This window comes from Globicephala melas, chromosome 4 (genome assembly GCF_963455315.2).
Source record: "Globicephala melas chromosome 4, mGloMel1.2, whole genome shotgun sequence".
Lineage (NCBI taxonomy): Eukaryota > Metazoa > Chordata > Mammalia > Artiodactyla > Delphinidae > Globicephala > Globicephala melas.
Window position 1 is genome coordinate 71,721,028 of NC_083317.1, and position 121,896 is coordinate 71,842,923.

General features: G+C 39.2%; 4 protein-coding genes and 1 long non-coding RNA gene across 16 annotated transcripts; 2 read left to right on the forward strand and 3 right to left on the reverse strand.

The window, feature by feature from the left end:
• Positions 1-535: 535 nt before the first annotated feature.
• RNF168 (ring finger protein 168) lies at positions 536-42,842 on the reverse strand. 2 transcript variants are annotated; one of them, XM_060298220.1, is made up of 7 exons: positions 42,699-42,842; positions 41,896-42,232; positions 19,508-19,584; positions 16,093-16,272; positions 13,766-13,887; positions 8,460-8,541; positions 536-5,710 (listed from the first exon to the last, which is right to left on the reverse strand). In XM_060298220.1, exons 2-7 carry the CDS (start codon positions 42,194-42,196, stop codon positions 4,757-4,759), a joined length of 1,716 nt encoding a protein of 571 aa, XP_060154203.1. In that variant the 5' UTR covers positions 42,197-42,232; positions 42,699-42,842; the 3' UTR covers positions 536-4,756. The 2 variants fall into 2 exon arrangements, with proteins under 2 accessions (XP_060154203.1, XP_030715537.1); XM_030859677.3 differs by having other exon boundaries at positions 42,321-42,842.
• A 106-nt stretch (positions 42,843-42,948) lies between these two features.
• Positions 42,949-105,182, forward strand: LOC132597249 (uncharacterized). The gene is made up of 5 exons (XR_009563725.1): positions 42,949-43,040; positions 45,540-45,597; positions 100,739-100,866; positions 101,934-102,150; positions 105,045-105,182. It is a non-coding gene; the product is annotated as an uncharacterized lncRNA (long non-coding RNA).
• SMCO1 (single-pass membrane protein with coiled-coil domains 1) lies at positions 47,042-51,977 on the reverse strand. Of its 2 annotated transcripts, none has more exons than XM_060298225.1 (3): positions 51,928-51,977; positions 49,499-49,648; positions 47,042-47,486 (listed from the first exon to the last, which is right to left on the reverse strand). In XM_060298225.1, the coding sequence occupies exons 1-3, from the start codon at positions 51,975-51,977 to the stop codon at positions 47,042-47,044; spliced, it is 645 nt and encodes a 214-aa protein (XP_060154208.1). The 2 variants fall into 2 exon arrangements, with proteins under 2 accessions (XP_060154208.1, XP_060154209.1); XM_060298226.1 differs by lacking the exon at positions 51,928-51,977 and adding an exon at positions 51,872-51,897.
• Positions 91,379-107,226, reverse strand: WDR53 (WD repeat domain 53). Of its 9 annotated transcripts, none has more exons than XR_011377425.1 (4): positions 106,265-106,358; positions 100,594-101,114; positions 92,763-92,937; positions 91,379-92,045 (listed from the first exon to the last, which is right to left on the reverse strand). XR_011377425.1 is itself a non-coding variant. In XM_060298223.1 (4 exons), the coding sequence occupies exons 2-4, from the start codon at positions 101,096-101,098 to the stop codon at positions 92,023-92,025; spliced, it is 678 nt and encodes a 225-aa protein (XP_060154206.1). In that variant the 5' UTR covers positions 101,099-101,114; positions 106,265-106,358; the 3' UTR covers positions 91,379-92,022. The 9 variants fall into 9 exon arrangements, 7 of the variants coding, with proteins under 7 accessions (XP_060154206.1, XP_069901559.1, XP_030715565.1 ...); XM_060298223.1 differs by having other exon boundaries at positions 100,619-101,114; XM_030859705.3 differs by lacking the exon at positions 91,379-92,045 and adding an exon at positions 92,124-92,663 and having other exon boundaries at positions 100,619-101,114.
• FBXO45 (F-box protein 45) lies at positions 106,383-120,251 on the forward strand. Of its 2 annotated transcripts, XM_060298224.2 has the most exons (4): positions 106,383-107,039; positions 112,593-112,949; positions 115,633-115,694; positions 117,458-117,570. In XM_060298224.2, exons 1-3 carry the CDS (start codon positions 106,731-106,733, stop codon positions 115,681-115,683), a joined length of 717 nt encoding a protein of 238 aa, XP_060154207.1. In that variant the 5' UTR covers positions 106,383-106,730; the 3' UTR covers positions 115,684-115,694; positions 117,458-117,570. The 2 variants fall into 2 exon arrangements, with proteins under 2 accessions (XP_060154207.1, XP_030715601.1); XM_030859741.3 differs by lacking the exon at positions 115,633-115,694 and having other exon boundaries at positions 106,395-107,039; positions 117,458-120,251.
• The last annotated feature ends 1,645 nt before the right edge of the window (positions 120,252-121,896 follow it).

Below are 121,896 nucleotides of genomic sequence, written 5' to 3' on the forward strand. Positions count from 1 at the left end.
AAATATGTATTGGGGAGAACAAAACTGACTCAAAACTTGAAGTCATGGTTGTTTATTAAGATCTTTACACAGGAATTAAGATATGGGCAAACATACAGTAGTGGCCCAACTCCCCATTTCAAAGTCTGTAGTGATTTACAAACCTTTATCCATACCAAAGGTGTAGAACTTGTATAGGAATTTGAGGAAGCCACAAAATATTTCTGAGAAATGGTTTCTTCCGAGGCCAAAGTCTCTTGCAATCTGGGAACTGTGACACAGGGGAACTTATGGGCAGGGGTCTCTTGTGACATGGAGCTGTAGATACATCTGGTAGGGGAGAGGTGAGTAGTCTTCATGAGTAGACAAAAGGTAACTTGCAATTTACTGGATGCCACACGTGGGTACTTACGGTACACAAAGTCACTGGATAAAGTGAAACTCTCCCAAAAGTGGGAGTGATGGAGTAGTGGGGCTGAAGGATAGCCAGGAGAAAGTCACTATCACTTATTAAGGTTCTTTTTTGAGTCAGGGCCTGTGCCAGGTGCTCTATTACTTCCCTTAACTCTTTTTTTTTTTAAATTAATTAATTAATTAGGCTGTGTCGGGTCTTACTTGCGGCACACAGGATCTTTCTTGCAGCATGCGGGATCTTTCATTGAGGCACATGGGCTTACTTGCCCCGCGGCATGTGTGACAGTTCCCCGACCAGGGATCGAACCCGTGTGCCCTGCATTGGAAGGCGGATTCTTAACCACTGAACCACCAGGGAAGTCCCACTACCCTTAACTCTTGATAGCAACTCTTGGTTACACTGATTCCCATTTACAGATTAAGAAAGTGAGATTAACAGGTAGAGACCAAGTTAAGAAGGAAATTATTCTTTCTTCCCTCCTGCACGACATGCCCTTGTTTTGGTGGTCCAAAACTCATGCACAAATTACTAGTCCCATCGTTCAATTCCTTATATGTGAACTAAGGAATCGAAGAGCCATTTAAAACCATTCTTAGCTCACAGGCCCTATAAATATCGGCGGCATGCAGATTTGACCCCTGGGATGCAGTTTGCAGACTTCTGTGCTAGGGCTTTCAATTGAGGCCCTGGTGTGTTCAACAGGCTTCCTTCCCCGGTAGGTCCTGAACTGTGTTCTTGTCTCATCAGCAGTGTGAGCCTGACGACAACTCCTCTCTGCTTTTCAGAGGTTTTCAGCCTTTTAGCCTCTGCTCTGAACAGTTTCAAAACTGCAGTTATCTTGATGGGAAAACCGACCTTGTGTTTGATGACCCTCAAGTCTCCAATACTGTCACTCTAGCTTCATGAGATGGCCCAGAGCTCTGCCGGTTTCTCTGTTCACCAGCAGCAGCCCTGATTCTCGTCCTGCATTCAGAATAGGCACATGCTACAAACAAAAAGGTGGTTGCAAACATCAGTTTACCTCTCAAATCTCCCCTCTCTAGAATCTTAGCCCCTAAGTTAGTCCTCATTGTTTCAGTAGCTTTCTGATGCTTTTAAGTAAAGCATTTTAATTTTTAAATGTAAAAATTTTACATTTTTATCTGGCTTTTCTCATTGTTCTCAGCAGGACTGCAGGTCTGCAGCATTGCTACCTGAAAAGCATAAGCTTTGCTTTCAAATAATTTAAAAATAGTATATTAAAGCTAAATATATTCAAATTCATTCACAACACTATTTCCAAAAATTTGCGTTATTTTTTTTTTGCACTGAAAAACCTTCCTATGATTCTTAGAATTTAAAGGCAAAAAAGCACTGTCTAGAGTGGTATAGGTTGAGATGTCTAAGTATCCTTAATCTTGTAATATTTTAAGAACATTTAAATTTTGAGATGATATATTCAATATGATTGAAAATTTTAAAAGTATAAAAGAACATATAGAGAAAAGTCATTCTTCCACTCCTGTCTCCCAGCCACCCAGTTTCTCTCCCTGCTGGCAACACTGTTTATCTCTTAAATATATATTTCTCTTCTTTGGATAAATGGTTGCACACTATGTACACTACTCTACATCTTGTATTTTTTGTTTAACTCTATATCTTATAGTTCTTTTTGTATCAGTAAAGTGGGTTTTTTGCTTAATTGCTGTATAGTATTCTATTTTACCATCATTTATTTAGTGTTTCTTGATATGATTAAGGTTGTTTCTAAGCTTATTACAAACAATGCCAAACAAAAATGTTTTATGCATGCCATTCTACATATATGTGAAAACAGCTTTAAGAAATTCCTAGAGGTAGATTGCCAAGGTTACCTCTCTAGGGCTTTAAAAGTTTCTATACATACCAAGCAACATATAAGAGTGCCTATTTACCCACATGCTTGCCGAGACTGGGGGAAAAAAAAAAACCCCAAAACAAAACACCTTTACTAATCTGAAGGGTGGAAAAATGTATGAGTATTAGTATAAGTGATATTATGCATCTTTTCACACATTTAAGAGCCACTTATATTTCCTTTCCTGGGAACTATGTTTCTTGGGGAAATAAACTTCTAATTTTCCTTTTGGGTTGTTGGTCTTTTTCTAAAAGTATTGGCAGACACTTTATGTAAAGGAAATAAGCTCTTTGTGATGAGTTGTATCTATTTCTTCGCAAGTTTGCCATGTCTTCCAATTTTCCTTTATGGTAGTTTTTGTTATGCAGAACTTTTTATTTTCATGTGTTAATTTTTATTTTTAACTGTGAAAAACACATAGTCCATTTCAATTTTTAACAATTATTTTAATTTTCAGATTCTCAACCTCTGCGTAGTTTTAGCACTCCCTGAGAAATTAAACACACTCATATCCCTTCCATAAAAATGGGAGGAAAGTATCAGTAAATTCTAATGACTGACACAAAACATTTACTAGTTTCTCACAAAAATGCATACGTGGTAGTATCAGAAGGACTAATTGAGAAATTATCTTATGGGCTTCCCTGGTGGCACAGTGGTTGAGAGTCCGCCTGCCGATGCAGGGGACGTGGGTTTGTGCCCCGGTCCGGGAGGATCCCACATGTCGCGGAGCGGCCGGGCCCGTGAGCCATGGTCGCTGAGCCTGCGCGTCTGGAGCCTGTGCTCCGCAACGGGAGAGGCTACAACATTGAGAGGCCCGCATACCGCAAAAAAAAAAAATTATCTTAAAACCAACTTTAGTCAGGAAGACTTCTTCACAGACAAATGAGTGGTTATATATGTAAATCCTAAATACATTACACTATTTTCCCCCCTTTTTGGTCATGGACTATTCCAGGAAGATTTAATTATATAACTTTTAATTTGCAGAGTCACTAAAATGTAAAGCAAAATTGGTCTTAAAAAATATTGGTTTGATGAAAAGATATATTTTAGACAAATTTGGTTAGTTTCTAACTACATTTCAGCACAATCATTACTCAGGGGACAATCACTTTTGAGAAAAGGCAAACTAAAATTTAAATCAGCATCAGAATTCTACCCATAATTACCCAATCAATATTGAAGTAGACGCCATCAAGTATGCAAAGATTACAGAATTTCAGTTACAAAATTTGGAGGAAAAAAATCTTAATTATGTATAAAAACACTGACAAATTTAAGCTAGCATTATTAGCTCTAGGACAGTTCACTGCATTATTACCTTAAAAGGATGGCTAACTAGATATCAGCAGCAATGCTGTTAAAACAGTTGTTTGCTCAAAGTTGTTCCTATTAATGAAACAAAAGATTAATAGTCTCCAAGTTAAATTTCACAAAATGAAATCGCAGCCTTCTGATTTAACTTTCAGGGGCAAGACAGAGCAAAACCCAAATATCATACTTTCTATTTTTGTCCATAAACACAAATAAAAGTCAGTATCAATACAAAGGTTAACATAAGGAAATAAAAACATGATTAGTCAGGTTCTACAACATAGGATACTGTGACATAACTCTCCTACAGTAAATTCCCCCCCCCTCCACTTTTTTGGAATAGCAGATTAGATAGTATGGTATGAAAAGCTGTTAAAACCCAAATGTTTTCTGTGCCATCTAGCAAAGAAAGCACGAGGAAGAATACTTTGCCAAACTACACCTGCTACTCCAGCCTGGACCCAGTTGTCTGATCATCCACTCAGTTTCAAGGCCTCCAAATTGTCAATCTACCCCACTCAGCCTCATCCCAAGCTTAGCTACTTTTGCATCAAGAGTCTAGTTTCCTTTCTGTCAACTAAGTCCTAATTTTCCAGAAAACTCTGATTTTTCTGCTTTCACGTTGATCCTAACCCATTTTAAGTCAAAAAAAAAAAAATGCTGTAATACTTAAAGTAATTGAAGTGGACATGGAAATTAGATTACTTTAGTGTTATGAAAGATGGACTTCAAGTGCTCTGCAAATATATGGGAAAGTTGCAAGAAAACTTAGATTCTAAACCCTGCCTGGATTCCTTAGCTACTTGGTAGATTATAATGTTGCTTTGATTACTAGTCAGTACAAAAAGGTGCGTGAAGGCCACAAAACACGCGTATGGGGGGAAATGCATGGAAATGAAGATTTCTTGGGAGTTGGCCAAGGCATTTTTATATCCGTAAGGACTGTCAACTTAAATTTAGTACACCAGTGATTAAAAAAGGAAAGGAGTGGGACTCTTGCTTACAACCGAGTTTGGCAGAAACACATTTGTATATTCCTCCCCTGTTATCACACCGTCCTTTAATTAAGGACAGTGAGTATGCCCACGGAGCAGAATTAATGAAAAATTTAAAAAGAATCTATGATAGAGAGCTTCACTAGATTATACAACACTCCCCTTACCCAAGCACTACTTTGTGTATCTCTGAAACATCTGAAAAATACTTTTCTGTGACTTACTAGGCTGTAGGGAATGAGGAGTTTTAGATACATTACAATTATCTCTAGTAGAATTTGTTATCTTTCTTCCATTAACTGAACGTTTCAACTGGATCTTAAAAGAAGGTTGCCAATTTTCATTTTTTGAGCCTCTCCTAGGTTTTGGATGCTCTAGATTAGTCTGTCTTTTGAAGTTTCTATCTTTGGAATTCTTCCTTTGTTCCTTTAGTAATCTGTCTGGAGGTGAGGATGTAGCACGTAACTGATATTCATCTGGGGATCCTTTCTGCCGGTTTGGCCTCATCTGTTCTTGATCCACCTCTTTCTGAAGCTGTAGTGCTAATAACCTGTCCTGTTCTTCTTGTTTATGTCTCTCAAAAAGTAGACATTCCAAATCTATCAGTTTTTGGGTAAAGTTGATTTCTGTTTCTTCTTGGTCTGAGGAAGCTTTGGGGAACATTTTTCTTCTTTTTGCAGAAAAGCATGGATCCCTGACTGCTTCAGACAAAGATTCCTGGTTTTTTCTTTTGGAGATATCTTTACTGATCAGTAGGTGAGACTCTTCATTTTCTGTCTCAACTGTGTTATTTCTAATTATCTGTGTCATATCTGATACAGTGCACCGACTCTCTGTTTTGCCACAAGGCTTAACTGCAGCTTCTCCAGAGTAGGGAACTCTGGCTTCAGGTCCCTCATGATTTATGACACACAACTCTTTTTCATGATTGCTTGGTCTTGTTTTGACTTTTCCTTCAAGGCACCATTCTTTACCATTGGCACATAACTGAGGCATAGGTGACTCCACTGAAGATTGTGCACCTTGTTCATGAACTTCAAGGCATATCTGAGGAGAAAGTGTTGGCATATCTTCCTCAATTTCTGTGTCTTGCCATGTAGGGCTCTTCACATCACTGCTGTCAGTTTCCTGTAGAGAACAGAAAAACACTGAGTGAACCAGGGGAAAACATCAAGTCGTAATACATAAGTCTAATTACACTGATACCAAAGCTGAGTTGTCACTATAAGGTAATTATTATTATTACTAATAAGATATATTAATTCTTAATAGTATTTTTATTCTGTGTGCCAATTTAGATTAAGGTATTTCTTCATTTTCACTCCCATGAAGACCTACAGTTTAAAATCCACAAACTAGTTCTATATATGGCCAGGAGCTGGCACCATGACTTGATTTCTCATCTTACAAACTTCCTCTAGCGCAGGGATTTTTAATCCCTTTTTGTGTCACAAACCCTCCTCCTTTTGGCATTTTTGTGAAGCTTACAGACCTCTTTGAGAATAATATTTTTAAACATAACAATAAATACATAGGGGGACTTCCCTGGTGGCTCAGTGGTTAAGAATCCGCCTACCAATGCAGGGGACATGGGTTTGAGCCCTGATCTGGGAAGATCCCACATGCCGCGAAACAACTAAGCCTGTGCGCCACAACTACTAAAGCCTACGCGCCTAGAGTCCGTGCTCTGCAACAAGAGAAGCCACTGCAATGAGAAGCTCACATACCGCAACAGAGAGGAGCCCTCACTGGTTGCAACTAGAGAAAGTCTGCGTGCAGCAACAAAGACCCAACACAGCCAAAAATAAATACATACATACGGAACAATTTATATTGCAACACAATTATTAAAATCTTACAATTTATGATGTAATAATGCATATCTATTAATACATTAAATAATAAGATCTAGTGGCAAGTCTAATAATTTGTAACACTGAAGGAGGGATGAGTATAAACGATATTTCAAGAGATCTGCAACAAATGTAATGTGATTAAAAACCAGTGTTATCTATTGGTGACAAAGTCCCAGGTACTGTTAACAGTATTATGGTTTACTGGTTTGCTGCCTACATTCATAACTAAAGGAAATGCCAAAATGAGAGGTCAGGTGGAAGTAAAGATAAACTTTTCCTTATATCTAGGCTCATATGTACTCTGTGGATTCTACCCACAGACCTTAGGTTAAGAACCCTTGCTTTAGCCAGTATAATTCTTCTCACTTACAGGTCTTGGGTAAGTTAAGACCTAGGATTAGTTTTGACCATGAGAAAGCCTTAAGAAGAAAGGTTTCGGTACTTCCCTGGTGGCGCAGTGGTTAAGACTGCACGCTCCCAATGCAGGAGGCCCGGGTTCGATTCCTGGTTAGGGAACTAGATCCCACATGCATGCTGCAACTAAGGAGCCAGCGAGCCGCAACTAAGGCATGCTGCAACTAAGACCTAGCGCAACCAACCAACCAACCAAATAAATGAAATAAATAAAAAAGAAAGGCTTCAATGAGAACTTGCTTCAAAACAAAAATTCCTCCTTGTTTGCGATCTTAACTCTGTTCTTTTACCTACTTTGCTTTGCATTTATCATTCCTCATAAGATTTTTTATGAACCAATGTAGTTTGGATTGGACAAATTCTAGGTTGCTTACCTAGTTTTGCTGTGAATATTAACACCAGGATAGGAAAAAAAAATCCCAGCCTACAATGCCTCTCCCATCAATCCTTAGTTCCAGCATAAGCCAGACCATCTGGACTTGAATTCTCCCTCTAATACCTCTACTTAAGGGACACTGAGCAATTCTCTTGCCTCTGCATGCCTCAGTTTTCTCAACTATAATTGGGCACAAGAAGGGTACCTTATAGAGTTGGTGGCTGTGATGAAGATTAAAGAAAATAAATACATTATTTGGCACATAAACGTCCATTAAGTGTTAGGTGCTATAAAACCACCTAGCTAAACTGAAAAAAGTTTAGGAACCTGTGAGTAAAGGGCTAATAAAACTTCTATGTAGGAAACTGACCTTGGTGTCAGCTGGCTTCTCCTAGTTCTATTTTCCTGGAAGCCTGATACAGGTGAAATGTCACCTGTGTTACTAGGCCACATAGCTTATGGTAAAAATGACCCTTACTGGTGAACTGCATCTGTACTAGGAGAACTAGGAGTGATCTATAAATACCTTGCAGGAAGCCAAAGCTCAGGCCTTCTGTAAGTGACTTACAACTCTTTGACTGGCTGTGTTCCTTCCCAAGACCCCTGGAAGCCACACCCATGAGTTGTTACAGTAAATAATTTACTCTTATGGGGCATGGGACTTCTAAGTCTGGGTGGTTACTACACTCCTCTGCATGGTCTCACTTCCAGGCCATCACTTAGGAGCTCTGCAGTGAGGACTCTTGCTGAACAGATACGCCCGATGTCTGATGCTACCCTACTAGCACGCTTTGTTTACCATTGTGTAATCCTTTAAGTGAAGCTGGTACCAGGGGTAGCCTATTTAGTTTTGTGAGTCTGATGATCTCAGTCAGGGATGTACAAACTACAGCCCATGGACCAAATTCAGCCTGGTGCTTGTTTTTGTACAGTTTTACTGGAACAAAGACAAGCTCATTTGTTTATATATCGTTATGGATGCTTTCAAATGACAACAGCATCATTGAACAGTTGTGACTGAGACCATTTGGGCCACAAAGCCTAAAATATTTACTATCTGGCTCTTTAGAGAAAAGGTCTGCTGACTCCTAGCCTAAGTGAGCCTAAGGTGACTAAGAAAGGTTGTTCCATTTACTATAGTGACTTAAAAAAAGTTAGGAAACTGCAAGTATTAACATTCTATAGCATTAATAAAACTGCCAAGCCAAGAACATCTTTAGCATCCACATACCTTAGACATGGAGTCTTCCCTGTCTTCTTGTACAACTTCAGACTGTGATGCTGACCAAGGCTGAGATTTAGGTGACAAATACCTTAAAAAAAAAAAAAAGTTTGCCAAAATTTGAATGCTTTGAAACACAAGTGGCATGTATCCAACATAATAAAGCCAGATTAGCTATTTATGCTGAAGGCTGTCTGGCTTGCTGCTTGGCTGATTTATCAGAAAGAGTGTAATTCATCTCCCTGTCTCAGGTATTTTGGTCTATTTCTGGAGCAAAACTTAGAAGTCTGAGTATTGATATATTTTAGTGAAAAACAGCAGAAAAGGAAGTAAAAGTCAAATCTAAATTATTCCTTAATTCTCAAAAGAATTTAAACGGGTAGGTACTAGCATCAAAACAACGTAAGACTGTATACAGTCTTCCCCAAAGTAATGGAACTGACATTTCAAGTCAGGAGAAGGAATATGTTAGTTTCTTTTTAATGCCAGTAATTCTACATTTTTTATCTCTATTTGAAAAATGGTCTATGATTAGATTCTTTACCATTTTGGTATAGAGATTTTATTATATACATATTTTATATCAACTATCTACTTAGAGATATAAAAGATTTATCAATGTATCAGCATAAGAGCACATCTCTAAATATCTAAGCATCTTTAATAGGCTGTTTGCCACTAAAAATATTAAGTCTGTAATATAATGGAAAACATAAAAGAAATGGGAATAAAAGGACAGGTTATAAGAGGTTAGGTATATTTTTTAAATATTTTTTTTTGGATTTTGTTAAAAAAAATCCAAACACATACAACTCTGCTCAAAAATGGCACAAATGTTGGCTGTCTTCAAGTGGTGGTAACTTTGGGTGATTTTCAAAGAGCAGCTAGCTTTTATAATTAAAGAAAACAATGGAAAAATGTCTGATTGCAAATATGTAAAATCATAAGTTCCATTGTCCAAAGCACCAACGTGTAGCATATAACATTAAAAGATCTCATATAAAGAATAAATATCCCTTATAGACAAAATAGTATCCAAACCGCATATTTAGTTGCATCAACCTAAATATTTACTCTGAGAACTTATGAGAATAAGAACTACCTCTCAGTTGATAAAACAGGAGTCCAGGTTTAGTCTCATTTTAATTTTGTTTCCCAAAGCTGAAGAATTCCTTCTGCCAATGTTAGATATTAGTAACCAAGTATATTAAAACCAACATAGAATTATTACAGCTTAATAGTTGTTCAGAAATCCATAAGCAGAAAACAGAACAAAGTGTGATCAGATACCCATCTAACATAATTGGTGAAGATTTGTGAACTCTCTGGGATATTGTTTATTTATAATAACCAAGTAATATATGAATACATGTAGGAAATATGTGTCATCATCCCTTTCCATTCCTATTTGCTTCCTCATATGTAACCAATTTTTTAAAAAATTATTTCTATATACTGCATACTATCTTTTTTTAAAGCTATCATATTCTTTTGTGATTTCCTTTTTTCACTTATGTCTTATAGATCTTTATAAAAAACTATATACATAGGCCTACCTCATAAAAACAAATAGTTTACAAGAAAATAGTTACAAAATATATGTAAGGGGTGGTGGTAGTGGTGATGTAATTAATTGGGCGATTGGGATTGACATGTATACACTAATGTGTATAAAATTGATGACTAATACATCACAGTTACAGGGAGGGAGATACTGACTGGGAAAGGATACGAGTGAACCTTTTGGAAACAGTCTGTATCTTAATCTGGAGTGTGGTTTATACATATGTAAAAATTCTCCAGAAGTTACATTTAACATTAATATATATATACTTTAAAAAGTTTTAAAATCTTATATTATCATAAAAACCCGTACACTTATCACTCAGTTTAAGGGGAAAAAAATCACTGATTTTAAAATTCTTTATGGGGCCTTCTCTTTGTGCCCCAGCTGACAGGCTACAACTATCCTAAGATGCTCTTATCTCTTGCTTTTATTTATTTATTTTTCCCTTGGTCTATTTTATTTTTATTGGGGTATAGTTGTTTTATAATGTGTTAGTCTTATGTCTTGCTTTTAAAAATAGTCTTAACACACACTAGTACCCCTAAACACTTTATTGCTTAGTACTGCATGATTTCTGAACTTTACGTATATGGAATCATACTACATGTACCTTTCCACAAGTTGACTTCTTCACATGCCTTCCTGAATCAGGCATGTTTTCCTTAGCCAGAATTCATTTTCATTGCTGGAAAGTAACAGTATTCTGGTCTACTGTTGGATATGTGGGTGCTTCTGGCTCTTTACTGTTACTAATAGTACTGCTGGGAACATTCCTGCACATGTCTTCTGGGGTTTTAGTGTCTACACTCCAGTCATAGAGCATCAACCTTTTACACTCCCACCTATAGTTTAAGTGCTTCTTATCCTCTAGGATACTTAATATTGCCAGAAAGTTTAATTTTCCAATAGGGTGAGTATGAAATGTTACCTCATCATTATTTTGTTGCTGTTTTAATTGAGGTGCAATTGACATATGACATTATATTAGTATCAGGTATACAACATAATAATTCAATATTTGTATACGTGAAATGACCTCACTGTAATTTTTAAAAAATCCTATTGAAGTATAGTTGATTTACAATGTGCTAATGTGTTAATTTCTGCTGTACAGCAAAGTGGTTCAGTTATACAGATATATATATATATTCTTTTCCATCACGGTTTATCACAGGATATTGAATGTAGTTCCCTGTGATCCAAGTAGGACCTTGTTCACCCATCCTATACATAATAGTTTGCATCTGCTAATCCCAAACTCCCAATCCTTCCCTTCCCCACCCACCCTCCCCCTTGACAACCGCAAGTCTGTTCTCTATGTCTGCCTCACTGTAATTTAAATTGAAATTTCCTTGATTACTAATAAAGTTCAATCTTTTCACATGTTTTGGCCTTCAGCTTTCGTGTTCTGTGGTGTCAAAAGTTTTTGCCTCTTTTTCTGTAGTTCTGTCTTTTTCTCACAAATAGGTGGGTATTCTTTAATAATAAACTTTTTCCAGTAAATAAGTTGAAATATCTTCTTTTAGAGGGCAGCTTATCTTTTCATTCCCTAAAGGTATTTTGATAAAGACATTTTAAATCTTATTATAGTCTATTTGGTTTGCTCCTTAAAGCATCCCTCTCTACAGATATCCTCCTTTGTTATCTTCCTAAAGATTTATTTTATGTATATATGTATATATTTACATATTTGCTTGCTTACTTATTTACGCATGCTGCGCTGCACGGCTTGCTGGATCTTAGTTCCCGGACCAGGGATTGAACTCGGCAGTGAAAGTGCCGAGCCCTAACCACGGGACCGCCAGGGAATTCCCTTGTCTTTTTAATAGGTCTTTAATTCGCCTTAATTTTTATAGATAGTATGAATAGAGGTCCAAGCTAATTTTCCCCACATATTATCCACTGTCCCACAGGCATTTATTGACAAGCACCTCCTTTCCCCACTGACCAGCAACGATGACTACTGTGTTGGTTACCCAAAGTACCCCAAAACTTAGTGGCTTAAACCAACAAACATTATCTCATAGTTTCTGAGGGTCAGGAATTCAAGAGAAGCTTAGCAGGGTAGTTCTGGCTCAGGATTTTCATGAGGGTCCAGTCAAGATGTTGGTCAGTCATCTGGTCAGTAGCCTGACTGAGGCTAGAGGATCACCCTCCAACAAGGCTCATGCACAAAGGCTATTCTGGAGGTCTCACTTCCTTACTGGTTGTTGGCAGAAGGCCCCAGTTCCTTACCATGTGGGACTTTCCATAGGGCTGCTCACAACATGACAGCTAACTTTCCCAGAGCAAATAATCCAAAAGAGAAAAGTCACTTTAGGACTTAGTCTCTGAAGTGTACAATGTCCCCCTCTCTGAAGTGTACAATGTCCCTTCTGGTAATTCTATGTGTATACTTAAGTCCAGCTCACATTCAAGGGGAGGGGAATTAGGCTCAGCCTTCTGAAGGGAGAAATATCAAAGATTTGTGAACATATTTTAAAAACACCAAAGCTAGGGCTTCCCTGGTGGCGCAGTGGTTGAGAGTTCGCCTGCCGATGCAGGGGACACGGGTTCATGCCCCGGTCCAGGAAGATCCCACATGCCGCAGAGCGGCTGGGCCCGTGAGCTATGGCCGCTGGGCCTGCGCGTCCGAAGCCTGTGCTCCGCGGCGGGAGAGGCCACAACAGTGAGAGGCCCGCGTACCGCAAATAAATAAATAAATTAATTAATTAAATAACCATTTTAAAGCGTACATTTAGTACATTTACAAAGTTGTGCAACCATCACTTCTATCTAGTTTGTTGTTTATTTTTAAGAATTCTTTATATATTCCAGAGACTAGACCTTATCTGTTTTTAACTTTGTGTACCTTTAACCCACCAGTTTCTCCAATTTCTACTTTTAAATTCATCAGTTTATTCTTATATTTCTAGTAAAGTTTTATCTTTATATATTTCAAAATATATATTTAGATTCATGAGTTATATCCTTTATGCAGAATAGTATTATATCAATATGAAATATCCCTGCTTTTCTTTTAATGGTTTTTCTCGACTTCTACTTTGCATTATATCAGGCATTAACAATATTGATGTTACACGTCTATTTCTTCTTTTAATAGCAACCACCTCATTTAATGCTGCCCTCTTCCCATCTATCTCCATCTCCCTGTCCCAAATTTCCACCATCTAAAATCCTAAATTTCTATGAATTTTGAAAGGAAGCAAATTACTTGCACATACCCAGCTGAATCAAAGGCCCTTACATGTTTTTGAAGTCTAGATTGTAGTTGATAAACTTTTTCAACTATGAATTACTATGGAAAAGCTTATATCCTCATAGAGTCATCAACTCTTCCTGCTGCTAAGAGGGGCACTCTGGGGCAACTAAATTCACTCCACTGTTGACTACCTGACTCATGTTTTTTGTACAGTGGGGAAGAAATGTAATATATAAACTGGGAAAAAGAGGGTGGGGTAATGATCTAGATGCCAAACTGTAAACTCCTTCAATGAGGATGACCTTATATGGAACTAGATTCTCACTTGAATCTAAATCAAGAGAAAAAGGAAATGGGAACAACATGGAAATCCTGAGCAATGAAGATAAAAAAAGGTTTCACATCCCTCTTCATGCTAGCCAGGAATCTAAGCTATGTGAGCATCTCTTTTATTTTCACTTTACATCAACCTCAGACCATCTGGAGGGTTTTCATGCAGAGCTGATAGGCCAAATTTTGATATAGCAGTAAACTATATTCACTTACTTCTGAATATCTCCAGTGTTCGTTTGTTTGTTCTTACTTTTCTTCTGTGACTTGGTTGTGACTGGATCAGATTTTTCAGAATTCAAGGGCGAAGCCAAGATACTTCCCTCACAGAAATTGTTCTTCAACAGCAGAAAAAGCATAAAACAATTTTAAAATAAAATAAGCTATTAATCAATTCAGAATCCACAATAGAACTTTTCAGGAATTATTAAATTCTATATATCCTTTGAATAATACTGACCATGAAAAAAATTAATATAAACAAGATAAAGTTTATCTAAGTTGGTCTAAATTGCATTTTTACTCTATATTATAAACACAAAGAGCATGATGGTACTAACCTCATTAGCTGATAATTTCTGCTAACTTTTCTAATGAATAATTTCATATTTATAACTACCGTAATCTGTAGGGAAAAATTCAGAGCTGTGGCTATACCTGGTATAAAATTTATTTTACGTTAAATAATTTAATTTGGGGATTTAAGGGCATACCAATAAATATCATCAATATTTACTTGCTATCTCATGGCAGTCTCATAAGTTTCTTACTACACTATTGGAAAAATTAATATACTTGGTGGTGGTAGACATCTGGCCTAGGACGACCAAACTTTTACAAGTAAATGAAAAACTATTTTAAAGTATCAGTAGATCTGCTCTTATAAGCCCATGTGAAAACACGAAGAATTAAAACAATAACTCTTGAAAGACAAAGTTGACCCCAGATTTTCCTCTCTGATATATTTTCTCTCCTATCCCATTTGTTATTCTATTGATCTATGTCTTTTTTTTTTTTTCTTGGCCACGCTGTGCAGCTTACAGGATCTTAGTCCCCAACCAGGGATTGAACCCAGGGCCACGGCAGTGAAAGTGCCAAGTCCTAACCACTGGACTGCCAGGGAAGTTCCATGGTCTATGTCTTTTATTTAATTTCTCAATTGTGTACTGCTCCAAAGCTATTCCACTTAAATTTTAAAAGGAAATATATTTTTTAAAAGGGCATATAGGGCTTCCCTGGTGGCGCAGTGGTTAAGAGTCCGCCTGCCAATGCAGGGGACACGGGTTCGGGCCCCGGTCCGGGAAGATCCCACATGCCGCGGAGCGGCTGGGCCTGTGAGCTATGGCCGCTGAGCCTGCGCATCCGGAGCCTGTGCTCCGCAATGGGAGAGGCCACAACAGTGAAAGGCCCGCGTACCACAAAAAAAAAAAAAAAAAAGGGGCATATAATCTAAAACTTGGGTATATTATTATGAATGGCAGGCCTCTCAAAAATGGGGGAAAAAAACCACAACCCAATTCTGGATATACTTCATTTTGGTAAGTATATTTTAAGATATTTGTTGTTTGAAAGCAGAGGAATTGTTTTTAGAGGCTCTCAAACCTGAATGTACATCAGACTTCCCTAGATGCCTCTGGGAGTGGTATTCCCTAAATCCCATCCCCAGAGATTCAGTATTTTAAAAGAACTACAAGTGATTCTGCCAGGTTCTTTCAAATCACTGGGTCCCACTGTATCCTTTGGTCTTACAGTATGTGTTTTATCATCCTTTCTTTAATTCATTGTCCCCTGGGCAGTAATTTAACTACAGCAAGATAACAAAATCCAGGTTTAATATGTTATTTAAGAATTTAGGGACTTCCCTGGTGGTCCAGGGAAGCACAGTTAAGACTGTGCTTGCACTGCAGGGGACACTGGTTTGATTCCTGGTTGGGGAACTAAGATCCTGCAAGCCACACAGCGTGGTCAGGGAAAAAAAAGAAGTTAAAAAAAAATTTAATGTGCTTCAATTTCAAAAAGTGATCTGCATCCATACAATGGAATATTTTGCCACTCTTACAAAAGAATTATACACTATATGTAGTAATATAATAGGAAAAATCTCTAAGAAATAGCGAGTGAAAAAGGTCAGGAGAAAAACAGTGTGATTCACACATCCTTTTTAGGTAAAAAAAAAAAAAAGTTATAAGAAACTGTTAATAGTGCTAACTAACCTTTGGGGAAAAAGACTGATGTAATGGAATAGGAATAGGAGTGGAGAAGTTGGGGGGGGGGGCGGGCGGGGAATGGAGCTTTCATTTTCCACTGAATAGCTTTCCTGCATAACTGAATTTACTAACAACATACAAAAATGTTTTTTTTAAAGCATACTTGGATTAGAGCAAATATATAACAGTATGCCAAAAAAGTTTTGCTTTAAGTAGAGCAAATATGTCAGGAATAGTTTCTAGTTATGGTGAATGCTTCCTTTTTTAGATTGTTCAAACTCACATAGTCAAAGCAATAGGAATGTAAATACTTCAAAGTTCTTTCTTAAAACTTACAATATTAAGGCTTAGCTTTCTTGCCAGCTCTTCATCGCTTTTCAGTTGTTCTTCCATCTCTCTTTGCCTTTTTTCTGCCTGTCTCTTTTCCTCTTCTTCTTCCTCTGCCAGTAATCTCTGTATGTATTCTTCACTGGCTTTGTTTTCTTCTTCCTCATTGGCTCGTCGCTCTGCCTCCACCTTAAAAATGATTAATAAAGAACAATCCTTCTCTGAACTTTTTAGTATACTTGCAATATTTCTTTCTTTTTTTAAAGATTTAATTTTATTTATTTTTGGCTGTGTTGGGTCTTCGTTGCTGTGTGTGGGCTTTCTCTAGTTGTGGCGAGGGGGGGCTACTCTTTGTCATGGTGTGCAGGCTTCTCCTGTTGTGGAGCACGCGTTCTAGGCATGTGGCCTCAGTAGTTGTGGCTTGCGGGCTCTAGAGCGCAGGCTCAGTAGTTGTGGCGCACAGGCTTTGTTGCTCCACAGGATGTGGGATCTTCCCAGACTAGGGATCGAACCTGCGTCCCCTGCATTGGCAGGTGGATTCTTTCCCTCTCAAACACCCGGGAAGTCCCAATATTTCTTAATAAGAATAGAAAAATTAAAAAAAAAAGAACAAATTGGCAGGAATTAAAATTTCTCAAATGAAGTACAAATCTGGAGAGGCAAGTTCCTGTAGAATAGTTCAGGAAGTCTCCTTCAGGAAGCCTTCCCCAGTCAGTCCAATGAAACCTTGATCAAAGTCTCATCCTTCCACATTTCGGTCCTTATCACATTTTCCATTACACTGTCACACATTTCTGGAAGTCTTTCTAGGTGATACTTTTCCTCAGTTAACAGAAGGCCATGTTCTGACTAATTTTGGCATAGGTTTCTGAACTAAACCCTATCAAGGGAATGGAAATGATAAAAACTGACTTAAACCAAACAGTGTCCTTCCCTGAAGTTGGGATGAATCCCCAAACACGGTGGGCAGGGGTGAATAGTTGCTGAAGAAACAACCACAATGGTCATTATATGATTTACAGATGAGGAAAGACACAGAAAAGCTTTCCTAGATCAGAAAGTGATCTAACTTTCTTTTCTTAGCTCAGTAACTGGCAGCGGGGAGACTCAAACTCAGCATCTAGGACCTAAGGCCATGCTTGTGGGCATCTGAACTATACTTCCTGGAAGAAATAATGTAACAACTACTTTAGCCATCTAAAGAATTTGACTCAAGAATAAGTCCTTGACCCAATTCAAGTGAAGGTGACATGAGTAAAGGTTTGTTAAGGAACTTTTAAGTCTTCTTGCTCTTAAAGGAAAGCCACTGGAAGAGACAGCTGGTTCTTCCTCTGCATACTGTTGTATATGCACCTGAGGTTCAGAAATGTGCAGCTACCTTGTTATTAGCCTGAGGATAAAGCCAGCTGACAGAAGTTAGCAAAGAAATGGAACTAGAGCTCTGGATGAAACCGACCCTGAAGCCCCTATTAACCTCTGGAATTCCAGTGAATTACAATTTTCTGTCACCTGTACTCAAAAGCATCCTGAAAAAACCTGTTCTCACTATACTGTTGTAAAGATTAAATTACTCCTTACTTAAGGAACTTCCCTGGCGGTGCAATGGTTAGGAATCCGCCTGCCAATGCAGGGGACACGGGTTCGATCCCTGGTCTGGGAAGATGCCACATGCCACAGAGCAACTAAGCCCGTGTGCCACAACTACAGAGCCTGCGCTCTAGAGCCCGCATGCCCTAGAGCCCGAGCACTGCAACTACTGAAGCCTGCACGCCTAGAGCCCATGCTCCACCACAAGAGAAGCCTGAAAACCACGAGGAAGAGTAGCTTCTGCTCGCCACAACTAGAGAAAGCACGTGCGTAGCAAAGAAGACCCGACGCAGCCAAAAAATAAATAAATAAAACCCTTACTTAAGAACATCGTCTAGACAATATGCTGACAATTAACTATCATAATTATTTACTAGTTCTTCTAGAGCTCTCATGGTCTAATACAGTAGCCACTAGCTACATGTGGCTACTGAGTAGTTGAAATGTGACTAGTCCAAATTGAGATGTATTATAAGTACAAAATACACAATTGCACACTAAATAAGAATAAAAGTCAATACTTTCTATGCTGATTACATAATATTTTAGATATACGGGATTAAATAAAATATACATAAAAATTAATTTCATCATTTTTTAAAATACTTTTTAAAAATATTTATTTATTTTGGGCTGCGTTGGGTCTTCGTTGTTGCACGTGGACCTTCTCTAGTTGTGGCGAGCGGGAGCTACTCTTCATTACGGTGCGTGGGCTTCTCGTTGTGGTGGCTTCTCTTGTGGCGGAACATGAGCTCTAGGGTGCATGGGTTTCAGTAGTTGCGGCACATGGGCCCAGTAGTTGTGGCTCGCGGGCTCTAGAGCACAGGCTCAGCAGTTGTGGCACACGGGCTTAGTTGCTCTGCGGCATGTGGGATCTTCCCAGACCAGGACTTGAACCCATGTCCCCTGCGTCAGCAGGCAGATTCTTAACCACTGCACCACCAGGGAAGCCCCTCATCTGATTTTTTTTTTTTAATCTTTAAAAAATGTGGCTAATAGAAAATTTTAAATGATATATGAACCCACACCATATTTCTATTGAACAACACTGCTCTACATTAATCAGGGTAGGGGGAGTACTAGGGCTTTCCTAGTACTAGTGAAGTTCAAAGGCCGTAAGCACCACTCCCTCTTTTCATATTTAGGTACTTCACAATTAGCCCTTTATGCTTTCCTCACCTAAATGCATTGTTTGTGCCCCCCAAGCTTCATATATTGAAGCCCTAACTCCCAATGTGATGATATTTGGAGGTGGGGCCTTTGGGAGGTAAGGGTCATAAGGGTGGAGTCCTCATGAAAGGGATTAGTACCCTTAGAAGAAGACACACAAGACAGATGATCTATCTCTCCCTTCCTCTCTCTATCATGTGAGAATACAGTGAGAAGGCAGCTGTCTACAAGCCAGGAAGCAGGCCCTTGCCCAATACCAGATCTCCCAGTACCTTAATCTTGCACTTCCTAGATCCAGAACTGTAAGAACCAATGTTTGTTGTTTAAGTCACCCAGTCTATGGTGTTTTTGATATAGCAGCAGCCTAAATGGACTTAAGACACCCATAATCTACCACCTTTTTCCCATCCTTTATGCTCAAAGCTTCCCGGAAATTAAAAAAATTTCCTTCATACTTAAATGCTTACAGATCACTATCACATAAGAAGAGCATGTATAAATAAATTAAAGCTAGTTTTAAACTATTTTGAACACATATAAAAAAAAGAGCCTTTATAAAGCACATTAAAATTATTAACATTTCAATATATACTATTTATTTACATAAGCACATAATGTAAACACAGCAGAAAAATCTTCCAGAAAAGAGCAACTATTTAGTACTTACCTTGCTTATCTCCTCTTCATATTCTCTTCTTAATTCCCCAGGTTTACTTAATAGGCGAACTGGCTGATAGTCATCAACTGTTTCAGATCAAGAAAGAAAATTATATTATAGGCAACACCGAATTCTATGGCTAACTTTGATCTTCCACTAAACCTATATTAATATAAAAATGCAAAATTAAAATAAACATACAATTATTAACAGATATAGCAATTTTTTTTAATGGAATTCCATTTTAAAAGAAAGGCCAGGACTTCCCTGGTAGTGCAGTGGTTAAGAATCTGCCTGCCAATGCAGGGTACATGGGTTCGATCCCTGGTCCGGGAAGATGCCACATGCCATGGAGCAACTGAGCCCACGCGCCACAACACACGCCTATAGTCCATGCTCCGCAACAAGAGAAGCCACCACAATGAGAAGCCTGTGCACCACAGCAAAGAGTAGCCCCCACTTGCCGCAACTAGAGGAAGCCCGTGCACAGCAACGAAGACCCAATGCAGCCAAAAAATAAATAAATAAAATTAAAAGAAAAGAAAAGAAAGGAATCTATGTTCCCTGGAATTAACCAAATACAAAAAAAAAAGGTCAGGGACTTCCCTGGTGGTGCAGTGACCAAGAATCTGCGCTCCCAACGCAGGCAGCCCAGGTTTGATTCCTGGTCAGGGAAAAAGTCCACATGCTGCAACTAAGAGTTTGCATGCCACAACTAAAGATCCCGCATGCCACAACTAACACCTGCCTCAGCCAAAAAAATAAATAAATAAATAAATAAATAAAATAAATAAGTATTAAAAAACAAAAAAAGAGGGCTTCCCTGGTGGCGCAGTGGTTGAGAGTCTGCCTGCTGATGCAGGGGACACGGGCTCATGCCCCAGTCCAGGAAGATCCCACATGCCGCGGAGCGGCTGGGCCCGTGAGCCATGGCCGCTGAGCCTGCGCATCCTGAGCCTGTGCTCCGCAACGGGAGAGGCCACAACAGTGAGAGGCCCACGTACCACAAAAAAATAAAAAATAAATAAAGACCAAGGTTTGTGGCAAAGGATCCTTTAAAAAAAAAAGAGAGAGAGGCCAGAGGTTTTCTGGTTCAAAATGGCACATGAACACATATACTTCGCTTTTTCTCTAGAAGCCATTAACATAACAATAAAGTAAGTTTTAAAAAGTAATTCTACAATAATAGCAAACACATATTTCTCAAAAAAGGTGTATATAAATGGCCCACAAGCACATGAAAAGATGCTCAACATCACTAGTCATCAGGCAAATCAAAACCACAAAGAAATACACTTTGTACCCATTAGAGTGGCTACTATAAAACAAACAAAATAACAAGCATTGGCAAGGAGATGAAACTGCAATCCTTGTGCACTGTCAGTGGAAGTGTAAAATGGTATAGCTGCTATAGAAAACAGTATGGCGGTTGCTCAAAAAACTAAACATAGAAATACCGTGTGATCCAGCATTTCCACTTTTAGATACATATCCAAAAGATCTGAAAGTAGGGTATCAAACAGATACTTATACACCATGTCATAGCCAGCATTATTCACAACAGCCAAATGGTGTAAGTAACCCAAGTGTCCATCAACATGAATGGATAAATAAAATACGGTAAATACATACAATAGAATATTATTCAGTTGTATAAAAGAATGAAATTCTGACACATGCTACAACACGGATGAACCCTGAAGACACCATGCTAAGTGAAAGAAATCAGACACAAAAGCATAAATACCTACTTTGTCCTCTACTTATATTAGGTACCCAGAGTAATCAAGTTTGACAGAAAGTGGAATGATGGTTGCCAGGGGTTAGTTAGAGGAAGGGGGAATTGAGGAGATATTGTTTAACGGGTACAGTTTCAATTGTGTAAGATGAAAAAGTTCTGCAGATGGATGGTGGTGATGGCTGCACACCAATATGATGTTCTTAATGTCACTGAACTGTACACTTAAAAATGGTTAAAATGGGGATTTCCCTGATGGTGCAGTGGTTAAGAATCCGCCTGCCAATGCAGGGGACACGGGTTCGAGCCCTGGTCCGGGAAGATCCCACGTGCTGTGGAGCAACTAAGCCCGTGCGCCACAACTACTGAGCCAGCGCTCTAGAGCCCGTGATCCACAACTACTGAAGCCTGCACGCTCTAGGGCCTGCATGCCACAACTACTGAATCCACATGCTGCAACTACTGAAGCCCACACGCCTAGAGCCCATGCTCCGCAACAAGAGAAGCCACTGCAATGAGAAGCCTGTGCACTGCAACAAAGAGTAGCCCCCGCTCACCACAACTAGAGAAAGCCTGCGCACAGCAACGAAGACCGAACGTAGCCAAAAAACAAAAATGGTAAATTTTATGTTATGTATATTTTTACCACAATAAACAAAACTTGATAAAAAATAAATCACTTTGGGAGTTCCCCGGTGGTCTCGTGATTAGGATTTGGTGCTTTCACTGCCGTGGCCTGGGTTCAATCCCTGGTAGGGGAACTGAGCTCCCAAAAGCCGCGCAAAAAAAAGGAAAAAAGTAAATCACTTTACACATTAGACACAATAAAAAATAGCTAAGATAATTTAGAAAAAGAACAATGAAGAGAGATTTACTGTATTAGATATGAAACACAATTAAGTAGAATTAAATGAAGAAGGCGTGGTACAAGCACAGCCATCAAGAAACAGTTAAAAAAAAAAGAAAATCCCCCAAACAGCTCTGGAAAACAAGCAGACTGTTGTTTGATTAGGTAAACAGTATACAATGAGGATGTATCATTCACCAAGCAGTGTGGTTCCCCAGGAACTTTCAATTCCTGGGGGAAAAAAAGTTAAGATGGCTGTTTTACACAATACTCAGATTGCAGGTGAATTTTAAAAAATTTAATGGAAACTAAAAATGACTGAAGAAAATATAAACGATAAATTCAAAATTTTAAGATAGGGTAGATTTCCTGAATAACAGAAGAAATACCCAAACAATACTTTTATATGATGACAAACATCACAAAGTTAAAAACAACAAACTGGGAGAAATTATTTGCAAATACAGAAATCAATAGACAATTAACATGCAGACTATAACAAGAACTTCTACAGATTAAGAAAAACACACTTCAGTAATGGGCAAATGAAAGGAACATGCAATTTACAGAAGATGCTTAACTACTCACTCTATAGTAAGCAGAGCATTGTAATTAAAAAAAAAAATTGGGGACTTCCCTGGCAGTCCAGTGCTTAAGAGGCTGTGCTTCCACTGCAGGGGGTGCGGGTTTGATCTCTGGTCGGGGAACTAAGACCCCACAAGCCACACGGTGGGGCAAAAAAAAAAAATTTTTTTTAATAGAACTACTGAGATTTTTAATGTTTACTTATTTGTACACAGGTAAATCTAAACTAAGATCAGTAACTTTTTCAACCAAAAACACAACAAATTTAAATTGCCTTAATATGCTTCCAATAATCTAAATGCAGCAATTATTTGCTGTTTCTTAAACAATTTCTAAGAGTATGACAAATCTTAAAAAATCCGTTTTATAGACTAGAAGCGACTATGACAGTCAGTGCCATCTGTTTGACGTACCTCACAACACTCATTTGTGTTAGTTAGCTCTAAAATTTCTCTCGTAAACTACTGAAATTAAATGTTCCCACTGTACTTAATATTGCTTTCTTACGGTGAGTGTTCTTCTTAAGAAGTCAAGATTCACTGAAGGAAATTTATCCCCATATTTTTTATTTTACTCTGAAAGAAAAATCCAAGTTAATTGAAGAACTAAATGTCCAATACTGGACCAAAAATAAAAACAAATAATAAAATCTAACTAGAACAATCAGGCTGTTTATAAAATTATTCTTCCATCCCTCAATTTGACTCCGCTTGCATCATCAAGGAAACAGTTTCTACTCCCAATTAAATTAAATTTGCTCTGTAGTACCAATCTCCCTCTGAAACCTGTAGGAATTATTCTTTGGCTTTTTCTAGCTTCTGGTGGTTTGCCAGCAATCTCTGGTGTTCCTTGGCTTACAGATGCATCACTCCAACCCTCTGTCTTCACATAGTCTTCTCACTGTGTGAATTCACATCATCTTCCTTCTGTGTGTGTGTGTCTGTGTCCAAATTTCCCCTTTTTATGAAGAGACCAGTCATAATAGATTGCAGCCCATCCTAATGACCTTAACTTGATTACCTCTGTAAAGACCTTATTTCCAAATAAGGTCACATTCAGAAGTATTAGAGGTTAGAACTTAAATATATCTTTCTGTTACGTTACATGTAACAATGTGTAATACATCCTCACTGAAAAACTAAAAAACACTACTGAGAGGAATAAAGATCTAAATAAGTAGAGAAATATACTATTTTCATGGGTACGAGGGCTCTATATTGTTAAGATGTCAATTCTCCCCAAATTGATCTATAGATTCAATGCAACCCCAATCAAACTCCCACTAGGCTTTCAGTAGAAACTGACAGGTTGATTTTTAAATTTACATGGAAATAGAAAGGACCTAGAATACTCAAAGCAAACATGAAAAAGAATAATAAAGTTGGAGAACTATTACTGTTATTGACCTAGGTTCTTGGACTCTTTAATCAACAGAAAGTGGTAAGAGGCCAGATGAGAAATTCAGGCAAGCCTTTACTGGGACTTGTGCTACAGCACAAGGGAGCAAGAACAAGTAACAGGTGCCCCCCGTTCGCTCCCCAAGGGGCGCAAGCTGGGTCCTTAGGTGGGGTGAGGGTAGGAGTGGACTGGTGGGTTGGGCCAGAGGGGTGGCTTAGGTGGTCTGCCCACCCCCTTGGTGGTGCTGTGTGCAGGGAGCATGCTATTGCTATTGCTCCTGGCACCTCAAAAGTGGCAGTTGGGTTTTGGCCTTTTTGTGTTTCATTATTCATAATTTGCTCCAAATGCCCATGAATGTAGTTATTATTTTTAGTCCCTTATAGTTTTTGTTTTATTCTGTTGGTTGAGGAGATGTTTGTCCAGGCACAAGCACTCCAGTAAAGGGTCTCATGGCCCAGGTCATCTCATTACCATAAAGCTACAGTAATGAAGACACTGTGATTTAAACATTAGAATCAACAAATCAATCAGTGGTGGGACTTCCCTGGTGGTCCTGTGGTTAAGACTCCATGCTCCCAATGCAGGGGGCCCAGGTTCAATCCCCAGTCAGGGAACTAGATCCCACACACCACAACGAAGATCCAACATGCCCCAACTAAGATCCAGTGCAGCTAAATAAATAAACTAAATAAATATTTTAAAAAAAAGTCAGTGGAATATAGACCCACACTTACAAGAAAAGCTTTTACAAGTGATAAAGGAATAACTAATATTCATAAGGAAAAAATTAACCTCTATCTCATCCACTATTCAAAAATTAATTTGAAATGGACCATAAGCCTAAACATAAAAGCTAAAACTGTAAAGTTTTTAGGGGAAAAAAAGAGGAATATTTTCATATTCCTAGGGTTTTCTTAGATAGGACACAGAAAGTAATAGCCATAAAAGGAAAAGTTTATGAATTAGACTTCATGAAAATTAAAAATTACAGCTCATCAAAAGACACCATTAAGGGGCTTCCCTGGTGGCACAGTGGTTTAGAGTCCGCCTGCCGATGCAGGGGACGCGGGTTCGTGCCCCGGTCCGGGAAGATCCCACATGCCGCGGAGCGCCTGGGCCCGTGAGCCATGGCCGCTGAGCCTGCGCATCCGGAGCTTGTGCTCTGCAACGGGAGAGGCCACAACAGTGAGAGGCCCGCGTACCGCAAAAATAAATAAAATAAATAAAATAAACAAATTTAAAAAAAAAAAAAAAGACACCATTAAGGACTTCCCTGGTGGTGCAGTGGTTAAGAATCCCCCTGCCAATGCAGGGGACACGGGTTCGAGCCCTGGTCCGGGAAGATCCCACATGCCACAGAGCAATGAAGCCCGTGTGCCACAACTACTGAAGCCCGCACTCTAGACCCCGTGAGCCACAACTACTGAGCCCATTCGCCTAGAGCCTCCACCACAAGAGAAGTCACCGCAATGAGAAGCCTCTGCACCACAACAAAAAGTAGCCCCCACTCGCTGCAATGAGAGAAAGCCCGCGTGCAGCAACGAAGACCCAACACAGCCATATATAAATAAAAAATAAATTTATAAAAAAAAAGGAAAGAAAATGAATATGCAAACCACAGACCACAGAAAATATTCACAAAACACATCTGGCAAAGTACTGATACATATCACTACTTAACTCCTACACTCAATAATACAAAGATAAAACTCAAGGGGCAAAAGATTCAAGCAGGCACTTCACAATGGAAGACATACAAATGGCCGGACAATAAAAAATGAAAAAAGATTCAATATCATTAGTTACCTGGGACATGAAATTACAACTACAATGAGATACTACTACAAATCCATCAGAAGGATTAAAATTAAAAAGACAGGTAACAGCAAATGTTGGTGAGTATACTGTAAGTGAACCAAATGTGTCCCCTCGAAATTCACGTAGAAATCTTAATTCAATGTGATGGTATTTGGAGATGGGGCCGTTGGGAGGTCTAATTAGCTCACGAGGGTAGAGATCCCATGAATGGGATTAGCACCCTAATAAGAGGCCAGAGAGCTGGCTAGCTCTCCACTATATGAGAACATAATCAGGAAGAGGGCCAAATCAGGAACCAAATTGGCCAGCACCTTGATCTTGGACTTCCCAGCTCCAGAACTGTGAAAAACAAATCTATTGTTTAAGTGACCCACTCCATATACTTTGTTACAGCAGCCCAAACTAACTAACGCAGATGAGCAGAAGCCAGGATTTGTATATGTTGTTGCTGGGATTAGAAAATAATACAACCACTTTGGAAAATGACCTGGCAGTTTATTTTATAACCAAACACACACCTACTCTATGACAGAGCACTTCCACTCCTAAGTATTTGTTCAAGAAAAGTGAAAACATATGACCACAAAAATAAACTTGTACAAGAATCTTCACAGCAACTTTATTCAAAATAGCCAAAAGCTGGAAACAGCTGAGGGACCACGAACTGGAGAACCAACAAGGGAAGTGGATGGAGGAAGGGAGCCCACAATCAGCTCCACTCAGCTCTGCAGCACTGAGCTGGAAGTGATAAGAAATGCTGGTATTCTGCTCCTCCTGGAGGGATGCTTGACTGGGAGCTAGGGAGACAGGGAGCCCTGTCTTCCTGTCTTGGCCACACCCACTTGGAGTGGAGCTTCCCTCTTGTTGAATTAGGGAGGGAGGAGAGCAAATTGTGGCTGCAGAGAACAAGGGAATTCCCTGGCGGTCCAGTGGTTAGGACTCCACACTCTCACTGCCGAAGGCCTGGGTTCAATCCCTGGTGGAGGAACTAAAATCCCACAAGCTGTGCAGCATAGCCAAAAAAATAAGAAAGATTAAAAAGAAAAGTATAGTAGAACAATACTTAAAAAGAAATAAACTACTAATAATCACAAAGGGATAAATCTGGAACATTATACTATGTAAAAGAAACGTGTACAAAAGAATACACACTGTATGATTACTGTTACGGGCTGAATTGTGTGCCCCCAAAAGATATGCTTAAGTGCTAACCCCTGTACCCAAGAATGTGATCTTATTTGGAAATAGGGTTGTTGTAGACATAACTGAGTTTATACTGGAGAAGGGTGGGCCCTTAATCTAATATCACTGGTGTCCTTGAAAGAGAGACAAAGAGAAGATATGACTTTGTACAGACACATAGGGAGAATGTCATGTGACTATGAAAGCAGAGGCTGGAGTTATGCAGCTGCAAGCCAAGAACACCAAGGACTGTCAGCAACACTCAGAAGCTAAGAGAAAGGCATGTAACAGATTCTCTCCGAGAGACTTCAAGAGAACATGTGTCTGGACTCCTAGCCTCCAGAATTGTGAGAAAATAAAATCTGTTATTTTAAGCCACCTGATTTGTGGTAGTTTGTTATGGCAACCCTAGGAAACTAATAGAATTCCATTTACATGAAGTTCTAGAGCAGACAAAACTCATCTATGGTGGGAAAAAATAAAAACAATTGTTGACGTTTGTGGGGTGGAGGGAGGGCTTAACTGGAAGGGACATGAGGATAATTTCAGGTGTGATGATAATGTTCTACATTTTTATAGGGGTTTGTGTTACAAAGGGTTATACTTATGTGAACACACAGTGAGTTACAATTAAGATGTGTACATTTCAATTATATGTAAATTTTACAGTGAAAGAAAAAGGTTATAAGCTAATATTTATCTTTAATAATATGTATACTTCTATGTGAAGATGTGGCACATATATACAATGGAATATTACTCAGCCATAAAAAGAAACGAAATTGAGTTAATCTGTAGTGAGGTGGATGGACCTAGAATCTGTCATACAGAGTGAAGTAAGTCAGAAAGAGAAAAACAAATACTGTATGCTAACACATATATATAGAATCCAAAAAAAAAAAAAAGGGGGGTTCTGAAAAACCTAGGGGCAGGACAGGAATAAAGACACAGACATAGAGAATGGACTTGAGAACACGGGAGGGGGAAGGGTAAGCTGGGACAAAGTGAGAGAGTGGCATGGACATATATACACTACCAAATGTAAAATAGATAGCTAGTGGGAAGCAGCCACATAGCACAGAGAGATCAGCTCAGTGCTTTGTGTCCACCTAGAAGGGTGGGATAGGGAGGGTGGGAGGGAGACACAAGAGGGAGTGGATATGGGGATATATGTATATGTATAGCTGATTCACTTTGTTGTAAAGCAGAAACTAATACACCATTGTAAAGCAATCATACTCCAATAAAGATATTAAAAAAACCAAAAAACAAAACAAAGCAAATAATATATATACTTATATGTATATTTAAGGGGAAATGAAATAAAAAAATAGGAAATCAATGGATGGATAGATGAAAAGATATATGACAAGTATAGCAAAATGTTAATTGCCACATCTGGTTATGGATATATGAGAGTTCACCATAGAATTCTTTCAACTTTTCTCTATATTAAAATTTTTTCATAATAACATGCTGAAAAAAATGTAAGCATACTACCAAAATCTCTTTTACAATGAAAGGAGGGAAGGAAGGAAGGAAAGAAAGAAGGGAGGGAGGGAAATAAAAACAAAAACAAAAACAAAAACCAAGGGTTGGCAAGGTGTAACTACACCTCTCGTACACTACTGGTAGGAGCGTAAATTGGTAAAACCATTTTGGAAAACTGCTTGGCAGTATCTCCTAAGGCTTACCCTACCTGTAATACCCACCGAGGGATAGTCTTAGGTTCTATTAAACATTCAAACTCAGAAAATGACCATAAGGCCACGTTTGGCATCAATCTAACAGCATGAAAGCAAGCAAGCCAGGTAACCCCTACCCCACAGAAGCCAACATCTCTTGTGGCAACAATACAGGCACAGGTTCCCCCCAAGAAAAATGCCCAGTTACAGTGGTCACTACACTCAAGAGAAGCACAAAGCATAGTATCCCAATCAGCATTATCATTCCTCCCAATAAAGACGTAATTTGTCAATCAGAAATAATTTTTACCACAATCAATGCTTGCTACCTAGTAACATCATTGACATTCTTACCCTCATTCTGTTTTGGGAGAAACAAAGCTAGAGATTTCATCAAAGGACAGATTTTCATATAGCACAGGAAAAGATTTAACTCTTTATCCACATTCTATGACCCCCAAATCCCACTCTACATCCAACAGAAATGTAGACGTATGTTCACCAAAATACAAGTATAAAAATGTTCACAGTAACACTATTCATAACAGCCTAACAGGATACAGAATTTTTCATTGCTTTCACTATTTAATATTTATACAACATAGTACTATGTAGCAATGAAAATAAACCATAACCACATGTATCTCATCAATCTAACCATGAGCTGAAGAAACCCCACACAAGAGTACAGGATTCCATTTTTAAAAAGGTTCAGAAACAAGCAAATACGATCCATGGTGTTACAGGCCAGAATAACATCAACAGTTACAGGAACGGGTGAGTGAATAGATTCTGCAAGAGAGGATTCAGGAGTTCTGGCAAAGTTCTGGGTCTTGAATGTAGTACTGGTTACACAGACATGTTCACTCTGAAAATTCACTGAACTGTAGACTTATGATTTGTACACTTTTGCATGTACCTGTCAATAAAATTTACATGAAAAACAAAGCAAAGAGGATCAACTTCCAGAATCGTAGAGTAAGGAGATCTGCAGACTTTTTCTTCAACAAAACAACCATAACTGGAGAAAGGTATAAAAAATCTGGTAGAATAAAGTTCCCGAAAACTGTCCTAAGAGCCCACAGCAAAAGAAGTATTTCCCCCACCCCACCAAATTTACTAAATCTCAGCAAGAAAAGTGAGAATCTGTGGCACTGCAGCCACAACTGCTCTGCCCCCTCCCTAACTCAACAAGAAGGAAGCTCCACTCCAAGTAGGTGTGTCAAGACAGGAAGACAGGGCTCCCTGTCTCCCTAGCTCCCAGTCAAGGGGTACATCATCCCTCCAGGAGGAGCAGCATAACAGCATTTCTTATCACTTCCAGCTCAGTGCTGCAGAGCTAAGTGGAGCTGACTGTGGGCTCTGCTCTTCTCTCCACTTCCCACTCAGGCATAATGTGGAACAATAACGGGGCCCCACTGCCCTCATCACAGCTCACTCATAGGGCCAAGGGTTCTAGGAGAGGCAAGCCAAGGAGAATAGACTACCATGCCTGTCCACTGGCCTGTTCCTAAAGAGAGAGGTAAGCCATTGTCTCTGCCTCCAGCTCCAGAGCAGTGGCTCAGAGATTTTGCCAAGGGAAAGAGACAGGCCGTAAGAACTGAGGGCTCCAAAGATTTCCCTCAAAGAAAATGACTTTATTTGGAACAGAATGTGAATTAGTTCAAGCCTAAAGGCACTCTTGAAAACAATAGCAATTTTAGTGGTAAACACTTAAAGAGAAGGCAGGGTGGGACTTCCCTGGTGGCTCAGTGGTTAAGAATCTGCCTGCCAATGCAGGGGACACGTGTTCAAGCCCTGGTCTAGGAAGATCACACATGCCGTGGAGCAACTAAGCCTGTGTGCCACAACTACTGAGCCTGCGATCTACAGCCTGTAACCCATAACTACTGAGCCCGTGTGCCACAACTACTGAAGTCCACGTGCCTAGAGCCCATGCTCTACAACAAGAGAAGCCACCACAATGAGAAGCCCGTGCACCGCAACAAGGAGTAGCCCCTGCTCGCCGCAATTAGCGAAAGCCCGCGCACAGCAACAAAGACCCAATGAAGCCAAAAATAAATATATAAATAATTTTTTTTTTTTTTAAAAAAAGAGAAGGCAGGGTGGAGTGATGTCAGCAAAATGGCAGAGCAGGCAGCTCCAAGCTCTCACCCCTCCACAGAAATGCCAACACTTCCAGAACTCTGGAAAACAAAGGTTTAGAGCAACCAAGAAAATGGTGAACCAAGAAAAAGGCAACTTCAGGAAGATTGGTTCAAGATGGTGGAGTAGAAGGAGTTGTGCTCACTCCCTCGTGCGACGGCACCGAAATCACAAATAACTGCTGAACAGTCATCAACAGGAAGACACTGGAACTCACCAAAAAGATACCCCACATCCAAACACAAAGAAGCCACAATGAGATGGTAGGAGGGGCACAATCACAATTAAATCAAATCCCATAACTGCTGGGTGTGTGACTCACAAACTGGAGAACACTTATACCACAGAAGTCCACCCACCAGAGTGAAGGTTCTGAGCCCCACGTCAGGCTTCCCAACCTCGGGGTGCGGCAACGGGAGGAGGAATTCCCAGAGAATCAGACTTTGAAGGCTAGCGGGATTTGATTGCAGGACTTCGACAGGACTGGGGAGAACAGAGACTCCACTCTTGGGGGCACACACAAAGTACTGTGTGCACTGGGATCCAGGGGAAGAAGCAGTGACCCCATAGGAGACTGAACCAGACCTACATGCTAGTGTTGGAGGGTCTCCTGCAGAGGTGGGGGGTGGCTGTGGCTCACCGTGGGGACAAGGACACTGGAAGCAGAAGTTCTGGGAAGTACTCCTTGGCGTGAGTCCTCCCAGAGTCGGCCATTAGCCCCACCAAAGAGCTGGGTAGGCTCCAGGGCTGGGTCGCCTGAGGCCAAACAACCAAAAGGGAGGGAACCCAACTCCACCCATCAGCAGACAAGAGGATTAAAGTTTTACTGAGCTCTGTCCATCAGAGCAACACCCAGCTCTACCCACCATCAGTCCCTCCCATCAGGAAGCTTGCACAAGCCTCTTAGACAGCCTCATCCAGCAGAAGCCAGGCAGCAGAAGAAACAAGAACTATAATTCTGCAGCCTGTGGAACAAAAACCACATTCACAGAAAGACAGACAAAATGAAAAGGCAAAAAAAAAAAAAAAAAAAAGAAAAGGCAGAGGACTTTGTACCATATGAACAAACAAGATAAAACCCCAGAAAAACAACTAAATGAAGTGGAGATAGGCAACCTTCCAGAAAAAGAATTCAGAATAATGATACTGAAGATGATCCAGGACCTTGGAAAAGGAATAGAGGCAAAGATAGAGAAGATGCAAGAAATGTTTAACAAAGAGCTAGAAGAATTAAAGAACAAACAAACAGAGATGAACAATACAATAACTGAAATGAAAAATACACTAGAAGGAATCAATAGCAGAATAGCTGAGGCAGAAGAACAGATAAGTGACCTGGAAGATAAAATGCTGGAATTCACTGCCATGGAAGAGAATAAAGAAATAAGAATGAAAAGAAATGAAGACAGCCTAAGAGACCTCTGGGACAACATTAAACACAACAACATTCGCATTATAGGGGTCCCAGAAGGAGAAGAGAGAGAGAGAAAGGACCCGAGAAAATATTTGAAGAGATTATAGCTGAAAAATTCCCGAAAATGGGAAAGGAAATAGCCACCCAAGTCCAGGAAGCGCAGAATCCCAGGCAGGATAAACCCAAGGAGAAACACGGCGAGACATGCAGTAATCAAACTGAAAAAAATTAAAGACAAAGAAAAATTATTGAAAGCAGCAAGGGAAAAATGACAAATAACATACAAGGGAACTCCCATAAAGTTAACAGCTGATTCCTCAGGAGAAACTCTACAAGCCAGAAGGGATTGGCATGACATATTTAAAGTGATGAAAGGGAAGAACCTACAACCAAGATTACTCCACCCAGCAAGGCTCTTATTCAGATTCAACAGAGAAATCAAAAGCTTTACAGACAAGCAAAAGCTAAGAGAAATCAGCACCACCAAACCAGCTCTACAACAAATGCTAAAGTAACTTCTCAAAGTGGGAAACACAAGAGAAGAAAAGGACCTACAAAAACGAACCTGCAACAATTAAAAAAATGGTAACAGGAACATAATTATCGATAATTACCTTAGACATGAATGGATTAAATGCTCCAACCAAAAGACATAGGCTCGTTGAATGGATACAAAAGCAAGACCTATATATATGCTGTCTACAAGAGTCTCACTTCAGACCTAGGGACACATACAGACTGAAAGTGAGGGGATGGAAAAAGATATTCCATGCAAATGGAAATCAAAAAGAAAGCTGGAGTAGCAATACTCATATCAGATAAAATAGACTTTAAAATAAAGAATGTTACAAGAGACAAGGAAGGACACTACATAATGATCAAGGGCTCGATCCAAAAAGAAGATATAACAATTATAAATATATATGCACCCAACATAGGAGCACCTCAATACATAAGGTAACTGCTAACAGATATAAAAGAGGAAATTGACAGTAACACAATAATAATGGGGGACTTTAACACTTCACTTACTCCAATGGACACATCATCCAGACAGAAAATTAATAAGGAGACACAGGCTTTAAATGACTCAATAGACCAGGTAGATTTAATTGATATTTATAGGACATTCCATCCAAACACAGCAGATTACACTTTCTTCTCAGGAATAGGAATAAACCTAGGAATAAACCTACCTAAGGAGACAAAAGACCTGTAGGCAGAAAACTATAAGACACTGATGAAAGAAATTAAACATGATACCAACAGAGACATATACCACGTTCTTGGATTGGAAGAATCAATCATGTGAAAATGACTATACTACCCAAAGTAATCTACAGATTCAATGCAATCCCTATCAAATTACCAATGGCATTTTTTACGGAACTAGAACAAAAACTCTTAAAATGTGTATGAAGACACAAAAGACCCCGAATAGCCAAAGCAGTCTTGAGGGAAAAAAACGGAGCTGGAGGAATCAGACTTCCTGACTTCAGACTATACTACAAAGCTTCAGTAATCAAAACAATATGGTACTGGCACAAAAACAGAAATACAAATCAATGGACCAAGATAGAAAGCCCAGAGATAAACCCACGCACCTATGGTCAACTAATCTATGATAAAGGAGGCAAGGATATACAATGGACAAAAGACAGCCTCTTCAAAAAGTGGTGCTGGCAAAACTGGACAGCTACATGTAAAAGAATGAAATCAGAACACTCCCTAACACCATACACAAAAATGAACTCAAAATGGACTAGAGACCTAAATTTAAGACTGGACACTATAAAACTCTTAGAGGAAAACATAGGAAGAACACTCTTTGACATAAATCACAGCAAGATCTTTTTTGATCCACCTCCTAGAGTAATGGAAATAAAAGCAAAAATAAACAAATGGGACCTAATGAAACATGAAAGCTTTTGCACAGCAAAGGAAACCATAAACAAGATGAAAAGACAACCCTCAGAATGGGAGAAAATATTTGCAAACGAATCAACGGACAAAGGATTAATCTCCAAAATACATAAACAGCTCAAGCAGCTCAATATTAAAAAAACAAACAACTCAATCCAAAAATGGGCAGAAGACCTAAATAGACATTTCTCCAAGGAAGACATACAGATGGCCAAGAAGCACATGAAAAGCTGCTCAACATCACTAATTATTAGAGAAATGCAAATCAAAACTACAATGAGGTATCACCTCACACAAGTTAGAATGGGCATCATCAGAAAAGCTACAAACAGCAAATGCTGGAAAGGGTGTGGAGAAAAGGGAACTCTTTTGCACCGTTGATGGGAATGTAAATCGATACAGCCACTATAGAGAACAGTACAGAGGTTCCTTAAAAAACTAAAAATAGAAGTACCATATGACCCAGCAATCCCACTAACTGGGTACATACCCAGAGAAAACCATAATTCAAAAAGACACATGCACCCCAATGTTCATTGCAGCACTATTTACAATAGCCAAGACATGGAAGCAACCTAGATGCCCTTTGACAGACAAATGGATAAAGAAGATGTGGTACATATATACAATGGAATATTACTCAGCCATAAAAATGAACGAAATTGGGTCATTTGTAGAGACGTGGATGGATCTAGAGACTGTCATACAGAGTGAAGTAAGTCAGAAAGAGAAAAACAAATATAGTATATTAACACATATATGTGGAACCTAGAAAAATGGTACAAATGAACCAGTTTGCAGGGCAGAGATAGAGACACAGATGTAGAGAACAAACATATGGACACCAAGGGGGGAAAAGTGGAACAGTGGGTGGTGGTGATGGGATGAATTGGGCGATTGGGATTGACATATATAAGTTAATATGTATAAAATAGATAACTAATAAGAACCTGCTGCATAAAAAATAAATAAAATAAAATAGAAAACTTCAAAAGAAAATGTCTTGCTGTTTCCAATGGGGTTTTTTAGTGGTTTGTCTAAGATATATCTCTATGGAGATCCTAGTGTTGTACCTTTCTTATTCTTCTAAACCCGAGTAAATGTGAATTATAACATTAAATGTTTAAAAAAAAAGAAAAAGAAAAAGCCAATCTCAAAAAGCAGTAGGGGGCTTCCCGGGTGACGCAGTGGTTGAGAGGCCGCCTGCCAATGCAGGGGACACGGGTTTGTGCCCAGGTCCGGGAAGATCCCACATGCCGTGGAGCGGTTGGGCCCGTGAGCCATGGCCGCTGAGCCTACACGTCCCGAGCCTGTGCTCCGCAACGGGAGAGGCCGCAACAGTGAGAGGCCCGCGTACCGCAAAAAAAAAAAAAAAAAAAAAAAAAAAGGCAGTAGGAAAATTTTGGGGACACTTTACTTGTTCTTGCCCCACACACTCCTCAGCATACTGGCAGTCTTTAAGAGGGAAACCCACGTTCTCAGATTGGGACACTTGTTCCTGGTTCTGGAGGGAAATGAGCAGACTCAGGGCAAGACACATGCTCAGAAAACATCTGAGAAGACCCTAAGCTTTCACCTTGGGCTGATCCCAGGCTCAATTCAAGGCTGGCTAAGTGCTGAAGGACAGCCTTGGCACCAAGCCAATGTGTCAAGATAGAGAAGTGCTTCTTTGTTTTGTTTCTTTTTCTTGTTTTTTCAGCTCCTGACATTCAAAGAAATCTGTCAAAACACTAACCAAACACAAACTAAGACAAAGACTCGGTGATCACACACATTAAGGAACACAGTCTTTGCAAAAATAGTTTGGGAAACTCAGTAACAAATGGCCTATTATAGCCTTCAACAATCAAAAAAATGGTAAACCCCAGGGAAAGGGAAGAATCGGATTCCCAGAGTTACCACATTGTAATATTCAAATGTTCAATTGTCTCCAAAAAACCAACCACAAGGCATACTAAGAAACAAGAACGTTTGGACAATTCAAAGGAACAGAAACCATCCCTAAGGAAGTCTAGACAACAGACTTACTAAACAAAAACTTTAAAATAACTGTCTTATCAACAAATGGCACCAGGAAAACGAGATATCCACATGTAAAAGAATGAAGTTGGACCCTTCCCTCACACCATATACAAAAATTAACTCAAAATGGGTTAAAAACTTAGGGACTTCCATGGCAGTCCAGTGGTTAAGACTCTGCGATTCCAATGAAGGGGGGCAGGTTCAATCCCTGGTCAGGGAACTAAGATCCCACATACTGCACAGCACAGGGGGTGGGGGGTGCGGTAAAAAAAAGGATATACAACCCAATAAGAAAAAAATGAGCCTGAGATCTGAACAGACTCTTTACCAAAAGAGACAGACAGCAAAAAAGCACATGAAAAGATGCTCATATCAAAACTTGTCAAATTGCAAATTTTAAATACACTCAGTTACTGCACATTAATTATACTTCAATAAAGCTATGAAATTTTAAAAAATAAACTTAAATAGCACTCACAGAAAAGCAAACAGATGTGCTCACGTGACATGCAATGGCTTGGACTGACTACAGATAATAACACTGTGTATCATGAAGGCTGATTTTAAAGAATGACATTATGATGGACTCTGTTAGTTTCCTATTTCACACCCAGTCTTCTTTGCTTCCTTATTAAAAGAACCTCAACTGTGTTCAAGAAAATGTGTCCAGCTAAAACAAGCAGAACTCTTTATCTGTGGCTGTTTTACCTTTGTAATAGAGACGCCACCCAGTTCCTTCCATGTCCATGCTGGAATACGGGAGTGTAGCATTTGTACTGTGACCATGAGGACAAAAGCCAATACTAAGGATGGAGGGGGGAAAAAACGGGGAGGAACCTGGTTCCTTGATGACATCCACATGAGTCAAGTCCTAGATTGCTTGCCTCTGAACTTGTTGAGAAAAGATGTCTTCCTTGTTTAAGCCATTATTTGTTGCTGTGTCTCTTACACATAGTTGATCAAAATTTGTAACAGTGAGAGAATTTAGTTCAGAAGTGGGGTCTGAGGTACTAGTCACCCAAATCAGCGCTATGTCACTGTCCAATTTTATGGTCCCACTCTTTTCCCTACTAAGTCCTTTAACTTTTATAAGAAATCTAGTGAGATTTTAAACTCAATTTATGTTGTAATTCATCAACTCACAAGCTCAGGCTCTGGTTTTTGACAGTATCAGCCTATGACTGTAAAAGATGAGAAAACTCTCTTAGGGAAATCACAGAAACTTCCTGGGTTTTTTAATGCCTTAAGAAAGAATTCTACTTAAGTAAAATTTCTGAGTAATGGAGGGGGGGAAAAAAGAATTCTATACAAACCCATGGCAAGCATCCATAGCCTCTCCTTAAGTGGGCACTTTATTCTAGGTAATAACTTAAGGAACTGTTTCATCACTGCATGATATTGGACTGCTAAAGTCACATCCTCTGTAACTAATTTTATCCTCACGGCCATCAAACCCAAACAGTTGCTACAACCAATGTGAGATTCCCACATCTCTGAAGGTCTCCTACTTGCAACTAATCTTGCTATCAATTATCAAACAGGTCTGCCTAGTAATAGCATATTATAGAAATCAAACATAGAAATAATCTTTGGGTGGGCCTGAGACCCAGGTCCTAAAGGTATGTAACCAGCAATAATGCCCAATTACACCATGAGAGTTGTTCTAGCAAAAATACCATTTCCGCTGCTGCTCAGACCTGGATTCCAAAAGTCCAAGCAGTGCTGCCCCTGAAGAAGTGGGTTTCTCTGTCACCAGGCTTGCAGGTCAGTCTTCCTGCTCACTGCTACATATTCATATTGTTTACTTCTAAATCCAGGTCTTAGGTCACATGCCTGACCCTAGGAGATGGGAAGTATGAATCCTGTAATTTCGTGGAGAAGACAGAACCCTTAGGTAGGAAACTATCAAAACGTAAGATGTTGTGCAGCCACAAATTGTAACTGTCCACCACTTACGTTATTATCTTTACCATCTTAACCTCAAACATTTTACACAAGACACTTCTATACAATGACAGTTAATTACCCATCACCACTTTTTAGTCATACTTACTGAACGGCCACCTAAAACTACATATAAAGCTCCTGAAGAAAACAGGGGAAAAGCTTCATGACATGGGATTTAGCAATGATTTCTTGGATATGACACCAAAAGCACAAGTAACAAAAGTAAAAATAGACAAATGGGCTACATCAAACTTAAATACTTTTGTCCATCAAAGGACACAATCAATAAAGTGAAATGGCAACCTATGAAATGAGAAAATATTTGCAAATCATATCTGATAAGGGTTAACTCCAGAATATATTAGGAATACTAACAACTCAATAACAAAAAAACAAATACCTGATTAAAAAATGAGCAAAGGACCTAAATAAACATCTTTCCAAAGAAGATATGCAATGGCCAATAAGCACATGAAAAGATGCTCAATATCATTAGTCATTTGGGAAATGCAAATCAAAACCACAATGGGATAGCATCTCCCACCCACTAGGATGGCTGTATGAAACAAAACAAAACCATAAAGTAACAAATGACCAAGATATCCTAAAAAGGAACCCTTGCACATTGCTAGTGGGAGTGTTTAAGATTGTATAGCTGCTATGGAAGAGTATAGCAGTTCCTCAAAAAATTAAACATAGAATTACCATGTGATCCAGCAGTTCCTTTCTGGGTACATACCCAAAAGAGTTGAAAGCAGGGATACAGACACTTGTACACCAAAGTTCATAGCAGCATTATTCACAATAGCCAAAAGGTGGAAGCCAAAGATGGAAGTAACCCAAAGATCCATTGACAGATGAATGCATAAACAAAGCATGGTAAATACATACAATGAAACATTATTTAGCCATAAAAAGGAATGAAATTCCGACCCATGCTACAACATGGATGAACTCTGACATTATGCTAAGTGAAAGAAGGTGGTGATCTTTTTGTAGTGTATAAAAATATCGAATCACTGCTGTACCTCTGAAACCAATACTGTAAGTCAATTATACTTCAATTTTTAAAAAAACTGCCCAATTGCCCTCCTGGAAAAAAGAGAGAGGAGAGGAGATAAGGGAAGGGAAGGGGAGGGGAGGGGAGGGGAGAGAAGGGGAGGGGAGGGGAGGGGAGAAAAGGGGAGGGGAGGGGAGAAAAGGGGAGGGGAGGGGAGGGGAGGGGAGGGGAGGGGAGGGGAGGAGAGGGGAGGGGAGGGGAGGGGAGGGGAGGAGAGGAAAGGAAGAAGCCACATACAAAAGCACAAACAGCTACTATGATTCTACTTATATGAGGTACCCAAAGTAGTCAAATTCATAGAGGCAGGAAGTAACAATGGTGGTTGCCACGGGCTGAAGGAAGAAGGAATTGGGGAACTGTTGTTTAATGGTATGGAGTTTCAGTTTGGGAAGATGAAAAAGTTCTGGAAAGGGATGGTGGTGATGGTTGCACACCTATGTGAACGTACTTAATACCTTGGACTGCACACCTAAAAATGGTTAAAATGGTAAATTTTGTTATGTATACTTTACCAACAATTTAAAAAACACACTAAGCTACCACTTAACACCTCCTAGGATGGCTGTAAAAAAATTAAAAGAAAAAAAAAAAACCCAGAAAATAACAAGTGTTGGTTAGGATGTGCAGAAATTGGAACCATTACACATTGTGGTGGGAATGTAAAACGGTGCAGACCTGTGGAAAAGTTTGGCAGTTTCTCAAAAAGCTAAACATAGAATCACCATATGATCCAGCAATTCCACTCCTAGATATATACACAAAAGAAATGAAAACATATTCAAACAAATACTTGTACATGAATATTCATATCAGCACTGTTCGAACAGCCAAAAGATGAAAACTACCCAAATGTCCATCAATGGATGAGTGAAAAAAATATATCCATAAAATTATTCAGCCCTAAAAAGGAAAGAAGTACTGATATAACCTTGTATGAACTTTGGAAGCATTATGCTAAGTGAAAGAAGCCAGACACAACAGATCACATACTGAATGAACACACTTATATGAAAAACCTAGAACAAGCAAATTCAGAGATTAGAAACTCCGGAAAGGGGGAGGGGAGCGGAAGAGTCATTGCTTAATGGTTGAAGAGTCTGTCTGGGGTAATGAAAAAGTTTTGGAAACACAGTGGTGATGGCTGCAAAACATTGTGAATGTAATTAACAACACTGAACTGTACACTTAAAAATGGTTAAAATGGCAAATTTTATTTACCACAATAAAAAGAATTCCAAAATAAGGCAAGTAGACCAGAGCATAAGCACCACATTCAAAGCCTAAACATGAAACACCGCATGACTTATTGATCACGTGAGTGATCAGGCTGCTAGAGTCCAGTGTTCAGTTTGGAGCATAATGAATAGTACATACTGTGGAGAGCTATGAATAAAAATGGATGAACTAGATGGAACTGGCCACAGAAAGCTATTTTAGGCTCCCAGTGTAACAGGGAAGAGGCAAATCAGACTAGATGTAGGATCTGTTTTTTACTTTAACCTTTGCTTCCTGTTGCTTTTGTTCACTAAAAGGATACTGTCTACACATAATGGCTTGCCTGGGGGAACCCTGCCTCTCTGCCTGAATGTTAAACCAAAGTGCCTTTGCTCAAGGAAACGTCTGGGATATTTGCAAAATTTATGGCTTTTTTACTTTACTTCCTCATCTCCTCCCCCTCTCTGTGCTATAAAAGAAACTGGCATCCAAACCCGGTAAGATGGTTATTTTGAGACTTTAGTCGGCTATCTTCTTGGTCTGCCGGCTTTCCAAATAAACTCGTATTCCTTTCCTCAACACCTCCTCTCATTTATTGGCCTGTCGCCAGGGAGCAGAGAGAGCTTGTATACTGTAACACTTGCAAGCTGAAGAATTAAATGAATGGCGATGCACGGCAAGTAAGTTAGAGAAAGTAATTTAAAGTGAAAAAGATATTAACACAAGAATCCAGTAGTTTTCTTACTTCTGCTGTTGCTATACTACACTACTGCTCATCTGTGACTATATAACTTTTCACATGACTTAAGACTCTAGCAGGCAATTCTTTTGTTCTGTGTTTTTTCTTTCCATTTTTAATCCAGCAAATATCAATTGAATACAGCCTGCGCTGTGACAATGAACAAAATCGTGCCACTGACCTTAATCAACATTTTGGGACCCATAAAACCCAAATACCCCTGAAAAATTTAGACAAACACTAACCGGGCTTTCTGTTTTATTCTTTAAAAAAATGGATTAGGGGCTTCCCTGGTGGCGCAGTGATTAAGAATCTGCCTGTCAATGCAGGGGACACGGGTTCGATCCCTTTCGACCCCTGGTCCGCAAGATCCCACATGCCGCGGAGCAACGAAGGCCTCGCACTACTGAGTCTGTGCTCTAGAGCCGGCGTGCCGCAACTATTGAAGCCCGTGCGCCTAGAGCCCGGGCTCCGCAACGAGAAGCCACTGCAATGAGAAGCCCGTGCACCCCAACACAGAGCAGCCCCCGCTCGCGGTAACTTGAGAAAGCCCACACGCAGCCACGAAGACTCAACGCAGCCAAAAAATAATTAATTAATTTAAAAAAATGGATTAGTGGTGATTGGCTTTTAAAAGGATTTTTGATTTTAGATAACAAACGCGCTGGGTTTTACTCACCAATTTCCTCTGATTCTTGCCCAGAGGCTCTCAGCTTGCATTCCTCTGTATAGTGTTTTTGAATTATCTCCCACAGTTCCGTATTGACAAGAGAATTTGTTCGGGTATGGTACCGAGTCCACGAAGAGACCCGGCGGCGACAGAAGGGACAGCACAAATTTGCCTTTTCGACAGTCGATTGGAAGCATGGTTTACAGAGCGTGTGGTTACAAGGGAGTGTCACAGGCTCAATTAGGATTTCCACACAGATCTGGCACTGGCATTCCAACAAGGAAGGGATGGCGTCTTTGGGTACAGCCATTTTAATATGCTAATAAGGCATATTCAACATCAACACCTGAAAGAGAAAGAATCGTATTTCCAGCCCAAGTAAGGAAAAAGCAAATTAACAGTTTTGTGTTTAAATATTATGCTCAGCAGCCTACCAGAATTCAGAGATTGGGAGTATCAAACGTCTTGAAGTAAAAAGATGTTCTGCTGGCAAGGTAAACAGTACGACCCTGGAAGGCGGTGTATTTGTCCATGTTTAAGACAAACATCCGGAAAGAAAACAAATGAACCTTGGCTGCTCCCAGGCGTTAACAACCGCTGCGGCAAGGAGAACGGTGGGCTCTGGCTCTTTGGCGCCGCAGGAGGCTCGCACCAAGTTCCCCTCCTCCCTCTTACCAGGTGAGGATGCTCTCTTAGTCCCAGGCAGCCAAGCCCGAGGCCGCCTAGGCGCGCAACCACCAGGCCACCGCTCGAGAAAGAACGCTGCTTCCCCCCGGACGCCGGGCTCTGCTGGAGCAGGACTCCAGTCTTACCGCTGCTGTGGGGCCGCAAGCGAGCATTTCCCGGGGCTCTGAGTCCACCCCTCGCCTTTTTTCGGTCAGCCAGAAAGCCTCATCTTGGCTGCAGTGCTGTAGCAAACCGACAAGGGCTAGTGACGTCACAGCTGCCCGCCAAAACGGCCCCTCCCACCTTACAGAACCGACCAAGAGCAGAGACGGCTAACATTTGGTCGGGAGGGACTTCCGGGCCTGCGCGCGCGCCGCCCGCCCCGCCCCCGGGAGAGGGCCCTCCCCTTGCGTCGCAACCCCTGCGGCTCCACTTTTCCCGCGTGATTCTTGCTTCCGGAGGCTGCGGAAGCCCGGCAGTGTCGCAAGGTTTGTGTCTGGGCAGAAAATGGGAAACCTCAAAACAAACTAAAAACCGAATAGTAGTTTAAAAAATTCTTTCCTCAGTACTCCTCAGAATACACTTCTGTTTTCGTTAATTTGTAACTAAGCCTCTTAGGTCGCTTTCCAAAGTTCTTGGAAAAGCGTCTCCGAGAAAGGCTGTGGTCAGAGAATCCACAAACTTGCTGCAGTTTAACAGGCACTTGGGAAACAAACTTTGGTGCTGCTGCCACGATCCTGGGCTTAACTACTTTATTGTTAAATTTCAGTCTAGAGCAGTCAGAATTACAAAGGAAGTCAAAAGGAAAATATTTCATCTTTTTATGCTTTTGGAATAAGTTTTTCTACTTTGGTATTGAGTTCTTTTACTGACAACTGATCCTACTGAATTGAGTTGTATGAAAAAGTAGATTTTGGCTAAGAAAACGGTGGGGATTATATAAAGACTGTGATCTCTAGTACTTAAGAACCAAGCTTCATAGAGACAAAGTAGAGTTATTATTTAATGGATATAGAGTTTCAGTTTTACAGGTTCTGGAGACGGATGGTGGTGATGGTTGCACAATTTTATGAATGTAAATATTTAATACTGCTGAACTGTACACATAAGAATGGTTAAGGTGGTTCTCACTACTGCACTTGACTAGTCTTAAAAAAATAATAAAAAAATTTTTAAATGGTTAAGGTGGTGAATTTTATGTTATGTGTGTTTTACCTCAATTTTAAAATTTTTGGAAAAAAAACAGGTCTGAGTTTTCTGAGGAAATGCTAAATAGCTGTGGACGAAGAGGAAAGAAAGTCACTGTGCATGTAAATAGTCATTAAGGTCTTTTAGGTTTGCTGAGGTCATTTAGGTGCTGGAGATGAGTGGTTTACAGATGAAGGCAAAACTAGGAGGTGTGGATCCTTTCTAGAGAGCTTTGGAAGTTTCGTTTTTTTTTAACTCGAGTTCAAAAAACTGGTTGTCATCCAGTTGTCCATAGTATCAATCCCTTAATTCCAGGCTCCCTAATGTGATCCCAACCTCCTTTTCCTGTGGAATCTCCTATTATTCTTTTAAACATTCAGTTATGATCTATTCACTGTCATACAAATCTTGTGTTTTGGGGCCATTGCTTGAAATCTCAGTTCATCCTAAATGAGTTGCTTCATGGCTTTGCCTCCTTCAAGGATCAGTTCAAGGCACTTCCTCTAGGAGATATTTCTCCACCACACAATGATACCCCTCCTCTGAACTCACTCATTTGTATATTGCCTAGTGATTATGGGGTTTTCTGTAATCTTATTTTAACTCTTGCATTTTGATTTCTATTTTCCGGTACCTGTGTCTTGTGTAATGGATACATTTTATGTGCTTCCTCAGATTTCCCTGGCCTCGTTTACTTTGCGGACCCACAGTCCTTTCCTCTGCCTGGGGCTAACCAGTTGCATTTCTGGAATCTCTGGCTTCTCCTGCCACTTCTGGGATCCTGTGAAACACTGCACTGAACAATGCAGTCACTGGCTTCCCAGTGGCTGCTAGGAGGGCTTAGATGATGCATCCTGGAAGTATGAGGGGGTCACTCCCCACAGAGCCAATTTTGACCAATTGAAAACAGTAGACTTTGTGAGCACAACAGAGAAATTTTCCTTCCTTCTTCCTATTGAAACCAAGCCCCTCTAAAATCGAGTTTCCCTGCCAAGTTTATGATTAACCTCTCTGTAGAAAACTTTATTCCCTTTTTTGTTCCAGTAGGATTGAGGAGTATCAAAGAAAAGGGGGGATTGAAACCAAGCAGGACCCTGCAGGGCCCTTCTGGCTACAAAGGCCCCTCCATGTTTCCTGTTTCTTGTAGGAAACAAAGGCTTTTGTTTCCTAGCCCTTCCCTGAGTTCCAAAGAGCAGACTCAAGCCGTTACAAATTAGGGAAGGGAGGAAATGCAGAAACAAAGGAAAAGCAGCCGAGTAGAAAAATTAATAATAGGTTAAACAATACTTCAGTGATAAAACACTACTAGTTCCTTCTCAAGGGATGTACAAAACGATCTGATGTATATCTTTTGAGTTGTTCTGAAGAAATTAAGGCTCACCCCACCCAGGTGGAGGATGGTGACTACATGCTGATCATAAGCACTAGACCCTAAACTTGTAGAAATCGGTTGATGATTAAGATTCCGGAAACATCACCCTGTTACCTCACAACCAACCAATCAAAAGAAAATCCGTGAACTGCAACCCTCACATCAAAAGGTGCCTTTAAAACCCTTCTCTGGAAGCCACAGAGGAGTTCCTGTCGTCTTTCCAGCACTAGCTGCCCGTTCTCTTTGCTTGGTGCCCTGCAATAAACGCTGCACTTTCCTTCAACACACCCCCATGTCAGTAGGTTGGCTTTGATGCATGGCGGGCAAACAGACCAAGTTTGGTTCAGTAACACTTCCAACACATGGTTTCTCTCTCTCTCTCTTTTTTTATTTGGCATGGTGTCTCTAAACAATGTGTCTGGAGAAGGACAAGACTGAGTGCATGGATCTAGCAAGCAACCTATTGTCAAGGAGGAGCCAGCAAGGTAACGCATCATCTTGTATTACTTCTCATCCTTCTCTACATAACAGCCTTCCAAAGTGTTACTCATTCTGGTTGTCCTGAATTTGTACCTCCCAAATAAAGCGTCAGTGTTTAACTTTACCTGTAGGGCAGGATCCACATTTTAAAATGTTTCTGTTATTCACACTACCTAGTGCATGGCATTTATTCAAAAAATATTATAGGGCTTCCCTGGTGGCGCAGTGGTTGAGAGTTCACCTGCCGATGCAGGGGACACGGGTTCGTGCCCCGGTCTGGGAAGATCCCACATGCTGTGGAGCGGCTGGGCCCATGAGCCATGGCCGCTGAGCCTGTGCGTCTGGAGCCTGTGCTCCGCAACGGGAGAGGCCACAGCAGTGAGAGGCCCGCATATCGCAAAAAAAAAAAATTATAAATAGGACTTGCCTGGTGGTCCAGTGGCTAAGACTCCACGCTCCCAGTGCAGGGGGCATGAGTTTGATCCCTGGTCAGGGAACTAGATCCCACATGCCGCAACTAAGAGTTCGCATGCCGCAACTAAAGATCCCACACGTGGCAACGAAGGTCCCACATGCCACAACTGAGACTTGGCACAGCCAAATAAATAAATTTTTTTAAAATTATAAATATATGGTCAGTGTGTGAGAATTCCCTTTCTAGTACAAGTAACTATGGAACTGTACTAGAGAGAAAATGCACATCAACATACAAAATATATTAGATGTTTTATTTATTTATTGCTTTTAGTACATACATTCACATGGTTCAAAATTCAAAAAGTACAAATAGATTAACATTGAAATGACTTCCTCCTACATTTGATCCCTAGCTTCTCAGTTTTCTTCCCTAAGAAAACCAATGTTACCACTTTTTAATGTATTTCTCCAGAAGAAGTTTATGAAGTTTATAGATATAGTAGCCTATATGTTTGTTTTTGCCCGTTTTTTCCATTTAGCAATATATATTGGAAATGAATATTTTATTTTATTTTTTTTATTTTATTTTTTTTTGCGGTACGCAGGCCTCTCACTGTTGTGGCCTCTCCCGTTGCGGAGCACAGGCTCAGGACGCGCAGGCTCAGCGGCCGTGGCTCACGGGCCCAGCCGCTCCGCGGCATGTGGGATCTTCCTGGACCGGGGCACGAACCCGTGTCCCCTGCATCGGCAGGTGGACTCTCAACCACTGCGCCACCAGGGAAGCCCTGGAAATGAATATTTTAAAACAACACATCTTGATGATAACTGCATATTACTATACGATTACATGAAGAGCTTCTTCATTCTCTTGTATTGCTACACAGAAAGTATCCACTGTATCAGTATATCATAATTTAACACTCTCCTCACTTTTGCTATAAAAATAACCCTGTAATAAGTTGCATGTATGTATTTTTTCCCATTTGCAAGATAAATTACTAGAAGCGTAATCTCTGGGTCTAGGGTAACAGGTTAGCTTTTGGCTGATGGTATCAACTCTTCTAGGGATGACTTTTGCTCTTCAGGGGCCCTCACTGCTTTTCCCTTCTCAATGACCTGAACAGCCTTTAGCAAACCATCCTGCAGAGCCTGGTTCTTTACCATATTAGTGATCATGAAATTGACATCTTTTATATACATTTGCCTTACTTTAGCAATGTAGTGTTCTGCCTTGTTACCATGTGCTACAAAGAAGGTGCACAGTGCTGTGATATCTTCTTCTTGCATCCCATGCTCCTCCAGAACAGACTCCCATACAACTCTAATGCGCTTGTTCTTGACTTTTCGTCTAAGGATGGAGGCTAAGGTGGGAAGACCTCTCACCAGATCTGGCAGCTTCTCAAGCACACGAGTGTGCAAGCGGATGAGTACTTCAATGACGTAGCTGTATAAAATATTCAATTCCATTGGAGTGAACCTACAAAAAATGTGGAGAGCTTCTTAAGCATTAGAACTCTTTACATACAAACATAAAATGAATTTTCTTAGGATAATTCAAAGAAGTATAAACCTACTAGGAGAACTGTAAGCAGATACGGTAGGAGGTCCCCAGAGAAAGAGAACCAGGCATGGCTCTCTTGACATAACAGAAGCCATTTTTTGTTTGTTTGTTTGTTTTGTGATATGTGGGCCTCTCACTGTTGTGGCCTCTCCCGCTGCAGAGCACAGGGTCCGGACGCGCAGGCCCAGTGGCCACGGCTCACAGGCCCAGCCGCTCCGCGGCATGTGGGATCCTCCCGGACTGGGGCACGAACCCATGCCCCTGCATCGGCAGGCTGACTCTCAACCACTGCTCCACCAGGGAAGCCCAAGAGAAGCCATTTTTGACCTAAGCCATTTTGTGATCTAAGCCTGGCCACAGTGCTTGACCTTGAACAGGTCTCAGTAATTCATGATCTTAATGGTAAGTGAGGGAATGCAGGGACAAAGGAAAAGCTGTCAAGAAAAAGTAGTTTAGTGATAAGAGTCCTAGTTCCTCCTCAAGGGATATATGTAACAATCTGATACATATCTTTTGAGTTCTGCAGGAACTGAGGTCCCCACCCAGTGGAAGATGGAATAATGATGTTGACCTTTTCTGACCCTTATGACTTCAGTCAACTAAAGCTTGGACTCTGTCAACCTTTGCCCCAATTCGCTGCTGAGTTCTCCTCTATTCAAGCCCCTTCATGATTATGCATGTACCCTTAGCTTAAAACTTCCCCAGTTCTGTTGTTTGGGAAGACGCTGCTTTGGGGAAGATCCCTGGTGTTTTCCTTACTTGCTGCAAGTAATACATCCTTTCTTGTCCCGGTCTTTGGCTTGGTTGTCTTTTGGTTCAATGCCCACCAAGAGTTGAACCCAGTTTTCGGGTAAGAACCATCTGTTGCAATTTAGAAAATGCTTACTTTAGAAATAGGGCCTGCCAGTGTTCATAGTAGTTATTTACAATAGCCAAGACATCGAAGCGACCTAAGCGTCCATCGACCAATGAATGGATAGAGAAGATGTGATACATATATACAGAGAAATGTTACTCAGACATAAAAAAGAACAAAATAATGACACTTGCAGCAACATGGATGGCCCTAGAGATTATCATAATTAAGTCAGACAAAGACAAATGCCACATGATATCACTTATATGTGGAATCTAAAAAAAATATACAAATGAACTTATTTACAAAACAGATTCACAGACATAGAAAACAATTTTACGGTTACCAGAGGGGAAGGGGAGAGAGAGAAATTAGGAGTTTGGGATTAACAGATACACACTATTAAAAGAATTAAAAAAAAAAAAGAAATAGGGCTTGCTCTAAACTGGATAGCTTAGATCTCAGGCCACTCATACTGTAAGTTTCTCCATGGCAGAGGAGTTATATTATCCATCTCTATGTTAGTAAGACTTTGGCAAGCAAGGGACTCTGAGATGTGTACCACAGTTCCTGGCAAGTAAACAGGTGCTCAAATTAATCTCTTTTGAATGAATGAGCTTAAGAAAATGTAACTTCTTCACAATCCATTGTTGGAACCATATTAAGAAACCCAATTTTAGGGACTTCCCTGGTGGCACAGTGGTTAAGAGTCTGCCTGCCAATGCAGGGGGCACGAGTTCGAGCCCTGGTCCAGGAAGATCCTACATGCTGCGGAGCAACCAAGCCTGTGCGCCACAACTACTGAGCCTGCGCTCTAGAGCCTGTGAGCCACAGCTACGGAGCCCATGTGCTGCCACTACTGAAGCCTGCGTGCCTAGAGCCCATGCTCCACAACCAGAGAAGCCCCTGCTTGCTGCAACTAGAGAAAGCCCATATGTAACAACGAAGACCCAGCACAGCCAAAAATAAATAAATAAATTTATTTAAAAAAAAAAGAAACCCAATTTTAGAATGACCACAGCAAGCTCTCACAAAACCACAAAATTCCACTGATTTCTGATTGGATACTCACTTGAATGACAGAACTGCTGTCCACAGCTCATCTTGGGCAGCTTGGTTTGCCAGAGTCTTGCTATGATGTTCAAATTTCTGTGTCAGATTATCCTTGGTGAAGTCCAGTTCTTTAAACTGTGCTTCTAATGCTTGGAGTTTGTGGCCTACTCTATAGGATAAAAGAATCAAGGGTTAATTTAGGTCAGGGCACAAAACTAAGGTTCTGTCTTAATATAAGGCTATAATACATTGTTTATAACCACTATCAAATTTGAGTAGCTATTTACATTTTAAGATTATGAACAGTTGTTCCCATTTGCTGTTCTCTCTAGTCATCATCCTAGTTCTGGCATTCCTTATATTGCCAAACATGTGAATTGTCTAATTACCTCAATTACATGCCATGTCTTGTCTTCGTACCATACTTTATACGTTAAAAAATATTTTATACAAGCTTTAATTTGATTCTCACAACAACCATTAGAAGTAAAGCAGTCATTTTTACTATTTACGGATAAAGAAATTGAGTCTCAAAGAGTTACTTTTTAATGATCTAAGTTGTAAGCTCTTGGAGGGAGAGGATCAGAGACTATTTCTTGGACATCTTTATGCCTGTCCCCCAATACCTATAAGAGGCCTTACACAGAAGTAATACAACGTGTCTCCTATGATTGACATTTTTGATGTTAGTGAAATGCTAAGCAGTGTAACAGCAAAAGGGGGATCTGAGTAGCTCTGAACAGCCCTGATCGTTACAGGGCGCTGTGGCACCAAAATTATGTCTAACTGAACCACAAAGAATTGAACCACACAACTCACTTGCCTGAAGCCACCCACATTGTCTTTCACGAAGGAAATGATACGCACACAGCCAGTTCCCCGAGTTTCTATGTCCCCAGTCACCCGAATACTGTTGTGGTTGCCTAGGGTTCTATCCTTGACCATTTTCTCTTCTTGGTCTTTATTTTCTCCCAAGGCTAATTTAGCTTCAGGTACGACCCCTCTCCTAAGCTCTAGACCTGTATATTCAACTATGTTTTGCACATCTCCACCTGGATGGTGATGTCAAATTCAACTGTCTTAAGCTGAATCTACTAAGTCCCTCCTCCCTCCTCTCGCACCCCATCTTCAGAAATTTCAGCAATGGAATTTTCTCATTGCTTTGGATTCTATTTACATATAGATAAGGCTCTGTACGAAATGTGCATTTTTGTAGTATAGGCCTGCATGACCTAATATGCCAGTAATCTCTGTCTGCAAGTCAAAACTATGATATCTGGCAAAGTCTCTGTATTAACTTTTAGACCTTTAAGAAGATATTGCTTTTAGGTCATCTCCAGCTTGAACCCTAGAGGTAAACTCTAGCTTGTCATTCAGTATAAAGGTTTACAATTGGAGCATTTCTTTGGAATCTTTTCACCAAAAGGCATTCCCGATCATTCCACATAAATCCTAAACAACATGTCTGCAAATCTGCATTTCTACTACAATTCTCCAGCTCAGTTAATGGCATCACCATCTACCCAATTCCTCGAACTAGAAATCTCAGAATAACTCACCATTTTTTCCCTTTCTCTCCATCAGCGTGTCTCTAATCTATCCTGTCCTCTCTATCTCCAGTAAGCCAGTTAATCGCCATCTTTCACTTGGACCTAGGATTACAGTAGTCTAACTTGATTCCTCCTTTTCACGTCCAATCCATTCTCCAGAGATATTCTTCTAAAACACAATTCTGATTTTATAATTTGACTATTATATACGTTTTATGCTGCCGACTTGCCCAGTGATATTGCTGGAGCCAAGTTGGATTTCCTCAGCAGGAAACAGGCTCTTTGCCCTTCGCCCCCATCTTCTACCAGTTCTCTCACACATCCTAGTCACCAGTCATATGAGACATCTAGCTGCTGACAGAATACCGTATGCGATTCCAAGCTTCTATGCTTCCACGTACTGTTTCCTCAGCCTAGAATTCCTTACCATATTTTTATTTCTTGTAAACTCCTACTCACACTTTCAGATCCAGCCTAAATGTCCCTCTATGAAGGGTTCCCTTTCCTAGTGTCAAAGGCAAAATTCATTCCTGTCTTCATGTTCTCATAGCCCTTTAGGAACATCACCATTATAATGTCAGTCACATTAAATTGTAAGCATTTTTGAATACTTCTGTTATTCCTAAGGCTGTGAGCTCCTTGAGGGCAGAAACCACGTTACTTATTTTTGCAAACCTGTTATATAGCACATGCATTAATTGAATGGAATTATAGCATCTGGAAGTAGATTTTTCTTTATTATTAATTGACATTTTTTGAACCTGAACACGTTAACAGAGAAAGAATTCTAATTAGCATGTCCGTAGTTCTTTGCTTATTTTTATTCTTCATTCTTCTCTTACTCATCTTCCCAGAAAAGCAGACCCATGCTTGCTCCCTCCCTGTAGCCATTAGCAACCTTTTCATTGCCTCCTTTAAGGATATCAGGGTTGTGGTTTCATTGTTCATCTTCTTAAGGCAAAATGAAAAAGAAAACAAGCAAAACAAAAACCCAATAGAGGTTTGAATCCAGGGTTTTCTGCTCTCTTCCACTCAGCAACAGGCAGCAGCAGTGTGAGTATTCGATCTAAATTCTGCCTGAAAGGTCACTCAGTACAAGAAGCTTTTAATAGCTTGTACATCCAAATATAGTTTCAAAGGGCTGATCCTATGAACACAGGTGTCCTGGGATACACTATAATATTTGCCTTTGAAAAGTGACCATAGGTCATCAACCTAGTACAACAGCCAGATGTAATTGTGGCTCTGTGTATATTCTGGTAAATGGATATACGGGTTCACAATGTATACATATACTAGGATTAAATTTAATGGAAATATTACTCTCTAATTTTAAGAGCTTAATTTTTCACTTATAATCTCAATTAGGTTTAAAGAAGCCCCAGACTTTTTATGATGTATTATATCAATGCAAAAAAAACCGACCATCCTTAGAAACTTATATTTATTGTAGTATTAGATTAGGTATTGGAAATAAAAACAGACATAAAACAGGATTCCTGAATTCAAGGGGTTTAAATACTAACTGGGGAGATACTTAAAAGATAATATATACTTAAAAGAAAATATATATAAAATGTGTGCTGAGTAGATACAGACTGTAAAAATCATAGATGATGAGAGAGTAGGTCACTGAAGCCTTGGATAACTGAGAAGCACTCACATTGAAGGTGGGATTTGGTCTTGGCCTTAAAGGAAATGTAGGTCTCTGATTATCAGAGAAGAGAGAGAAGAACATTACAAATTGGAGAAACTGTGTGGGTAAATTCACAGGGGTGGTTGGTAAGTACATGATGTGGTCAGGGAACAATGAGTGAGTATTTTGTTGATGTTCTCTCAACAGAAGATTCATGTGAGAAAAAGAAAAACCACACAAGCTGGTAAAAGTCAGGTCATGGATTTATTCATTCATTGAATAATTTATTTACTTATTCAATATTTGCTGAACACCATAAATATAAATTGAATGGGCAAAACCTATGAATGAATGATCAGCACTATCCCAGGTATTAGGAATAAAATGAGTAAGGCAAAATCCTTGCCCTAAGAAGCATACTAGTAGGGAGACTGAAAACGAGGATTGCAAAAGGGTTCTAGCCAGCCTGGTAAGCAGTTTGGACGTATGTGAGGTGTTGGTTCTGTAAGTTATTCTAGCACTGGTGTTTAAGATGTATCCAAATGGGAATGAAACCAGAGGCAGAGATGTCCCTCAGGAGACTGGTATCACAGTCAGATGTGAAGTGATGAGATTACAATGTCTGTCCTTGGAGTGAAAAGGGAAAGGGACAGACCTGAGAGTCTGTCCTTGGGAGTCCCCAAGGCCTCCTGGGGGTTGGAGTCAGTAAGTCTCACATGAATTTTCAGAAAAGTTTGGGTGTCCTAAGGGAATCAAGTCCTTCCTTGCCTCAGTGGGAAAACCTTGCTAGAGTCTTTGTATCCTACCCAGTGGCCATCCTCCCCAATACCTCCCCACCCCTGCTATTTTTTCCTCATTAACAGAATCTAAATCCAAATATTGTTCGAGCATTGGGCAGCTGTGTACTTCAGGGGACTCTGGGTCTACCCACCCCCTTAGTCACAGGGTGGTGAATCTTGATTAGACCAAACCAATCACAGTAATTTTATTATTGTTGCCATTATCATTGGTTTAGGAATGGGCAGGTGGCAGAATTCTGCCCTATGAAATGTGAGAGGAGATTTACTGTGGGGCTTCTGAGAAAACATTTTTTTAAACTTGTGATAAAATATACATAACATAAAATTTACCATTTTTGGTTGGGGGGGGTGAAATGGGTGAAGGTAGTCAAAAAGTACAGACTTCTAGTTATAATAAATAAGTCCTGGGTATGTAATGTACAGCATGGTGACTATATTTAATAACACTGTATTGTATATTTGAAAGTTGCTAAGAGACTTGATTTTAAAAGTTTTCATCACAGGAAGAAAAATTGTAACTGTGTGTGGTGATGGACATTAACTACACTTACAATGGTGATCATCATGTACTGCATACGTATATAGAATCATTACTTTGTATACCTGAAACTAATACAATGTTATATGGCAATTATATCTCAATTTAAAAATGTTACCATTTTTGACCATTTTAAGTGTACAGTTCTGTGACATTAAGAACATACACACTGTTGTCCAAACATTACCACCATTTCCATCTCCAGAACTTTTTCATCTTCCCCAGCTGAAAGTCTGTACCTATTAAATACCAACTTCACATTCTCCCCTCTCCTCAGCCCCTGAAACCACCATTCCACTTTCTGTCTCTGTGAATTTGGCTATTCTAACTCCTCACATAAGGGGAATTGTGCCTTCTTGTGACTGGGAGAAGAGTTTTTCTGATGATAAAAAGAAACACATGGGAGAAAATGTTCTCTTCATCCCTCAATATTGTTGGATTTTCCTTCATATGATGCCAGGGACTGCAGCATCCAGCCTATTACGGCCGTGAGGGGAACCAGCCTCAGGGAGTAAGCCAGGGCAGCAGAGCAGAGAGAGGAAAAGAACCTGTCCCAATGGAAAATAGTATGGAAGTTCCTCAAAAATTAAAAATAGAACTACTACTCTGATCCAGCAATCCCACTTCTGGGTATATATGTATATCTGAAGGAAATGAATACCGGGTATCGACGAGAGACCTGCACTCCCATGTTCACTGCAGCATTATTCACAATAGCCAAGATATGGAAACAAGCTAAGTGTCCAAGAAAGAAGAAAATTCTGATGTTTGCAACAACATGGATGGACCTAGAGGGCATTATGCTAGGTGAAATAAGTCAGACAGAGAAGGACAAATACTCCATGGTACCACTTATATGCGGACTCTAAATATAAAGTTAAATTCATAGAAACAGAGAGTAGAAAAGTGGTTGCCAGGGACCGGGGGGGTGGAGGGTGGGGAATAGAAAGAGATTGGGAAAAGGGTAAAGTTTAAAAAAAGGAAGAAAGAAGCTGTCACTGAATTAACCTCCCCTAGAACTCTTTCATTGCTAATGTGCTTATGAGGAATAACAACTTTGCCTTATTGATTAAGCCTTTTATAGTTGGGGCTCTGTCCTTAAGGAGTTCAGCAAAGTGAAGGAGACTTTTTTTTTTTTTTTGCCACACTGTGCGGCATGTGGGATCTTAGTTCCCCCACCAGGGATCAAACCCGGGCCCCCTGCAGTGGAAGCAGAGAGTCGTAACCACTGGACAGCCAGGGAATTCCGTGCACGAGACTTTATACATCAAGTTCTTCTTTGCTGGGGTTTCTTCAGAAGCCCTTCATTTCTCTGGAGCTAACATTAGTTTTCTTATGGGTAGACCTGTGGCCAGTACCTTGACAAGGAAATAAAACAGAGAAGGAAGGAAACAATGGTGGAAACTCTCACGTAACCTGGCATCTCTGTCCTCAGCGCACTCAGCATGAGCCATTGGGGGACCAGCCCCCAGCCTCTGGAATAATGTTTAGAACAGGGTAAAGAGCAAATGGTTTGGCTCTGGGATCAGAGCCTGCCAATTCCACCCACCAGCGCTGCTTCCTTTAGGATACTGCCTGCCCATCCAGATCCAATACTTGTTCCCTTCTCCCTACTTGCACTGATGACCTCTTGTCTGTACAGACCTAAACAGAACCTGCTGATCATTCCATCCTTGATTGCCTCTCTGCTATTTGGCCTGTTGTCTGCCCAATCTTTGAATTTCCTCTTCTCTTCTGCCAGGTTCACCTTCTGGACCTTCCTTGTCCCCTGTCATTTTGCTTTCCAAACTTTTTTTTTTTAACTAATGAACTTTATTTTTTAGAGCAGTTTTAGGTTCCCAGGCAAAAGAGCAGAAAGTACAGAGAGTTTTTATATATCCCTCCCCTCACACAGACTCACCCTCCCCCACAGTAGACATCCATGTACCACAGCGGTACATCTGTTACAAGTGATGAACCTACATTTTCACATCCTTATTATCCAAAGTCTCTAGTTTACGTTAGGGTTCACTCTAGGTGTTGTCCAGTCTATAGGTTTTCACAAATGCATAGTAATCTGTATCCACCATTGTAATATCATACAGAATAGTTGCACTGTGTGCTCTGCCTATTCATCTCTCCCTCCCCACAAATCTCTGGCAGCCACTGATCTTTTCACTATCTCCCTAGTTTTGCTTTTCCCAGAATGTCATATGGTCAGAATCACACAGTATGTAGCCTTTTCAGATTGGCTTCTTTTACTTAGTGATATGCATTTAATTTTCCTCCAAGTCTTTTCATGGCTTGATAGCTCATTTCTTTTCCTTTTTTAAAAAAATTTTTTTTAAAATATTTATTTATTTTTGGCTGTGTTGGATCTTCGTTGCTGCATGTGGGCTTTCTCTAGTTGTGGCAGGCGGGGGCTACTCTTCGTTGTGGTGCGCGGGCTTCTCATTGCGGTGGCTTTTCTTGTTGCAGAGCACAGGCTCTAGGTGCACGGGCTTCAGTAGTTGCGGCTCGCAGGCTTTGTTGCTCCGCGGCATGTGGGATCTTCCCAGACCTGGGCTCGAACCCATGTCCCCTGTATTGGCAGGCGGATTCTTAACCACTGCACTGCCAGGGGAGTCCTGTTAGCTCATTTCTTTTTAGCACTGAATAATATTCCATTGCCTGAATGTACCACAGTTTCTTTATCCATTCACCTACTGAAGGAATCTTGAATGCTTCTAAGTTTTGGCAACTATGAATAAAGCTGCTATAAATACACATGTGTAGGTTTTTGTGTGGACATAAGTTTTCAATTTATTGAGTAAATACCAAGGATCTCGATTGCTGGATTGCATGGTAAGAGTATGTTTAGTTTGTAAGTGTCTTCCAAAGTGGCTGTACTATTTTGTATTTCTACCAGCAATGGAGTTAGAGTTCTTTTTACTCTGCATTCTTGCCAGCATTTGGTGTTGTCATTGTTTTAGATTTTGGCCACTCTAATAAGTGTGTAGTGTTATTTTAATTTGTAATTCCCTAATGACAAATGATGTCGAATATCTTTCATATGCTTACTTGCCATCTGTGTATCTTCTTCTGTGAAATCTCTGTTCAAGTGTTTTGCCCTTTTAAAAATCAGGTTGTTTTCTTATTGTTGAGTTTTAGGAGCTCTTTGTATATTTTGAATAATGGTACTTTATCAGTTGTATATTTTAAAAATATTTTCTTCCACAAACCTTTTTCATAGCAAAGCTGCAACCTAGATTTCTGCCTGCTTTCTGTTACAGGGTACAGATCTTTGAAAGAACGAGGAACTCAAGACCTAAACAGCAGTGCCAAGAACTAAATAGTACTTTGGTCTGCTAAAACAAGCATCTGAGAAACAAGCTTCTAAAGCAGCAGCAGGTTTTTGTTGTTCATCCTAGAGCTGAATCAAGTACTAACAATTGAATACTTTGAGTACTACCTTTGAGTGCTGAACTCAAAGTACAGACGCTAAGAGAGTAATGCTATTTCTGACCCAGGGAAAAGATCCAGGAGTTTTTGCCAGAGATGAAGTTACCAATAGTAAGTTTACTAATGGCCACCTTGCCCTAAGAGTTCTTGTAAGAGTAGCACATGTGGATGGAAATAGGGCTTGTTAAAATGATACTTTGTCAGGGGGGCTGCCAACCTGGTTTTTCCCACTTTTTTAGATTGCTCACAGTGCAAACTTCAGGAAAATGCATTCAGTCCAGATACTTACCTACACCAGTACATCAGAGGAAGGGGTTCTTTAACTTATGAATTTATAAAGACTACAAAAGGATTCATTGAGAATGTCTGAGCTCATATTCTTGAAAGAGAATTCAATACATTTTATTAGCTCCATCACCAGACTCAACCTTTCACCTGACCCAGTCATCATATAAAAGCAAAATTCAGACACAGTGCCAGTTCCAGGCGATCACTCCATTTGCTTGCAACCTGCTTGCATTGGTTTCCTTTTCCCTCATTTCTAGATTCCAGTTTCTAAAACCTGGCTTGGTGTCCTTCAGGCTAAACTGTCATTGGTCTCTGATCAGATTGGTACAAATTCTTGTTCTACCACTTCTTAACTCCGTGAGCTTGTGCAGATTACTTAATATCTCTCATCCCCCATTTCTGTATTTTAAAATGGGGGCCATCATCAAAAGGACTTTAGAGGGATTGAGCCTCAACTACCCACAGAGGGAACCTGTACTCTGTGTTGGCTATCTTCCCTTCTCTGTCTCACTTTCCTACTTCTGTACTGTGGGTGCTTCCTGAAATTGTAACTGAGCAGGACGCTATGGGGCCTTTCTGGGACAGAACCCCTACACACACACATCTCCTCTGCCTGCCTATTATCTGTAGAAAAACTTTAGCCTCCTAGGCCTTCCCTGAGTTCCAATGAATAAATTTAATCAGAGAAGTGAGAAAATGCAGAGACAAAGGAAAACAGTCAAATAAGACAAGATAATAATAGTTTAGCCACTAAACAAAGTCAAGGACCTTTAGTTCCTCCTCAAGGACTATAGATAATATTCTAAGCCATATTCTTTGAGCTATTTTGCAGATACTGAAACGCTTGCCAGTTAGAAGTTAATTATATCCCGCCTGCAAGCACATAGACTCCAGACTAGTCAGAACCAGAAGGTTGATGCTGTTGACTCCTGAGTACCTCACCACCAACCAATCGGAAGAATGTCCATGAGCTGATCACGTAACCCACAACCCTCTCCTCAGGATGTATCCCCTTCTTTTCCAATATAATTTCTGAGTAAAACCTGGGGAGTCAGGAGTTTGTTCTTTGGGACATGAGTCCACCTCTTCACCAGGATTGCAAGCTTCCTCAGTGAAGCTATCTTTCCTTTTACCCAACACTTGTCTCTCAGTATTGGATTCTTGAGTGATAAGTGGCTGAACCTGAGTTAGGTGACAGAATCATCTCACAAACTACATGCAATTCTCATCTCAGGTCCTACTCTGGGGTAAACCAAATTAAGACTACACCCCTATATCTGTTTGACATTTCTTGTTCAAACATTAATCTCAAAGAATCTTAGCAGACCCTACTAGCTAGATTGGCTATTGACCCCCACTGTGTCTGTGTGATAGGCATGTTCATAGACAGTGGGGTTCTTACGGAAACTTCCATTAATGAACTGGTGAAAAACAAAAATGGTTTAGCTACTTCAAATCTACTGATTTTTTTTTTTGGCCACGCCACGTGGCATGTGGGATCTTAGCTTCCCGACCAGGGATCAAACCTGTGCCCCCTGCAGTGGAAGTGTGGAGTCTTAACCACTGGACTGCCAGGGAAGTACCCCTGAATTTTTTTAAATTAATAAGGGTTTTAAAAACATCAAAGTGTGGGGGGCTTCCCTGGTGGCACAGTGGTTAACAATCCGCCTGCCAATGCAGGGGACATGGGTTCGAGCCCTGGTCTGGGAAGATTCCACATGCTGCAGAGCAACTAAGGCTGTGCACCACAACTACTGAGCCTGCACTCTAGAGCCCGCTCGCCACAACTACTGAGGTCACGTGCCACAACTACTGAAGCCCACGTGCCTAGAGCCTGTGCTCCACAGCAAGAGAAGCCACCACAATGAGAAGCCTGCACACCGCAACAAAGGGTAGCCCCCACTCGCCGCAACTAAAGAAAGTCCACGCGCAGAAAAAAGACCCAACACAGGCAAAAATAAATAAATTTATATTTAAAAAAATCTAAGTGTAACATGCACACAGAAAGCTGTATATTGTAAACCTGTGAAAATTAATAAAGGGAAACCTCACTAAAAATGGCATCAAGAGGCTAGAAGTGGAAGCTCTCATGCAGTACCACTCAAAGTCAACTACAGATCCCAACAGAAGAATCATCAACAGGAAAAAATCACCAGTTACAGGCCCCAACAGGAAGAGGTGTATATTGAGTATCCTACAAGAATTCGACTACCCCAGCAACTCAGCCAATGAGAAAGTGTCATCACCCTGAACCCTCACTTTTCTTCAGTGTGCTTTCATTCAAAACAACCTTTTCCAACTTCCTCCATTTTCTCTATAAAATAACGTTCCTCTGCTTTGTTTGTTGGACTTCCCTATGGTTTTTGCTGTGGCTTATTTGTCCTGAATTGCAACTCTCTGCTATTCCCAATTAAACCAATTTTTGCTGGTAAAATAACTGACTCTTTTATTTTTAAAATCAACAAGCTTGATGACTGTGATATTTTGATATAATAAGAAATACATATTTGCTCTTTGTCCTAGTTCTTGGCACAGAGCTTCTAAAACTCTTTATCACTTCCTAAGTGATAAGAGTAATAGGAACATCTCTTCTTATAATTGTTTTTTCTCCCTGGATCCTAAAACAGGTGAAAGAAGCATCTTTTATTATAATATTTGGTTTTATCCCCAGTTGCTGAAATACCTACAGAGTGATAAAGGTGAAAGGAGTGTCCTTTGTTATTCATAACAAGCCACTTTCAAAACACCTGAGTTTATGTTAGTGAGGCAATTTTTATTTTTTATTTATTTTTAATTTCTTTTTTTTTTTGCAAATTCAAAGCAATAAAATTTGGTATCCTTTAATCCATTAGATCACATATCCCTGACAATATGTACAATGTTTCTATTTTTTTGTTTTATTTTTTTATACAGCAAGTTCTTATTAGTCATCAGTTTTATACACATCAGTATATACATGTCAATCCCAATCGCCCAATTCATCACACCACCACCACCACCGCCCCGCCACTTTCCCCCCTTGGTGTCCATATGTTTGTTCTCTACATCTGTGTCTCTATTTCTGCCCTGCAAACTGGTTCATCTGTACCATTTTTCTAGGTTCCACATATATGCGTTAATACATGATGTTTTTCTCTTTCTGACTTACTTCACTCTGTATGACAGTCTCTAGATCCATCCACGTCTCTACAAATGACCCAATTTCGTTCCTTTTTATGGCTGAGTAATATTCCATTGTGTATATGTACCACATCTTCTATATCCATTTCTCTGTTGATGGGCATTTAGGTTGCTTCCATGTCTTGGCTATCGTAAACAGTGCTGCAGTGAACATTGAGGTGCACGTGTCTTTTTGAATTATGGTTTTCTCTGGGTATATGCCCAGTAGTGGAATTGCTGGATCATATAGTAATTCTACTTTTAGTTTTTTAAGGAACCTTCATGCTGTTCTCCATAGTGGCTGTATCAATTTACATTCCCACCAACAGTGCAAGAGGATTCCCTTTTCTCCACACCCTCTCCAGCATTTATTGTGTGTAGATTTGCTGATGATGCCCATTCTAACTGGTGTGTGATACCTCACTGTAGTTTTGATTTGCATTTCTCTAATAATTAGTGATGTTGAGCAGCTTTTCATGTGCCGCTTGGCCATCTGTATGTCTTCTTTGGAGAAATGTCTATTTAGGTCCTCTGCCCATTTTTGGATTGGGTTGTTTGTTTTTTTAATATTGAGCTCCTTGAACTGTTTATACATTTTGGAGATTAATCCTTTGTCCATTGATTCGTTTGCAAATATTTTCTCCCATTCTGAGGGTTGTCTTTTTGTCTTTTTTGTAGTTTCCTTTGCTTTGCAAAACCTTCTAACTTTCATTAAGTCCCATTTGTTTATTTTTGTTTTTATTTCCATTACTCTAGGAGGTGGATCAAAAAAGATCTTGCTGGGATTTATGTCAAAGAGTGTTCTTCTTATGTTTTCCTCTAAGAGTTTTATAGTGTCCGGTCTTAAGTTTAGGTCTCTAATCCATTTTGAGTCTATTTTTGTGTATGGTGTTAGGGAGTATTCTGATTTCATTCTTTTACATGTAGCTGTCCAGTGTTCCCAGCACCATTTCCTGAAGAGACTGTCTTTTCTCCATTGTATATCCTTGCCTCCTTTGTCATAGATTAGCTGACCATAGGTGCATAGGTTTATCTCTGGGCTATCTTGTTCCATTGACCTGTATTTCCGTTTTTGTGCCAGTACCATATTGTTTTGATTACTGTAGCTTTGTAGTATAGTCTGAAGTCAGAGAGTCTGATTCCTCCAGCTCCGTTTTTTTCCCTCAAGACTGCTTTGGCTATTCAGGGTCTTTTGTGTCACAATACAAATTTTAAGATTTTTTTGTTCTAGTTCTGTAAAAAATGCCATTGGTAATTTCATAGGGATTGCACTGAATCTGTAGATTGCTTTGGGTAGTATAGTCATTTTCACAATATTGATTCTTCCAATCCAAGAACATGGTATATCTCTCCATCTGTTGGTATCATCTTTAATTTCTTTCATCAGTGTCTTATACTTTTCTGCATATAGGTCTTTTGTCTCCCTAGGTAAGTTTATTCCTAGGTATTCTTTTTGTTGCAATGGTAAATGTGAGTGATTCCTTAATTTCTCTTTCAGAGTTTTCATCATTAGTATATAGGAATGCAAGAGATTTCTGTGCATTAATTTTGTATCTTGCAACTTTACCAAATTCGGTGATTAGCTGTAGTAGTTTTCTGGTGGCATCTTTAGGATTCTCTATGTATAGTAACATGTCATCTGCAAACAGTGACAGTTTTACTTCTTTTCCAATTTGTATTCCTTTTATTTCTTTTTCTTCTCTGATTGCCGTGGCTAGGACTTCCAAAACTATGTTGAATAATAGTGGTGAGAGTGGACATCCTTGTCTCGTTCCTGATCTTAGAGGAAATGCTTTCAGTTTTTCACCATTGAGAATGATGTTTGCTGTGGGTTTGTCGTATATGGCCTTTCTTATGTTGAGATAGGTTCCCTCTATGCCCACTTTCTGGAGAGTTTTTATCATAAATAGGTGTTGAATTTTGTCAAAAGCTTTTTCTGCATCTATTGAGATGATCATATGGTTTTTATTCTTCAATTTGTTAATACAGTGTATCACATGGATTGATTTGAGTATACTGAAGAATCCTTGCATCCCTGGGATAAATCCTACTTGATCATGGTGTATGATCCTTTTAATGTGTTGTTGGATTCTGTTTGCTAGTATTTTGTTGAGGATTTTTGCATCTGTATTCATGAGTGATATTGGTCTGTAATTTTCTTTTTTTGTAGTATCTTTGTCTGGTTTTGGTATCAGGGTGATGGTCGCCTCATAGAATGAGTTTGGGAGTGTTCCTGCCTCCACAGTTTTTTGTAAGAGTTTGAGAAGGATGGGTGTTAGCTCTTCTCTAAATGTTTGATAGAATTCACCTGTGAAGCCATCCAGTCCTGGACTTTTGTTTGTTGGAAGATTTTTAATCACAGTTTCAATTTCATTACTTGTGAATGGTCTGTTCATATTTTCTATTTCTTCCTGGTTCAGTCTTGGAAGGTAATACCTTTAGAAGAATTTGTCCATTTCTTCTAGGTTGTCCATTTTATTGGCATAGAGTTGCTTGTAGTAATCTGTTAGGATGCTTTGTATTTCTGCAGTGTCTGTTGTAACTTCTCCTTTTTCATTTTTAATTGTATTGATTTGAGTCCTCTCCCTCTTTTTATTGATGAGTCTGGGTAATGGTTTATCAATTTTGTTTATCTTCTCAAAGAACCAGCTTTTAGTTTTATTGATCTTTGTTATTGTTTTCTTTGTTTCTATTTCATTTATTTCTCCTCTGATTTTATGATTTCTTTCCTTCTGCTAACTTTGGGTTTTGTTTGTTCTTCTTTCTCTGGTTCCTTTAGTTGTAAGGTTAGATATTTTATTTGAGATTTTTCTTATTTCTTGAGGTAGGCTTGTATAGCTATAAACTTCCCTCTTAGAACTGCTTTTGCTGCATCCCATAGTTTTTGGATTGTTGTGTTTTCAGTGTCATTTGTCTCTAGGTATTTTCTGATTTCCTCTTTGATTTCTTCAGTGATCTCTTGGTTATTTAGTAACGTATCGTTTAGCCCCCATGTGTTTGTCTTTTTTACATTTTTTTCCCTGTACTTCATTTCTAATCTCAGAGCATTGTGGTCAGAAAAGATGTTTGATTTGATTTCAATTTTCTTAAATTTACTGCGGCTTGATTTGTGACCCAAGATGTGATCTATCCTGGAGAATGTTCCATCCCCACTTGAGAAGAAAGTGTAATCTGCTGTTTTTGGATGGAATGTCCTATAAATATCAATTAAATCTATCTGGTCTATTGTGTCATTTAAAGCTTGTGTTTCCTTATTTATTTTCATTTTGGATGATCTGTCCATTGGTGTAAGTGAAGTGTTAAAGTCCCCCACTATTACTGTGTTACTGTCTATTTCCTCTTTTATAGCTGTTAGCAGTTGCCTTATGTATTGAGGTGCTCCTATGTTGGGTGCATAAATATTTACAATTGTTATATCTTCTTCTTGGATTGTTCCCTTGATCATTATGTAGTGTCCTTCCTTGTCTCTTGTAACATTCTTTATTTTAAAGTCTATTTTATCTGATATGAGTATTGCTACCCCAGCTTTCTTTTGATTCCCATTTGCATGGAATATCTTTTTCCATACCCTCACTTTCAGTCTGTATGTATCCCTAGGTCTGAAGTGGGTCTCTTGTAGACAGCATATATATGAGTCTTGTTTTTGTATCCATTCAGCAAGCCTGTGTCTTTTGGTTGGAGCATTTAATCCATTCACGTTTAAGGTAATTATTGATATATATGTTCCTATGACCATTTTCTTAATTGCTTTGGGTTTGTTTTTGTAAGTCCTTTTCTTTTGTATTTCCTACTTAGAGAAGTTCCTTTAGCATTTGTTGTAGAGGTGGTTTGGTGGTGCTGAATTCTCTTAGCTTTTGCTTGTCTGTAAAGCTTTTGATTTCTCCATCAAATCTGAATGAGGTCCTTGCAGGGTAGAGTCATCTTGGTTGTAGGTTTTTCCCTTTCATCACTTTAAATATGTCATGCCACTCCCTTCTGGCTTGTAGAGTTTCTGCTGAGAAATCAGCTGTTAACCTTATGGGAGTTCCCTTGTATGTTATTTGTCATTTTTCCCTTGCTGCTTTCAATAATTTTTCTTTGTGTTTAATTTTTGCCAATTTGATTATTATGTGTCTCTATGTGTTTCTCCTTGGGTTTATCCTGTATGGGACTCTCTGCAGTTCCTCGACATGGGTGGCTATTTCCTTTCCCATGTTAGGGAATTTTTCGTCTATAATCTCTTCAAATATTTTCTCAGGTCTTTCTCTCTCTCTTCTCCTTCTGGGACCCCTATGATGCGAATGTTGTTGTGTTTAATGTTGTCCCAGAGGTCTCTTAGGCTGTCTTCATTTCTTTTCACTCTTTTTTCTTTATTCTGTTCAGCAGTAGTGAATTCCAGCATTTTATCTTCCAGGTCACTTATCTGTTCTTCTGCCTCAGCTATTCTGCTATTGATTCCTTCTAGTGTATTTTTCATTTCAGTTATTGTATTGTTCATCTCTGTTTGTTTGTTCTTTAATTCTTCTAGCTCTTTGTTAAACATTTCTTGCATCTTTTCTATCTTTGCCTCTATTCTTTTTCCAAGGTCCTGGATCATCTTCAGTATCATTATTCTGAATTCTTTTTCTGGAAGGTTGCCTATCTCCACTTCATTTAGTTGTTTTTCTGGGGTTTTATCTTGTTCCTTCATCTGGTACATAGCCCTCTGCCTTTTCATCTTGTCTGTCTTTATGTGAATGTGGTTTTTGTTCCACAGGCTACAGGATTGTAGTTCTTGCTTCTGCTGTCTGCCCTCTGGTGGATGAGGCTATCTAAGAGGCTTGTGCAAGTTTCCTAATGGGAGGGACTGGTGATGGGTCTATTTTTAATTTTTTATTTATTTTTTTACCAGGAATTTTTATTCATTTTTTTAAACATCTTTATTTGAGTATAATTGCTTTAAAATGGTGTGTTAGTTTCTGCTGTATAACAAAGTGAATCAGCTATACCTATACATATATCCCCATATCTCCTCCCTCTTGCATCTCCCCCCCCCCATTCCACCCGTGAGCCAATTTTTAGAAAGCCCCTAAAGATGTGGGGCTGGTTGCCAGGAGAATCAACCACGTGATTAGACGGTTGGAATTTTCAGCTCTACTCCTTAACCTCTGGGGAAGGAATAGTGGCTAAAGGTTAAGTTAACCACTAATGCCAGTGACTTAATCCATTATACCTGTTGTAATGAAGCCTCCATAAAAATCCTAACCAAAGGGGTTTGGAGAGCTTCCAGTTTGGTGAGCAAGAACACATCCATATGCCAGTAGGGTGGTGCACCCCCAACTCTACAGGGACAAAATCTCCTATGCTTGGGACCCTTCTGAACCTCACCCTATGTATCTTTTCAACTGGCTATTCATTTGTATTCTTTAATATATGCTTTGTAATCAATTGGTAATAGTAAGTAAGCTGTGTTCCTGGGTTCTGTGAGCCACTCTACCAAACCATCAAACTTGAGGAGGGGGTCGCAGGAACCCTGGATTTATAGCCAGTCATTCAGAGGTACAAGTGACAGTTTGGGACTTCTGATTGGTGCCTGAAGTGGGGCAATCTTGGGTGACTGAGCCCTTAACCTGTGGGTCTGTGCCAACTCCGGGCAGTTAGTTTTAGAACTGAGTTAAATTGTAGGACATCCAGCAGGTATATGCCAAGAACTGGAGAATTGTTTGGTGTGGAAAACCCCACACATCTGGTGTCAGAAGTATTGTGTATAGAGGGGAAATGGTGTTTTTCCTTTTAATGATTTATTGCAAAATGAACACATTCATGTAAACTTAACCCAAATTTAAAAAATAGAATATTGCTAATATGCCAGATTTGTCATGGCCTTTGTGGCCCCTCCCAATTACTGCTTTCCCTCTCCTCCTAAAAGATAACCACTATCTCATTATACATTAATTTTGCTTATTTTTGAAATTTTAACAAATGGAATCATACAGTATATATTTATAACAGCTTTACTGAGATATAATTCATATATCATACAAGTGACTCATTTTAAATGTACAAGTCAAGAGTTTTTAGCATATTCACAGAGTTGTACAACCATTACCACAGCAATTTTTGAACATTTACATCACCACAAAAAGGAACCCTATACCTTTCAGCAGTCATTCCCCATTCCTTCCTAATCCCTCCTCCCCCTGCTTATAGATTTGCTTATTCTGGACATTTCATATAAATGGAATCATACAGTATGTCGTCTTTTGTGACTGGTTTTATTGACTTCGCATAATGTTTCCAAGGGTCATCCATATTATAGCATGGATCTTTATTTCATTCCTTTTTATTGCCAAATAATATTCCATTATGTGGTGTTACGGACTGAATTGTGTCCCCCACCCCCACTCCAAATTCATATGTTGAAGCCTTAACCCCCAATGTCATTTGGAAATAGGAACTTTAAAGAGGTAATGAAGATTATATGAGGTCATATGGATAGAGCCCTAATCCAATATGACTACTGTCATTACAGGAAGAAGAAGATTCACCAAGGAGGTACATGAGCAAGAGAAAAGGCCATGTGAGGACACAGCGAGAAGGCAGCCATCTGCAAGCAAAGGAGAGAGGTCCCAGGAGAAACCAAATATACCAACACCTTGTTACTGGATAGCCTCCAGAAATGTGACAAATAATTTTCTGCTGTTTAAGCCATCCAGTCTGTGGTATTCTGTTATGGCAACCCCAGTAGACTAATACATGAACCAAATGGAAATTCTAGAGCTGAAATACGCAACAACTGAAATTAAAAATTTACTGGGTAAATTAGGCCCTGGAGATGAAAAGAGCAATGAATCTGAAGACAGGGCAATGGAAACTCTTTAAACTGAAGCACAGAGGAGTAAGGCTGAAAAGTAATTAACAGAGCCTCAGTAATCTGTGAGACAATATCAAGCGTTCTGACATATGTGTGTTGGAGTTCCAGCAAGAGAGGGAAGCAGCAAAAAACAGCTGATGTCAGAAATATTTCCAAATTTGATGACATATTAAATTCCAAGAAGTTCAAAGAAGTCCAAGCAGAATATACGTAAGGAAAAGCATACCAATGTGACTACAGTTGATTACACTGTATTGTATAAGTAAAATTTGCTAAGAGAGTAGAACTTAAATATTCACACCAATAAAGAGAGAGAGAGGACTTCCCTGGTGGTGCAGTGGTTGGGAGTCTGCCTGCCGATGCATGGGACACGGGTTTGTGCCCCGGTCCGGGAGGATCCCGCATGCCGCGGAGCGGCTGGGCCTGCGCTCCGGAGCCTGTGCTCCACAACGGGAGAGGCCACAGCAGTGAGAGACCCGAGTACCGCAAAAAAAAAAAAAAAAAAAAAGAGGGAGAGAGAAAGGGAAAGAGAGAGGTGATGGTTGTGATAATTAACTGGATGGGGGAATCCTTTCACAATGTATACCTATATCAAATCATCATGTTGTACACTTTAAATATCTTACAATTTTATTTGCCAATAATGCTGAAAAAACACCCAGCCATACCAAAGCACAACAAAATCAAATTGTTGAAAAACAGTGAGAAGGGAACATCATAAAAGCACCAAAGAGGGACTTCCCTGGTGGCGCAGTGGTTAAGAATCCGCCTGCCAATGCAGGGGACACTGGTTTGAGGTCTGGGAAGATCCCACATGCCGTGGAGCAACTAAACCCGTGTGCCACAACTACTGAGCCCGTGTGCCACAACTACTGACGCCTGAGCGCCTAGAGCCCATGCTCTGCAGCAAGAGAAGCCACCACAGTGAGAAGCTTGTGCACCGCAACAAAGAGTATCCCCTGCTCACCGCAACTAGAGAAAGCCCACGCACAGCAATGAAGACCCAACACAGCCAAAAATAAATAATAAATAAATAAATTAATTTATTTAAAAAAAAAACACCAAGGAATAAATGATGCATTAAATACAGAGAAACCAAGATAAACATTACTGATGAGTTCTCATCAGAAACAATACAAGCCAGGGGAAATTGAACTATCATCTTGAAACTGATGAAACCAAATAAAAACAAGGGGTAAAAAAACTACCAACCCACAATTGGTAATAATATCTTTCAACATGAAGGTGAAATAAAAAGATATTTGCAAACAAAGAAGATCAGACTGGAGTAAGGTGGGCGGTTAATCCAATACGATTAGTGTTGTCTTAGTCCCTACAGGCTGCTACAACAAAATACCACAGACTGGGTAGCTTATAAACAACAGACACTTATTTCTCACTCTTCTGGAGGCTGGGAAGTATAAGACCAAGGTACCAGCATGGTTGCCTTCTGATGAGGACCCACTTTCTGTTTCCTAGCTAGCATCTATTTGCTGTGTCCTCACACGGTGGAAGGGGCTAGGGATCTCTCTGGAGTCTCTTTTATAAAGCTCACTAATATAAAACTTACTAATCCCATTCATGGGGCCTCCATCCTCATGACTTAAGCACATTCCAAAGTCCCTACCTCCTAATATCTTTGGGGTTATGTTTCAACATATGAATTTTGGGAGAACACATTCAGACCATAGCAAGTGTCTTTATAAGAAGAATAGAAGAGACACAGAGACACAGACACACAAAGGCAGGCTGCTGTGTGAGGACAAAGGCAGATAGTAGTCCTACAGCTACAAGCCGAGGAACACCAAGGATTGATGGAAACCCACCAGAAGCTAGGAAGAGACAAGGAAAGATTCTCCCCTACAGGTTTCTTTGCTTGGCTTTCTATTTGGCCAAAGACACAAGGGAACTCCTGTGCAGATTTCTGGATCTCCTTTGCATATATATGCTCCCATCTCTCTGGTAGTCTGCTCCACAAGTTTTAGCTGCCTCAGTCTCTACAAGCTCTGACTCTTTTCTCCTGAGCTCAGCAAGTCTGTCATGCTTTACTTGGAACCCCCATTCCTATGCTGATATTTGGTAAATGCCACCAGGCAGAAAGCTAGGGAAATTGTAGGGCTTACTCCACTTCTTCCTTTCTCACAGAAATCACTGTCTTGGGCTGCCTATGGTCCAATGACTGAAGACAGTTATTTCATACATATTGTACAGTTGTCTAATTGCTTATGACAGGAGGTTTCGTCTGGTACTAGTTACTCTAGTAACTAGTGTGGCTAGATATGTGTATAATTTTTTGAGTGGTTCCTTTTGCTTAGCATTATGTAAGATTCATCTTTGCTGGTGAGTGAAATAGTTTTCTTTTACTTCTGGACGGTATTCCATTGTATGAATATATCACACAATTTACTTATATATTCTATTGTTGTTAGACATTTGAGTAGTTTCCATTTGGGAGCTATTATAGATAATACTGCTATGAACATTCTTGTACATGTCTTTTGGTATAGAATTCCTGTTGGGTATATATCTAGAAATGGAATTGCTGGGTCATAGGCTGTGCTGATACTCAAGTTTACACATACTGCCGATTAGTTTTGCAAAATGGTTGTACCAGTTTTTATTCTCATGTGCAGAGGATGAGAGTGTCAGTTGTTCCACACTTCATCAACACCTTATATTGTCAGTTTTTAAAATGTTAGCCATTCTGGTGGGTGTGTTTTAGTTTGTAATTTCTAGTTTCCAATAAAATTGATCACCTTTTCATATGATTATTGCTCTTTTGGATCTCTGTTGGCCTATTCATGTCTTTTGCCCATTTTTCTGTTGGATTATCTGACTTTTTTCTCTTATTGATTGATCAGTTAATTGATTGAGTTATTTACTCACTCTGGATTTGAGTCCTTTGTCAGTTATACACATTGCACATATCTTATTCCACTCTGTATCTTGCCTTTTTACCCTCTTAATGATGTTTTGATGAACAGAAGTTCTTAATTTTAATGTAGTCCAATTTATCAGTGTTTTCATTTCATCTAATATATGAAATCTTTCCTTCTCCCAAGGTAATGAAAATGTTCTTTTTCTCTTTAGAAGCTTTATTACATTATCACATTTAGATCTGCAACACACCTAGAAATAGTTTTTTTGATAAGTCTGAAGAAGGGATCAAGATTCATTTCTTCATCATGTAGGTATACAACTGACCGAATCCCATTTATCACAAAGACTGCCCTTTTCTCATTGCTCTGCAGTGCACCTTTGTCATCAGTCAAGTTTCCATATTTGTAAGCATCTATTTCTGTCCTCTATTCTGTCCCATTTATCTATTTATCTATTCTTGTGCCCATACCACAGTCTTAGTTATTGTAGCTTTATATAATAACCCTTAGTATCATATAGTGAGGCTTCCACCTCTGTTCTTCAAGATTATCTGGGCTATTCTGAACCATTTGCATTTTCATATAAAATTTACAACAAACTAATTTTTATAGTAGTGCTAGCTGGGATGTTAATTAGGATTACACTGACATCTTTATAATATTTAGTCTTCTAATTCATGAATATGAGAAAGACTTCTTTTAAATTTTCTTTTTCTCAATCATGTCTTGCAGTTTTCTCTATAGGTTTTTGCATGACTTTCATTAGATTTATTACTAAGTATTTGATGTTTTTTGATACTGTTGTAAATGATATTTAAAATTTTTCCCCTATTGTTGCTGTTATATAGGAATATCAGCAATTTTTGTAAATTTATCTTTTTATTCAGCAACCTCAATTTATTTTTAATTTTAGTAATTCATCTGTAGATTCTTTTGATTTTCTGGATACACAATCATGTTGTCTGTGAATGACAGTTTTACTTCTTACTTTCTAATTCTTATGCCTTTTATTTCTTTTTCTTGCCTCGTACTATCTAGGACCTCCCAGAGGACATCAAATAGAAATAATGAAGGAGATATCCTTCTCTTCTCTTGTTCCCAATATCAGAGGAAAAAGTGTTAATATTTTACTATGTTTCTAAATAATCCATATCTCAAAGAAGAAATCACAATGGAAATTTAAAATGTTGTATTGGAACAATAATGAAAGTGCAGCACACGAAACTGGAAGGATGCAGCTAACGCTATACTTAGAAAAAAAATCAGTGAGTTCTGAGTATCCATCTCAAGATGTTAGAAAAAGCAAGTTAAACCTAAAGATAGTAGAATGAAGGAAATAATAAAGACTGGAGTAGGAACTAATGAAATAGTGATAGAAAACAAATTAATAGAATTATCAAAGGCAAATTTTGGTCCTTTGAAAAGGCTATTAATATTGAAAATCTCCTGACAAGACTAATAAGAGAGAAGCCAGATAGGCAAGTAACAGGATTGAAGGAGGGAACATCACTATACATGTAAACAAATATCAAAAAGTGAAGAGGATATTATAAACAAATTCTTGACAATAAATTTGAAAATCTATATGAACATCCAGGTTGCTTCATGTATCAAGTTTGTTCTTTTTTATTCTGAGTAGTATTCCCTGGTGTGAATATATCTCAGCTTGTTTAACCATTTACCTGTTAAAGGAATCTCAGCTGATTCCGGTTTGGGGCTATCACAAATAAAGTCACTATAAACATTTGTGTACAGGTTTTTATGTGAACACATATTTACATTTTTCTTGGATAAAGGCCCAGGAATGCACTGCTGGATCATACGGTAGTGGCATTTTTAGTTTTGTAAGAAACGGCCAAACTGTTTTCTAGAGTGGCTATAGCATTCTACATTCCCACCAGCAGTGGAGGAGAGATTCAGTTTCTCCATATCCTTACCAGCATTTGGTGTTTTCACTTTTTTTTTTTCTATTTTTTATTTTAGTCATTCTGACTGGTGTGTAAATCAATTAAAAAATGTCATTCGGGGGCTTCCCTGGTGGCGCAGTGGTTGAGAGTCCGCCTGCCGATGCAGGGGACGCGGGTTCGTGCCCCGGTCCGGGAGGATCCCACATGCCGCGGAGAGGCTGGGCCCGTGAGCCATGGCCGCTGGGCCTGCACGTCCGGAGCCTGTGCTCCACAACGGGAGAGGCCACAGCAGTGAGAGGCCCGCGTACCGCAAAAAAAAAAAAAAAAAAAGTCATTCGGGGCTTCCCTGGTGGCGCAGTGGTTAAGAGTCCACCTGCCGATGCAGGAGACACGGGTTCGTGCCCCGGTCCGGGAAGATCCCACATGCCGCGGAGCGGCTAGGCCTCTGAGCCATGGCTGCTGAGCCTGCGCGTCCGGATCCTGTGCTCCGCAACGGGAGAGGCCACAACAGTGAGAGGCCCGCGTATCGCAAAAACAAGAAAAAAAAATGTCATTCAGATTATCTAGTATTTTTGAAGGGTGAGTTGATCTGCAACATGTAAAATCTCTGTAATTGGTACTGAATCAGATATTTGAGGGATAGGACACAGGCATCTAGATATTTTAAAAATGTTAATTGGAGAATCTGAATTGCAGCCAAGATTATGATGATACCTTGGTCTCAGAAGACACAAGCTTTGAAGGAAAAGCCCTGTAAAGAAACAGCCTTTCCTTCCTTTCTTACTTCCTCCCTTCCTCCCTCCCTCTCCCTCCCTCCTCCCTTCTTCCCTCCCTCTCCCTCCCTCCCTCCCTTCTTCCCTCCCTCTCCCTCCCTCCCTCCCTTCTTCCCTCCCTCTCCCTCCCTTCTTCCCTCCCTCTCCCTCCCTTCTTCCCTCCCTTCTTTTTTTTTTTTTCCCCAAACATGGGATTTTTATGAAAGTGCTGTGGGCAACAAAAAAGAGACAAAATAGCAGTATACCCACTAAAATGTCTGTTCACCTCTGGTTTGACCTTTGATGGCAGTAGAAACATCAGACACCAAGAGGATTGTAACGTTAGGCTCCTGAGAAGCAGAAAGCCAGCACTGGAAGTCTCTTCAAGGGAAACATCAAATAGCTATTTCCAGTTGTGTCAAGCTTTACAAACAAGCTGAATCCGAGCTCTACAATTTTGCAAATAATTCCACGCAGAAGCCAATGGCACACACATTCCTGAGACTTTCATTGCAGTCGATAAGTTTGCTGTTGCTGTCAGCCTGTGCAATTTCCCTGATTAACTGCAAAAAGTGTTCTCCTTTATGAATGCTGTTCAGAAGAAAAACAGATATTGTAAAAGGAGACAAGGGCAGGTTCTGGAGCTTGAATTCTTGGTGATCTTAAATGATGGTGTATGAAAGAAAGAAAGAGGGAGAACAGTTTGATTTGCTGCAACTAGGTTGACCCAGAAAGGAGAAGAGCAGAAAAACTGCTTTGCCTAAGCAAACATGACATCAAGTCAGACAAGAGCAGCACTCACAATATCCAGTATTGAAAGCTCATTTAAAAAATATGTAGTCTGGGGGGCTTCCCTGGTGGCGCAGTGGTTGAGAGTCTGCCTGCCGATGCAGGGGACGCGGGTTCGTGCCCCGGTCCGGGAAGATCCCACATGCCGCAGAGCGGCTGGGCCCGTGAGCCATGGCCGCTGAGCCTGCGCGTCTGGAGCCTGTGCTCTGCAACGGGAGAGGCCACAACAGTGAGAGACCTGCATACCGCAAAAAAAATAATAATAAATAAATAAAAAATATGTAGTCTGGATCTGAAAGACATTTAAATGCCAGTAATAAGTCGTTGCTCAAAAAAAAGAAAAGAAAAACAGCCATATTAAATGATGGGAATGTCACAGACAATGAAAATATGTGGTAGGATAGTAGAGCTAAATGTTTCAGAAATATTAACAAGGACTCTATGACCCTGAAAATTACCATATTTTGGAAAATAATTTTTTAAGCTTTTGAAGATTCAAACTAGATTAATTTAATTTAATTAAAAAATTTTTTTTGTTGAAGTATAGTTGAATTACAATATTGTGTTAGTTTCAGGTGTACAGCAAAGTGATTCAATTATACATGCATATATATCTATTTTTAAAGATTCTTTTCCCTTATAGGTTATTACAAAACCGGATTAATTTTTAACGGGTCTACTTAGACCAAAAGAAAATTTTTAATTTGAATATCAAAATAATAAATGGTTACTTAGAGCCATGAAGAATTCCTTATTAACAAGAAAGAAAGAAAGAAAGAAAGAAAGAAAGAAAGAAAGAAAGAAAGAAAGAAAGAAAGAAAGAAAGAAAGAAAGAAAGAGAAAGAAAGAAAAGAAAAATAAGTTAGTTGATAAGGAGATGTACAATTGTCCCACTCAGAAAAGAACAAAAAATAATAAACTCAGGTAGTGATTAATAAATTAATTGATCAATTTGAGGCTATCAAAATCTCTGAGGACCCAGAAAAAGTTGCGGATTGTGTCTCTAGGGGGACCTGAATCTCTGCAGAGCAATGCAGGAAGGGAAAATATTGAAAATTCTAAGAACCAAAAAAGTAATCCCTCATGAAAAGCATTAGCATCAAGTAGAAAATTAGAATATGTTATTAGAAAGGGAGCAAGACTAAGAGTAAGAGATTTAAGGGAAACAAAAAGAAACAGAAGTGTCTGCTTAGTCCTCCCTCTGGCTTTGTTAACAGACTCTGAACCACCCCTGCCTCTCCAGTGGGATTCTGTCTTGTGCAACCAAAGAGTACTGACTAATAAGAGCAGCTGTGTGTCATTTTGGAGAACTGATGGTAATGACACCAGAAATGCTAGCCAGGGCAAGTCAGGGCAGATCAGGTCTAAGTAGTCAAACCTGTTCACCCTCTTGTGCTCCCTACCTGGATTTATGGCCTCAGGATCCACCCAGTCACTGAAACCAGAAATCTGGGCTTCCTTCTTGACTCCAGTACCTCATACTGATAATTTGACTAGTTTTCCTACCTGGCTACCTTAGAATTTATACTGAAAAGTTCTCTGTGCTCCTTCAGAACACCCTCTTCAGAACAAACTATGAGTTCTATCCTTGCTACTTCCCCACATTCCCCAGCAACATCATTGACTTAGTTGTAGTCTCACCTAGAAATGCTAAAAGTCACTCAAGAGGATCTTCAAGACTCTGTGTACAAGCCCATGCATTCAAGCTTGAGTACTGTCCACTTTTAAAAGAAAAAAAATTATTAGACTTCTATGAGTGATTATTATTTAATTATTATACCAAAATTATTTGTCCAAATCCATCATTAGGTATAAACTTCTTATAACTCTTACATAATTATAAAATCAAAACAAATCTACATATTGAATACAAACCAAATTACAACTAACTAAATTGTCAATATTAATTTATTATGATGGCTGATGCTGTTTTGCTGAAACTAAATCACCTGTAACATCATAGATTTGGTACTACCTGCTTTAGAGGAGATTCTTTTGCATTTGGCAAGTTGATACTACCTTGGGCAGAGTAATGACAATTACAAAACATTTCTGTAATTGAATTACTTCCATCACTTGGTGTATGCATTCTTAGTTTGTAGATTTTAGATTAAAAGAAACACAACACTCTGAATATTTACACCAGCCATGTATTTGAAACATTTTTAGATTTCATGAGTTCTTTTCAAGGCAAAGATACTCTATGACATTGACGACATATTTAAGATCATTTAAAAATCAAAATGGAGTAACTATGATTCAGGCGTCCAAAATGGAGCTGGGTGGCCATTGTGGATGTGGTTTCAGACATGTTCCTGCATCACTGAGAACCTGAACTTTCTGAACTGTATAAAACTCAAAGACACCACCAGCCATTTTCAAAACAATATCTACTAGCAGCTGCTAGATGCAACCTTGTAGTTTCAAAGTTCCCCACCCCTACTTAGCAACTATGTAATCATTTTGAACCGCAAACAATCCTTGCTTAACAAGCACCCTTACTTCCCGCCAGCTCCAATCCTAATTCTTTTTTTTTTTAATAAATTTATTTATTTATTTATTTTTGGCTGTGTTGGGTCTTCGTTGCTGTGCACGGGCTTTCTCTAGTTGTGGCGAGCAGGGGCTACTATTTGTTGTGGTGCGCAGGCTTCTCATTGCAGTGGTTTCTCTTGCGGAGCACGGGCTCTACGTGTGCAGGCTTCAGTAGTTGTAGCATGTGGACTCAGTAGTTGTTGCTCGCAGGCTCTAGAGCACAGGCTCAGTAGTTGTGGCGCACGGGCTTAGTTACTCCGCGGCATGTGGGATCTTCCCTGACCAGGGCTCGAACCCGTGTCCCCTGCATTGGCAGGCAGATTCTTAACTACCGCGCCACGAGGGAAGTCCCCAATCCTAATTCTTGACAAACAATTTATGTAAAGCTTCCTCCATTTTGTAGTCTGGTGGGACACAATTCAAGTACTTTCTTGGATTTGTGCTTCCCAGGCTGCAGTCCTAACAAATCCCAAATAAAAGCTTTTTGTTTTGTTTTGCCTCAACCAGGTCTCCATTCTTTGAATTTCTAGTTAACAACATGATTTAGAAGATACATTCTTTCCGTTACTTCTGCTACTGCTGTTGATGAGTGGAGTACTGATCATGGAACATTGGGAGAGTGTTTATTGACACATACTGAGTAACTCTTTTGGCTCTGGGGGGACCTGTGCCTGCTGAACAACCAATCAAAGTGTTTCTGTTGAACACATGCTCAGTTTAAACTCTTGTTTGTGCTATTATTTCTAACACAACTTTCAAACTAAAAAAGAAAGTGTGGAAAAAGTATGTGAAATCTAAGGGGAAAAAAGCCTAATTTTAAGTGAAAAATTAGTGATAACTCAAAGCAAGACAAACCTTAAAGTCATGAAAGCCTCAAACTTTCTATGTACAAGGACAATGGGTGGTAATAGGTTTGGAAAGGACACTAAGAAACTTGTCTTGAAAATGTACTTTATATAGCAAGCAATCTTTTTTAAAAAAAATCTGTTTTGAGATATAATTTACATACAATAAAGTTCAACAATTTTATTTATTTATTTATTGGCTATGCCACATGGCATGTGGGATCTTCCCTGACCAGGGATGGAGCAGGGATTGAACCCATACCCCCTGCATTGGGATCGTGGAGTCTTAACCACTGGACTGCCAGGGAAGTCCTCAATTTTAAAAGGTACAATTTGTTGAGTTTTGACAAATGTTTATAGTCATGTGACCCCCAACACAATCACGATAAACATCACAGAACATCACCCCTATCACCCCCAAAAGATCCCTCGTACTTCTTTGCAATCAATCCTATACCCACCTCTGACCTCTGGTAACCTCTGATCTGCCTTCTGCTTTGCCTCTTCTAGACCTTCATATAAGAATAATACAGTATTTTGTGTCTGGTTTCTTTCACATATCATAATGCTTTTGAAGTTTTGTTGCATGTATCAATAGTTTGTTCCTCTTACTTCTCAGTAATATTCTATGGTATGGACATACTACAATTTGTTTAAATAGTCACCAGTTGATGGGCATTTGGTTTGTTTTCAATTTGTCTATTTTGAATAAAGTAGCTATAAGCATTTGGGTAGAGATCTTTGTGTGGACCTAAGTTTTTATTTCTCTTGGGTAAATATCTAGGAATGGATTTGGTGGGTCATATGTAAATATGTTTGACTTCATAAAAACTGCCAAACTTTTTTTCCAAAGTGGCTGTTCCATTTTTCATTCTTAACAATGTAAGAGAGTTCCAGTTGCTCTGCATCCTATCTAACACCGTCAGTATTTTTTTTTTTTTTTTTGCGGTACACGGGCCTCTCACTGTCATGGCCTCTCCCGTTGCGGAGCACAGGTCCCGGACGCGCAGGCTCAGTGCCATGGCTCACGGGTCCAGCCGCTCCGCGGCATGTGGGATCCTCCCAGACCGAGGCACAAACCCGTGTCCCCTGCATTGGCAGGCGGACTCTCAACCACTGCGCCACCAGGGAAGCCCAACTGTCAGTATTTTTAATTTTAGCCATTCTAATGGGTGTGTATAGATATAACATTGTATTAATTTGTGTTTACCTAGTGACTATTGATGTCAGGTACCTTTTCATGTACTTATTAGCTATTTGTATATCCACTTCGGTGAGATGTCTCTTCAAATCATTTGTTCATTTTTTAATTGGACTGTTTGTCTTTTCATTACTTTGTAAGAGTATATTATATGTTGGTAAATCCTATAACAGATATGTGTTCTACAAATATTTTCTCCCAGTTTATGGCTTGCCTTTTCATTTTAATAGATTTTTTTTTTTTTTTTTGAAGAGCAGAAGTTTTCCATTTTGGTGAGGTCCAACTTGTCAATTTTTTTTCTTTTATGGTTCATGCTTTTTGTGTCCTAAGAAAGCTTTGTCTAACTCAAGGTCACAAAGATCTTTTTCTATGTTTCCTACCTTTTACAGTGTTAGCTCTTATGATCCATTATTTATGGTATGATGTACGGGTTGAGGTTCATTTTCTGGCATATGATATCCAATTGTTCCAGCAATATTTGTTGGAAAGACCCTAACTGGATTGTGGTCCATATTGGACCATGTTGGAAAGACCACATTGAATTACTTTGGTAACTCTGCTGAACATTTGTTTGCCATAAACGTGCAAGACAATAAGTGCATGAAAGGATGCTTAAGATCATTAGTCATTAGGGAAATGCAAATCAAATCTACAATGAAATACCAATTCACATCCACTCCGATGGCTACAATAAAAAGGAAAAAACAAATGTTGGTGAGGATGTGGAGAAATGGGAATCCTCATAATTTGCTGCTCAGAATATAAAATGTTGCAGTAACTTTGGAAAACAATCTGGCAGTTCTTCAAAATATTAAACACATAGTTACCATATGACCTAGAATTCCACTCCTAGGTATATACTTGTTCTCAGCAGCATTAATCATAGTAGCCCCAAAGTGGAAACTACCTTAAACATCGATCAGCTGATGAATAAACAAAATGGGATATATATATATATATATATATATATACACATACACACACACATGTGTGTGTTTGTATATATATATATATATATATATATACACATACACATACAATGGAATATTATTTGGCCATAAAAAGTAATGAGGTACTGATACATGCTATAACATGGATGAATCTTGGAAACATTATGCTAAGTGAAAGAAGCCAGTCACAAAGACCACATATATTATTACATTTATATGAAATGTCCAGAATTGGCAAATCTACAGAAATAGAAAGTAGATTAATGGTGCGAGTGGTGGTATAGGGGAAATGGGGAGTAAGTGCTAATGAGTACAGGGTTTCCTTTTGTGGGGGAGAGAAATTTTCTACAATTAGGTTGTGATGGTGATACAACCCTGTTCATTTATTAAAAACCATTGCATTGTACACTTTAATTGGGTGAATTATGTGGTATTGAATTATACCTTAATAGTGTTGCTTTAAAAATCCCCCTCAAAATTATTGATTTAAATTTTTTGTTCTCTAAAGCTATATTCTTGTTTCTACCAGTACCATAAAACAATTGTTATTTCCAGTGTTTGAAACAGCAGCTTCTCTCTTACACTGTTAAAATTTCTTCTAGTCACAAAACACACACAGGCACACTAAGATTAAAAAAAAAAGTTTAGTTTCACTGATGTGTCAATTACATAAGAAACAGCAAGCTAAAGTAAACAGAAAGTATAATGGAGAACTTGCAGACCACTGGGGATACAAACTCAGACCTTAGTTTCACTCTCTGGTTTTCCTCCTGCTACGTGGGTACCACCTGACTAGTGAGAATACGGAGGACTGCCGCTTCCCCAAACCCTTCGTGGTATAGGAGGACTTCAACCTCGTGACCTTCCAAATTCTCCTCGCATATCGTCCTGTATTTTTTATATTAGAAACAAAATTTTTCCATAGGTTTAATTCCTCCTTTCAAACAAGAGCATATAAAGGAATCAAGAAACAGTCAAGAAGGGAGGAAATTGCCATCACCTGTGTCTTTATAATTCACAGTGTCAGCATATGTCAGCATGTGCTATACTGTTTGCAGCTGAGTCTTTAGCTCCTGAACCTGAGACGTAGAGTTGGAATGCTTGTGAACACTTGGGCCAGCCTCAGAGCTTGGCTGAGAAAGGACTACAAGCTACAAGAAAGATGCTGGGCAGGTGGGGGTGCCATCTATTACTTTCTGTTTTCAGAGGGAGGGACAGAATTACAGAGAAGCCTCATCAGATGGCAAGATGAAGCCAGGATCCTGGGTCACAGAAGTTTACTTTAGTCCTTCAGACAAATATGTTCTGTTCAAATACCAATTTATTCAACTTTCCTTCTTTCATGAGTACACTACACTAAGCTACAGAAAAAAGGCTCTCCTCATCAGTCCATGGTTATATAACCCCCTGTATCTGGCATAATGATATTCTATCTTTTTTTAAAATTTATTTTTGTTATTGGAGTATAATTGCTTTACAATGTTGTGTTCATTTCTGCTGTACAATGAAATGAATCAACTATATGTATACATACATGCCCTCCCTCTTGGACCTCCCCTGCCCCATCCCACACATTTAGGTCATCACAGAGCACCAAGCTGAGCTCCCTGTTCTATACAGCATGTTCCCACTAGCTAGCTATTTTATACGTGGCAAACCTAATATCCCAATTCATCCCACCCTCCCCTCCCACCCCGTGACCACACATCCATTCTCTACGTCTGCATTTCTATTCCTGCCCTCCAAATAGGTTAATCTGTACCATTTTTCTAGATTCCACATATATGCATTAATATACGATATTTGTTTTTCTCTTTCTGACTTACTTCACTCTATATGACAGACGCTAGGTCCATCCACATCTCTACAAATGACCCATTTTCATTTCTTTTTATGGCTAAGTAATATTCCATTATATATACATACCACATCTTCTTTATCCATTCATCTGTTGATGGACATTTAGTTTATTTCCATGTCCTGGCTATTGCAAATAGTGCTTCGATGAACATTGGGGTACATGTGACTTTTTGAATTATGGTTTTCTCAAGGTATATGCCCAGTAGTGGGATTGTTGGGTCATATGGTAGTTCTATTTTTAGTTTTCTAAGGAAACTTCATACTGTTCTCCACAGTGACTGCATCAATTTATATTACCACCAACAGTGGAGGAGGGTTCCCTTTTCTCTGCACTCTCTCCAGCATTTATTGTTTGTAGATTTTTTGATGATGGCTATTCTGACTGGTGTGAGGTGATACCTCAATGTAGTTTTGACTTGCATATCTCTAATAATTAGTGATGTTGAGCAGCTTTTCATGTGCTTCTTGGCCATCTGTATGTCTTCTTTGGAGAAATGTCTATTTAGGTCTTCTGCCCATTTTTGGATTTGGTTCTTTGTTTTTTTAATATTGAGCTGCATGAGCTGTTTATATATTTTGGAGATAAATCCTTTGTCTGTTGATTCATTTGCAAATATTTTCTCCCATTCTGAGAGTTGCCTTTTCGTCTTCTTTGTAGTTTCCTTTGCTTTGCAAAAGCTTTTAAGTTTCCTTAGGTTCCATTTGTTTATTTTTGTTTTTATTTCCACTACTCTAGGAGGTGGATCAAAAAAGATCTTGCTGGCATTTATGTCAAAGACTGTTCTTCCTATGTTTTCCTCTAGGAGTTTTATAGTGTCCGGTTTTACATTTAGGTCTCTAATCCATTTTGAGTCTATTTTTGTGTATGGTGTTAGGGAGTGTTCTAATTTCGTTCTTTTACATGTAGCTGTATAGTTTTCCCAGCACCACTTATTGAAGAGACTGTCTTTTCTTCATTGTATATCCTTGCCTCCTTTGTCATAGATTAGCTGACCATAGGTGTGTGGCTTTATCTCTGGGCTTTCTATCCTGTTCCATTGATCTAATTTTCTGTTTTTGTGCCAGTACCATATTGTTTTGATTACTGTAGCTTTGTAGTATTGTCTGAAGTCCAGGAGCCTGATTCCTCCAGCTCCGTTTTTTTCCCTCAAGACTGCTTTGGCTATTCAGGGTCTTTTGTGTCTCCATACAAATTTTAAGATTTTTTGTTCTAGTTCTGTAAAAAAGGCTACTGGTAATTTGATAGGGATTGCATTGAATCTGTAGATTGCTTTGGGTAGTATAGTCATTTTCACAATATTGATTCTTCCAATCCAAGAACATGGTATATCTCTCCATCTGTTGCTATCATCTTTAATTTTTTTCATCAGTGTCTTATAGTTTTCTGCATACAGGTCTTTTTTCTCCCTAGATAGGTTTATTCCTAGGTATTCTATTATTTTTGTTGCAATAGTAAATGGGAGTGTTTCCTTAATTTCTCTTTCAGATTTTTCATCATTAGTATATAGGAATGCAAGAGATTTCTGTGCATTAATTTTGTATCTTGCAACTTTACCAAATTCATTGATTAGCTCTAGTAGTTTTCTGGTGGCATCTTTAGGATTCTCTATGTATAGTAACATGTCATCTGCAAACAGTGACAGTTTTACTTCTTCTTTTCCAATTTTTATTCATTTTATTTCTTTTCCTTCTCTGATTGCTGTGGCTAGGACTTCCAAAACTATATTGAATAGTAGTGGTGAGAGTGGACATCCTTGTCTTGTTCCTGATCTTAGAGGAAATGCTTCCAGTTTTTCACCATTGAGAATGATGCTGGCTGTGGGTTTGTTGTATATGCCCTTTCTTATGTTGAGGTAGATTCCTTCTATGCCCACTTTCTGGAGAGTTTTTATCATAAATGGGTGTTGAATTTTGTCAAAAGCTTTTTCTGCATCTATTGAGATGATCATATGGTTTTTATTCTTCAATTTGTTAATATGGTGTATCACATGGATTGATTTGAGTATACTGAAGAATCCTTGCATCCCTGGGATAAATTCCACTTGATCATGGTGTATGATCCTTTTAATGTGTTGTTGGATTCTGTTTGCTAGTATTTTGTTGAGGATTTTTGCATCTGTATTCATGAGTGATATTGGTCTGTAATTTTCTTTTTTTGTAGTATCTTTGTCTGGTTTTGGTATCAGGATGATGGTCACCTCATAGAATGAGTTTGGGAGTGTTCCTTCCTCTGCAAGTTATTGGAAAAGTTTGAGAAGGGTGAGTGTTAGCTCTTCTCTAAATGTTTGATAGAATTCATCTGTGAAGCCTTCTGGTCCTGGGCTTTTGTTTGCTGGAAGATTTTTAACCACAGTTTCAATTTCATTACTTGTGATTGGTCTGTTCATATTTTCTATTTCTTCCTGGTTCAGTCTTGGAAGGTAATACCTTTCTAAGAATTTGTCCATTTCTTCCAGGTTGTCCATTTTATAGGAATAGAGTTGCTTGTAGTAATCTTAGGATGCTTTGTATTTCTGTGATGTCTGTTGTAACTTCTCCTTTTTCATTTCTAATTTTATTGAGTCCTCTCCTCTTTTTATTGATGAGTCTGGCTAATGGTTTATCAATTTTATCTTCTCAAAGAACCAGCTTTTAGTTTTATTGATCTTTGCTATTGTTTTCTTTGTTTCTGTTTCATTTATTTCTGTTCCGATCTTTATGATTTCTGCTAACTTTGGGTTTTGTTTGTTCTTCTTTCTCTAGTTAGATGTAAGGTTAGATGTTTATTTGAGATTGTTCTTGTTTCTTAAGGTAGGCTTGTATTGCTATAAACTTCCTTCTTAGAACTGCTTTTGCTGCATCCCATAGGTTTTGGATCATCGTGTTTTCACTCATTTGTCTCTAGGTATTTTTTGATTTCCTCTTTCATTTCTTCAGTGATCACTTGGTTATTTAGTAACATATCATTTAGCCTCCACGTGTTTGTTTTTAACGTTTTTTCCCCTGTAATTGATTTCTCATCTCATAGCGTTGTGATCAGAAATGATGCTTGATATGATTTCAATTTTCTTAAATTTATTGCGGCTTGATTTGTGACCCAAGATGTGATCTATCTTGGAGAATGTTCTGTGCGTACTTGAGAAGAAAGTGTAATGTGCTGTTTTTGGATGGAATGTCCTATAAATATCAATTAAATCTATCTGGTCTATTGTGTCACTTAAAGCTTCTGTTTCTTTATTTATTTTCATTTTGGATGATCTGTCCATTGGTGTAAGTGAGGTTTTAAATTCCCCCACTATTACTGTGTTACTTTCGATTTCTTCTTTTATAGCTGTTAGCAGTTGCCTTATGTATCGAGGTGCTCCTATGTTGGGTGCATATATATTTATAATTGTTATATCTTCTTCTTGGATTGATATCTTGATCATTATGTACTGCCCTTCCTTGTTCTCTCATAACATTCTTTATTTTAAAGTCTATTTTATCTGATATGAGTATTGCTACCCCAGCTTTCTTTTGATTCCCATTTGCATGGAATATCTTTTTCCATGCCCTCACTTTCGGTCTGTATGTGTCCCTAGGTCTGAAGTGGGTCTCTTGTAGACAGCATATATATGGGTCTTGTTTTTGTATCCATTCAGCAAGCCTGTGTCTTTTGGTTGGAGCATTTAATCCATTCACGTTTAAGGTAATTATCGATATATATGTTCCTATGACCATTTTCTTAATTGTTTTGGGTTTGTTTTTGTAAGTCCTTTTCTTTTGTATTTCCTACTTAGAGAAGTTCCTTTAGCATTTGTTGTAGAGGTGGTTTGGTGGTGCTGAATTCTCTTAGCTTTTGCTTGTCTGTAAAGCTTTTGATTTCTCCATCAAATCTGAATGAGGTCCTTGTAGGGTAGAGTCATCTTGGTTGTAGGTTTTTCCCTTTCATCACTTTAAATATGTCATGCCACTCCCTTCTGGCTTGTAGAGTTTCTGCTGAGAAATCAGCTGTTAACCTCATGGGAGTTCCCTTGTATGTTATTTGTCGTTTTTCCTTTGCTGCTTTCAGTAATTTTTCTTTGTCTTTAATTTTTGCCAATTTGATTACTATGTGTCTCGGTGTGTTTCTCCTTGGGTTTCTCCTGCTCGGGACCCTCTGCACTTCCTCCACTTGGGTGGCTATTTCCTTTCCCATGTTAGGGAATTTTTCGACTATTAATCTCTTCAAATATTTTCTCGGGTCGTTTCTCTCTCTCCTCCTTCTGGGACCCCTATAATGCAAATGTTGTCGAGTTTAGTGTTGTCCCAGAGGTCTCTTAGGCTGTCTTCATTTCTTTTCATTCTTTTTTCTTTATTCTGTTCAGCAGCAGTGAATTCCACCATTCTGTCTTCCAGGTCACTTATCCATTCTTCTGCCTCAGTTATTCTGCTATTGATACCTTCTAGTGTATTTTTCATTTCAATTATTGTATTGTTCATCTCTGTTTATTTGTTCTTTAATTCTTCTAGCTCTTTGTTAAACATTTCTTGCATCTTCTCGATTTTTGCCTCTATTCTTTTTCCAAGGTCCTGGATCATCTTCAGTATCATTATTCTGAATTCTTTTTCTGGAAGGTTGCCTATCTCCACTTCATTTAGTTGTTTTTCTGGGGTTTTATCTTGTTCCTTCATCTGGTACATAGCCCTCTGCCTTTTCATCTTTTCTTTCTGTGAATGTGGTTTTTGTTCCACAGGCTGCAGGATTGTAGTTCTTCTTCTGCTGTCTGCCCTCTGTGTGGAAGCTTTTAAATTCGATGGAGTCCCACTGTCTTTTCTTTTGTTGTTTGTGGTTTTGGTCCAAAAAACCATTGTGAATACTGATATTGAGGAGCTTCCTCCCTCCTGTTGAGGAGGTCTTATGTTTAAATCTTTATGGTTTCAGGTCTTATGTTTAAGTCTTTCAAGTTAATTTCAAGTTGGTTTTTGTGAGTAGTGTAAGACAGGGGTAAAATTTCATTTTTCTGCATGTGGTTATCCAGGTTTCCCAACACCATTTGCTCAAGAAACTATCCTATCCCAACCTGATGTTCCTGGCTCACTTATCAAGTAATAGCTGACCATATATGTGGGAGTTTAATTCTGCACTATTTTCTTCCATTGGTCTGTGTGTCCATTTTTATGCCAGTACCATACTCGTTTAATTACTATAGCTTTGTTGTGTAGTCCCATATCAGGATGTGTGGTGGCTTTGTTTTTGTTTCTCAGGATTGCCTTAGCTATTTGGGTTTTTTTGTGGTGCCATACACATCTTAGGATTATTTTTTCTCTATTTGAAAAATGCCATTGGAATTTTGATAGGGATTACATTGAATCTACAGATGGCTGTGTGTAGCATGTTCATTTTAACAATATTAACTCTTCCATTCCATGCGGACATGTGTCCTTCCATTTGTTTGTCTTCTTCGATTTCTTTAAGCAAGGTCTTGTAGTTTTCATTTTACAGATCTTTCACTTTTTTGGTTTATTGATTCTTAGGTATTTTATTGTTTTGTTTTGCTTTTTTTTTTTTTCTGTATGCGGGCCTCTCACTGTTGTGGCCTCTCCCATTGCGGAGCACAGGCTCCGGACATGCAGGCCCAGCAGCCATGGCTCACGGGCCCAGCCGCTCCACGGCATGTGGGATCTTCCCGGACTGGGGCACGAACCCGTGTCCCCTGCATCGGCAGGCGGACTCTCAACCACTGCGCCACCAGGGAAGCCCCATTTTATTGTTTTGATCCTATTGTGAATGGGATAGTTTTATTCCTTTTCAGATGTTTCACTATTGGTGTATAGAAAAGCAACTCATTTCTGTGTATTCATTTTATACACTTCAACTTTACTGATTTTATTGAGTAGAATCAAATCTTTTAGTTGAGACTTTTATATCTTAATTTTTAATAAAATATTAACATTTGCATTTATCTAGCCACACATTGGTTTGTAACATGTTTAACCATCTTGTTCATAACAGAAAAATGCATTCAATTTTCAGGTTGCTACCTATTTGTGATCTGTTGTGTCAACATTTATAAGTCAGTAAGAATTGGGGGTTTTTTTGGGTTTTGTTTTTTGGCTACGTTCGGTCTTTGTTGCTGCACGCAGGCTCTCTAGTTGTGGCAAGTGGGGGCTACTCTTCGTTGCATTGCGCGGGCTTCTCATTGCGGTGGCTTCTCTTGTTGCGGGTGTGGGCTTCAGTAGTTGTAGCATGTGGGCTCAGTAGTTGCGGCACACAGACCCTAGAGAACATTGGCTTCAGTAGTTGCAGCACGTGGGCTCAGTAGTTGTGCATGGGCTCAGTAGTTGTGGTTCTTGGGCTCTAGAGTGCAGGCTCAGTAGTTATGGCGCATGTGCTTAGTTGCTCTGCAGCGTGTGGGATCTTCCCGTACGAGGGATTGAACCCATGTCCCCTGAATTGGCAGGCAGATTCTTAACCACTGTGCCACCAGGGAAGTCCCAATAAGAATTGTTTTTATTGATACTTGATCACTGCATGCTCTGGATGCTTCTTCATTCATTGCCTAGAATGATTATAGGAAAATCATGCTCAAGTGAACTTTGGGTCACTCTCCTCAAGCGTTTTTTATGGCTATAGAGAAGACGACCTGATGGAGGCTCTATTAAACCCCAGCCCAGTCCTTTCCTCCACCAAGGATACGAGGGTATGGCAGGGGCTCTCTCCAGGTATATGAGGGTTGTTCTGAATTTCTCCCATGTCCTCTACTGGGCCTAGATTAAATCCTGTTCCTCTAGTTGGAGTATGGCCCAGGTGGTGGTGGTGATAGGGTATTTTGTTCACTCCAGTTGAGACTCATGTCCTCACTCTTCAACAATGTCCCTTTTGCCTGAAAACTTAGTCTCTAAAATGAACCTTAGCCCAGAGGAAGGGGCAGTGTTCCCCACTGGGGATGTGCCACGGGAAGAGGGTTGGCTACAAGGGACACCTATCTCTGTTCAGACCCCAGACTAAGCCACAAGGTCCTTCTTGTTCCCTCTCATTTCCATAAGCCCTGCCCATGGCTGAGGGACCCATCTTCTGAAGTTCTGGCTGCCACCCTCTCTCACCACCAGACTTTAGTGCAGTAAGGATGATATTAGTCACAATTGGCTAGCTAAGGGCAAGAATGTGAATTATTGCTAAGTTTCTTGGGTATGAGATCAGTACTATGGTTACATATAAAAGTATCCTTTTTAGGAGATGCATGCTGATGTATTTTGAGGTCAAGTGTCATGGTACCTCACTTTCAAATAGTTCAGAAAACCAAATACACACACACAGCACATGTGCAGTATAGTACTCTGTTTTTCATTAATTCTTTGCTTGTAAATAGGAAAACTGAGGTCATGGGAGAGCTATTCATAGGCTAAGGCATCAGGATTATACATAATTCTGCCAGAGGGTGATTGATTAATCCTGAAGGTATTTCTGCTCTTGGAAGGGAGAAGCAACTGGGTGGGCACTGCATCAGCCTCAGGATTGTCTATCCTGGACCACAACTGATTGTAATTTGGAGAGAACATCAAATGTGAAATGATGAGCATGTCTGGGTGTTTGTGAATTGAGCACTGGTTGGGAGAGCCATGTTTAGTCCTGATAGCTGGTGTTAAAAATAACCTGAAGCATAACAAAGAAAGGGTTCAATCTGGTTGCCAGGCAACCCTGCTACTAGCTCCCTTCAGGTTGACCTTTATTGTTATTTTGTTCTATCCACATCTCTTAACATTTTCACCTTCTGAACCTCCCTTGATTCATCTAAGATTTAATGATTTTTTTGTGTGTGAGCTGGGTGGTTCAGGTCAGGCCAAACCACAAGCTCTGAAACTCAAAAGGCAGATCCTTGCCCCCAAGCATCTTACACTCTAATAAAGTATAAAGGTAAGTATACAATTATGTTCCTTTAACATAATCCTTTACTATTTGTAACTTATATCTACAAAGATCCTTTTACCAAATAAAGTAACATTTACAGGTTCCAGGGATTAGAACCTGAATCTTTGGGGCACATTTTCAGCCTTCTATAGATTGGGGACATTGGATGCCCACTTCTAAAGCGAGGCCACTTAAGTTCTTACTCAGTTATCTGAGGGGCCAGCTGACTAATCGAGCTAAGAATATTCAAAATAGTATCCTGGGAGTTCCCTGGCAGTCCACTGGTTAAGACTCTGTGCTTCCACTGCAGGGGGTGCAGGTTCAATCCCTGGCCAGGGAACTAAGATCCTGCATGCTGCATGGTGTGGTAAAAAACAAACACCCCCCCCCAAAAAAAACCCCCAAACCAAAATGGTACCCTGATTCTCTGTAAGCCCAGGCTGAGGCACTTTATTTTGCTTACTTTACCATTCTTCAAACTCTCATTAACTAAAGTAATCTGGGTGTATCTTATTGTTTGAAAATGGAAAGTCAAACTGTAGTAAAATGGCTGACCCAAGAAGGGTTCATTTTGCATATAATTTTCACACTGTAAATCTGCCAAAATCTCAATTGTTGGTTGTAGATCTTCGGGGACTATTAGTTCAGCCCATACTCCCCTTCCCTGAGAACTACCTCCCCACCTATGGGGGCCCCATTGGCAATGTTGATACTAAATGACAACACCCCCCTGATCAGAGCTGACTGGATCAGAGCTAGGCACTTGACGAAGTTAGACCAATCAGATTCTCTTCAGGGCCTTGGAACTTAGACACTACTCAGTTTCTGGAATTGAAATGGGTTGCTGATGTAGCCCTGGAAGGCCATTTTTTGTCAGGTGAAAGCCACTATGCAGAAAGAAGCAGAGACACGTGACCACAGGAACTCAGAGAGACAGAAAGGGTAGCTGCTCTGGTTTTTGATGGCTTCCCTGGTTAGAGATTTCCCCGGTTAGAAACGTAGAGCCAAGTGACATTTCTGTTCTGGGTTGAGAGAATTCTGCTCCTCCACTCCCCATAGTAAATTTCCCTTTTTGCTTAGGCAGTCTGAGTGGGTATCTGTTATTAGCAACAAAAAGAAGTTTAAAACTAATGTTTTAATCCTGGTTAGGGGGAGGGAGAGGGATGGACTGGGAGTTTAGGGTTGCAAACTATTACATTTAGCATGGATAAACAATAAGGTCCTACTGTGTAGCACAGGAAACTATACTCAATATCCTGTGATAAACCATAATGGAAAAGAATATATAAAAAAGTATGTATGTGTATAACTGAGTCACTTTGCTGTACAGCAGAGACTAGCACAACACTAAATCAACTATACTTCAATAAAATAAAAAAATCAATCCTGGTTTAAATACTTCTTACCTTGTTCCCATAACATTATTCAGGCTCAATAGCTAAGATGATGCTGTACTTGGGTAATTTTTCAAAAGATTCCTCTAAATCTCCAGCGATTGCCCATGATAATGAGTCTTTACTGACTTTTTAATAAATATTAGAATCACTGGATAAACACAGTATTATGACAATATTTTCATTTCATAAAACAGTGGCATGGAAAGGACCTTAGGGGATGTCTAATTCAACCCTTCGCTTTCAAGAAAGGAGATCAAGGCCCAGAATGGCCAAGAACTTTGCCCATTGCTGGGATTAGAAACTTGTTTCTGTCAATACTCAGGCCAAGGTCCTTGTCAATGAATTTTTTAGGGCCAAGATGGTATTCTCCTTGCTTTAAATTTTAAGTGACATCACTAAACAATATTTACTGACCACCCACTTAATTGGTCAGGACACTTTTAGTCACAAGTTAAAAAAAAAAAAAAAGGCTCCAGAAATAACTTGTTTCAGGCATGGCTGGTTCCAGGCTCAACATTACTGTGAGGATTCTCTCACTCCATCCCTAGGAAAGACTTTTCACAGGTGAGGCACCTATAAGACTCACATCCTTTCAGCTTAGCTACCTCAGCAGTACAATCCTGATTATCCTTGGATAATGAGTTACATGAGCCAATAAATTCCTTTTTATTCCCTTTATTCCCTTTATTCCCTTTATTCCTTTTTATTCCCTTTTTATTCCCTTAAGTCAATTTGAGTTTGGTTTCTGTCATCTGCAGCAAACATTCTGACTAAAATTGAGCTTATCAAAGAGTTCTCCACAAACAAGGATAATGGTAACCAACAATCAGAATCTCTCTTTAAACCTTTGAACATAAGAGTAGGCAATTTAAGCAGAAGCTGAAAGAACATGCAGAGAGATCAGCAATCCAGGGCACGATGAAAAGAAAACTTACTCTCTACACAGTCTTGGCTTCTCTTCTCTACCTCTTCTATCTACCTTACATCTTCTGCTTAGTCAGAGTTTCTGCTTATTCATAACTTCAGCTTATTCTTGGTCCCATCAGCATCACAGCCTGGATTGCTTCGTAATATCCTAAACTGATTTGACCTGGAACACTTTTCTTAGAAATGGCAAAAGGTGATTGTCAGGAAAGCCTTCCGGGCTTTACATAGAACAAGCAAGAACAGGTTTCCTCTTTCAACTTGGTAAAGTTCCTCATGACATCCTACGATCAGAAATTACTAATGTTATAACTAATGTGGTGACCATATTTGGATCAGGATGTGGGCTTCCCTACGGCAGGAGGCTTGACAAGACAATGAAGATCCTTTGCAGGTAAGTAATCGTGCCTGCAATTTCTTGCATCCTCAGGTTACTTAACATCTCTGAGTCTTGATTCCTGTGGCAAAAAATGAACAAAGTAACCCACTTCACTGATTTGGAATAAGAAAGGAAACATGTAAAATGGCTGGTACACAATCAGTACTCAGTGAATATTAGTTCTCATTCTCCAAATTTTAATATGTCATTTACTATAACAAGTGTTACCCAATTATCTCCTTTTGCACAAATGTTTTAAAATTTATATGATGGAATGGTATTATTTCCACATATGACAAATAGTTCAAACAAAGAATCAGGATTTTTTTTTAACCCATAAAAAGTTCTGCAGTTTTTCAAATGTTTTATTGGATTTAAAATTCTTTTAAAGGATATACAGATATACAATTAGTTTGATCAGCTACCAATATATTTTGGTATCCCTTTATTTTTGTACTCAAGAGCCAGTTCACTTTTTCTCCATGTTCAATACTTAACTTTGGTAAAATTTTGCCATGTTCGTCTTCACCTGCTGCTGAAGCATGAGTGTTTCCACCCTGCTTGGTATAAGCTGCCCTTTTGGTTTTCTTCTTGTGGGTATGTTTTATAGGACTCTTCTGTTTTTTCTCAACTTCACTGCTTACATCCCACAACATTATCTTCCCATCATTCCCTCCAGTAAGCAGCAAATAGGATTCTGGCAGAAAGCAGACATGGGATACCCCTAAGGTGTGGCCCTTAAATCCCAGTTCCTGTTCACACTTGACTCCCATCACCCTAAAGATTCGAATCTTACCATCTTCTGCACCACAACTAAAAATATTGCCACACGATGCCACAGACACAGAGTGGGCTAGGGCAGGGTTTAGAAGCTGACCAGGTGATTGTGGGTCTTCCATTTCTTCTGTTTCATCCTCCTGCAAATTTGTAATCCAGAGTGGCCGGGCTTTCTGAAGGTTCCACAGCATCACCTTTAAATAAGAGGAAGTTACATAGTTACGGTTCTAGTCAGTTTGTTTAACTAACATGCTTATTCCACTTCTAACAAAATCATCAAAGTAGTCTGAGAATGATTAGTAGGATACATTTCCAGCAATATTAAAAAAAAAATTCAGATGGCACCACGACATGCCAGTGGGATGCAACCCTGGTGCCAAAACTAGAATGCCAGTGGGCAGTAAGGAAGATAGAATTTAGAAAACAATATCCTGAGTAACTTTTGATTAACAAACCCATTAAAGTGTAATCCAAATTCTTAAGCAGATGCCAGTTTCTTTGAGTCATTCTACCCTGATCTCTGCAGGTAAAATTGAAGATTATGAAATTTATTAATTTTCGTCTATGCTTGTTGAAGTAAAAATACCTATCAACTAAATAAACTAAACTAGAATACCACTGAAATCATTTTTATCTGGAATGCTTTTCCTTTCCTTTCACATTACCCAAATTACTCACCCTAGGGGCACAGCTCAAATTGTGTCCCTCTAGGAAGGCTTTCCTAACTATTCCAGCCCCCTTCTCTCCCATATTTAATCCCTGTTCTATTAATTGACATATACTACTAGCTTTTCAGTTTCTTGAGATTTAATTCATCTTTGCTAATGCCTAGCATAGTACCTGGAGAAAAGAGCAGAAATTCTAAACAAGTCTGTTGACTAATTTGACATCCTGGTATACTTAGCTTTTTTTTTTTTTTTAACATCTTTATTGGGATATAATTGCTTTACAATGGTGTGTTAGTTTCTGCTTTATAACAAAGTGAATCAGTTATACGTATACATATGTTCCCATATCTCTTCCCTCTTGTGTCTCCTTCCCTCCCACCCTCCCTATCCCACCCCTCCAGGCGGTCACAAAGCACCGAGCTGATATCCCTGTGCTATGCGGCTGCTTCCCACTAGCTATCTACCTTACGTTTGTTAGTGTATATATGTCCATGCCTCTCTCTCGCTTTGTCACAGCTCACCCTTCCCCCTCCCCATATCCCCAAGTCCATTCTCCAGTAGGTCTGTGTCTTTATTCCTGTCTTACCCCTAGGTTCTTCATGACATTTTTTTTCTTAAATTCCATATATATGTGTTAGCATACGGTATTTGTCTTTCTCTTTCTGACTTACTTCACTCTGTATGACAGACTCTAGATCTATCCACCTCATTACAAATAGCTCAATTTCGTTTCTTTTCATAGCTGAGTAATATTCCATTGTATATATGTGCCACATCTTCTTTAGCCATTCATCCGATGATGGGCACTTAGGTTGTTTCCATCTCCGGGCTATTGTAAATAGAGCTGCAATGAACATTTTGGTACGTGACTCTTTTTGAATTTTGGTTTTCTCAGGGTATATGCCCAGTAGTGGGATTGCTGGGTCATATGGTAGTTCTATTTGTAGTTTTTTAAGGAACCTCCATACTGTTCTCCATAGTGGCTGAACCAATTCACATTCCCACCAGCAGTGCAAGAGTGTTCCCTTTTCTCCACACCCTCTCCAGCATTTATTGTTTCTAGATGTTTTTTTTAAAAATATATTTATTTATTTATTTGGTTGCACTAGGTCTTAGTTGTGGCAGACGGGCTCCTTAGTTGTGGCTCCAGGGCTCCTTAGCTGCAGCACGTGGGCTCATTAGTTGTGGCACGCAAGCTCCCTAGTTGCATCATGCATGTGGAATCTAGTTCCCTGTCCAGGGATAGAACCCAGGCCCCCTGCATTGGGAGCGCAGAGTCCTATCCACTGCGCCACCAGGGAAGTCCTCTAGATGTTTTGATGATGGCCATTCTGACCGATGTGAGATGATATTTCACTGTAGTTTTGATTTGCATTTCTCTAATGATTAATGTTGAGCATTGTTTCATGGGTTTGTTGGCATTCTGTATATCTTCTTTGGAGAAATGTCTATTTAGGTCTTCTGCCCATTTTTGGATTGGGTTGTTTGTTTTTTTGTTATTGAGCTGCATGAGCTGCTTGTAAATTTTGGAAATTAATCCTTTGTCAGTTGCTTCATTTGCAAATATTTTCTCCCATTCTGAGGGTTGTCTTTTGGTCTTGTTTATGGTTTCCTTTGCTGTGCAAAAGCTTTGAAGTTTCATTAGGTCCCATTTGTTTATTTTTGTTTTTATTTCCATTACTCTAGGAGGTGGGTCAAAAAGGATCTTGCTGTGATTTATGTCATAGAGTGTTCTGCCTATGTTTTCCTCTAAGAGTTTGATAGTTTCTGGCCTTACATTTAGGTCTTTAATCCATTTTGAGCTTATTTTTGTGTATGGTGTTAGGGAGTGATCTAATCTCATACTTTTACATGTACCTGTCCAGTTTTCCCAGCACCACTTATTGAAAAGGCTGTCCTTTCTCCACTGTACATTCATGCCTCCTTTATCAAAGATAAGGTGACCATATGTGCGTGGGTTTATCTCTGGGCTTTCTATCCTGTTCCATTGATCTATCTTTCTGTTTTTGTGCCAGTACCATACTGTCTTGATTACTGTAGCTTTGTAGTATAGTCTGAAGTCAGGGAGCCTGATTCCTCCAGCTCCGTTTTTCGTTCTCAAGATTGCTTTGGCTATTTGGAGTCTTTTGTGTTTCCATACAAACTGTGAAATTTTTTGTTCTAGTTCTGTGAAAAATGCCAGTGGTAGCTGATAGGGATTGCATTGAATCTATAGATTCCTTTGGGTAGTAGAGTCATTTTCACAATGTTGATTCTTCCAATCCAAGAACATGGTATATCTCTCCATCTATTTGTATCATCTTTAATTTCTTTCATCAGTGTCTTATAATTTTCTGCATACATGTCTTTTGTCTCCTTAGGTAGGTTTATTCCTAGATATTTTATTCTTTTTGTTGCAATGGTAAATGGGAGTGTTTTCTTGATTTCACTTTCAGATTTTTCATCACTAGTGTATAGGAATGCCAGAGATTTCTGTGCATTAAGTTTGTATCCTGCTACTTTACCAAATTCATTGATTAGCTCTAGTAGTTTTCTGGTAGCATCTTTAGGATTCTCTATGTATAGTATCATGTCATCTGCAAACAGTGACAGTTTTACTTCTTCTTTTCCGATTTGGATTCCTTTTATTTCCTTTTCTTCTCTGATTGCTGTGGCTAAAACTTCCAAAACTATGTTGAATAAGAGTGGTGAGAGTGGGCAACCTTATCTTGTTCCTGATCTTAGTGGAAATGCTTTCAGTTTTTCACCATTGAGAATGATGTTGGCTGTGGGCTTGTCATATATGGCCTTTATTATGTTGAGGAAAGTTCCCTCTATGCCTACTTTCTGCAGGGTTTTTATCATAAATGGGTGTTGAATTTTGTCAAAAGCTTTCTCTGCATCTATTGAGATGATCATATGGTTTTTCTCCTTCAATTTGTTAATATGGTTTATCACATTGATAGATTTGCGTATATTGAAGAATCCTTGCATTCCTAGAATAAACCCCACTTGATCATGGTGTATGATCCTTTTAATGTGCTGTTGGATTCTGTTTGCTAGTACTTTGTTGAGGATTTTTGCATCTATGTTCATCAGTGATATTGGCCTGTAGTTTTCTTTCTTTTTGACATCCTTGTCTGGTTTTGGTATCAAGGTGATGGTGGCCTCGTAGAAGGAATTTGGGAGTGTTCCTCCCTCTGCTATATTTTGGAAGAGTTTGAGAAGGATAGGTGTTAGCTCTTCTCTAAATGTTTGATAGAATTCACCTGTGAAGCCATCTGGTCCTGGGCTTTTGTTTTTTGGAAGATTTTTAATCACAGTTTCAATTTTACTTAGCTTTTTGTTCTTGTTCCCTACCATGATCTTGGACCTACTAAGCGAATTTAAATTAAATGCTAATTAAAAACTGATTAAAACAAAACAATAAACTCTGTGAACTGATTTTACTCTATTATCTAGCAATTTTCTTCCCGTAGCAACCAATTTGAAAAAGAAAATATTCTTCATACTTTCAGAGAAAACAGACAGCTGTATTTTACCCCCTAGTACTATCCCTGAATTATGACTCACAATTTAAAATGGACACTAGGATAAGCATGACCTTCTTTAGTCAAAAGCACAGATCTGAATTGACAAGATTACTACTGTTGATTATATTAAGGATTTGGTTTTCTATTCAAGGTAACTTCCTTTAACTCGGCCTACTTTCAAAAGAAGCAACATCTAGTAACACTTATATTCTGCTTATACTAGGGAAAACACTGAAAATCTCTTTGGATTGGATTTATAACATTATACCAAGAGGCCACCAATTGTTATACATATGGGTGAAGCCAAAATACTACTAAATTGAAATAAAGTAAAATTTTAAAAATAAGAAAATATAACAAAAATGAATGAGTAATAAAACTTGAGGGAATTCCCTAGTGGCACAGTGGTTAAGAATCCACCTGCCAATGCAGGGGATGTGGGTTTGATCCCTGTTCCGGGAAGATCCCACATGCCACGGAACAACTAAGCCCGTGCACCACAACTACTGAGCCTGCACTCTAGAGTCTGTGTGCCACGACTACTGTAGCCCGCGTGCCTAGAGCCCATGCTCCGCAACAAGAGAAGCAACCACAATGAGAAGCCCCGCCCACTGCAACCAAGCCCCTACTCACTGCAACTAGGGAAAGCCCATGTGCAGCAATGAAGCCCCAATGCAGCCAAAAAAAAAAAAAAAAGACATGGCAACAATCTCTATAAAAAACCTGAACACAAGGAAAATGGACATTCCAAAATATACTAGCTTAACTGTATGGCAGGTATCCCCAAATTCTTTTTCACATAGCCCCATAATGCCTGGATTATATTTTCTGCCCTAAGACATCCAAACATGAACTACACCCAAAGTGTTTTCAGCAGCTTAAACATTTTTGTATTTACTTAAATCATCTAAACGTGTTAATAGCCATTTCAAATTGTACCAACCCAGCAGTCATTTCCAAGTGTTGAAGATTCCCAAATTGTTCCTGCCTGGACATTCCCTTTGTACTTCTTTACTCTTCCTAACTGCCCAAGAGTCCAAGGTATCTCACAATTTCTCAACCACCTGATCAAGCAGTATCACCCTAAGCAAGAGAGGTAAGGTATTAAAGGAAAAGAATATTAAAGAAAATTGATTTGAAGGAAAAGTATACAAGCGTTCAGGGCTTAAGGTCCAATAAAACGTCAAAGGGAGAGAAAGTGGACAACTGGCAAATGTTCAGAAGTGAATGCAAGCATATCAAAGTGACCCTGCTCAAAAATTTCTCCTACAAAAACATTCCTTTCCACATAAAAGATTCATTTTCAAGGGGGTAAAAAAAAAGGCTCCTCTACTGTCCCAGTCCTTAAGTTCTGTACTAGAGATCTTTTAAACTCCAGAAAGAACAAACCTTTGAACCATTTATTTTCAAATGTGGAAATGAGAAAGAAAACCAATGTGTATGCTACAGAAATTCATGATGGCTTCAAATTTCCAAAGGTCCTTATAAGAAAAAACTATATTTGAGTGGTGGTACACATGTATTTGTTTAATGTTATTTTTTATACCTTATACATATATTATGACTATTATTTTGGGCCTATTTAATAAAAGATTAAGCAGTCTCAAGTGTCTTAATAAATCATACTTCATTCTTAAGGTCCCTGCCTCTTTGAGTAAGCATTGCCTATTTAATTTTATTTTTTATTTATAAAATTTTATTTATTTATTTATGGCTGCATTGGGTCTTTGTTGCTGCACACGGGTTTTCTCTAGTTGCGGTGAGCGGGGGCTGCTCTTCGTTGCAGTGCGTGGGCTTCTCATTGCAGTGGCTTCTCTTCTTGCAGAGCACAGGCTCTAGGCACACGGGCTCAGTAGTTGTGGCTCTTGGGCTCTAGAGCGCAGGCTCAGCAGTTGTGGTGCATGTGCTTAGTTGTTCCACGGCATGTGGGATCTTCCTGGACCAGGGCTCAAACCCATGTCCCCTGCATTGGCAGGCAGATTCTTAACCACTGTACCACCAAGGAAGCCCACACTGCCTATTTAAACCTATCTAAATCAAAGGGTATAATTTTTATAACTTGTATAATAACAAAGATAGGTGTGTTGAACCCATCTATTTTATGTGGCAATAATTCAATTCCTGCCTTGAGATAAAACACACTTGTTCAGAGAGAAATAACTCATCATTAATCTGATAAGAACTCCCTTCCACTATTATGCCTACATTCTTGGACTCCCCCATAGACTAGCTATTCTTAAGGTTTAGAAAAATACCAGATAACCAGGTTTTAAGAAATACTGATAAATTGGAAGAAATTATAGTTTCAACGTCAGTTAAAGAAGTAATTTTTTAAAAGCCTGGCTGTATTATCTTAGCCACTGTTGTTACATCACAACCCAATGCAGAAGTTAATCTACAGTGTATTTTTAGCAATTCTTGACAGTCAAATCAAAATGCAATTACCAAAAAAAAGAAAAAAAAAAGAAAAGAAATTACCTAAGCCTTCTTCTCACAAAACATTTATTTCCTATACTGTTCTCTAGCAGCTGCCTGCCACTAAACATTCTCATCTAGAACTGGAGGTAAAATGGTAAATTCTGGGTGCCTGCTTCTTATCTAATCTGTGATTGCTGCACACCTAATTGTTTATTGCCATGCCTAGTAGTTAATGAACCAGTGATTGAAAACTGGTATAGCTTAAGGATGAAAGAATGACTAGTCAAAGAGACACTGTACAATCTGCCTACTTAAAACAGATATCTGACTGGTTGTGTAGGTCTTTCTGCCCAACCAAGTAAGCAGATTATCTCCACTAGGACAGAAAATGTAGGAGGTTTATTAAAGTTTTGGACAAGACCTAGGAGTAGAAAAGGAGTTTAGAGGTTATGGGGTCACTAAGCCTTGTAGGTATAAATGATTCTCAATAGAGGCACTACAAATTTTTGGTCGGACAATTCTTTATTGTTTAGGGGCTGCCCCAGCACTGCAGGACAACTACCAATTCTTCCTACTAAATGCCAATAGTTTGGGAGGAGGGGCTGGCAGTCATAGTGACAACAACTAAAATTAGCCTCATTATTTCTAAATTATAAGGAGGTGTGGAGGGTAGAGGAGGGAATGGTAAAGACCACTGGCCAAGAAGTGGCCACAAGTCTTAGAAGATACTAATATATAGTTGGGAATGTAGATTAAATGCCTAGAACAGTGCTGGGGGAGCCCGTAAACAATAAAGCAGTGGGAAGTAGTAAATGTAAAGCAGTGGGAAGTAGTAAATGCTCACCAAAGAGAAGCCATGACTATTCTCACTCCAGTGATTTTTAGAGTAAAAACAATAATAGATCCAGGCCCTCCAACTTTTTTTTTTTTTAAACAACAGACTTTGTAGAGAGTGGGTGATAAACTCTGACTTTAGCATGACTTTGTTTAAACAGATGTTTAAAATCAAATATTTGAATTCTCATGTTTTAGGAATGTCTTAAAGCATAGAGAAAGGAACAGTAAAAGATTAATAATTACTCTGTGAATAAAATCTACTAAACTTTGTCAAGTTAGCATTAAACATGCAGTAGAAGTAAAGCTTATGGTTCATAAAATACATAAGACATGTTAGTAGAGAATAGAAAATGGAAAGATATATTTAGCCCAATTAATAATTTGATTCTGTTACCAAATTGCATCTAGAAATTACCCAAGTACTCTCTGCAAGACATCACCTGCATATCCAGTCCACATGACACCAGGCTCTGAGGTCTTTGAGGCCGAAAAGCTACAGAAGAACAGATATTGGAATGTCTCTTCAGTGATCTGCTAACTTTCTTATTTTCCAAGTCTAGGATTTTGATTGTTCCGGAGTCATCAGCAGAAGCCAGAAGGTTTTCAGTTTCATTCAGTGAAACACAGTTGATTTCTTCTTCATTCGCATGAAAATCGTCCAAGGATCCTTTGAGAGACCTGACATCCAGTATGCTAATGGTTTCTCCATGTGAGGCATAGAGCTTGGTGGGGCAGGAGGGAGCGAATAAGACACTGGTAACATCGTCTGCCCCTTGGAAGCGTGTGTGTCCTAATGGAGTCCCATCTTCACCCCAAACCATGAGATCTCCACCTTCTGCTCCAGAAGCCACTAGCCCTTCTTGACTTGCATTCAGGCAGAGAACAGGAGAAAAATGTCCACCAGTCCACTTGACTGCCATAATGGCTCAGGTGACTCTGTGAAGAAGGGGGAAAAATTATAATCTCGTGTTTTATCTAAGAACTTCACGAGAGACATATTCAATAAGCAGTATTTCATTTAAATATTAAAAGACATCTAAAAAACTCAATCAATAAAAAAAGACATTTGAAAATCAAGCCTACAAAGCCTAGTTGAACACAAGATTGTGGTGCACCTGGCTGGCACATGCCTACATGGGCTTTCCTTGCCATCAGGGGCACAGGTAAGCCTGGTCCTCCAGCCTTTGATGTGAGGCTCACATAAGAATAAACAATAAATATATTTATTTTAAATTAAGAAAAATCCTTTTGAAGAAAGGGCTGCACAATCATCAGGTTATATCCTTTATCTGAATAATGTTTATAGAGAATGAGCCCTGGAACTAGACTCTCTGGGTTTGAATAGCTCTATTACCTATCAGCTGGGCAACTTTGGGCACATTGCTGAATCTCTAATTCACTTTCATTCTCGATAAAATGGGGGTAATAATAACATCCATTTCACAGGATCAGATCGGATTAAATGACATAATAAATGTCAAGCACATATAACAGTGCCTGGTACATAATGAGGGCTCAACAAATATTACCACTGTCACTTTTCTTACTTTTATTAGGCTAGTCAAAGTGGCATCATATATACTACACAAATGGTCCTCAAAGTATAGTCTCCAGGAGCATTAGCACCACCTAGGAACTTGTTAGAAATATAAATTGTTGGACCCCACTCTAGACCCACTGAATCAAAACTCTGGGGTTGGCACCCAGCAATGTGTTTTTTGTTTTGTTTCGTTTTGTTTTGTTTTGTTTTTTCAGTACGCGGGCCCCTCACTGCTGCGGCCTCTCCCGTTGCGGAGCACAGGCTCCGGACGCACAGGCTCAGCGGCCATGGCTAACGCACCCAGCCGCTCCACGGCATGTGGGATCTTCCCGGACCGGGGCACGAACCCGTGTCCCCTGCAACGGCAGGAGGACTCTCAACCACTGCGCCACCAGAGAAGCCCCCAGCAATGTGTTTTAACGAGCCCTCCAGGTGATTCTGATGTATGCTAGAATTTGAGAACCTGTACTACACCAGTAATCATCAGGGGAACTGGTTAAAAATGCAAACCCTTGGGTCTTACCATCGGAGACTAATTCAGTACATTATTTAATTTTATTCTCAAAACAACACTTCTGATTGGTAAATATTATTCCATTTTACAGGTAATAAAACTGAGTCTCAGAAATGTTAAATAATTTTCCCAAAGTCACCTGGCTCTTAGGATTTGTACTTGGGATCTAATATAAAGGTATCCTAAACTTCTAAACAATGAAGACCTTTTTCTAACAATTCTACTTGACAACAGGTTTAACTTGTTAGTATTCTTTGAAAGTGCAGAAAACGATTATTAGAAAGCTGCTAATAATTCATTATTGCTTCTAAATATATTCACATATTTTTAATCACATTATCACCTACTTGAACTTATATAACAGTAGTACTTATGTGCAAAATTTAGTTTCCTGATACGCTAGGCAGCCTGTATCTATAATTGTAACTGCCACATAATACTACCCCCTCTCGTAACTACCTCCTGTGCAAAGCGAAAAAGGAAATAGGGGCAATTTCTACAACTCTAAGTGGTCAAAAGGAAGCAAACAAATCTATCTAGATAAATTTAATTTTTCATTCCACAAGACAAGGGAGAATTTATCTAGTAAGAAACTGCCATAGTTGCTTTACTATTTTCAGATACAGTACCTGAATTTAGTTCAATTGTACAGAGATAAATTTCCTAAAATTCTTTTGAAAATAATTTTAAAATAATCTGGTGATCTGCCTAAAATTTCTATTCCCAACACAAAGGTTATTTCCTCCACTTTTAGCCACACACACAAACAAAATCACTAACTAGACTGCAAAAAATCACCAATCTAATAGTAATCGAAGTAACAGAAACAAGATCACAAAATCAGCAATTTTCATACAGATAAAATGGAAAAAAGACAAAAAGATACATTTTTAAATTTCAGCAGAAGCACTCAATTAGTAAACAGAGGAAACTAATTAAATAGAGACTGAAACAAGTTTTAAAGGAGAGGTTTGGAGAGGAAATAACTCAAAGGAAGATAAAGACAGGGAACTCTGGTGGTTTGATTTTTGCCAACAAGTACTGAAATAGTAGTTAAATAACAAAGACTTTTGCCAAATGTTCCAGATAAACCAAGGAAAAAGGACACTTAACACAATTTAAAATGAAAGGTATTAATATTATTTAGGCTTAGGAACTGTCATTTGTGGTGACTACTGACTTATGATAAATACAATATCCTACCTTAAAATATGAAATTTGAATTAATCACTGAAAAGTTACAAATAGTTTTATTTAACTCTGTCATGAATCTTTAGGGTATTGACCACTTATTTCCTAAGTCAGAGTTTTAATTTTTCTACAATGAATTAACTTTAAAGTCCAGAAGTCTGCCCCCTACAGCTTTAGGATTTTGTGTCCATATAGGTTTTGGATCCCTGTTGGGATATATTAGGTTTTTGCTAAGACAAGAATAAGGCAGGGTTTCTAGTACTTCTATTTCTCCATCACTAATCTACTCACAAGGGACCTAAGTAAATGCTGACAAGCAGACAAAAGTTTTAGCAGGTTTTCTTCCTAATATAACTCTTTTCCAGAAAAGATTAACTCAATTTTAAAGATACATTTGGTTAAACTCCACCCCAAAGTGTGAGAAGTTAGGCAATAAATGAATTTTGTATTTAAAGAGACTATTATAGACAACACCACAGTTCCTGTAAATTTTTCCATAATGGAAGCAGTAGTAACTCTTGGACTGTTATTCTCACAAGTCCAAGGTCAGCTCTACCTTAACCTCTATGCACCAGAGTAAAGAGCAAATTAAACTTCTAATCTCTACACCACGTGGATGATATTCACGATCACCTAGCTAGTCAGAAAAATTAAAATAGAGACCTATTATGTGGAATGTTAGGAAAAAGAGTTGGGAAAGCCCCAGAAATCCATACATTCTGAGGCTTTTAATTTTATCATGCAGAGTATTGATCAGGGATTCAACGAGAGCCCCCCAGATCACCTGTTTACTTAGTCTACAAAATTAAAATTATTTGTTATTATTTGAAACACATTTGAAGATCACCATCAAAAAGTGTTAAACAATCAGACTGCTGCGGTACGAGGTAGCGGGAAAAATTAACTACATATGGGTTAAATCAAAATAATCTTTCAGAAATGAGTTGGCAAGCCACTGTTTCTTGTTTTTCTTTTACTGGGACTGGAAAGCCTACCTGGAAATAGCTAAGTGCCACTATCCCCACACTCAGGTATCAAGTCAACTAGCTTTTCTCTTAGGTAGATGACTAAAGGGTCAAGCACGGTAATTAATCATATCCCAGTGTGAATTAGTTTAATTAGATACTGGATTCCTTCCTTCTTACACCTAATGAGATCATGGAGTGAGAGGGGGCGAGGAAGGTGGGGTACTATGAGAACATTTTTATAAAGGGTGCGGTGCAAAGATGGAAGTTCTAAACAGTGAGAGGGCAGAAAAAGGGTACTGAGCATGGCGGAGGGGACATGATCAGGAGGGTGATGAGCAGGCAAGAAAGAAAAGGAGGTAGTGATAAAGGAAATCTTTTCCTACTTTGAAATCCTACCTGGGCCACTTGGGGGGTACTTTGCCACAAAAAGTCACCTCACTGAGTGGACAAGATGTGCCAGAATTATTTCATCAGATCCTTCAAAGGCTCTACCTCACACTATGGCAGACAGGATAGAGGGCAATGTCTTTAATAACTGAATGCTCTCTACTCTAAACACTTACTCCTGTCATACCTCCATGTATCCATTTGTCCTTTTCAAGTGTCTGTGCCTTTAAAGCTATTCATTCTGTCTGTTCTTTGTCCCCTTCTAGGATGGACTGACTCTACTTATCCTTGAAGCTGTAAAAGAAACTTCAGTGCCTTTCCAGACAAATCTTGGACCGTCTTCCTTTGATGGCTGAAAGCTGAAAAATGAATAATAAATAAAACTCCGAAGCCTGAGATCTAAATAATGTGATAGTCACTATCACTGTAATAAGTATAGGTCAACTTTTCTTGACATGTTTGAGTTTTCCAAAGTTGGTCTCGATGTGGAGAAGCTAGACAGCAACCGAAGTGGCTGAAGGGCTGTGGTACTGTCACTAGTAAGAATGAAAAGAATCTGGGTTACTAAGCTTGGAGGAAAAAACATCTGGGAAGAAGGGACTGGCAAGTAATAACCAAACACCACCCATCAGAGAGTAGAGATGGTAGGTGCTGTTCTTTTGTTTTTACTGGAGAACAAGAAATTGACTATACACAGCAAGGGAGCTTTTGGAAAGATTCCTTACTACGTAAAGGCAAGACAGTGGAATTGACTACTAAAGGAATCTGTGAAACCTATCATTATAATAATTATCTCATAGTTGTTTAGAGAGTTATATAAACACCCCTGTAAAGGGCCTCAGTAGGTTGCCTGGCTTACATGATAGATATTATTTTCTCGTACCAAGCATTCTTTAAAGGCTGTCAGAAAACGTTCTGGCCACCTAGGAAAACGCAATATGACTAAATAATGCTGAAACTCTTTCCCTTCCAAGAAGCCTTCTATAATTATAGCCTCCATGTCATTCTCCCTATTGGAATGTCTCATTAGTTAAAAACACACTGCTTTAATTCGCCTACCAATCGTGGGTTAGTAGGAAAGACTAGGAAAAGCCACATTTTGTCCAAAAGAATGTAGCACTTAATAAGCACTTAAACGGCACTTTAAGGTTATCCAAACACTGGGGGGTGGGGGGGTGGGGAAGGTGTTCAAATGTGGCGACCTCACATGCTGTATATACGCTGGGACACACGTTCTGATAAGCACTGATACTAAGAGAGAACAAGAGGGCCTGACCAGAAAAACACGACCTCACCTGCCGAAGGACTGGCTAATAAGGAGAGGGAAATTTCATGCGTTAGATTGGAAAGGTGAAGCAGGGACCCAAATGACTCAGCGAAAACTTATAGGAAAAGTGGTCCAGAAAAGCCGACGCGAAACCACTAGATTAAAAAAGAGAAAAGGCACCGGAGGATAGCCCGGAACCCACCGGCGATAGCCTCATACCTGCGCTTCCAGCTTCTCTCCTAGGCGCCAGGTGATGACCTCACCCGTGGGCGCCCAATCCCATCTAGCGTAGTGGGGGGAGACGCCTCAGCCAAACAGTCACATCCGGGGCCGAGAGGAACCGCGCGAGCTGGGCGTGCGCCCTTGCTTCGTGCCCTCAACCCGCATGGCGGAGGCACGGGCGCGCCGCCGGGAGGCCGTGCGAGTCGGGCCGTTCCGGCGCCCGCGCTGAGCCGCGGGGGAGGGGCGGGGGACGCCCGTGCGGCCGGTGCGTCTGCCCTCAGTGAGGCGGGGCGCGTGGCGGACGCCCCCGGGCAGGGGCGGGAGTGGTGGAGGGGCCGGACGGTAGTCTGTGAAAGGGGCGGTGAGCGAACTGCTCCTGTCTCAAGGCGAGGCTTGGCCTCCGGAGCAGAGACGGGGGGAAGCGGCGGCGGCGGCAGCGGCCCTCGGGCCGGCTGTTGAGGCGATGGCGGCGCCGGCCCCGGGGGCTGGGGCAGCCTCGGGAGGCGCTGGCTGTAGCGGTGGCGGCGGCGCGGGCGCCGGCTCCGGGGCCGCCGGGGCCGGGGGCCGGCTGCCCAGCCGGGTGCTGGAGTTGGTGTTCTCCTACCTGGAGCTGTCCGAGCTGCGGAGCTGCGCCCTGGTGTGCAAGCACTGGTACCGCTGCCTGCACGGCGATGAGAACAGCGAGGTGTGGCGGAGCCTGTGCGCCCGCAGCTTGGCAGAGGAGGCTTTGCGCACGGACATCCTCTGCAACCTGCCGAGCTACAAGGCCAAGGTGAGGGAGCCCCGCGCCACGCCGCTGCCCCCGGTCCCGCTTGTCCGGGCCGCTCTCAGTGCTTCTCAGCTAAGCTTTTGAGTCGGAAGCCTCGCCTCACTATCCCGCCTTTCCACCGCTCCAGTCAATACCTTACCTTACCTCCCCGCGCCATGGAGATCCTCTTCTCTTTGGGTTGAAGTTCTGCTCCTTAACCCACCCCACTTCCGCGATACACTTTTTGAAGGGCCAGGTGGTTTCCCATCCCTGGTTTCCGTCACTCATTCTACTTTCCACAGTCTTTACCCTTAAAAACAGACCACCTCATTGTTGTAGGTTTCAATACTCATCCTATTTTTCTCCCTGCCCTTTATTAAATCACCTTGGCTGCCTTAACATCGGCTTAGTTTCTCAGATCTTTGCTTTCACCGCACCTTTTCCAAGCTCTGATTTATAACTATCTTTTCTTTATTTTTGACCAAGCACTCTTTAATTCCCTCCACTATGTTACAGGCTTATAAATGAGTGTGGTCCAAGGCATCGTGCTGACTTTCAACATAGAGGCTTTAATAGAACATCCTCCCATCGGCACCACTTAACAGTCATAATACTGCCATGTCCCACTATTATTAGCTACTTCCTTGCCACCTTTTTCGTAGTTCCACCTTGGTGTTGTGTCTCTTATGTTCTATTTGTCATCTAACATGCTGATTCCATTTTTGCTGCCTTTTTTCCCCTGCCAGATTCTTGTGATTAGTCTTGCTTTCATATGCAAGTAAAAATGTCAAGTAGCAGATAATGGTAGGACTGAGAGGATTCTTCAAGCAATATAAATAAAAGGCCTTAAACTTGGGTTCAGTTTGGATGGAAACAGCTCTTCAGAATAGCAGTCACCAAGAGCATATATGAGACAGGATGAAGTCTGACCTAGAATATGGTAAACATAAAAATACATTAACAACTAAAAAGGGAAAACATACCTTTTTAATGCTAGACTGCCAGTGGGGCCAGAATAAGGAGTAAATTTTTTTTCCATGTGAAATAGATGTAAAATGTATTCTTCTGTAATAAAACAGGTTTTAGTTTAATAAGATAAGGAATATCGCTTTTAATATGTCAACTGTGAAGTTGTTTTTCTATTAAATGAAATAATGTTAATTTGCGAGGACAGTATTTGTACATGGTAGATTCTCAATGGATACTAGCTGTAATTCATATAGTAGAGTGCAGTAGATTGCAGTTTTGTCTTACTGTGCCTGATAAACCTGTAGATTTCATGAGTCTTATTTTTTACTTTTCCATAAAGTTTATTGTTTTTACTTATTTTAAATTAAGACATTTTTGTAATTGGTCTGTAATAGTCATGTTCACATGATTCAAGATTCATATAATAATATGTAATAGATAATGTATTCATGTGAAGAATACATGATTCAAAAGAAGCAAAGTGATATAAAGCAAAATGTCTTCCTTTTGTCCTTATACCACCGCCATCCAGGTTGGAGGCAACCTATGTTACCTATTTCTTCTGTATCCTTCCAGAGATACTTCAGGTTTCATAAGTTTTTAATACTTTGTATGCCTTTGTACTACTTGCACTATAGGTATTATAGACCTGTACTAATCACATGTACATTCAGATATTGCAGGACTTTTCTTGAATATCTTGAAGATAAAAGATTAATTCAGAAGGAGTCATATAGCCTAGTAGGGACGTCTTCAGTCTAGTAGAGGAGAAAAAAATGTATAGAAATAACTAGTGATAATTAGTTAGAAATGGTAGAAATTGTTGCTAACTGTTAGAGATATAAATATATATATATACTAGAAGTTTACTGAAAGAGATTTACAAGTTGAGTGGATGATTGTAGAAGGTTTGGGGTTGAGATTGTATTTGAGCTGAACTTTAAAGATGGGGAGAATGTGAACATTTTACTAAGAGGAAGTACCCTGAACAAAATCAAGGCAATGGAAAGCAGAGGGTTTGTACAGCATATATTTTTATTTAAAAAAATATGAATGTTAGGCACTATGCTCAGTTTTGCAGATGCAATGGTGAATAAAAACAGATACAGACTCTTATGGGTGCCTTGCCATATGGCACTTACAATCTAGTGCGGGGAAGTGGGTATTAATCAAATAGTCACACAGTTGTAAAATTGCATTTGTGTTAAGTCCTACGAAGGATGGATACATGATGCTCTGAATGTCAGTAATGGAGAATTTGAACTAAGTAGGGAGGTCAGGGAAGGCTTTCTCTGAGGAAATAATGCATGAACTGAGACCTGAATGATAAGGATAAATAGGCCAGAGAGAGAGAAGAGCCTTCCAGGAAGGAACCTGATGAGTATGAGGGACAGAAAATAATCAATGTGGCTGGAGCATAGACAGCAAAAGTGAGGCACGTTTGAGAAAGATGGAAGAGGTGGACTGGGGCCAAACAAAAGGAAGCCATTTTAAATTGTAAGCAAAAGGGGGTTAGGAGTGTGGGGATTGGTGATGTGATATTTTTCCATTTTTTAGAGGTTATTCAAACTTAAGAATGGAGAACAGGTTGGAGGGGGACCTTAGAAATATGAGTATTAGGAAGTATGTAGTAAAAGAGATGGGGAGAAATTTAGAATAAATTTAGGAAATAAAATCTACAGGACTTGGCAATAGATTTGAAATAGGGGGGAGGAAGAGGGAGGTGCTCAGGATGACTCCTAGGTATCTGGCTTATATGATATAGGGATTACCTGGGCTAGATTTTGGATGAATAACAATGAGTTCAGTTTTGGTAGAACAGAGTTTACAGTGTTTTTAAGACATCCAAGAGTTTTCAGATAGGCATCTGTTACAATTTGTAGCTTGGAGGAAAGGCTAAAGATATAAAATAGTTTAGTTAGATTGAATTGTGATAGGAAATATGATTGTAAAGTTAAGCTGAAACTAGATATATCATGGAGGTCCTTGACATACAGCCTTCAGTCTGTAGTTTGGGCTTTGTCTTACAGCTGGAAAACACAGAAATTTGAACAAAGGAGGGACGAAGTAAGAGCTGTGCTTTAGAGAAACCAGTCCATAAGGTAAATTCAGGAAGGCAGGGGTTGGTGCCTATACCAGAGGTACTTAAGACCAGAACAAGTATATAGAGAAGAGAAGGGGGTGGCTGGGAGAGGAATTGCAAGAAAACAAGTCCACATAGGTGGACAGCTGACTGGGTGAGGTGTGTTGAAGAAGAAGGAAGGGTCAAATAGGATTTCCAGGGAGCCTGGGTAACTGAGAAAATGATGAGAACAGGCTTGGGATAGCATAAAACTGGAAAGTATTTGGAGTTGTCAATCTAATTAGGATTTGTCTTCTTTTTTTCATTTTGCGGTACGCGGGCCCCTCACTGCTGCGGCCTCTCCCGCTGCGGAGCACAGGCTCCAGACGCGCAGGCTCAGCGGCATGGCTCACGGGCCCAGCCGCTCCGCCGCATGTGGGATCTTCCCGGACCAGGGCACGAATCCGTGTCCCGTGCATCGGCAGGCAGACTCTCAACCACTGCACCACCAGTGAAGCCCCTAGGATTTGTCTTCTTTTTAAAAGTTCATGTTTTACATATTACCAAGTAACATCAGTTATTCCAGTCATACTTGGCATCTAGCTATAATTGTCTAAATTTCAGACTTACATCCTAAACTAGGTTTTAAAGCTGTTTGCTATAATGCAAAATCCAGGTTACGCATGAGACTGTGTAGCAAGAACTATAGATTGTTTTTATTTATTTGTGTATTTATTTTTCCATTTTATCTGATTTTTCACATTATCTCTAAAAGATAAGGACACTTAATCACAATACCATTAGTACATCTAAATTATAAAGAAATTAATGATAATTCCTTTATATAAAAAGTTTGGTGTTCAAATTTCCAATTGTCTCATAAATGTCAAATGTTATATCTTTAATTTTCAGTTTATTTAAGCAAGATCTATACAAAGTTCCCATGACAAACAGTTGATATGTCTTTTAAGGCTATTTTAGTCTACAGATACACCCTCCATCTCTCTCACCTCTTACCCCGGCAGTTTATTTGTTGAAGAAACCAGGTTGTTTACCCTGTAGAGAGGTTCCCTCAATCTGGATTTTGCTGATTTCATTCCCATGGTGTTGCTTAACATGCTTTCTGTCCTCTGTATTTCCTATAGAAGTTTGATCAATTTAGGTTAGATTAGATTTTTTTCAAGATATGTTTTACTAGAGTCAAATGGTTGAGGTGTGTACAGCACTTTTAGGTGCTTAAAAGTGTGTTATAATAAGAACAGATCGGAAAAAATTTAGGTATACTTCAGGTTTACATCCTGTTTATGAAAATATGGGATACCTGAACCAAGGAGGTTTTTTGTTTTTGTTTTAATCTGTCCTCTGGAGTACAACAATTAAACAGTGAAGTACTTGCTAATGGTAAATGAGAACTGGATGAGGGGACTGGATGCTTGACTTCTCTTTGGGGCTCTTGTGCTAACTACCTGTTGACTTTACGCCTGTGTCCCCATCCCTGAGTTGAAGTAGGTGAACTTTAACGTCTTTCCTAATGCTGAAATTCTGTGATTCTGGAGTTGATTTCTCAGGTTAACTAAAGCAATAGGTCCCAGCCTTCAGCTGCTTTTGGGTTGTTTGAGTAAAGAAGGGATTTTCTAAAAAACGTACAAACTAAAACCTATAAATTATTAAAACATGAGAGAATGTTATTATTTGTACAGAGTAGCAATTTTCATATTGTCTTTATTTTGGAAACTTAAAAAACTGGTGATTACTGAAGGTCAACTATCCTGTCCTGCCAGTGGTAGCTGCTGTTAATGACTATCTCTTTATAAATTTTAGTGATTGAATTTATGCTATCTAGGGGATTATTTGATTTGGTAAAATGAGAGTGGTGATGTCTCAGTGTATGAGTAATACCTAGCAAGGAGGCTGAGGATCTAAGATAGTTTGTGGTTATTAAAATTTTTCATAAACTCTAGAGCTGATATGCCTAAGTTCTTTAGTTTACTTAAAATACAATTCTTTTTGGTGGCAGCATTGCCAACACGAAAACTGTGCATATCTTAACTTTTTAATGTAAAAATATCGAATATAAACAAGAGTATAGAAAATAACCTCCCTATACCCATCACGAAGCTTTACCAGTGATTAATTCATGGGCAGTCTACTTTCATGTCTACCCTGCCCACTCTCCCATTCCACTCCTGGATATTTCAAAGCAATTCCCAGATATGTCACCCATAAACATTTCAGTACTATCTCTAAAATATAAGGATTCTTGTGTATATCTTTTGATGTGTTAAGAAGTCTATTTGGAGAAATTATACTGTGGTTTAGAATTTTAGTCAATAATGAAACAGCTGGCAGCTTTATTTTTAATGTTGCATAATTTATTATGTTAGGATCCCATGCTGAAACGTGAGCCATTTTTGAGAAATAATTATTGTATTACTTAAAATATATAACTTTATTGTTTAAAAACATGTAGCCTAAAGTTTGGGTACTTTTTAATGTTTAAGAAAAATTAAATTTCTATTTCTTTTGTGTGCTTTCCATCTTTTCAGATACGTGCTTTCCAACATGCTTTCAGCACTAACGACTGCTCCAGGAATGTCTACATTAAGAAGAATGGCTTTACTTTACATCGAAACCCCATCGCTCAGAGCACTGATGGTGCAAGGACCAAGATTGGTTTCAGTGAGGGCCGCCATGCATGGGAAGTGTGGTGGGAGGGCCCTCTGGGCACTGTGGCAGTGATTGGAATTGCCACAAAACGGGCCCCCATGCAATGCCAAGGTTATGTGGCATTGCTGGGCAGTGATGACCAGAGCTGGGGCTGGAATCTAGTGGACAATAATCTACTACATAATGGAGAAGTCAATGGCAGTTTTCCACAATGCAACAATGCACCAAAATATCAGGTGAGGAACTGGCTTAATTTGTTTTAAATTTACAAAATTTTATATAGCAGCATTATTTGTCTTTTTGGTAACTTTTAAATAAATAGTGTAACTGGCCTTTTTGGCTACTCTGACAATAATCTTTAGTATCTCAATATTTGTTTCCTAATACATATTCAATCTGAGCAATCTGTCTTTAAATCAGGTTGGCAAACTTTTTCTATACAGGGCCAGATAGTAAATATTTTAGGCTTTGTTGTCCATACTGTGTCTCACAACTGTGTAACTATGTTGTTATAGCACAAAAGCAGCCGTGAATTATGTAAATGAATGAGCATAGCTGTATTCCAGTAAAACCTTATTTATAGACTGCAAGCCAGATTTGGCCCAGGGGCCATAGTTTGCCAACTTGTGCTTTGGATTGTAATCTTTCTTATATCATGCACATCCAAATTTACTTTTTCTGGATACCTCACCCCCTCACCCCCACAAATGCACCTGTGTGCATGTGCATACATACTTACCCTCTGCTACTTATTAATCTAGATTGTATTTAAAGCGTCTGGAGGTGTCAGCAATTTCCATAAACATAGGTGAGTTCAGGCACACTACTGCCTATTTATTTATTTGGCCACCCCACGCGGCATGCGGGATCTTAGGTCTCTGATCAGGGATCGAACCTGTGCCCCCTGCAGTGGAAGCATGGAGTCTTACCACTGGACCGCCAGGGAAGTCCCAAACTACTACATTTAAAAATTCTTTTTAAAAAAACTATTTATTTATTTATTTGACTGCATCAGGTGTTAGTTGCGGCACGCAGATTTTTCGTCGTGGCGTGCGGGCTTCGTGGTCCCACGGCATATGTGAGATCTTAGTTCCCTGACCAGGGATCAAACCTGGGTCCCCAGCATTGGAAGGCAGATTCTTAACCACTGGACCATCAGCAAAGTCCCTAAAAATTCTTAGCCTTAAGCCATACTCACTTGATTCTAGGGTCATAATTATAGTTCCTATTTGTAAAAGCTATATGATTACCATAGATTCAGCAGAGTGTAAAAAATAATAATCTGATAAGAACTTGGAAATTTTAAGGAATTATAGATAGTACATTTCAGAGGAACATGTGGTTTGAAAGCTCTAGCCTCAGTAATGACCTCAAGTGAGACATAATAAAGTAGAAGAACTAAAATATATCTCATTTCCTGATGTATAAAAGCCTGGAAGGATTTTCTTTCATAGAATCCTTTCCTTACTGTCCTTTCAGGCTCTGCAAATGCCCTAAGGAGAACGGATTAATAATCATTGAAGATAAAGACCTATGACTAACCTTGTGACTTTGTAGTGAAAGTCCTTTATTCTTTATTTTTCAGAGAACATACTCTGTATGATTTCAGTCCCTTTAAATTTATTGCAGCATGTTTTATTCCCAGCATATGGTTTACCTTGATAAATGTCTATGTATGCTTGAATATATATTCTGTTGGATGGAATAATCTATTAAGGACAGCTAGGTCAAATTGGTTGGTAGTGTATAAGTCTTCTATCTGCTTTCTGTATTTTCTTTCTACTTGTCCTTTCATTTACTAAGGAGTATTAAAATCTCCAACTATAGTTGCTGATTTATCTATCTCTTCTTCCAGTTTTGTCACTTTTTGCTTCATGTGTTTTGGAACTGTTATTAGGTGCATATACATTTAAAATTGTTATTTCTACCTACCTGGTTAACTCTTTTATCATTATGAAATGACCTTCTTTGACTCTAGTAATATTCCTTGTCTTTACGTCTATTTTGTCTGATATCAATAAAGCCAATCCAACTTTCTTATGCTTACTATCGCAAAGTACCTCTTTTCCCTCATCCTTTTACTTTTAGACTGTCTTTGTATTTAAAGTGGGTCCCCCAGACAGCATGTAATTGGATCTTGCTTTTTATCTAACCCAGTCTCTTGATTTGAGTAGTTAGTCCATTTATATTTAATGTAATTGTTGGACTGCTTGATATCATCCTTGTTTCTGTGCCTCTGAAGCTGTGTTCTTTTTTTCTCTCTGTTTCTTGGATTCGTTACTTTCTGTTGTTCTGTCTTCAAGTTCATAGATTTTTTTCTTCCTGTCATTTGAACTCTGCTATTGAGCCAGGCTAGTGAATTTTGGTTATTGTGCCCCTCAGTTCTAAAATTTTCATTTTTATAGTTTCCATTTCTCTACTGAGATCTCTATTTGTTCATTTATTAATACTATATTTTTCTTTAATTCTTTGGGTATATTTTATAACTACTTTAAGTCTTTGCCAAATCCAGTATCTAAGGCCCACTTGGAGTCTGTTTCTACTGACTGCTTTTTTCTCCATGAGTATGAGTTACACTTTCCTGTTTCTTTTTGTATCCAGTCATTTTTTAAATGAAAATTGGACATGGTAGATAATATATAGTAGTGACTCTGGAATGTTTTGTTTCTTTAGAAGCTACTTTGTACTTCTGAAAACTGTAGGTTTTCTTGTTCTAGTAGGCAGTTAACTTGCCTGCACTGAAACTATACAGCAGCTTATGTCTTTATTCAGTTTTTTTGGCCTCTAACTGCTACTTTTTCTGCCTGGTTCCCTGGGGGTTTCCCCTGTGTTTGTGTAATATAGTCATCACATGAGGATTTGGGCAGAGTTTATTTTCAGATTTTGGGGCTCATCCTCTTTGTGGTTTTTTGCTTGCAGAGTTCCTCTAAGTTTCCAGTTGCTCTGCTGTCTCCAAATTTTGTCCTCTGACACCTAAAACTGTAAGACTGTCTTTCTGCTCTCTGTGCTATGTGTATGTATGCTGTATGCTCAAACGTAAAGCAAACTTGCAGATTTCACTTGGAGTGGTTCTATTTTGTTATTTTCATCTTCTGTAAAACAGGGATAACTCCTAGGATTGATATGAGAATTAAATGAGATAATGTAAAATCACTCAACAATACTCATGAAAATATTAGCTTTTATTTCCTTTTTTTTTTTTTGCGGTACATGGGCCTCTCACCGCTGCGGCCCCTCCCGCCGTGGAGCACAGGCTCCGGACGCGCAGCCCCAGCGGCCATGGCTCACGGGCCCAGCCGCTCCGCGGCATGCGGCATCCTCCCGGACTGGGGCACAAAGCCGCGTCCCCCGCATCGGCAGGTGGACCCTCAACCACTGCGCCACCAGGGAAGCCCCTAGCTTTTATTTCTGATTTTTGCTGTTGTTCGTGTTTTGTTTGTAACAGTAGTGATGATGGTGATTTGGAGGTTCTTAAAATGGGGTTAATCTGTGAGTTGGGCAGAGGGAGAGGAAAAAGTAGATGTTGGTAGTTATTTGTGATAGGAAATACAATGAAGGAAAGTAATGATAGCAGCAGGGGATATCATAATTTGGAAGTATTAAATTATGGTGTTTTGATTGCAAATGTTAGGACTTTCTGCCTCCAAGTATATAGATGCAACAGCCTTTAATACATGCAAATTATAAGGATAAACATGCTCTTTCTTTGTTTACTTTTCCAAATGGGAAAAGAAATGGGTAATTGTGCTTCCAGTTTAGTTTAACAATCAGTACTGCTATTCTTATAACAAACTGGTGTTTCAGAGTAGTGGACCACAAAGTGATTGTTTAATAAGCCTATTCTGCATCTTTAGAACCTATAGTCAGATTTGGCTATTCATGATTATGTAAGTTCCATGTTGTATGTAGAACTGCTTTGTAAATTTTAAAGGTTGTGGAAGTGTTTCATTATAGTAATTTTTTTTTTATTGTGGTAAAATATACACAACAATCTTTATTCTTTTAACTATTTGTAAGTGTATAATTCAGTGGCATTAAATACATTCACAATGTTGTATAACCATCATCACTATATATACCCAAAACTTTTTCATCATCCCCAGCATAAACTCTGTGCCCACTGAACAATAACTCCACATTTCTTCCTCCCCCAAGCCTCTGGTAACCTCTATTCAATTTTCAATCTATATGAATTTGAATATTCCAGGTGCTTGATACAAGTGGTATCATATAATATTTGTATTTTTGTGTTTGGCTTATTTCTCTTAGCATAATGCTTTCAAGGTCCATTCATGTTGTAGCACATACTAAAATTTCATTTCTTTTTAAGGTTGAATAACATTCCATTGTATGTATGTACTATAGTAATTTGAGAAAATTTAGGTAGCCTTTTTTGGTAAAATATGCCAAGTTATAGATTTTAGTGGTAACCTTCTTAAGAAAAGTCTTTAAAAAGGATAAATAAAATCTGGGGACTGTTCAGGAAGAATATTTAAATTCTCAGTATTAAATATAAATCCCACACAAGTCTTAAGTTTTTTTAAAAAAACTATCAAAACAAACATTTATGATGAAATTGATGTATGTTCTTTTTCTAGATGTTTCTCCCTGACCAAATAACTTTTTTGGTTTTTCTAGATAACTTTTGAGATATACATATTCTTAATAATATTTTCAACTTGATTACATCTAGCTGTGCCTTTGATGGGTTTTCTTCTTACCTTCTTTTGATGTCTGTTTGCAGATAGGAGAAAGAATTCGAGTCATCTTGGACATGGAAGATAAGACTTTAGCTTTTGAACGTGGATATGAATTCCTGGGGGTTGCCTTTAGAGGACTTCCAAAGGTCTGCTTATATCCAGCAGTTTCTGCTGTATATGGTAACACAGAAGTGACTTTGGTTTACCTTGGAAAACCTTTGGATGGATGACAGTGGCTTTCTTGGGATGAAAGACAGAGTGGAGGAGATACCTGCTTATGGAAAGTAGAATCATGAAGTGACAGTGTCATACATGCATGCCCAAGAAACATCCTGAAAAAACACATGATATTGTTAACTGGAGAAGCAACTCTACAGCAGAGATTATCTTAGTGTTTCCTCTTTTCTACTGGGCCAGAAAAATCCTCAGGGTTGCAGTTGGTTGAGTGGGCAGTTGACATATGCATGTTTCAACAGATTTTGTCTCTAAGTTAGCGATGTGATATTTTCAACTTTTAAGGTGAGATCTTAGAGATGGTGTAAAAGGGATAAGATAGGGAACTAGCAAGAGTTTTAAGTAGTGTGTTTGTGAAGAAAGACTGATCCTGTTTTACAACTGCCTGTTTTTTCTCCAGACCCTTTTTTCCAGCCAGCTTGACTATTAGAAAAGTATGAAACTGGTTGGATTTTATTTAATATTTTTAATATATTGAGAAGCATGGTCTGCCTGGACTGCACTTCTCTAACGGTGAGATATAAAATTGTGCAGCTATTTTAAAAGTTGTATATACAATATGTGTGTAAAAAAAAAAACTGTAAAAAAAAACAGGACAAAGGAGTTGCTTTGTTCTAGTTCAGTTTCTTAAAAACCACTACATGGTACAAAATTAGAATAACATTTAGGGACAGTTTGGTAACTACAAAGAAGAAAATTTTAAGAGGAGATGTGTTGTATTGGCTCATTTTGTATTATATTTGGCTTACAGTTTCCATGCCTATTACAGTCTGATTTATTTTTTTAACCATCAAAATTATTATACAGGTCCCTCAAATCTCCAGGCTAAGATTGAGGGAAGGCAAATCTATTTCTAATCATTCGTATATCAATAATAATAATAATGTGCATCTTATAGAATCTGGTTTTATTTTTTGACCTTGCAAGAAAGTGTCTCATAAAAACAGAGAGCATTGCCATTTGTTCTTATAGGCCTCAAATATGAAAGCTGTTAGTCACAGACCTTAAGAAAATAATTGATCAATGGTCCTTTTATTTTGTAACTTTATAATGCTGTAGATATTATAATTTTTTAATTTCATATTGTTTACATCATGCAACAATCTAAGCCTCAAACTCTTTATTGGGGTTGTCAAGAAAATGTTTACTCATCCATCTGAAACAGTGCCAACCTGAACCCAGCTTAAGAATGTTCTTTATCTCATTATAAATAATTGCCCCCATGGGACTTGAAATAAAATACCTTATGCTGGAAACTTCAGGTTGGTGATATTTTGAAGGTTTTATTGTAGAAGAGTTTAACGTTAATTCCTATTCAGAATTTTTGACTAAGAAATCTGATTTCACTAATACTCTTTCAAATTAATAATTCAACGTACATGAGCTGAGATTTTCTTTTGTTAGAAAGGAAACAAACATCTTTCTGTATGAAAGTATAAATTGTATGGTTTCAGATACATCTTTGTGATAAGAAGTGACTAAGGCAAGTGGAATCTTTGTAGTTTTTAGGTTTTGCTGTATGCATATTTTGTTTTGAATCTAAAAAAATTAGGGACAGCAAGCATCTGGCTGCGGTTCTTGGGTTGCTCCTTGCGAGTTAATATTATCAGTACTCCTGTGAAACAAGGGATTTCAGTCATGAACAAAGATTTCATTTTTGCCACCTGAAAGGTTTACAAGTATTTGTTGTGTATTTGGTGTGTTGCTTAAAGGTGTAATCTGTTAAAGATCCTTTTTGATACCCACATCAAGAAAGAAACCTCCTAGAAACCATATTTAATACTACAGAGTGAAATTATATGTTAAATGTATTAGAGAACATAGCTGCTACAGAAATTGATTTTTCTTGGTGTAGAACAACTCAATTTGGCAAAGTTTAAAATTTAATTAAAGAAGAGATCTGGTTCGGGATAAAGATTGAACTAGTTAGAAAGCTATAAGGTCTTTTAAGCACTTGTTTCTTTTTCAGATTGTGATATGGTCAATTCAAGAACTTTTGCTCAGAGTTTTGTTTATATCTTCTGTTTTGTCTTATTAGTAAACATTCATTTGTAACAAAGTTTTGAAGGTGCTGAATGGAAAACGGAAACACATGGTTATTGCATATCGAACCTAGAATCAAATGATTGCCTAAATATTTAATAACAAGCCATTCTTGTCTCAAAGACTTAAATTCTTTAATATCCAATTTGCAAATTTTATAAAATGGAGGTTCATATTTAGCATGAGCATCAGGGGAATGAAGAGCCTTCATTTATAACCTGGTAAATTAATTTGTTACTGGAGACCAATAGTAGTTGTACAGAATACTAAGACAAACTGTTATAATGTTCGAGGAAATGGAATCTCTTTTTCATTGGTGCTGAGAGAGCACTTAGGTAGAAGCCAGTTGCCTCTGAATATTGAATATAAATCATCTAAACCAGTGGTTCTCAAACTTGGCTATAGTTTGGAGTCACAGGCATTTTGAAAAATATTGATGCTTGGGTCCCATACCCTAATATTCTGATGTTGGTCTGGGCTATGACATGACCATAAGGATTTTTAAAAACTTCTTAGGTGATTTCAATATGTTGCCAAGGTTGAGAACCACTGATCTAAATTCACCTTAAGTTTTCTCATCTGCAAAAAAAAAAAAAAAAATCCTTGCTCCCTCCCTTCACTACCTCATAAGGATATTGGGGGTAAAGAAGAAAATAATGGGAAAGTGCTTGTGCTATGGATAAAAAGTGCTATTGAAAGGCAAAGTTATATTTGTTGTATTTCAGCTGAAACTATGATCAGGAAGAAATGTGTAATTGAATTTGCTCTGTTGACTTTGGAAACCAGGAGCACTCTCTTTGGTTCTTAAATTTAGCAAAGCGTGCAGATGGGTAAGAAAACATTACTATTACTCTTATTCATTCTATGGTCTTCTGTCATACTTGGGATAGGCTGGTTTAATTATCTGGTTTTACACAGGAAAGAAGAAATATTAAGTTTTAAAGTCTGTACTGGTCAATGGCTCACAATTCATTAAAACTTTTCATACAAAGAATTCTGTGGTTAATATATGTCATTTCTTAGTTGCCGTTATTTTTTCATTATCTGACTTTTGAATATTGAACCATTTATTTCACCTCCTTCATTCTTATTCCTGTAAGTGTGGATATAGATTTGATAAGGCACCTAGACCAAGTAGGTGTTGCTCAGTTGAATACTTCAACTCATGGTTCCGTGATTAGGCATCTTCCATCTTTTAGATATGATTTGACCTGGGAGAGAGAGTTTTGAAAAGAACAGAGCCCTAACCCACATAGTAGGTATTACAATTAACTTTTCATTTATGTCTCCAAACTGCTGTTTATATAGACTGTAATATTTATATTTTTCGTCGTTTAAAAAAATGAACAGTTTGATAAGATAGAAACTTGAATTTTAAAGATGAGTATTGAGATTACATTCTAGAAATCAAGACCACCACTTTAAAGCCTTCCTGAAAGGAACAGTTCATACCTAACCCAAATGCTATTCTAATAAAGCATTCCTCAGTTTCTCCAGCTGAATGTAATCTCTCCTTCCTTGAAATTTCCTTGTCTTTATATTTATCTATACATAGCTCATGCTGTATTACTTTGTACCTTGTATAAATTTATTTATATTTATTATTTGTTTATGCCTTAGCTCCCCTAAACATCTTAAGAAAGAATCTCTGATGGACTCATCTTTATGCTCATGTTATCAAACCCAATGTAGGAAGAAAAAAAGCTCTGAATTTACAGACGATAGTAACTAAAGATAGATGAGAAAAATTCTTTTTGTATCCTATCCGAGTGAAGCAAATCTGAGGCTTGTAAGGAAGAAATAGTGACTGTGAATGCATTTTAGCCATTCCCCTTTATTCTTAAATATTGGTAAACTCTGATACTTAGTTCTTGGTATAGATTTCTTATTTGTTTAGAATTAAAATTAGAATTCTGTATATTAATTTTTTGAAATTCTTTTTTGCTTTAGTTTCTTAATAAAAAATTAAGACAAACATTAATCCCCTGTGATTGCTTACATTTAAAACAAGGAATTTTTTTATATATTGGTCAGGAAGAAAAATGGTAATACCTTAGTAGCCAAATGTGTTGATGGAATTTACCTATAAATTCCATGCCTTTTAATAATGGAATCCACATTTTCCATGTTTAGAATGGACCATGGCCAGGGAATAATAATTCACTAGAATCCTGTTTCGCTATCGCCTCCACCCCCAGCTAACAGT

Bases quoted from the DNA above. Each gene is read 5' to 3' on its own strand.
- RNF168 (XM_060298220.1), bottom strand. From the start codon at position 42,196: ATGGCTGTACCCAAAGACGCCATCCCTTCCTTGTTGGAATGCCAGTGC. The intron at 8,542-13,765 runs GTAAGTGAATAT...TTTTTTTTTAAG, and splicing joins AACACTGGAGATATTCAGAA to GTATTTGTCACCTAAATCTC. The intron at 5,711-8,459 runs GTATGTGGATGC...TGTTCTCTACAG, and splicing joins GGGAAGACTCCATGTCTAAG to GAAACTGACAGCAGTGATGT.
- SMCO1 (XM_060298225.1), bottom strand. From the start codon at position 51,977: ATGAACAATGAAACCACAACCCTGATATCCTTAAAGGAGGCAATGAAA. The intron at 49,649-51,927 runs GTTGCTAATGGC...TTTATCCTATAG, and splicing joins TTAAAGGAGGCAATGAAAAG to AGTAGGCCACAAACTCCAAG. The intron at 47,487-49,498 runs GTGAGTATCCAA...CATTTTTTGTAG, and splicing joins ACAGCAGTTCTGTCATTCAA to GTTCACTCCAATGGAATTGA.
- WDR53 (XM_060298222.2), bottom strand. From the start codon at position 101,098: ATGGCAGTCAAGTGGACTGGTGGACATTTTTCTCCTGTTCTCTGCCTG. The intron at 92,938-100,618 runs GTGATGTCTTGC...TCTTATTTAAAG, and splicing joins CATGTGGACTGGATATGCAG to GTGATGCTGTGGAACCTTCA.
- FBXO45 (XM_030859741.3), top strand. From the start codon at position 106,731: ATGGCGGCGCCGGCCCCGGGGGCTGGGGCAGCCTCGGGAGGCGCTGGC. The intron at 107,040-112,592 runs GTGAGGGAGCCC...CCATCTTTTCAG, and splicing joins TGCCGAGCTACAAGGCCAAG to ATACGTGCTTTCCAACATGC. The intron at 112,950-117,457 runs GTGAGGAACTGG...GTCTGTTTGCAG, and splicing joins ACAATGCACCAAAATATCAG to ATAGGAGAAAGAATTCGAGT.